At 45.6% G+C, this 144,179-nt stretch overlaps 2 protein-coding genes and 2 pseudogenes across 2 annotated transcripts; 1 reads left to right on the top strand and 3 right to left on the bottom strand.

Annotated features, from left to right (window-relative positions):
* Positions 1-29,342: 29,342 nt before the first annotated feature.
* LOC135965546 (N-acylneuraminate-9-phosphatase-like) lies at positions 29,343-39,739 on the bottom strand. Its single transcript, XM_065522602.2, has 2 exons — positions 39,476-39,739; positions 29,343-32,326 (listed from the first exon to the last, which is right to left on the bottom strand). The coding sequence occupies exons 1-2, from the start codon at positions 39,563-39,565 to the stop codon at positions 31,670-31,672; spliced, it is 747 nt and encodes a 248-aa protein (XP_065378674.1). The 5' UTR covers positions 39,566-39,739; the 3' UTR covers positions 29,343-31,669.
* A 34,142-nt stretch (positions 39,740-73,881) lies between these two features.
* LOC123567093 (complex I assembly factor TMEM126B, mitochondrial pseudogene) lies at positions 73,882-74,601 on the top strand (annotated as a pseudogene).
* Positions 74,602-83,257: 8,656 nt separating this feature from the next.
* Positions 83,258-84,444, bottom strand: LOC135965350 (mediator of RNA polymerase II transcription subunit 28 pseudogene; annotated as a pseudogene).
* A 3,658-nt stretch (positions 84,445-88,102) lies between these two features.
* Positions 88,103-119,674, bottom strand: LOC102126981 (uncharacterized). Its single transcript, XM_065522601.1, is given in 6 exon segments — positions 88,103-89,985; positions 89,988-90,926; positions 103,545-103,640; positions 103,975-104,101; positions 106,667-106,742; positions 119,549-119,674. Coding segments are annotated over 5 exon segments (2,271 nt in total). The 5' UTR covers positions 106,715-106,742; positions 119,549-119,674; the 3' UTR covers positions 88,103-88,924.
* Positions 119,675-144,179: the final 24,505 nt, after the last annotated feature.

Here is a 144,179-nt window from a genome sequence, read left to right as displayed (position 1 = left end):
CCTAATGCATGTGGGCCTTAAAATCTAGATGCCGGGTTGATAGGTGCAGCAAAATATCATGGCACATGTATACCCATGTAACAAACCTGAACGTTCTGCACATGTATCCCAGAACTTAAAGTAAAATAAAATTTAAAAACAAAAACAAAACAAAACAAAAACTTGGCCGGGCACAATGGCTCAAGCCTGTAATCCCAGAACTTTGGGAGGCCGAGGCAGCTGGATCACCTGAAGGTCAGGAGTTCGAGACCAGCCTGACCAATATGGTGAAACCCCCATCTCCACTAAAAATACAAAACATTAGCTGGGCATGGTAACAGGCGCCTGTAATCCTAGCTACTCGGGAGGTTGAGGCAGGAGAACTGCTTGAATCCGGGAGGCGGGGGTTACAGTGAGCCGAGATCACGCCATTGCACTCCAGCCTGGGCAACAAGAGTGAAACTTCGCTGTCAAAAACAGCAACAACAAGAACAACAACAACAACAACTCTGCTTTTAAAAGTATTTTAAGTCTGGTATGAAAAATCTGGAAGTCATAGCAAAGGCCTCTAAGAAGAAACTTACCATCACTCATGACCCCTCTTACTACTGACCTTGAAAATCACTTGCCCTTCTCCAAGGCCCCGCCAGCTTCATGGGTCTGAACCTCCTCCCTAGTTCCAGGGCTTGGCCTAAGTCTCACGGAGCAGAAAGAAACGTGGCCACCCTTCCTCACTTGAGTCCGGTGCAAACATACAGCCCTACACAGAGCTCCTAACAATGGAGCATCAGTACCCAGGCAGGATGGATTAGTATGAATGCAACGCGATCAGAAACTCCCACATCGTGTGTGTGACTTGTGCGCACAGGCGAGAGGAAAGGAGCGAATCTGCAAAACGAGTACAACAGTTAAACTCGCAACAGACTTCTCCACCCTTTCAATCAACCGACCGAAGCGCCACAATGCGGGACACGCTCCGTAGGGGGCCGCAGCCACAATGGCGGGAGGAAATCCTGGGCCTCGACCGGCGCCAGAAGAAACGGCTCGCGCTGGGCAGACGGTGGGCACTGCTGCGCTCAGGACCGCGGGGAGCCACGGCCAAGGCCGCCCGCCCCCAGCCGAGCCTCGGGGCTGTGCTGGACCCGGCCCTCGTTCCCATGGCGCCCGCGCCGCCGCCGTCGGGAAACCAGGTTTTCAAGCGTTCAGCCCAGCGGGCGCGGTATTTTAGGGCGTGACCCCCGCCCAGCCCTCGAGGGCGACCGGAAGAGCAGGCACCACTGCGGATGGGCCGAATCTGCGCCCCGCACCGCGAGGAGCACCCAAGGCCGCGCTCCCGGAGCCGGGTCCGGTGACTGAGGCGCGGGTAGCGAGGCAGGGGCGGCCCCGGACTTTTGACCCCACCCGCCGCCCGAACGGCCGGCCGGAAGCCCTGGCCCATCTCATCTGGGAGGCGCCTGGGCCAGGAGCGCGGCACCACCCCAGTCCAGCCAGCAGCTCTTTGTGTCTGGAGGCCGCGACGCAACACTCCTCCCGGCCTCGAGGCGCCGCCCCCTCGGTGTCCTGGCGCGGCGGGTGAACGGGAGAGGGGGCGGGGCGGGTCCGGGATTGCGGGGCGGGGTGGGGGCAAGGCGGCCTCCGCAAATCTCAGCGCGGCTCGGGCCAGTTTGGAGCCTGGGGTGATCCTTGGAGCTGACCTCGCGGGTCCCTGTCGGGGCCCTGCGCGCTGCAGAGCTTGGCGGTTCGCAGCTCTGGGGGTAGCATCTTCTGTAACAAGCCCGGAGGCCGGCCAGGCAGGGATAATACCCCAAACCCACCACTGAGGAAACCGCGATTTAAAACCTAGATCGTCACGTTTCCACCGCATATTAAATCAATACAGGTTGGGCACCCCAATCCAAGCATCTGAAATCCGAAATGCTTCAAAAGCTGAAAGTTTCTGAGCGCTGACCTGATGCTCAAAAGAAATGCACATTGGAGCATTTCTTTTTTCTTCTTTTAACTTTCTTTTCTTTTGAGAAAGGCTGTCGCTTCTGTTGCCCAGGCTGGGATGCAGTGGAGCGGTCATGGCTCACTACAGCCTCGACTTTTCCGGCTATGGCGATCCTCCCGCCTCAGCGTCCCAGCCCCCAGTAGCTAGGACTGCAGGCACCTGCTACCATGTCCGCTAATTTTTGTATTTCTAGCACAGTCTCACTGTGTTGCCCAGGCTGGTCTCAAACTCCTAGGCTCAAGGGATCCACCGCCTTGGCCTCCCAAAGTGCTGAGATTGCAGGCATGAACAACCAGGCCCAGGCTCTGGCTAATTTTTGTATTTTTTGTAAGAAAGGAGGCTTCACCATGTTGCCCAGGCTCGTCTGGAATTTCTGGCCTCAAATGATCCTCCCACCTTGGCCTCCCATAGTGCTGGGATTACTGGCATGAGACACCGCGCCTGGCCTCATTGGAACATTTCTAATTTGGGATTTTCAGATTAGGGATGTTCAATTGGTATAATGCAAATATTCCAAAATCTGAAATCCTAAATGCTGCTGGTGCCAAGCATCTCTGTTAAGGGATATTCAACCTGTATGCATTTATCGAGCACCTGCTAGGGTCAGGCATCGTCCTAGGGGCTGCCAACAGGGGGGCCCCTTATAGAGTTTACACAGAAAACAATTTAAAAACATAAATACCCGGCCAGGCATAGTGGCTCATGCCTGTAATCCCAGCACTTTGGGATGCGGATGCAGGCAGATAGATCACCTGAGGCCAGGAGTTCGAGACCAACCTGACCAACATTGAGAAACCCCGTCTCTACTAAAAATACAAAATTAGCCGGGCGTGATGGCACATGCCTGTAATCCCAGCTACTCAGGAGACTGAGGCAGGAGAATCGCTTGAACCTGGGAGGCAGAGGTTGTAGTGAGCCGAGATCATACCACTGTACTCCAGCTTGGGCGACAGAGCGAGACTCTGTCTCAAAAAAAACAGTAAATACAGCCAGGCACGGTGACTCACGCCTGTAATCCCAGCACTTTGGGAGGCCACTGTGGGCAGATTGCCTGAGGACAGGAGTTCAAGACCAGTCTGGCCAACATGGTAAAACCCAGTGTCTACTGAAATACAAAAAAATTAGCCGGTTGTGGTTAACACGCGCCTGTAGTCCCAGCTACTCAGGAGGCTGAGGCACAATAATTGCATGAACCCAGGAGTCAGAGGTTGCAGTAAGCTGAGATCTTGCCACTAGATTCCAGCTTGGGTGACAGATCAAGACTCTGTCTCCAAAAAATAAAAACATAAATATATAAAAATGTCAGAGAGTTATAAATATATCAGAATTACAAAATGAGCTCTACACTCTAGTACAGTACACTCTAGCATGAAAAAGGTGCATATATTTTGTAGGAACTCCACTTTAGAGGATGTGAGGATCAGAGGCAAAATTACTGGGCTGAGAAGGAACCAGGATGAAAGACAGGCTCTGAAGGCAAGCACAGGGAGGCACTCACAGTGTCTTCTAGACTGGGAGGTTTCTCTGACCTGCTGAGTGTGCCCGGATACCTTTTGCTATGCCTATGACCTGTCCCAACCAGTGTAGGGTACAATGGCAGGGCACACCGTGCAAAGGTGGTCCCCGTGGGATGCGCAGCCAAGACCCTGATGACTCCAGTTTATAACCCTGGATTCCCAGGGGTGCTCAGAGCCATGGGGGTGGCCATTGTGAAAAATGTCTTCTCTTCAGTGCTCCTGATGCTCTGCATGGGCTCCCACTCACTGGCTGGAGAATGAATTTGGTGTCAGAAGATATGGATAGTGCCACTTACTAGCTGTTTGACTGTGGATCACCCAGTCATGTAACATCTGTAATTTCAGTTTCATTTGCAAAATAGAAATGTAAAAATTACCCATTGCACAGGAGTGTACTGAATTTATTTGTTATTTTATTTCTTGAGACAGGATCTCAGTCTGTTACCCGCGTGTGGTGGTGTGATCACAGCTCACTGCAGCTTTGATCTCCTGGGCTAAAGTGATCTTCCCACCTCAGCCTCCCAAGCAGCTGCACTACAGGTGCACCCCCACGCCTGGCTAGCTTACTAATTTTTTGTAGAGATGAGATGTATGTTGCCCAGGCTGGTCTTGAACTCCTGGGTTCAAGTGATCCTCCCACCTTGGCCTCCCAAAGTACTGAGATTGCAGGCATGAGGCACCATGCCCAGTTGAGCATACCGAATTTAAATGACTAGGAGTTCTCCACTTCGACTACTTAAAAATTAAAAATACCAGTGCCTGCATCCTACCTCCAGACATTCCAATTTTATTGTTGTGTAGGGAAAATGCTCTACTCCCACACCGCACCGACAGTCAACACAGAAGAACTATGACTAAGTGTGTGGGGGGTTTTCTCCACGCACCAAGCAGCAGACACCAGCTGGGCATCCTCTAATTCAATTCTGTCACTACCTGGAGGGAGTGTCAGATCCCACAGGGTAAGGACTCAGTCCCCAAGACCCCTCACACACACCAGTCGCAAGTCCGGGCCTCCACAGAACTTCTGACAGATCCGCTTCAAGTTGAGGTTCCCATGACCCTCTGACCCCCTGTTTGGTTTTGATTAATTTCCTGGAGTGGCTCACAGAACTCAGAGAAACGCTTATGTTCACTGGTTTATTTTTTTTATTTGTTTTTGAGACGGAGTGTTGCTCTGTCGCCCAGGCTGCAGTGCAGTGGTGTGATCTCAGCTCACTGCAACCTCCGCCTACCACGTTCAAGTGATTGTTGTGCCTCAGCCTCCCAAGAAGCTGGCACTACAGGCATGCACCACCACACCTGGCTAGATTTTATATTTTTAGTAGAAACAGGGTTTCGTCATGTTGGCCAAGCTGGTCTCGAACTCCTGACCTCAGGTGATCTGCCTGCCTCGGCCTCCCAAAGTGCTGAGATTACAGGCGTGAGCCACCATGCCTGGCCCACTAGTTTATTATAATGGATATTGTAAAGGACACAGGTGAAGAGATGCATAGGGCAAGGTTTGGAGGAAGGGGGAGAGCTTCCATACCTCCCTGGGTGCCACCGTCCAGGAACCTCCACTGTTCAGCTACCCAGAAGTTCACTGAACCCTGTCCTCTTGGGGTTTTATAGAAGCGTCGTGACATCAGCATTACTTCTCCCAGGGAGTAGGGTAAGACCCTCTCATGGGAGAGTCTTAAGACCCGCAATTGACGGCAGGGCACGTTGGCTCACTCCTGTAATCCCAGCACTTTCGGAGGCCGAGGTGGGCGGATCACAAGGTCAGGAGATCGAGACCATCCTGGCCAACATGGTGAAACCCCATATTTACTAAAAATACAAAAATTAGCCAGGCGTGATGGCACATGCTTATAGTCCCAGCTACTTGGAAGACTGAGGCAGGAGAATCGCTTGAACCCGCGAGGTGGAGAGGTTACAGTGAGCCAAGGTCGCACCACTGCACTCCAGCCTGGGCAACAGAGTGAGACTCCATCTAAAAATTAAGAAAAAAAGACCCACAATCAGAAAGCCAGGAGAAGGTCAGGGGCCTACCCCTGAGGCCCAACACAACATTATAACAAAGGACTATAACAAAGGACAAGGGCTATGGGAGTCATGTGCCAGTAACTGTGGATGAAAATCAATGGATATCCTAACACCACAATTGTTCAGGAAAGAACCTTTGAGTCAATCTTGACTCTCTCTCTTATACCCTACAGTGACATCATCACATCCTGATCGCTCTTTTTAAAAACTTTTTCTTGGCCAGGCGCAGGAGAGGCCGAGGTGGGGGTGAGTCACCTGAGGTCAGGAGTTCATGACCAGCCTGACTAACATGGTGAAACCCCATCTTTACTAAATACAAAAGGAAAACAGCCGGGCGTGGTGGTGCATGCCTGTAATCTGAGCTACTTGGGAGGCTGAGACAGGAGAATCGCTTGTACCTGGGAGGCAGAGGTTGCAGTGAGGAGAGATAGCGCCATTGCACTCAAGCCTGGGCAACAAGAGTGAAACTCTGTCTCACAAAAAAAGAAACAACAACAACAACAAAAAAACCTTTTTCTTTTGAATTAATGTTATCTTTACATAAAACTTGGAAACGTAGAAAAGAGAGGTTCCATATACTTCTCACTCAGGTCCTGTAAATATCAGCATCTTACATAGTCATTTTTTTTTTAAGTAAAAACAAATACTTTTAAATAAAGTATACTTTATTAAGTATAACGTAGACAAGAAAAGTGCACATAAGTGTACAGTTTGATAAATTTTCACACCGATGTAACCAGCAAAAGAACATTACCAGTGCCCCTGAAACCCTTCTTCCCTCCCATTCCAACACTACTGCCCCAAAGAGATTATTATTATTTTTTTTTTTTTTGAGAGGGAGTCTCGCGCTGTCGCCCAGCTGGAGTGCAGTGGCTATCTTTTCATTTTAATGGAATATTTAGATATATTTCTTTCAATGCCTAGAACTAATCATTATCTATATTAATCTTCAAAACTGGACAAAGGGCAGAATGCTTTTAATTCTCTATCTCTTCTTCATCTCCTGTAAAATACTATCGGAGAATTCAATTCTCTATTGTTACTACTTTTAAGAACAGCTTATTTAGATTAACCACTTTCCTGGCTCATCTTCTTCCTATATCTCCTGTCTTTTTGTAGGGGTCTATAGCCATGTTTGATATTCTTTTCAGTTGTCCTCTTTCTCATCCCCCTTTCTATAGTTTGGAAATTTTCTACCTCATAATCTAAACCTTGCTTACCACGAGAGGATTTGGAAGTAGCAGAGATTTGTTTTCCCTGGCTGCCTTGAGCTGGCAGCTGCTTCTGGTCTCCAGAGGCAACAGGGGTGGTTGTTCTAGCGGGAGTAGCCACTCAATATGTTTCTGAAATATTTCCATGGTTATGTGTTCAGAACCTGCATCTATAGTCCATTTTACTGCTGTAGAAAATTTCCATTGTATAAATGTTACTGGGGGGTTCGTGCTCACAGAGCTCCCAGGATGGTGGCGGTCTCCTTCCAAGATGGTGGCAAGCCTGGTGTTCTCTAACCTGGGATTCTTGGCCTCACGGATTCCAACGAATGGAATCTTGGGCCATGGGTGAGTGTTATAGCTCTATTAGAAGCCGTGGGTCATGGAAGAGAACAGTGGAACCCAGTGACTAGTGTTGAGCTCGATTAGGATGAACCCAGGCACTTAGCCATGCAGGAACAATGGCAAGCCTCTAGCCCAATCGGGAGCGGCAATGGGCGCCTTGCTGGATCAGGAGCACAGCGGACACCCTGCTGGATCCAGAGGGATGGAAGTCAGCGGCAGGTCTGGCGGCAAACAGCAGTGGTGGACGGTGAGGGAAAGCTCAGCTCCAGCGGTAACAAACACGGACCAGAGGAGTGCAGTTGCAAGATTCAATAGAGTGAAAACAGAGCTCCCATACAAAGGGAGGGGACCCAAAGGGGGTTGCCCAGCCATGTTTTTTTTTATAATGGTGTAGTTATCAAAACCAGGAATTTAACATCAGTACATTACTATTAACTAAAGACTTTATTCAGGTTTTACCAGTTTTCCCACTAATGTCCCTCCCCTTTTCTTGTCAGTGCCGGATCCTTCCAGCATCCCATCACGGCCATTCCAACCCACTTACTCCCACCTTTAGTCCGTGTAATAGTCTCCTGGGCCTCCTCTTGCTTCTACTTTTGCCTCTCGACTTTCCATTTAAGCATTGCTGTTTTTAATTACCGACTCCTCTTGTAATAATCTAGCTTTCGTCTTCAGTTTCTTTCCTCAGGTCCGCAGCTTTCCTTTCATCCCACGCTGTTGTTTTGTCTGTTCTGGAGCTCCTGTTCACGAACTATATTATATTCTTAAGATATTGTAGGCCGGGTACGGTGGCTCACGCCTATAATCCCAGCACTTTAGGAGGCTGAGGCTGGAGGATCGCTTGAGCCCAAGAGTCTGAGACTACAGTGAGCTATGATTGTGCCACTACCCTCCAGCCTGGGCGACAGAACAAGACTCTGTCTCAAAAAAAGGAGAGAGAGAAAAAAAAGAATGCTCTGTCTTTGTTGATTGTGGTATCTGATCTTAACTAGATAGGCTGAAGGCACATGGTTCCCTCCAGAAACCACTATTGGTACCACTGCAAAAACAAGCCAGCAAAAAGACAGTGTAGAGAGGTTGGCTTGCTTCCCTCTCTTCCTAACTGCATGTTGAAAAATAAGCCTTTATTGATCTTAAGCATCTGTCAGATGAGTCATACATTGGGTTATTTTTTATATACATGTATACACAAAATATTTCAAATTGAAAGCAGCATCTTAATGGATTCAAAACTATTACAAGCTGTTGTCTAAGACTGATGTGAAAATTTATAACTATAAAAGCAAATGCACATGTTGATATTTAAAATGCATAATTAAGAAAAAAAAGAATACTCTGTCTCTTATTTTATTTTAAGCCTTACAGTAATAAATGCCTTTTCCTCAGGTGGTTTAAAGCAGGTTTCCAAGGAGGCCCGTCTTGCTCCTTGCCTGCTGCTGTCCTGGGGGAACTGCACAGTTCTAACTGCCTGTAAAACTCAGCCTCCTTCCCGAATGTGAGAACCAGCACTGTTCACTTTTGAGATGTGGGGCATTGTTCTAAACCCTTCAGAAGGTCTTAGAGGCCGGAGAGAAGTGGGAGCTGTGTGGCTGGGGCCAGACACATCAGATAATGAAGACAGAGAAGGCAATGGCAGGTTAAGATGCCTGCAGGAAACTCAGCTGGAAAAACAGGCAGGAAGGGACCAGAGCTAGTGGGAAAAGTGGCCCATGGAGCAGATACAGCTGACATGTAAAAGGAAGTAGTAGAATTTAGCTACAAACTAAACGGTGAAGTAAGAGGCAAAGAGAAATGAACATTAGAAATGCTTCCCGCCGGGCGCGGTGGCTCATACCTGTAATCCCAGTACTTTGGGAGGTCAAGGTAGGTGTATCACCTGAGGTCGGGATTTCGAGAACAGCCTGACCAACATGGAGAAACCCCGTCTCTACTAAAAATACAAAACTAGTTGGGCATGGTGGTGTATGCCTGTAATCCCAGCTACTCAGGAAGCAGGAGAATCGCTTGAACCTGGGACGTGGAGGTTGTGGTGAGCCGGGATTGTGTCACTGCACTCTAGCCTGGGCAACAAGAGTGAAACTCCATTGCAAGAAAAAAAAAAAGAAAGAAATGCCTCCCAAGGGCTGGGCACAGTGGCACATGCCTGTAATTCCAGCACTTTGGGAGCCTGAGGTGGGCAAATCACTTGAAGCCAGGAGTTTAAGTCCAGCCTGTGTAACATGGCAAAACCCTGTTTCTACGAAAAATACAAAAATTAGCTGGGCATGGTGGCGACCACCTGTAGTCCCAACTACTTGGGAGGCTGAGGAGGGAGGATCACATGAGTGTGGGAAGTCCAGGCTTCAGTGAGCTGAGATTGCACCACTGCACTCCCAGCCTGGGCAACAGGAGTGCTGTGCCTTACCAGGTTAGAGCCTTGCTGCCTCCCCAATGTTTCTCCTCTAGTCTCTCTATCTGCTGTGATAAAATGAGCTTCATCTTCCTGAAAACCTGCTTTGATCACTCCTCCTTTCTCCAAGGCCTTTGGTGACTCCACACTAATTAGACAGAGAAATCCAGATTCACAAACCCTCATCCAGCCTCCTTCACAGAAATCCCAGACCCTGTTTCCAACTTCTCTCATCACATCCCATGAGCCCTGCCTCCAGGAAAACCAGTACTTGCTGACTCTGGGGAGTGCCCCTGGCACTCTTGCTTTGTGTTTTAAGCACACCATGCCTCCTTTCCATCAACCTGAATCTGTCCATTCATCAGGTTGTGCTCAAATCTGTCTTTTTCTGAGAAGACCTCCAAAGCAACTGCAGTCCTCCACCCCATCCATTGAATAAGGAGTCCTGTTCTGCCTTGGACCATTCATTCTGGTGTCCTGGTCTGTTAAGTCCTATGACACTAAGGTTCCACTGGTAGGTCCTACTTGTTTGAGTCCCAACAAGATTGTAAACTGCCACAGTCAGGAATGATGAGTTTTCTATCTTTACATCCCCAACAACACCTAGTATTATAGAAAGCCTGATAAACAGTAAGGGTTCCTTATTTTATTGAACTCTAGTGTTGATTTTATGTTTCTGGCGATGGTTTCAATTAGTGGGGGTATAGCTTTATTTTTTTTTTTTTTTGAGATAAAGTTTCACTCTTGTTGCCCAAGCTGGAGTGCAATGGCATGATCTCGGCTCACCGCAACCTCCACCTCCAGGGTTCAAGCGATCTTCCTGCCTCAGCCTCCCAAGTAGCTGGGATTACAGGCACGTGCCACCATGCCTGGCTAATTTTGTATTTTTAGTAGAGACAGGGTTTCTCTATGTTGGTCAGTCTGGTCTTGAACTCCTGACTTCAGGTGATCCACCTACCTCGGCCTCCCAAAGTGCTGGGATTACAGGCGTGAGCCACTGCGCCCAGCCCACATAGCTTTTACTCTATGATATAGACATCTTAATTTTTCTTAAATAACCCATCATGAAATTGCCATCAGTGAATTCCAATGTGATGCTGGAAGTTGAGAAATGCCAGCAGCCCTCAGACGGCTGTGTTTTGACAAGTGGCCACAAGATCCTGCATTTGTTTTACAGTGTTGTTAGTTCACATTGATCTCCCACAGTTCAATCAAAATAACAACAATCAGGTGACTTAAGAGAGAACATTAGCCTTTAGAGGAAAGATTTGCCACATTCAAGTTCTTGTAACTTCCTTAGGAGTCATTGCTAAGTGCTCATTTCAGAACATTTCAAAAATATATTCATTTGTGGATATTGTTGCTTCATTAGCCTTTAAAAAGCTTTGATAACTCAGATATACCCAGTTTAACTCAGTCTGAGTATATCTGATTCTTCTTTTTCTGAAACAGAGTCTCACTCTGTTTCCCAGGCTGGAGTGCAGTGGCGCGATCTCGGCTCACTGCAACCTTTGCCTCCCGGGTTCAAGTGATTCTTCTGCCTCAGCCTCCTGAGTAGCTGGGACTACAGGCACGTGCCACCATGCCTGTCTAATTTTTGTATTTTCAGAAGAGATGGGGTTTCGTCATGTTGGCCAGGCCGGTCTCAAACTCTTCACCTCAGGTGATCCACCCACCTCGGCCTCCCAAAGTGCTGGGATTACAGGCATGAGCCACTGTGCCCAGCTGAGCATATCTGATTCTTTCAGTAAATTCCATGTTCTTTTCTTCATAATAAGTTTTATTTGAACATTTTTAGATGCATAGAGTAGGTGTCAACATAGTATAGAAAGCTCCATGTACCCCCCTTGCCCACTCTCCCTTAATGCTAAAATCCTACGTAACAATGGTACAATGACCAGAACCAGGGATTTAACCACTAATGACACAACCTATCAGCTAAGCTCCAGACATTGGCTGGATTTCACCAGTGTTCCTGGATCCCATGTGGCATTTACTCAGTGTGTCTCCTTAGTTTCCTCTGGTCTGTGACAGTTTCAACTTTTCCTGTTTTTCATGACCTTCACAACTAGGCATTTCATAGGATGTCCCTTACTTTGGGTTTGTCTGATGTTTTCTCATGATTAGACTGGTGTTAGGGGCTTTTAGGAAGAACACACAGAAGTGAAGTGCCCTTGTCATCCCATCACATAAGGGGTGCCTGACATCCACATAGCATGTTAATCTTGATCACTTGGTTCACGTGTTGTCTGCCAGGCTTCCTCACTGCAGTTTCAAATTTTCGTCTTCATATTCTGTTTTGTTTGTGTTAGACAGGGTCTCCTCTATCACCCAGGCTGGAGTGCAGTGGCGCAATCTTGGCTCACTGAAGCCTCGACTTTGCGAGCTCAGGTGATCCTCCCACCTTAGTCTCCCAAGTAGCTGAGATTACAGGGGGTCAGCACCATGCCTGGCTAACATTTCTATTTTTTGTAGAGATGGGGTTTTGCCGTGTTACCCAGGCTGGACTCAAACTCCTGGCCTCTTTATCTGTCTATTCTCTATCATCTATCTATCTGCCATCTACCATCTATCTACCAACCTACCTATCTACCAATTAAATTAAACGAGTTCATGCTGATGTCTCCAAAATAAGTCCAATACTCTAGGCTTCATGCTAGCATTGCCCCCTTACTTCTTTATAACGCTTTCAGATTTTTTTTTCTTTTTTTGAGACAGAGCCTCACTCTATCACCCAGGCTGGAGTGCAGTTGCACAGTCCTGGCTCACTGCAGCCTCCACCTCCCCAGGCTCAAGTGATCCTTCCACCTTAGCCTCCCAAGTAGCTGGGACCACATGCATTTGCCACCACACCCAGCTAATTTTCATTTTTTTTGTAGAGATGGGATTCCACATGTTGCCCAAGCTGGTCTCAAACTCCTGGGGTCAAGCGATCCACCCACCTCAGCCTCCCAAAGTGCTGGGATTACAGGCGTGAGCCACTGTGCCCAGTCTACTTTCAGAATTTTTAACCCATAGCCTGTGAGTAACAAATTTATAAACTAGAGTACAGTGCTTAATATAGTTCTTTAGCCTTACAGTTTCTGGTTAAAATACAAGCTTTCAAAATTACTTAGGTCAGCTCCTTTTCCCTCAGCCCCTTCAGTGAGGTTATACCATACATTTAGAAGAAGGTTAGATTCATTTATCACAGTCTGTTTTCCATATTAGGTCTTTAATATGCTGTTTGATTATTTTTTAATCTGCATGCAATAAAGTTCATGCAGTATGAAAACATAAAGTATGAAATTGACAATTGTGTAGACCACCACATATCCACTATCCTGGTACCATAGGTAAAGTTTCATCACTGTGAAAGTCGCTGGTATGGTTTGGCTCTATGTCCCCATCCAAATCTCACCTTGAATTGTATTACCATAATTCCCATGTGTTGTGGGAGGGACCTGGTGGGAGATAATTTGAATCACAGGGGTGGTTTCCCCTATACTGTTCTCGTGGTAGTGAATAAGTCTCATGAGATCTGATGATTTTATCAGGGGTTTCTGCTTTTGCATCTTCCTCATTTTTTCTTGCTGCCGCCATGTAAGAAGTGCATTGCACCTCCTGCCATGATTCTCAGGCCTCCGCAGCCATGTGGATCTGTAAGTCCAATTAAACCTCTTTTTCTTCCCAATCTGGGGTATGTCTTTATCAGCAGTGTGAAAATGGACTAATACAGTCGCCCTATGTGTCCCTGTGCAATTAATTGCTCCCCTCCCCCAAGTCCCTGGCAACCACTGATATGTCTTCTGTCCTTGTAGTTTTCCCTTTTCTAAAATGTCATATGAATGGAATTACACATGTAGACTTCAGAGTTTGGCTTCTTTTTCTTTTTCTTTTTTTTTTTTCTTTTTTCTTTCTTTCTTTTTTTTTTTTTTGAGAAGGAGTCACGCTCTGTTGCGAGGCTGGAGTGCAGTGGTGCAATCTTGGCTCACTGCAACCTCCGCCTCTTGGTTCAAGTGATTCTCCTGCCTCAGCCTCCTGAGTAGCTGGGACTACAGGTGCGTGCTGCCATGCCTAACTAATTTTTGTACTTTTAGTAGAGGTGGGGTTTCACCATGTTGGCCAGGATGGTCTGGATCTCCCGACCTCGTGATCCGCCTGCCTCGGCCTCCCAAAATGCTGGGATTACAGGCGTGAGCAACCATGCCCAGCCTGGCGTTTGGCTTCTTTCACTTAGCAAAATGAGTCTAAGATTCATCCATGTTGTCATGCGTATCAATAGTAGCTCATTCCTTTTGGTAATTATGAATAGAACTTCTAGGCTGGGCATGGTGGCTCACACCTATAATCCCAGCACTTTGGGAGGCTGAGATGGGAGGATTGCTTGAGCCAAGGTGTTTGAGACCAGCCTGGGCAACACAGCAAGACCTTATCTCTACAATAAAAGTTTAAAAATTAGCCAGGCATGGTGTCATGTACTTGAGGTGCCAGCTACTCTACTCAAGAGGTTGAAGCAGGAGGATGGCTTGAGCCCAGGAGGTCGAGGCTGCAGTGAGCTGTGATTGTACCATTGCACTCCAGCCTGGGCAACAGAGTGAGACCTTGTCACTAAAAAAAAAAAAAAAAAAAAAAAAAAAAAAAAAAAAAGAGAGAGAAAAAATGAATAGAGTTCCTAGAAACATTTCCATACAGGTTTTTGTTTGTTTGAACATAAGTTTTCTATTCACTTTGGTAAATACCTATGATTGGGTCACTGGCATCTCTGGGTTATAGGGAAAGTATCTGTGTAACCAGAGAAGACAGTGCCAAATGGTTTTCCAAAGTGGCTACACCATTTTGCATTCCTCACCAGCAACCAGTGAATTTCTGTCCTCTGCATCCTTGTCAGCATTTGATGGTGTCACTTTATTTAATGATTTATTTTACAGTAGAGTCTATTTTCTTTTTGAGGGCAGTCTTGTTTTGGTGAAAATATTAGGTATTAAAATTCAGCTAGCTAACAGAAGTTAGCTGAGGGTTTTTACTGTAAGCCAAAGTAGAGGTCATCCTTACCATCTTCAGTCAAAATGCTGTTGACAGAAGAAAGTTCATTTTGAAAATTACTCTAATCTAAGGGTCTTTCATTTCTAGAGAAAATGGTAGAAGAGTTAATTGAGAAAGGGAAATATGATGTTCTTGCTACAGGATTTATTTCCTTCTACACTGGAATTTTCTGACTCAGAATAAAATTCCCCTTTAAAAGCAGGTATGGGGCTGGGCACAGTGGCTTGCACCTGTAATCCCAGCACTTTGGGAGGCCAAGGCAGGTGAATCACTTGAGGTCAGGAGTTTGAGACTAGCCTGGGCAACATGGTGAAACTCTGTCTCTTCTAAAAATACAAAAATTAGCCGGGTGTGGTGGCACACGCCTGTAGTCCCAGCTATTCGGGAAGCTGAGGCATGAGAATTGCTAGAACCTAGGAGGTGGAGGTTGCAGTGAGCCAAGATGGTGCCACTGCACTCCAGCTTGGGTGATAGAGCGAGACTCTGTCTCAAAAAAAAAAAAAAAAAAAAAAAAAAAGAGGTATGATTGCTTGTGGTCAAGGCTCTTTAGGGCCCAGAACCCTCATTTGGTTCTGGCATCTGAAGAGGGTTTATATTGCCCCCCAGTGGGTGAAAGACCCGCCCCCAAGGGCCTGCTGTACAGAACACCCAGAGGTCCAGGGCCTCTGTGCTGTTGTCTTGGCCAGGAATTGTGGGAGCCTGAATCCCATTCACACACGGGAGCTTTAACAGCACAGGGGACCCCACTGAAAGGTCCCATGATACGGCTACATCCTTTGAGCCTGTGAGCTCCAAGAGAGCAGGTCTGGGCCCCTTTGTTTCCCTGCAGTAGACTCAGAGCCTAGGACACCCTACAACACTCAATACTGCTCAAATGTTTGACTGAATGGTACCAGGGCCTGCAAAGACATCACAACCATTACTTCTTGTTTGAGTCTATTTGGGCTGCCAGGACAAAATATACAGCCTGGGTGGCTTAAATAACAGAAATATATTTCTCACAGTGCTGGAGGCTGGGAGTTCAAGATCGAGGTGTGGGCACTCAAAATCAAGGTTTCTCTGACCCTCTCCCCTTGGCTTGCGGACAGCTGACTTCTCACCCTTTCCCCACTTGGTCTTTCTCTGTGCACGCCCATTCCTGGCATCCCTTCCTCTTCCTATAAGGACACCATTCCTATTGGATTGTGGCTCCACCCTTAGGCCCTCGTTTATCCTTATTTACCTTCTTAAAGACCCCATGTCCAGATACAGTGACATTAGGGGTTGGGGCTTCAGCGCATGAGTTTTGTAGGGACACAGTTCAGTCCACTGTACCTATCCTGACCCACAGGTCCCTCCCTCTCCCTTGCCTTGCAGACCCACTTATCTGTCTCCACAGACTCCCTTTCTCTGTGACCATGGCTTTACCTCACTTGCCCTTTCAAGGGTTCACGCAACAGAAGAGGAATGGGCTGAGTGCACAGACCAGGAGCCCCACGGTATTGCCTGCAGACCTGATTGGCTTGGACTGGTGCCCAGGCATCCTTTGGGTCATCCCCTCGTGGGTCTGCCACAGCCCACACCACTTCTGTGTGCTCCTCCAGCCTATGTGGCTCACCTACAGGCTGCCCTGGCCCCTCTGGACATTCGTGAATGGCACTCCCAAAGCAGAGCCTGTGAGTCCCGAATTCCCAGAAGAACCTGCCCTGCAGTTAGGCTCAGTTGGAGGCGGCCGCCCACTCACTGGAGAAGTTCAGTTCGAGAAGAGGCCAAGGATAGGTTCTCTAAGAAGGAGGCTGGGGCTTTAGAGGAATTGACTGCAGGAGAAACAACAGGCACCCCTGGCCGGCATCACACAGGAAATTCTAGGTCTCTCTCTGTCTCTCTTCATCTCTCTCTGCTTCTCTGTCTCTGACTCTGTCTGCCTCTCTGCCACTGTCTCTGTCTCATCTCTCCATGCCACTCTGCCTCTGTCTGCCTCTCTGCCACTGTCTCTGTCTTTCCCTGTCTCTCTCTCTGCCTATGTCTCTGTCTCCACCTCTGTCTCTGTCTCCCTGTCTGTCTCTGCCTCTGTCTCTCTGCGGCTCTGTCTCTCTCACCCAGGCATGTTTTAATTCAATAAAGCAAGCATCTGTCCTTCACATAGTTCTTATTCAGTAACCACGACACACACACACATACACACACACACCCCTAACACAACACTGCTACACATACCACTCTCACACACACAGTGTACACAAACACAACTATATAACTCACATTCACCACATCACTGCTTACACCCACTAGGCACACACACACAACCCTTCTAGACACACTCAATGTGACATGCACACCCCCTACACACAATCCCACTATACAGACACCCCACTCAGCACACATACCCACCACTCACACACTCCCCACTTCTTACAAATGCGTGTTACTAGAAACATACTACTATACACCCCTACACACATACAACCCACTACTACATACTCCACCACTCACACATAGTTCCACTAAATGCCTGCCACTACATACACAACTCTCTACTCACAGCACTCATAAATCACACACACCCCACCAATAAGCACCCACTGTACACATATACTGCACACATATACTGCATAACTCAACACAGACTACTCACACACACACACAGTCCCACACAACCACAGTCCCCCATATGTTCATACAACTCTACTACACACGGCTGTGCTATACAAACACAGCATGATACACACACACCCACTCGATGCTGCTAAACACGCCACCACATACACATGCCCCACTACCCACATACACACATGCACACACCTGCACTTCCCCCACACACACCCGCACTCTAAACCTGCCACTCACTCACACCCCACACATAGGGCCTCCCAATGTACATATATATGCACCACTTCTACATACACGCACACAACCATGTCACACACACTCTCCACACTTCTACATACACACAACCATCTCACACACCTCCCCACACACCTACATACACAACCATCTCACATACACACTTCTCCACGCACCTACATACACACACAACCATCTCACACACCTCTCCATGCACCTACATACATGCACACAGCCATTTGACACACACTGCTCCACACACCTACACGCACACCTCTCCATCTCACACACACCTCTCCACACACCTACGTTCATGCACACAACCATCTCACACACACTTCACACACCTACATACACACATGATCATCTCACATACCTCTCCACACACATACACAACCATCTCACACACACCTCTCCATGCACCTACATACATGCACACAGCCATCTCACACACCTCTCCACACACCTACATACACACACACAACCATCTCACACACACAGCTCTCCACACACCCACATTCACGCACACAACCATCTCACACACACTTCACACACCTACATACACACATGATCATCTCACACACCTCTCCACACACATACACAACTATCTCACACACACCTCTCCATGCACCTACATGCACACAGCCATCTCACACACCTCTCCACACACCTACATTCACGCACACAACCATCTCACACACACTTCACACACCTACATACACACATGATCATCTCACACACCTCTCCACACACATACACAACCATCTCACACACACCTCTCCACACACCTACATACACGCACACAACCATCTTACACACACAGCTCTCCACACACCTATGTACACACACAATCTCATACCTCTCCACACACCTACATACATGCACACAACTATCTCACACACACCTCTCCACATACCCTCCTTTGCCTTCACTATTCACACACCTCCACACTGCACATCCCGTTCCACACAGACTCACAGACACATGCACACAGGTTTCCCCACCTTCCTAAAATGCAGAGGACAGTGCTCTCTGACTCCAGGCCTACGTCCACAGCCCACTTTTGACGGTCCATCCTACCTGTCCAAATTTCACTTCTCACCCCCCTACTCAGATCCCTCTCTGCGGAGATCGTAAACTCTTGGTTGCTTGGTACTCAGCACCTGGCACTGAGGAGCAGCCCTCTATGCTTGTGTCGAACTGAATGAATTCTCTCCCTTCTTTGCCCCAATTAAATGTTTCACTTCCCTCAATCCTCAGCTTAGATTCACATCCCCAGTCAAGCCACTGCATAGTAGCTCCCTTATGAGACTTTCTTTCAGGAGGTGTTCGTCTATATTGGACTGTATTCCTTCTTGCTTATGTACCAGGGTATCAAAATTGTAACTTTTTCTCCTCCGAAACAACGGGTTGACTGAGGAATGGCAAGGAATTGCAATTCAGGACACATGTGCTCTGGTGGATCACAGGCGCAGCCTCAGAATGGAAACTTTGACTTAAGCCAGTAGACATCAGGCACCAAAGTTAGTGTGACACTTGCTGGAGGAGTTTTCAAATTAATCAGTCAAGAACTTGTTTCCTGACTTCTGAAGTCCCTTACCCATTTCAAGAATATTGCAGTGGAGAAAGTGCAGATGGAAGAGAAAGGGAATTTACAGGATTTTTTTGGAGAGCGAGCTACTGCAGCCTGTGGCTGCTGTTCCCTCAGGGGTTGAGAGAGGATCTCCTTCCTTCACCCAAACCCAGAAAATGGGACGACCCAGTGGAATGGGACGACCCAGTGGTGAAATCCAGAGAGAGGTTGGCATGCCTTTCCTGCAGAAAGCATGAAAGTTCCGGGGGTTCCTTCCAGAAGACAAAGGGGAGTCCACTGGTGACAACCAGTGGTGGAGGGTCCTGCCTGAGGCCTAGGGCCAGAAGACAGCCCAAGGAGAAGAGGCACAAGCTAAGCTGCAGCTGGAGGGGGTCTGCCAGAGGTCTTTAAAGAGCCCCTGAAGCCAAGCCTAATGGCTCATGCACAGACTTCCAGCTCCTTGGGAGGCCAATACAGGAGGATCACTTGAGGCCAGGAGCTCAAGACCAGCTTGGGCAACATAGTGAGACCCCATTTCCAAAGGAAAAAAAAAAAAAGGAAATCAAGGTGTCAGCTGGACAAAGAAAAAAACAGAAGAGCCCCTGAAAGTGCCCACTGGGTAGGCAGGTTGGGCCTGGAGGATATGGAGCCAACTGAGGACAAAACCAGGCTTTGGTAAGGAAGTCCCAAGCGAGAACTTACTTTCCTGCCCAGCCTCCCACCTCACCCCCAACTTGCAAAGAGGAGATGAGTGGGGAAGAAAGACTCCAACTATCCCACACCCCACAGGGTGGCTGCGTCAGGCAGGCCTTGAGGGAGCAGACAGGTGCAGCCAGTTCTCCTTGGAGCAAAGCCTGAAGTGTGGCCGCCTCCACTGGGCTGAACCCTCCATGGGTCTACACCAGGATTGTGCTTGTGGTGTCAAGTCATCACAGGACGATTTCCTAGGACTGAGCAGAAAAGGCTGGTGTCCACATCTCCCTTCAGTCCACTGCCAGGAGAAAACTTCCCACTCTGAGTAGATGTGAAAGGGACAGCAGGTGACCGAAAAGTTCACTTCCACTAAATTCCAGTGGCTTATTTATTTAGAGACAGAGTCTTGCTCTGTCGCCCAGGCTGGAGTGCAGTGGCAAGTTCTCAGCTCACTACAACCTCCGCCTCCCGGGTTCAAGTGATTCTCCTGCCCCAGCCTCTCGTGTAGCTAGGATTATAGGCATGTGCCACCACACCCATAATTTTGTATTTTTAATAGAGATGAGGTTTCACCATGTTGGCCAAGCTGGTCTCAAACTCCTGACGTCAGGTGATGCGCCTGCCAAAGTGCCTCCCAAAGTGCTGGGATTACAGGCATGAGCCACTGCACCTCATGGCATCCTTGTTCAGCACACTGGTTACACTCGTGTTTCTAGTACATTGTTCTCTAGTTTTTGTATCTGGTGTTCCAAATGTGACCCTCAAAATTTAAATACCTACCACACTATCTAATGCTGCCTAGGGAGTTCCCATGGGCAGGAGCAAGCATAGCATTTGGCAGACCAGGAGGGAGCAGGGCCGGCAGCGCTGATCCACCATGGCAGGAACGTGTGCCAGTTGTTTCACCAGTCTGGGCTTCACTTTCCTCATTGCAGTGAAGGTTTTAGAAAACTGTTAAAAACACTGTGGACACTAACACTTTTAGTCAAAAACACTCAGCCAGGGGAAGTGGCTCGCGCCTGTAATCCCAGCACTTTGGGAGGCTGAGGTGGGCAGATCACTTGAGGTCAGGAGTTCGAGACCAGCCTGGCAAACATAGTGAAACCCCGTCTCTACTAAAAATACAAAATTACCTGGGCGTGGTGGCAGGCACTTATAATCCCAGCTACTCTACTCAGGAGGCTGAGGCAGGAGGATCGCTGGAACCCAGGAGGCGGAGGTTGCAGTGAGCAGAGATCACACCATTGCACTCCAGCCTAGGTGACAGAGCAACACTCTGTCTCAAAAAAATAAATAAACAAAAAACCTACACACATTAAAAAAACCCTGGACGGATGCTGGCCTCAGTATGCACTGAGCATCTGAGCTGTGTTCATCCTTCCCAGAGGGAGGGGTTTGCCCAGGAATTCCCAGAAACAAAAGAGCTGTTTCTGGAGGAGCAGCATCAATATCTTATTTTAGTGGCATCTGTTGGACACTCAGTAAAGCGCTGTCTGTGTGGTTTTCAAAGTGTATTTTATTATTTAATTTATTACATTTTTAAGCACATATTTCAAGCTTGGGAGATGTACAAAAACATGACAGAGACATCCCTAATTATTAAGAACTTGGCAGGTATAACAAGGTGGTAGACACCAAGGAATAAACTAGGGTTGTATTTCATAGAGGTGTCTATGGATGGACTTGTGTGGGGTTAAGGGGGATTCGGTGGACCCCTAAAATAATATGTAAAAGTTTAATGTTATCTGAATAATTTTGGGCAGAAGGTGGTCCATAACTTTTCCTAGATTTCTTGATTTAGCAGCGACTGAAAAAAAAATCACCAGTATAAAACGAAGCGATGAGGGCTGGGCATGGTGGCTCACTCCTGTAATCCCAGCACTTTGGGAGGCTGAGGTGGGCAGATCATGAGGTCAAGAGATTGAGACCCATCCTGGCCAATATGATGAAAGCCTATCTCTACTAAAAATACAAAAATTTGCTGGGCGTGGTGGCTGGGTGCCTGTAGTCCCAGCTACTCGGGAGGCTGAGGCAGGAGAATCGCTTGAACCTGGGAGGCAGAGGTTGCAGTGAATCAAGATCGCACCATTGCACTACAGCCTGGCAGAGTGAAACTCTGTCTCAAAAAAAATAAATAAATAAAAATAAAAATAAAAGAAGTAATGAGGCCAGGTTCAGTGGCTCACACTCTCACCTGTAATCCCAGAACTTTGGGACGGAGGCAGGAGGATCGTTTGAAGCCCAGGAGTTTGAGATCAGCCTGGGCAACATGGCAAAGCCCTGTCTCTACAAAAAATGCAAAAATCAGTGAGAAGCAGTGGTGCACACCTGTAGTGCCAGCTTCTTGGGGGGTTGAGGTGGGAGGACACTTGAGCCAGGGAGGTCTAGGCTGCCTGGACCCATGTTCATACCACTGCACTCCATCCTGGGTTACAGGGTGAGATTCCATCTCAAAACAAAAAAAGTAACTGAACTGTAGAGCTAGTGGTTGAGTACATCAAATGTAGCAGCTGTTCTTTTAGACAAGAAAATGAGCTCAGTGGTTTATTTCGTTATCATAAATATCAGTGGAAACATAAATAAATAATAAAGGGATAGCTCAGGATGTGCCAGAATGCCTCTTGCTTGTTCACTTTGAGGGAACATTTCCCTTCTTATCTTCACCTCACCTCCTGTCTCTCTTGGGACTGTTCCCTGCCCAGTTATGTAACCAAAACAGTACTTACCTCATTCACAAGTGTAATAGTTTGAGTAGCTCTTGCTAAGATATTAGAAAGCATGATGCAAACTGAGGCTTCAAAGTATTTATACGCTGGGGGTTGCCCACTTGGAATGCTCCTTATTGGAGGCCAGCCACCATGTAGAGGCCAGTCCCATGGAGAGGCTCTGGGACCACATGGAGAGTGGTCCAGTTGTTATAGCCATCCTGTGCAAGCATCCACATTGACCCATGTCAACAGCCGCAATGAACTGCCAGCCATGTGAGTGAGGCCATTTTGGATAGTTCAGACAAGCCAGTACTCCAGGTGATGCCACAATAAGTGATTTTTTGTTTTAATCCACTAAATTTTGGGGTGTATTTTTTTCAGCAATGGATTACTGAAACAATAAGTAATTGATTTTTTCTTTCTTTTCTTTTCCTTCCTTTCCTTTCTTCCTTCCTTCCCTCCCTCCCTCCCTCCCTCTCTCTCTCTCTTTCTTTTTAAAGAGATGGGGGTCTCACTATGTTGACCAGGTTGGTCTCGAACTCCTATACTCAAGTGATCCTCCCATCTCAGCCTCCCAAAGTGCTGGGATTACAGGCATGAGCCACGGTGCCCGACCCAATAAGTAATTGATTTTCTATTGCTGTCTTCTAGTCCCTCTTCTACTGACTCCAGCTACTTTTGTCATTTTTTCTGTTGTGTGATAGAAGCTTTCAGCACTGTATTCAGTAAATAGCCTGTAGCATCCTTTTTTTAAAAAGCCCTTCCAAGTAAAGGCATATTTCAAACTGTATTAAGAATATTTTCTGGCTGGGCATGGTGGCTCATGCCTGTAATCCCAGAACCTTTGGGAGGCCAAGGTGGGCAGATCTCTTGAGCTCAGGAGTTTGAGACCAGCCTGGTCAACATGGCAAAACCTCGTCTCTACAAAAAATACAAAAATTAGCCAGGCGTAGTGGCGCTCACCTGTAGTCCCAGCTACTCGGAAAGCTGCAGTGGAAGGATCACTTGAGCCTGGGAGGCGAGGCTGCAGTGAGCCATGTTCATACCACTGCACCCCAGGGTGACAAAGTGAGACCTTGTCTCAAAAACAAAAACAAACAAACAAAAACAGGAACAGAACATGAATATTATGAATATTTTCCATCATAATGACAGTTGCTGCTGGAGTATATGTACTTCAGAAAGATTTTCTTCATTAAATACATATGTCAAATAAATGGAGATTTGTGACCATTCCGACAACTGTCATTTCCGTATCAGCTCAACAGTGTGGTACAGGTTATTAGCTGCTGCTTGGAAAAAGGCACATTACAGGAAGTGAACTAGCATCATCACTGCAGTCCTCAACACAGAATTCCCATTCTGCTTTATCATGGTGCAAAGGACAATTCTGCATGTGAAAGGAAGGAAAAGTAAAATTTGAACAAAAACGAGTTGATGAGTTATCCTTTGTTGCTAAAATTTGTTTAATTTCAATTAATTTTCACAGAAATAGCCAATAACTGCTTCATTTAACAGATATTCACTGAGTGCTTACCATGGGTCAGGAATATTCCTAAGTGCAAGATAAAGCCATATCCTGAAAAAAAAGTGGCATTGCCATTACTGAGATGTGGAAGACAGCAGGAAGAGCAGATTTGTGAGAGAAATCCAGGAGTTTGATTGGAGGGGAGTTATTTTGGTAATGTCCATTAGACATCTATGCAGAGATGCCAAGTGGGTTGAGGACACATATCTGAGAATCCAAATTGGCTGATCTGCTTAACCTCTAAGCTTCAATAAAATAGTCAATATAACTCCTTTAAGAATTTAAAAATGTAATTTTAAACAGGAACTATTTTGAGTATTATTTCTTTAGTTGTCTGGTGGTTAAAACCACTTTATCTTCTGTGACTTTTTAAAAAATTTTACTTTTTATTAATTTTGTTTAAAAAATAGAGACGTGGTCAAGACCAGGTTGGTCTTCAACTCCTGGGTTTCAGTGATCCTCCTGTCTTGGCCTCCCAAAGTGCTGAGATTACAGGTGTGAGCCACCATGCCTGGTTATCTTCCATGACTTCTAAAATTTGAGTATTGGCCAGGCGCAGTGGCTCACACCTGTAATCCCAGCATTTTGGGAGGCCAAGGCAGACGGATCACTTGAGGTCAGGAATTCAAGACCAGCCTGGCCAACATGGGGAAACCCTGTCTTTACTAAAAATAGAAAAATTAGCCAGGCGTGGTAGCAGGCACCTGTAATCCCAGCTACTTTGGAGACTGAGGTAGAAGACTTGCTTGAACCAGAGAGGCAGAGGTTGCAGTGAGCCAAGATTGCACCACTGTACTCCCACTTGGGTGACAGAGCATGACTCTGTCTGGAAAAAAAAAAAAAAAATTGAGTATTGGAAATCTTTTTTTTTTTTTTTTTTTTTTAAAGACAGAATCTTGCTCTGTCACCCAGGCAGACAGTTACAAAAACACAGTATACAGTAGTGGAAACACAGCTCACTGCAGCCTCGACCTCCTGGGCTCAAGCAATCTTCCTGCCTCAAGCTCCTGTATAGCTGGGACCACAGGCACATGTCACCATGTCTGGCTAATTTTTTTAAATTTTGTGTAGACACATTATCCCTCCTTGTTGCCTAGGCTGGTCTTGAACTCCTGGGCTCAAGCAATACTCCCACCTTGGCGTCCCAAAGTGCTGAGATTATAGGCATGAGCCACCGCACCCAGCCTGAAGATCTTATCTGAAGGTCAGGTTGATCACAATGACATCTTCTAAGAAATCCACTGGAAATAACTGTATTATCATATATGAATGAAGACTGGTTTAAAAAATTTATGGTTTTATCTGGCTAAATTTTAGTCCTATTGCTAGGAGTAAGTTAATTTTTTAAAAGTCTAAATCTAAGAAAAAAACGAAGTACAAATCTAATGTATCCCAGTAAAAATGATTTTAATTTTAAAGAAATCTAAGAGAGTGTAACTGTTTTAGAAGTGATTTGGGAATAGGGTTGCTGATGTTGGCCAAAGACCCAGTCAGACTGTGCAAGCATGTCAATAAACATCTATGTCTAAGCAATGGCAAAAGTTCACAAACACAGGACAACAAGGAGACTCCCATCACGATAAGAGTTGTGTCAAAGAGTGTCACATACAAGGACATAGAGAAAAAGGAAACTAGGTAATTCAAAACAATAAATTAAAAGAAGAAAAAAGCTGCAGGCATGCTGTAAATCTCCACCTCAAATGAGCATTTCTGACCTGTGAGTAGTGACTATCGGGCATGGGGTCAGTTTCATGGGTCTTGACCAACATTGAACACAAAGTGGAAAAAGAACTTCCACGTCAAGATGGTGGATGGGAATACACATCTGATAGCTTGTACCCCAAACTCAGCTGAAACTACAGTAAAGGAATTCACACACACAAGCACACACACACAAACCCACAAGGACCAGGAAGACAGGCATCAACCACAACACAACTTTGGAAGCTGCAAAGCATATGGACAAGTGGCAAAGGATCTGGTAGACTAAAGAAAGCGAGTCCTGACCAGCAATGGGGAAGGTTGAGAAATAATGAGGTACGCAGCAGACTCCTCCAAAGACGTGGGCACTGACATCCCCAGATGCTGCGGTCCTGAAGGAGAGGAAGGAGCAGCTGAATTAAGGAGGCTGGGGTAAAAAGGTGCTCAGGGTGCAAACGAACCCCTAGATCCCTGTCCTCACTCCAACTTGTTCTCTCTCAGCAGACATTGGGATGCTTCTCTGTGGAGGGTAAGACAGAAGGGTCTCTAGCCTGGGGAATACCAAGCACAGCTGGACTCAGGTGCAACCAGAAACAGAGAGCAGGTGACTATATGCACACACACCCTTCCCACTCAGCTCCTAATACTGACATCAGACCTCTACTCTCCAGTCTGAAGATTCATCTCTAGGAAAGCAGACCAACCAAGTGAAAAGACTTTAACACACTGACCTCAGGGATCCCTCAACTAACAGCCCATCCAGATACCCCACAATAAAAGAACCTCTGATTTGAGAAGGCCCATGCATTTGTGTGGAACTTCCAATCAGCATTTCCATCTCTCTTCTCTTTATCATAAATAACCAAGGGTGAATGGGCACTTGAGGAAAGCCTCTAGTATGAATAAACAAACCCAAATAAACAGATTAGGGAAACTTAGAATGGTATATATGCTGTGGATTCTTTTAAAACTTAATTTTTTTTTCAGAGATGATACTCCACTCAAAAACAAAACAAAAAACAAACAAACAAAAAAATTCCAGAATGTTTAGAAAATTTTTTAAGAAAGCTCTTGAGGCCAGGAGTGGTGGCTCATGCCTGTAATCCCAGCACTTTGGGAGGCTGAGGCAGGTGGATCATGAGGTCAAGAGATCGAGATCATCCTGGCCAACATGGTGAAACCCCGTCTCTATTAAAAACACAAAAATTAGCTGGGCGTGGTGGTGCGCGCCTGTAGTCCCAGCTACTCGGGAGGCTGAGGCAGGAGAATCGTTTGAACCTGGGAGGTGGAGGCTGCAGTGAGCCAAGATGGCGCCACTGCACTCCACCCTGGTGACAGAGCAAGACTCCATCTCAAAAAAAAAAAAAAAAAAAAAAAAAGATCTCAGGAGGCCCTTGCGCCTCACAACACACATATGGTTAAGGCCCTGCCACCTACTTCATGGCAGCTAATTATTATATACTATATATTTTTTTTTCTTGTTTTTTTTCTTAAAATAAAACTAAAGCCTTTTTTTTTTTTTTTTAAGACTGAGTCTCACTATGTTGCCTAGGCTGGAGTGCAGTGGCGTGATCTCAGCCCACTGTAACCTCTGCCTCCTGTCTTCAGTGATTCTCCTGCCTCAGCCTCCCAAGTAGCTGGGACTTAAGGTGTGTGCCACCATGCTCAGATAATTTTTGTATTTTCAGTAGATGGGGTTTCACCATGTTGGCCAGGCTGGTCAGGAACACCTGAACTCAAGTGATTAAAAAATGCACTGGGGCTGGGCATGGTGGCTCATGCCTGTAATTTGAGCACTTTTGGGAGGCCCAGGTGAGTGAATTGCTTGAGGCCAGGAATTTGAGACCAGCCTGGGGAACATGGTGAAACCCTTTCTCTACAAAAAATACAAAAAAATTAGTTGGGTATCATAGCATGTGCCTGTAGTCTCAGCTACTCCGGAGGCTGAGGTCAGAGAATCGCTTGAGCCCAGGAATTAAAGGCTGCAGTGAGCCATGACTGTGCTACCACACTCCTCACTGGGTGACCCAGTAAAGACCCTGTCTAAAAAAAGAAAAAAAAGAAAATCAAGCTCTTGGAAATCTTTAAAAGGTATGATAATAGAGGAAAAAAATAATAGAAGGATTGGAAGGTAAAGTTGAAGAAGCAGAGTAACAGAGATGGAAAAACGGGAGTGAAAAGATAAAACAAAGTGGAAGGTCGGTAAAGGAGTTCTAACATCTGAATAACAGTAAGAGAAACAAACAAAAAAAAAAAAAAAAAAAAAAAAACAAAGGGAGGCAATTATCAATGAAGTCATTAAATTCCCCAGGACTAAGAAAATATGATTTTGATTGAAAGGGTTCAGCGTGCCAAGCACAGAGGATGGGAACACCCTCTCCAAGGCATGTCATCATGGACCACTGGAAGAAAATAAGGTTCTAAGAGTTACAAGAGAGAAAGAAAGTGGTCACATACAAATGGCTGCTAGACCACAGACCAATGCCTTCAAAATTTCAAGTAAAAATGTTATCTAAATACAGGCTGTTAAAAGTATCAATGATGGGAGAAGAGAATAAAGACATTTTCAGACATTTCAGATCTCAAAAGTTTTACCTCCTACACATGTTTACTGGGAATCTATTCAAGGATGTATGCCACCAAAAAGAGGGAATAAGTCAAAATAGGAATACACAGGACACAGAAAATAGGAAATTTAACATAAGAGGCAAAGGGAATCACCAGGGTGGTGGTATGCGAAAGTCAATGGAACTACAGAGATCTTGCTCATGGCTGAGACCATGAAGGTATTATGTTCCTAACACAAATGGCTTAAACACAAGCTGCATGACTCTTAGATTATCTGAGCAAGAGCACTGTTTCCTAAATTGAAATACAGAAATTAAAAATCTGCCTGAATTCAAATGATTCATATAGTCTTATATACTTCTATATGCAAGTCTACATGAAGTTGGTAACAGCAGTGGCCTTGGCTGGGTGACATGGCTCACGCCTATAATCCTAGCATTTTTGGAGGCCAAGGCAGGTGGACTGCTTGAGCTCAGGAGTTTGAGACCAGCCTGGCCAACATAGTGAGACCCTGTCTCTATTTTTAAAAATAAAACAAAAACTAAACAGTAATGGCCTTTAGGGCAAGTGGGTTGTGGGCCCCTAGCAAAGAGATGAGGAGAATGACTTTTCACCATTCACCCTTTTATTTTTTTTGACTTGTGTCAAAAAAAAAGTAGTACTTGTTCAACAATGAATATATTTCCTAATTCAAAAAAGAATGGAATGAAAAATATCTGATCACCATACTTAACAAGAATGTTTTATGAAAATTAAACATATAAAACTAGATTCCATATACATATTGTGCTATACTATAAATATAAATGTATTATATTTAAATATTTTTATATAAATGTTATATTTATATTTATTTATATATATTTATAATGTTATCTAACACTATAAATGTGTTAAAGAGGTTATGATAGAAAATGTTTCTTACTGAAGGTTGCAAAGAACTTTGAAAACAATAAACCAAGTACTCTGGTAGAGACCTGCTTTCCTACAATACTGAGCATCCACTAGGTCCTGGGCAATCCCAGATCTGAGATGTTTGTGCCCTTGTATGTGGAGGTGCACATGGAACCAAACATCCCCACCTGGTGCTGGAATTCCAGGTGCAGTGTCCATTCATGTCTGTTCTAGGCCCACCTCTGTAAACAGTGTTAGGGAGGGCCTCTGGCTATGTGTGAGAAGGTCACTACAGGGAAACTTTGAAAAAAAATAAAGATGACACAACGTCACTGTTACAATTTTAAGGAATATTATTCTAAAACAAAAAATATTATTAATAAAATCATAGGTTTATTCCAATATTTTAAAATATTTTCTGTAACATTCCACTCAGAAGGTAGATAACCACAAAGCTCTTCCCTAAGGAAGGGTGCAAATGGAATGTAAGATATTACTGTACTCTGTAGAATACAAACTGTGAAGACAAGGAAATTCAATTATTCAATTTTTTCTTCCTACACCATTTCTGCTGGAGAACTGCTCACTCAACATCCCAGAAGCTATCTTGTTGAGATTTGCTACCATGATATAGGAGTGATGAACCTTCACTCTCAGCACAATGAATGTGACACTGCCTACATCCATCTTGTGTGAGAGTTAAAAGGACAACCCCCCTGCAGCACACGCCAACCAATCTATCAGAGCAATCATGCACATGACTTCTGCCAAAATCCTCCAACTTAATTTTTAAATAGCTAAAATATGATCAAGGTCATATGGGTACTGCACTTGAAACTACAAACATCCTCTGTTCACAAATGTTCACTGTTATAGCAACAGCACTTTGGGACAATCAAGGGCACAATCACATTTTAAAAAATCAAGAGCAAAAAGTAAACACAAAAGGGCATTTGCATGAGGCAGAGAATCCTGTTTCTTGGAAGTAGACAGAAAACTGGCTAAACAAATAGGCTCACAGATACGTACAATCTACAATTTGATTCTGAGTATTAGTCTTGAAGACATAGATATACACATCCCAACATACAGCCTACTATTTTACATTAGTAGTTTCTTATATAACAGTTGGAAGAAAAACGTATCAAAAACCAACCTAAATCATATTAACCACTTTAATAAACCCCTTTATACTTTCTTTTTTTCAACCACTTTACTCCAGGTTTGGTTAGTATAATTACAAGACTGTCTAGCCTAATAGTCTAGAGAAAATTCTCCGGTTCCAAGATGATGCCTTGCTATGTAGCCATTAATTATTAAGCTCCTAGTAAACCCTGAATTAGATATAGAAATTTGCAAAACCATATTTCCAAGAATGTGAAAAACAGAGGTAATTTAAGGCAGATGGTAACTCTAAGAAGAGTCACACAAGTATTAAATTGGCACGCTGGAAATGGCTCATAGCAAAATCTAATTTTCTATCAGATGAGGGGGCCGGACACAGTGGCTCATGCCTGTAATCCCAGCACTTTAAGAGGCTGAGGTGGGAGGATCACTTGAGTCCAGGAATTTGAGATCAGCCTGGGTAACACAGCAAAATCCCATCTCTACAAAAACAAAACAAAACATTGGCTGGTGTGGTAGTGTGTGCCTGTAGTCCCAGCTACTTGGGAGGCTGAGGTGGGAGGATCACTTGAGCTCAGGAGGCAGAAGTTGCAGTCAGCCGAGACGGCGCCACGGCACTCCAACCTGGGTGACAGAGATCCCATTTCAAAAAAAAAAAAAAAAAAAAGGAACAGATTGGGGCTGCATGGTTAGGCTACACTGAGGAAATGTTCCTCTTATGGATTCACAAAAGAAAAATGACTTTTAGTGCCATGTGCCTTGCAATTATCTATAGCAAAACAGTCTAGCTCCCTCAACCCCACTGTGTGTCTGGGAAGAGATAGTGAAAACATTTCCTGGAGAGGTGAAGACTACAAGGAAGCTACCAGCTCACTGTGCACAGGTGAGAAAATGTCATGGTAAGGGAGCACCACGTGTTGATTTTAATAGCTTTTTCTAACTGGAGGAATCTGTCACATGCCATAGGAAAATTGCTCCCTGCCTTCTGAAAAAAAAAAATGTCATACAGAAAAATCAGATTCATAAAAGAAAGTATACATCCAAAGTAGGCAAAAACTATGGTTTATGCTTTCAAAATATGCAAAATAATTTCACTATAAAATACCTTGATTTGCATGTGACTTAGTACTTATTTCATATTAACCAGATTCAGTTGCTTTGATAAATCTGTTTTAGAATATCTATTTTTAAGCCAAAAGATAAACCTTACATTTGTGCATCCATATGTAAAGCAATCCTGCTTGGCGTTATGCAGCCAAGATACTAAAAGATTAGTAACATAATTTTAAATGCTCCAGTTACAGACTAACAAATAATATATTTCCTCAAATTTTCTGGGCTACACTACTGACTTGTATTAATGCAATCTGAATTTTCAGATAGAAGTACTACTCAATGGTTGGTTGTTACAACTTAGAAGCAATAGGGTTGGGAAGACCTTCAAAATATTGGCCATTAAATCGTAAGTAAAATTATTCTTAGAGTTGGATTATCGTAAATGGAGTGCCCTAACTTTTCTTATTTCCTACTCTGCAAATTGACTCTAACATTCATAATCATGCCCTTTTATGTGCTTTAAGTGGACATACTGACTTTGCGGTCTATACTTTGTAAGAGAGCAGGTAACTCTAGCACAGAAGAAACTATGTAATGCGGAACTGGGGAGGACTTCAGTGGCACTATTCCATTTTTATTGATCCAGACTGTTGCTTTCAATCCTGCATTGAGGCCTCCTTGGATGTCGGTTTCTAATGTGTCACCGACCATCACACAGTCCCCAGGTTGTACTCCAAGAAGATTGCAGCAGTAATAAAATATGGACGGTGCTGGTTTCTCCTCTCTCTGCTCTCCACCTACAACAACAGCATCAAAATAGGACTGACAGGCACAAGCCTCAATCTTCTCCCTCTGGGTCTGTCTGTCCCCATTCGTTAAGAGAAGTAGGCGGACCTCCTTTTGAAGTTCAGTAAGCATGGCTTTGACATCTTCTGCTAGTGTCATATGCTGTAAACGTGTAGATTTCCAAAGGAAATAACATTCTTCAGCCAATTTTCTATTGGCTGCACCACCTTTTGTTTCCTGGATTGCTTCTTCCCAATGTGAAGTCCTTAAATCAGTAATGCATATATTGTAAGGATGAAAACATTCCTTGCTGAGTTTAACTTGAACTTTATCACAGATGATTTCAGCCTCTTCTTTATAATGGTATTTTGATTGTAAGAGTTTTATCACCTAAATAATGGAAAATAACTCCATTAACACATTGCATGTCTTTAATAGTCATGCCCTAGGAAGCTGTGATCCTACAAGTGGCTGAGAGATTCCAACTCCACTCCTCTGCTTTAAAGCAGCTATTTCTGGTGGGAATTGGCCTTATTTTTAGAGACAACAAAGTGAGGCTCTCCCAACCTCTCTAGAACTCACTCATTTTTTAAAACCAACTTCTTCATATATAGCTAATGACAATCCTTTGTTTGGTAGTTTAGAGTCCAACATCTTTCATTCTGGTCACGAAGACATGAAAATAAAACTTGTGCTTATTGGGCCGGGTGTGGTGGCTCATGCCTGTAATCCCAGCACTTTGGAAGGCCGAGGTGGCAGGATCACTTGAGCCTAGGAGTTCAGGACCAGTGTCGGCAACATAGCGAGACCCCATCTCAAAAACAAAACAAAAAATCCTTGTACTTATTTTTGGTAAAACATTTAAAATTTCTGACAACCACTATTTAGACTATTATCAGAAAAAAATAACACCTAGTTCATCTAATTTTTTCTCATCTATATCCATTTCATATTTTGAAGACCTAAATTGACTATCACCTATAATGGGATTGAATTCTACACTTTTATTTTTTTTGAGACAGAGTCTCATTCTGTAGCTTAGGCTCAAGTGCAATGGCACCAGCTCAGCTCACTGCAACCTCCACCTCCCAGGCTCAAGGGATTCTCCTGCTTTAGCCTCCTGTGTAGCTGGGATTACAGGTGCCCGCCACGACGCCTGGTTAATTGTTGTATTTTTAGTAGAGACAGGGTTTCACCATGTTGGCCAGGCTGGTCTCAAACTCCTGACCTCAAGTGATCTGCCCGCCTCGGCCTCCAAATTACTGGGATTACAGGTGTGAGCCACTTTGTCTGGCCCAATTCTGTACTTTTTTGCTTTTTGATACAGAGGCTCGCTCTGTCGCCCAGGCTGGAGTGCATTGGCACAATCTCACCTCTGCCTCCTGGGTTCAAGTGATTCTCCTTCAAGATCTCCAGCTGCTCACAGCAGTAACCTGCTCATTAAGCTGCTCTAACCTGTGCTGGACTCCTTCCCCTTCTTGTCTCCCTGACCCCTTAACGTGTATCCTGGGATCACCTCATCAACTGCCTCTCGAATAGCTGGGACTATAGGTGCCCGCCACCATGCCTGGCTAATTTTTGTATTTTTAGTAGAGGCGGGGTTTCACCATGTTGGCCAGGCTAGCCTTGAACTCTTGACCCCAAGTGATCTTCCTGCTACTGCCTGTCAAAGTGTTGGGATTACAGGCACGAGCCACTGTGCCGGGCCCCAATTCTGTACTTTTGAGTTAAATACTCCGTCTCCCGTCTTCCCAAGGCTCTTTATGTGTGCTTTTATAACACTAATCCATTTGGCCTGTCTTCTAACTTTTCCCAAAAACCCCTAATGTGGCAAGCACTGTACTACATACTTACATACATTATTTCTAATCTTTTCTACAATCCTGCAAGACAGTTCCATGTTCCAAATGAGGCAGGGAAGTGCAGAACTCTTAATAACTTGCCCATCTGGGATCTGCATCCATACCTGCTTATTTCCAAAGCCCACATGCTTGCCTTTGCACTATGTCTTAAGCGCTGGAGAATGGCCTTTGTCCTTGGGGCATTATCTGCTGGGGAATATACAGCCACTACAAATGATGGGGTGGGGGGGGCATGCCATGACAGTTTGAACAAGCTGTGCCAATAATACGGAAGTCATTCCACAGGGTAGCTGGCATAGGAAGTCACATTGAGACCAAGGAGTAAACAAGCAGAAAAAGTGGGTATGGGAAGAGAAGAAAATCATTCCAGACAGAGGAACAGCATGAACAAAGGCCAAGAGTTCAAAATTTTGTGGAAAAAGCAAGAAGCTGAGTTGAGCCCAAATGGAGGCACGTGAAGGAGGATGCCAAGAGATGCAATTGGGGAACCTGTTTGCAGATAGTTTGTGAAGGGCCTTGAACCCCATGCTATAGCAGGTGCTGCTTAAATCCCCTTGGCACACACTATATTCACTCGCCAGTGGCTTCCCACTCAAGTGTGGGCCTCTCTGCTTGTGGGCTTTACTTGGCCACATACAGGGTATCTATACACACAGGAAGGGGCTAAAAAGTATTGCCCTGGGAGCATCCCTCAACAAATGTAGGTTAGAAACTGGCGAATAAATATCACAGCTTCCTTGCCCCTTGGGGAGCGCAACTGAACCCTGTTCTGTGTACTGTCTCCCAGAGGTCTCCAGCTGCTCACAGCAGTAACCTGCTCATTAAGCTGCTCTAACCTGTGCTGGACTCCTTCCCCTTCTTGTCTCCCTGACCCCTTAACGTGTATCCTGGGATCACCTCATAAACTGCCTGCACTGGAAGTCCTGTGTTCAGGTGAGCACCTGAGGAAAGTCAAACAGGCTGGGCAATGCTGGCTCTTTGAAATGCACCCAGCTACAGCTAAAATATATCTGTTGTAACAGGATTAGAGAATAAGCAGTATGCTACTCACACCAAAAACTCAACTCACCTACTGAGAGAAAAACGCACGTCTTTTTCTTCCCTCAGAGTAAAAGAATCACAACAAAGGAAAAGGGTCTTTTTTTTTTTTTTTTTTTTTTTCCCCAAACAGGATCTCGCTCTGTTATACAGGCTGGATGGAGTGCAGTAGAGGAATGATTATAGTTCACTGTGGCCTCAAACTCCTGGGCTCATCTCCCTTCAGTCCCCCGAGGAGCTAGGACTACAAGTGCACACCACCATACCTAGCTAACAAGCTTTTTTGTAGAGACGGGTCTGGCTGTATTGCCCAGGATTGTCTTTAACTCCTGGCCTCAAGCAATCCTCCTGCGTTGGCCTTCCAAAGTGCTGGGAATTACAGGTGTGAGCCACTGTGCCTGGCTGAAAGGAAAACATTTTTTGAGGTATTTGTGCTAATCGGAAAATGTATCAGAAGACTCGGCCATATCAGAAAAAAAAAAATTTTTTTTAAGAAAAAAGAAAAGAAAACGTAATCATTAAGAAAAATCTTATCTGCCCAAGAAAAATATAACAGCCCTAGGAATTTTAGGTAGAGGCAAAACACTGTAAAATTTTGCTTTATAAATTTCTATTAATAAAACATTTTCAATCTCCATGTTTATCTCACCATTTTTGCTAGCAACATCAATTGAAGGACTCTTAAGCTATGACTGACAGGAGCTCCAAAGTTTCAGCAACCCTACAGCAGTGCAAGGACACATGCCTCTAGGACTCCACAGAGCTTGAGCTCAAATAGGGGCTGGCTCATAACAAGTAAACAAAGAGCTCCCAATACAGACTCAATTTCCTGTTACTTCCACTGGTGCTTCATTAAGCACATTCTTGGGGCTCTGAAAAAGTAGGATTTGCTCACCTTAAAAGGGGGATGTTTGTAAAGGCATGGTATGCCATTCCCAAGTTTCAAAATCTCTTCCTATTCTATCCCTTCAGTTAACTTCCTCATTTTGTCACACAGCAAGTAATTACAGGTTGGTGTGGGACAGTAAGTAGCATTTTAACAATATTAACATCTTTAGGAAAAAAGCTTATCAGCATTCATTTATTAGTTCAAACAGAAATTAACACCTACCCTGAATTAGTATGCTTTATTACAAACTCTCCTAACACCTGCACTGAAAATGGGAGTATTGATTGAACTGGAGGTGAAGGAAAAAGTTCTCTAACTTGCAGGATACTTTGTGTGTGACTGGTAAGGCAGGGCTGAAAAAGATTTTGGTATGAAGAGCCCACCAGGTGCTCGCTGGCCTGAAAAAAGGGGCCCTGCTCTGATAGATGGGCTATCAGTTAGTAGACTAATATGAACTCAAACTTCACTTACTTCAAAACTCTATCTTAAGGCTCTGAACATATACAAAAAAGGAAACTCTATTCTTCTACTGTCTGCTCCCTAGATCCAGAACTAAAGTTAGTATCATCAATACTTTAGTTAACTGATTTTAAAAAACTTTTTGAGGGCTTAGTTTGGGAACTATCTAATATTTTACAACACTTTAAGAAAAGTGTATTCTGAATACTAATCATTTGGATATGAAATGTATGGCAGGTGCACCTGACAGCACTAACTTATGCACAACCTTAGAATGACTCTGTGGTCTATGAGGAATGTGTATTTGGGTTCCAAGATAAGGAGTTCAGAAGTGTCCAATCCGGAGATTCATTTCTTATTTAGGAGGAAGATCTGGACCATGGCCCATCCCATCCTGTGGAACTCAGGTTGCAGAGGGGATAGAGGCCCTTTTTTTTCCCTTTCCATTAAACGAAGGTGGCCAGGAGGAGGTTGCTGCAGGGAGGGTGCTAAGTGAAAATGCTATATAAACTGCATTCTTTTTACAAGCGGCTGCAGTTCTGTCCAGCCCACTGCCAATGGACCATCTTGTATATAAGTTCCCGCAAAAACCCGTTCTCATTTGCTGGCTTCGAGTCTCAACTTCAGCCTCTTGAACATGGTGCTATCCCTACTGAAATCAACAGGGATCCAGCACGACAGAAGGGGATGAATCCCAAATAAAACTATTCATACTTTAAAAACACACTCACAAAATGAGACCTGCACTCAGCCTAGCAATTCAAGCAGCCCTTCTGTTATTTCTATTTCAAGTCTGTGCTCAAACATCACCTATTCGATGAGGCCAAATCTGACCAGTCTATTTAAAATGTTGATTTGTTACCCTCTCTGCTTTTTCTACCACACCTGTAAATATTTATTATGTTCATTGCCATGCCCACTAAGAAGTAAATTCACAAATGCAAAAATCTCTTCTGCTTTGTTCACTGAGAAACTCCAGGTTTCTGTAGAAAAGTTCCTGAGTAACTACCATGAAAAAACAGGTCTAAAGAGGGAGGAAAAAAATAACTTCCCTAGGTGATTAAAAAAAATTAAAGTTCATACATACAGTCAGTATCTGACCTCTTGTCCCGAAGCCCAAGGCAATAAATAGCTGGACCTTTCCCTCTTCCTCCATTCATAAATTATTTACAATGATTTATGAAAGCTGGCATGTTACTTTTGAACAGGTCAACATCTATGAATGTTATTGTTTCCTTACGTGATAAAGTATTCCCTGTATAGCCAAGAGCACACAGTTCGATTCTGCTCATTTATTAGGCTAATTTCTTATCCTGCTAATTTATTATTACAGGCTAATTACAAAGGAGGCAGTAATAGAACCAAGTCTCGAAGTAAAAATTTGTATCCATCCATCCATCCAGCATGTATTCAACATTTGCCATGTGTCAAATGAGGAGAATTAAGACAGTTTGTTCCCTCCCAAGAAGCTCACTATTTAGTTGTAGGCACCTGACTTTCAAAATTAATTGTAATATCCTTTGACAGATGCATTAAGAAATATCTGAACAAAATTGAGCACTAGTATAAGTGAGGGTGTAAAGACCAGGGAGACATACGATTCAGTCTTTGTTTTAAAAATATTGCTGTGGCAAGAATGTGGAGGACACACTGGATGTGGTAAACCTGGAGACAAGCCCACAGCAACAGTCTAGGTGAGAGATGAGTTCAGCTGTAACTGAGACATGCACGGGGAATGTGCAGTGGTGGACAGGCAGCATACGAGGGTGGAAGGTGCTGTAATTCGCTGAGTGGACACTGCACCCATGGGCTTCCCAAGCATTACAGGGTTATTGAGGACTAATATAATTCACATTTTATGAAGATATAAGGCTCCGACTGGTTAATTCCTTGAGGCACTTTCAGCTAGGTTTTCGGAGAGCTGTGATTCATATTCAAATGTCTGATTTTTAAAGCCCAAACTCTGGAACTACAGCAAGAATTGGCCTAAAGCAGTAATTTAATTGGAATGCACAGGGCTCAGCTTACTAATAACACACAGGTAAATATGCAACGTCCGCAGCCAGAGATACTGGAGGCAATATGGCACAGGGTGGTACCCCTGAGGTGGAGGCCAACGTTATATAGAAGGGACAGTTAAAAGTGGGGAATGCCTCAGTAAAGTCATGAAGACAGACTTTAAAAATGTCCACGGATTCTGGCAATTTGGGATTGCCTAGTGACCCACCAAGTCTATTCAGTCTAGTGGTGAAGATAAAGCAACATTACCATGGATTTAGTAATAAATAGGAGGTAGAGATAAGGAGATAATGGGTATGGATTTCTCCGGGAAAACATGGCTGTCAAGAGAGACAGGTAACATCTAGAGCAGGAAGAACAGCCCAAAGGGAGGCATCCTTTTTACAGCTTTTTTGAAACTATAGGGCAAACATGAATATACGGCAGGAGTGGAATGCAGCTAAAAAGAAAACGGATGAGGTAGTGGAAGATCCAGGGACACAAAAACTGATGAAGCATGAAGAGGACGGAGAGCTCAGGTTTGGACGAATTAGCTTTTGAAAGTGGGTTTTCCACATCTGATAAATCCTTTGCTTTCCCCTTGAAGCTGAAGAAAGAGAAAGAGAAGCCGGGGTGGACTCGGGCTGGAACACGGGAAGGTCTGAAACTGCCTCCCCGCGTGTAGAGGAGCGGTGCCGCGAAGCAGCGCCTCGGGAAAGGCATGCCCTCGCAGCACGGGCTTTTGCTGTGTCACCTCAGAAAGCCACGGGGACCACCACCCCGCCAGGGAGGCCAGAAAGAGTTCTGTGGGGACAATTCTCTAAAGCAGGGCTTATGTCCAGGCTCGGTACTGACAGCCGTGTCCCTTCTTGGGGCAACACTGGGGCTAACTCTACCAAGTCTCCTCCCGGCACCCCCGACACCGACAGCCTGACCGGGGGGCGGGCCCAGCGCCTGGTCTCGCGGCTTTGCTGTCGCCTCCCACGCCCACGGGCACCTCCGCCACCGTGGCAGCCGTCACGGAGCCCTTCCGCGTCCCGAGCGCCGAGGCACCCGCCAGCGGCCGCCCCGGGGCTCGAGGTTGGGTGGCGAGTGGTCGCCAGGTCAGGGAAAGCAGACCCGCAGGGCCCGCGCACCTCCAGCCACCTCCGCACCCGGACGCTCCCGAGTTCTCAACCAGCAAGAGCGGCCCACGGCGCCGGGGTGGAAGTGGGGTCACGGGGAGGTGAGCGCGCAGGACGCTGCGGGGCGCACTGACCCCGCCCAGAGGAGCGCCACGGGAGGGGACGTTACCTCCAACATGCCTCTCCTGCTCGCCCCGGCAGTGTCCATGAGAGTGTTATCCAAGTCAAAGAAAACGGCCCGCACATGGCTCAGCCCCATAGCGCCGGCGGCTCGCGCGACCCCTAGCCTCGCAGCCGCCGCCTGCACATGCGCAAGGCGGGCTGCCCCGCGAAACGTGGGAGGAGCCGCGAGGTCACCAGACCTTCTCCAGGCAGCGGTGGAATTCCCGCGATCGGTTCATTCCCTGCGCCGCCGAGAAAAGTGAGATCCCGCGAGATTCCCGGGGTCCGGTCTCTCAAGAGTGCTGGAAGCGGGCGTGGGCGCGGCGGCGTGGCGCGACTTCTCAGTGGCTGTGGCTGGGGGAGGTCCGAAGCCTGGTCTTCTTCCTGGTGTCTTTCTGCTTTTTGCTTACCTCCCTGGGCCCTCCGGCGCGAGGGACCGTCATCGCTGCCTCTAGGGAGGTTGTCTGCCCTGCCAGGCGCTGGGCAGCGGGCTCTCCGGGTGGCCGGACGGGCGGCGCGGAGTCGTCTGCGGGCCCCGTGTCGGCCGTGAGCGCCCGCGGTCCTAGCCTGGCTGTGCGTGCAGGTCACTGTCGGCGATCCGGGGATGGCAGAAGGTGGAGCCTGCGCCTTCCCACCTCGCGCCGTTTGCGGCCTTCACCGGGGTGGAATCCCTGTCAGCTTGGGCCCGCGCCAGCCTGTTTTTGAAAGGAAGATGTGACTTGAGTCTCTTACAACCCGTTTAGTACCTGTGCCCGAAGACGAAGGGACTGTGTGGTGGCTGCCCCATGTTTTGCCCTTGCTGATTGCTTTCCTGAAACCTTGAGTTGTCAGGTTTTTGGATGCCTTTTACTCGGTTGTTTTGAGGCTCAGCAAGAGGTTGAGGGACCTCGACCGCTTGTTAAACCCGCGGAAGGGCTGTAGCAGCTCTTGCCTCCTAATGCTGGCAGAACGGGGATCGTGACACTAATCTCTAATCTTTGTCTCTCTTGGGTAACTTTACTGTAATTTGGATATGTGGTCATCTTTAATGACTAGAAATTGACTGTCAGGTATTACAGAGCTACAGGCCAATTACCTGATTTTGTTTAGCCAGTTAGCTAAGTGGTTTATTTTTAAATTTATTTTTATTTTCGAGATGGAGTCTTGCTCTGTCACCCAGGCTGGAGTGCAGTGGCGTGATCTCCGCTCACTGCAACCTCCGCTTCCCAGGTTCAAGCAATTCTCCTGTTTCAGCCTCTTGAGTAGCTGGGATTACCGGCGCATGTCACCACCCCCGGCTAATTTTTGTATTTTTAGTGGAGACGGAGTTTCACCATGTTGACCAGGCTAGTCTCGAACTCCTGACCTTGTAATCCACCAGTCTTGGCCTTCCAAAGAGCTGGGATTACAGGAGTGAGCCACCGAGCCTGGCTAAGGGTGATTTTTACATTTGTAAATGGATTTTAAAAATGGATAAAAAAATCAAAATAACAGTATTTTGTTGCACATGAAAATCAGTAAATTTTAGTGCCCATAGTTGCATTAGAACACAGCACACGCATTCATTTCTGTATCGTCTGCAGCTGCTTTTGCCATACGGAAGCTGAGTAATTGCAAGTGAGATCACATGGCTGGAAATCCTAAAGTATTCATTATTTAGCTCTTTAGAGAAAAAAATTGCCACTCTCTCGCCTCGCTGGTGGAACTCCTTAACAGATCACTGATGTTCAGTAGGTTAGATTAATTGGTTTATCTTTATATTAATAGGAGTTTCTTCTGCAGCGTTAGACTACCTACAGTTTCTGTATTTTATGGAGCACAATCACAGTTGACATCTCATTGCTGGGGTGAAGAATAAACCCATATGCATTCTTCAAAACCATGACTCCTTTCTGTGCTTACCTCGTTGATGTATAGGGCTAGCCTATCAATTGTGGACATTTAGATTAGCAATCAGCCAAAATTATGAATGCATTAATTGGAGTTAGACTTTTAATTGCCTGAAATGTCAGAATTAATTTAACATAAAACTATAGGCACAGGAAGCTGTTAGGATTGGAGCAGCTTTTTTTTTTTTTTTTTTTTTTTTTCTGACTGACATGCAGAGTTTGTTGATTTAGGCACAAATCTAAGGTTAGATGAGACATAGCAGTCTGTATAATCCTTTTAAGGGGATGAGTTGTTTGACATTTCCTTCTGTGGCAAGTTGTCTAATGGCATTCCATGACCTGTCCAACTTTGTGTAGAGCATCCTATTCTGTTGCTGTTCATAAAAATCTGAATCTGTTGTCCCACCCGCAGCACCAATTGAAAATAAAAAACAGGAGAGGGAGGATAAAAATTGGCCTATACCGCCTCCTCCAATTGCAGAAACATCTGTACCGCCTCCTTCGGTGGTAGAAACAAAAATCCCAATACAAAGAATTTTACACTCTGCTGTCATAGCTGGAGAGCCCTTAGGACCTTGCACTTTTCCTATTTCGGTAAGGCCTGATCCAAATAATCCACAGTAGGTTATTCATAAACACACTCCACAAGAATTTAAGTTTTTGAAAGAATTAAAAACTAGTGTGGTCAATAATGGAGTACAAAGCCCATGGTTCCCAGAGGAAGGAATGCTAGACGTAGAACTCTGGGAACAAGTGGGGAGAAACCTTAAACAACATCAGGCGCAAAGGCATCAGGTCCCGATAAAGTCTTTAATGTTATGGGCTTTAATTTGAGCAGCCCTGGCACAGTTACACACAGAAGATCCTAAAAAGAGGAAGGAGAAGAAAACGTCACTTGCCTTATCACCTCCTCTTCCCTCAGCCCCAATATCACAGGGCCAAAATAACAAAGAGGAAACAGGTCTTACCTAAGCCTCCTTCCCAATAGATAGGAAAAGGGACAGAGGATACGCTACAGCTATCAGTCCCTGTCCAGGCTCCACTATAACCAGCACGGACCTAGAGGGACTGAACAAAGGAGGGGAACACGGGAATGAAAGACAAGAGATAAAAGTATATTTGGAAGAAGGGGTCGGGGGCACCTTGCCTCTAGTGGACAAGGGGCCTGAGCTTTACATAGCCCTCCGTATTAGGCAAAAGAGATAGCGAGAAAGGGCTTGGTTGTCAGGTAATAGTCGGCCATTTGGTTCACAGCAGGATTGCGAGACTGCGTCCTTTGGACAATGGGCACTAGATTTCTCAATAGATAACTTCAAGGAGCCTGGCACCAGGAAGTGATGTCCTTCAGCAAACTTTTTGGTGGCAGGGCAGTGTGAATTTGCCCACATCTTGCATTCATGATAAACAGTTTGCTGTTTGATCATATAGCCTCCAGAGGAATGCTGAGTTGGTCGTGTCCCATGGGTCTTCAGCTCCTTGCAACTTTGCTACTTGAATAATGGCTAGATACAGTAAAACCTGACAGCTTTATTATTTTTTTAGTAACTGTTTTTTTGAGATGGATTTTCGCTCTTGTCACCCAGGCTGGAGGGCAATGGCGTGATCTCAGCTCACTGCAACCTCCACCTCCTGGGTTCAGACAATTCTCCTGCCTCAACCTCCCAAGTGGCTGGGACCACAGACATGCACCACTATGCCTGGCTAATTTTGTATTTTTAATAGAGATGGGGTTTCGCTCTATTAGCCAGGCTGGTCTCAAACTCCTGACCTCAGGTGATCCGCCCACCTCTGCCTCCCAAAGTTCTGGGATTACGGGCATGAGCTTCTGTGACTGGCCGACACCTTGATTGATTGATTGATTGATTGATTGAGACAGAGTCTCACTCTGTTGCCCAGACTGGAGTGCAGTGGCACGATCTCAGTTCCCAGCTTCAAGCGATTCTCCTGCCCCAGTCTCTAGTAGCTGGGATTAAAGGTGCATGCCACCATGCCTGGCTAATTTTCATATTTTTAGTAGATATGGGGTTTCGCCATGTTGGCCAGGCTGGTCTTGAACCCCTGACCTCAGTTGATCGCCTGCCTTGGCCTCCCAAAGTGCTGGGATTACAGGTGTGAGCCACTGCACCCAGCCAGCTTTATTTTTTTAATTAATATTATTTGAGACAGGATCTTGTTCTGTTGCCCAGGCTGGAGGGCAGTGGCGCAATCTCAGCTCACTGCAACCTCTGTCTCCTGGGCTCAAGTGGTCCTCCCACCAGCATGTGGCAGCACACTTGGCTAATTTTTTTTTTTTTTAAATTTACAAAGAAAAGAGGTTTAATTGGCTCATGGTTCTTTGACCTATACAGGCTTCTGCTTTTGGGGAGGCCTCAGGAAACTTATTACAATCATGGTGGAAGGTGAAGAGAAAGCAAGCACATCTTCACATGGCCGGCAGGAGGGAGGAGGAGGAGAGGTGCTACACACTTTCAAACAACCAGATCTTATGAGAACTCTATCTTGAGAACAGCAAGGGGGACGTCTGCCCCCATGATTCAATCATCTCCCACCAGGCCCTTCCTCCAACACTGGAGGTTACAATTCGACATGAAATTTGAGTAGGGACACAGAGCCAAACCATATCAACTAAGAAACGTAACACTAACTGTTGTAACACACTGCAAATTTTAGTTGGCTGGGCAGTGAAATACAAGTTCACTTCTCATTTATATAAAGTGCGATGTGAGTTGATCCTGGGTTGGTGGTGTCATTTCTCCATGGGGTGATGCAGGGCCCAGGTTTTTCTTGTCATAGCTTTACCATCTCCTAGATCCTGGGAATCCTCTCCCCCCCGGGCACTGGAAACCTGGAGAGATCATCGGGGAAGCACATGTGATTTTGAAAAACCCTGGCCTGGACATGACCACCTCTCCTCCGCTTGTAGCCTATGGTTTGGCCATGACAAAGGCAAGGGTAGGCCGGGAGATGTCATTTGTGGCTGGACAGCTGTTCCCAGCAGCCCCTCTATATTCTGGAAGGTGAGGCATGAATTTTTTATTGGATCACTTGTGAATCTGTCACACCAATGAGTGCTGTAAAATTCGGAGTAGGATTTTACATAGACAAAGCTGGAAAAACAACTGTGTGTTCATGAGGCCAAGGCATCAGGGTTGAGCACAAACATAATTTAAATGCAGATTTGTCTCTGCTAGTTAATCTCACTTTACAGTTCCCCCAGTGTCATGGGTTATCCGGAAGGTTATTTCATGTACCGCCTTTGTGTGGAAGCACATTTCCATAGACAGCAGATAAAGATCTCTTAACCTTGTATTTTCCCTCATATCATCATAAATAGCTTATGCAATGCCATTTCAGTGAGGCTGACAGCTTCTACAGTGAGGTCTGGATGCAGCAGCATATCTTCTTGTTATATATAAAAAAGAGTGACAACATTCATCGTTTATGGTGACATCAATGAAGTCTGCTTGTAGAGGTTCCCCATCCATCCATTCATAATACCTTTTATGATTTTAGGCTTTTGAACATGGCACTCTGGTCTGTTTTTCAAATACACCACCATTATTGGCTTAGGAAGCCATTCTTCAATATTTCATTTTCCTAAGAATATCTGGAATATATTAATTCCCATGAAGCTTCCCCATGGGGTAGGCTGTCAGGTAGGACTTTAACAGGAAGAGAGGGGGAAAAGTGCTGCTGGATCATCCTCTCCCTTGTGACACCTGAAAGTGTGTGTCCCATTTTTTCCTGCTTGTCATATTCCCCAAATAAAGACCCATGGGAGACACGGTTCCTGAGCACAGCTGACTGCTCTGTACTGGGAAGTTAAACAGGTTAGAAAGAGGGGAGTTATAACACAGATTGAGTTATATTATGGGTCATTCCTGACCTGGAAACGTTTTAGCTCTTTGGAGCCATTGAGTTTGCCATCAGGAGAAGGAGAGATGCCCGTTCAAGGTGAAGCCTGGAACCACCATGGGTTGGGTGAGGAATGCGCAGTGAATGTGCTTCCTAAGATGCCCTTCTGCTGATCAAAAGTGCATTCTTGGTTCCCCAGGAAGTGCCCATTTGGACAGAGATAGAGAATTACGATGGATATTGCTTCTCAATGTTTTGTCACTTTTGAGGTGCCATGGTGTCTTTCACCATTTCCTGGTTTCTTCCTTGTCTGCAGATCTTACTAGAGTTAGGCTAAATCAATTTCAGGTTCAGCTCTAGTGGACTGGGAACATTCTCCAGCAGGGAACTCCTTGGACAGGCTGGGGACAGCTGGGACACTTCCTGAAGCAACTTAGATAGGAAAAATCATGATGAACTTTGATTTAGGGAAGAACGTTGTTGGGCACCCTGAGTCCACCTACCGCCAGCCATGGAGGGCATGTTATAAACACACCAGACATGCCAAGGATGGGAACATTGGACCTAATTTAGCAAAAACAAATCCTTTCCCTCACACATACTTCTCTAATTACAAATGAGATCATGGTAGGCTTAGCATGAGTAAATTGATTCTCTCCACATAGTATTGGAGATGATAAATGTGTTCAAGAAAGGGCCTCAAATACCCCGCTGCTGATTAGAAAAGGCAAAATAATTGTGAGATAGTGACTAATAGATGGAAGGAATTGTGGCAGAATTGGTCTTGTTGCAGAAATGTCACTGGTCTGATCTTTTCAAGATAATTACCATCAAATGACTGTGTGTTTCATGCTCTACCCTTCAGTTGGCTGGGGCATTGCAGGAATCCCCACATTGACTCAGCTGTAGGTGGCTCTGGCTTTCTCTCTGTTTGAAGCCTGTAACAGAGCCTCTCTGTTTTCTTTTTTCTTTTTTCTTTTTTTAAATTATACTTTAAGTTCTAGGGTACATGTGCACAACGTGCAGGTTTATTACATAGGTATATATGTGCCATGTTGGTTTGCTGCACCCATCAACTCATCATTTACAGTAGGTATTTCTCCTAATGCTATCCCTCCCCCAGACCCCCACCCCGTGACAGGCCCTGGTGTGTGATGTTCCCCGCCCTGTGTCCAGGTGTTCTCTTTTTTCAATTCCCACCTATGAGTGAGAACATGTGGTATTTGGTTTTCTATCCTTGTGATAGTTTGCTGAGAATGATGGTTTCCAGCTTCATGCATGTCCCTGCAAAGGACATGAAATCATCCTTTTTATGGCTGCATAGTATTCCATGGTGTATATGTACCAATTTTCTTAATCCGGTGAATCATTGATGGACATTTGGGTTGGTTCCAAGTCTTTGCTATTGTGAATAGTGTCACAATAAACATACATGTGCATGTGTATTTATACTAGCATGATTTATAATTCTTTGGGTATATACCACCCAGTAATGGGATCACTGGGTCAAATGGTATTTCTATTTCTAGATCCTTGAGGAATCGCCACACTGTCTTCCACAATGGTTGAACTAATTTACACTCTCACCAACAGTGTAAAAGTGTTACTATTTCTCCACATCCTCTCCAGCATCTGTTGTTTCCTGACTTTTTAATGATCGCCATTCTAACTGGCATGAGATGGTATCTCATTGTGGTTTTGATTTTCATTTCTCTAATGACCAGTGAGGATGAGCATTTTTTCTTGTGTCTGTTGGCTGCATAAAAATGCCCTGTTTTGAGAAGTGTCTGTTCATATCCTTTGCCCACTTTTCGATGGGGTTGTTTTTTACTTGTAAATTTGTTTAAGTTCTTTGTAGATTCTGGATATTAGCTCTTTGTCAGATGGGTAGATTGCAAAAATTTTCTTCCATTCTGTAGGTTGCCTGTTTACTCTGATGGTAGTTTCTTTTGCTGTGCAGAAACTCTTTAATAGATACCATTTGTCTATTTTGGCTTTTGTTGCCATTGCTTTTGGTGTTTTAGTCATGAAGTCCTTGCCCATGCCTGTATCCTGAATGGTATTGCCTAGGTTTTCTTCAAGGGTTTTTATGGTTTTAGCTCTAACATTTAAGTCTCCAATCCATCTTGAATTAATTTTTGCATAAGGTGTAAGGAAGGGATCCAGTTTCAGCTTTCTACATATGGCTAGCCAGTTTTCCCAGCACCATTTATTAAATAGGGAATCCTTTCCCCATTTCTCATTTTTGTCAAGTTTGTGAAAGATCTGATGGTTATAGATGTGTGGTGTTGTTTCTGAGGCCTCTGTTCTGTTCCATTGCTCTATATACCTGCTTTGGTACAAGTACCATGCTATTTTGATTACTGTAGCCTGGTAGTATAGTTTGAAGTCAGGTAGCGTGATGCCTCCAGCTTTGTTCTTTTTGCTTAGGATTGTCTTGGCAATGCGGACTCTTATTTGGTTCCATATGAACTTTAAAGCAGTTTTTTTTCCAATTCTGTGAAGAAAGTCATTGGTAGCTTGATGGGGATGGCATTGAATCTATAAATTACCTTGGGCAGTATGGTTATTTTCACAATACTGATTCTTGCTATCCATGAGCATGGAATGTTCTTCCGTTTGTTTGTGTCCTCTTTTATTTTGTTGAGCAGTGTTTGTAGTTCTCCTTGAAGAGGTCCTTCAAATCCCTTGTTAGTTGGATTCCTAGGTATTTTATTCTCCTTGTAGCAATTGTGAATGGGAGTTCACTCATGATTTGACTCTCTTTTTGTCTGTTATTGGTGTATAGGAATGCTTGTGATTTTTGCACATTGATTTTTTATCTTGAGACTTTGCTGAAGTTGCCTATCAGCTTAAGGAGATTTTGGGCTGAGACGATGGGATTTTCTAAATACACAATCATGTCATCTGCAAACAGGGACAATTTGACTTCCTCTTTTCCTGATTGAATACCCTTTATTTCTTTCTCTTGCCCGATTGCCCTGGCCAGAACTTCCAACACTATGTTGAATAGGAGTGGTGAGAGAGGGCATCCTTGTCTTATACTGGTTTTTAAAGGGAATGCTTCCAGTTTTTGCCCATTCAGTATATTGGCTGTGGGTTTGTATAAAATAATAAGAACTTCATAAATAGTTCTTATTATTTTGAGATACGTTCCATGAATCCCTAGTTTTTTTTAGTGTTTTTAGCATGAAGGACTGTTGAATTTTGTTGAAGGCCTTTTCTGCATCTATTGAGATTATCATGTGTTTTTTGTCGTTATTTCTGTTTATGTGATGGATTGTGTTTATTGATTTGCGATTGTTGAACCAGCCTTGCATCCCAGGGATGAAGCCGACTTGATTGTGGTGGATAAGCTTTTTGATATGCTGGCGGATTCAGTTTGCCAGTATTTTACAGTGAGGATTTTTGCATTGATGTTCATCAGGGGTATTGGTCTAAAATTCTCTTTTTTTGTTGTGTTTCTGCCAGGCTTTGGTATCAGGATTATGCTGGCCTCATAAAATGAGTTAGGGAGGATTCCCTCTTTTTCTATTGATTGGAATAGTTTCAGAAGGAATGGTAACAGCTCCTCTTTTTACCTCTGGTAGAATTTGGCTATGAATCCATCTGATCCTGGACTTTTTTTGGTTGGTAGGCCATTATTTATTGCCTCAATTTCAGAGCCTGTTATTGGTATATTCAGGGATTCAACTTCTTCCTGGTTTAGTCTTTGGAGGGTGTATGTGTCCAGGAATTTATCCATTTCTTGTAGATTTTGTAGTTTATTTGCATAGAGGTGCTTATAGCATTCTCTGATGGTAGTTTGTATTTCTGTGGTATTGGTGGTGATATCCCCTTTATCATTTTTTATTGCATCTATTTGATTCTTCTCTTCTTTATTAGTCTTGCTAGTGATCTATCAATTTAGTTGATCTTTTCAAAAAACCAGCTCCTGGATTCATTGATTTTTTTGAAAGTTTTTTTGTGTCTCTATCTCCTTAGTTCTCCTCTGATTTTGGTTATTTCTTACCTTCTTTTTTTGTAGACAGGAGGTCTCTCTATATTGCCCAGGCTGGTCTCAAACTCACAGGCTCAAACAATCCTCTTGCCTCAGTCTCCCAAAGTGCTTGGATTACAGGCATGAGCTACCACACCCTGCCTGACTTCTTTAATTCCTTCTAAATTAAATGTCTGGAAACTTTAGGATGTTACAGTTAATATTTGTGGATGAATGATTCTTCCTGTAGCATTTTAAGGAGGTGAGATGTACAGACTCATTCCAGATGGACCTCAGTTTGCTAAGTACAGTACTTAAACTGCCATTTTGATAGATAACACTAGTAGTTAGAGGACATCTTCAAATTTGCAGGAAACAAGGTCCGAATAGAAGATTTGTAAGTCACTATTCTCAATGGCTCATGCCTATAACCTCAGCACTTTGGGAGGCTGAGGCAGTCAGATTGCTTTAGGCCAGGAGTTTGAGACCAGGCTGGGCAACATGGTGAGACCCCATATCTACAAAAAATTTGAAAATTAGCTGAGTGTAGTGGTGTGTGCCTGTGGTCCCATCTGCTCGGGAGGCTGAGGTGGGAGAATAGCTTGAGCTGAGGAGGTTGAGGCTACAGTGAGCTGTGGTCCTGCCTCTGCACTTTAGCCTCAGCGACAATGAGACCCTGCCTCAAAAAAAAAAAAAAAAAAAAAAAAAAAGAAAAGAAAAAAGATTTGTGACTGTGAGACTTAATCTAGGAACGAATGGAAATGAAACTGTAGTGATGTTTCTCCTGCATTCTTCCGTCTGCAGAATGGCACCATTGTCATGCAGATGCTGATGCCCAGCATTGAGCCTGTTTCCTACCTTAGGGGAAGTTCCCTGGCCCTTCCCACCTACCTCTCCTGTGCAAGTTTATTACAACTGAACGGCCTCAAGAGCAAGTGTGCCTTCTGGTTTAAAGTTTTATCAGATTAGAGCATTGCCAGGTTGATAGGGATGAAACAGAAGCAACCGGAAGAGAATCTTAGGCTCCCACATCTACCCAGCTACCGCCAGCCCTTTCTGTTGTTCACTGGATCCCATCCTTACTGAGGGACATCTTTCAGCAATTCTTTCCTCCTTGGATTTGCATCTTCAGAGTTCTCCCACCCTTTGAATCCACTCCACTTAGCATTTCACCAACACTGCTCCACCGAAACTACTCTTGTCAGGCCACCAATGACCTTCACCTTGCACTTCAATTGCCATTTCCTGGCCTCTTCTTATTTGTCCTATCGGTAGCATTTGAACTAGCCAGTCACTGCTTTCTCCTAGATAAACTGTTTTTTTTTTCTCTTTCTGTTTTTCTTTTTGAGACGGAGCCTCACTCTGTTGCCTGTTGCCCAGACTGCAATGCAGTGGTCCAATCCTGGCTCACTGCAACCTCTGCCTCCTGGGTCCAAGCAATTTTCCTGCCTCAGCCTCCTGAGAAGCTGGGGTTACAGGCGAGTGCCACCATGCCCAGCTAATTTTTGTATTTTTAGTAGAGACGGGGTTTCACTATGTTTCCTAGGCTGGTCTCGAACTCCTGACCTCTAGTGATCCACCCACCTTGGCCTCTCAAAGTGCTGGGATTACAGGCATGAGCCACTGTGCCCAGCTGATAAACTTTCTTTACTTGGCTTTTGGGACATCACACTTCCTTCATTTTCTCCCCAGCTCACTGACTACTCTTCATAGTCTCTTTTCTGGTTCCTCCCATTTCCCTGACTTTCTGATATAGGAGTTCCCTCAGGGCTGCTTAATCATACTCACTCCTTTGGGGATCTCATTCACTTTTATGACTTTAAATACCATCTGTATGCATATGCTGATGACTCAAAATTGTATCTTCCCTGGATTCTTAACACTTAGCTTGGCCAGAGGATAGAAAAGTAAATACAGCCAATTAGTCCTGGAAAGGTGGTCAGTCATACTCACATTTTAAGAAATGCAAATCCAAACTATAAGAAGATACCACCTACATATATGAGATAAGCAAAAGTTTAACGTTTGACAGTCAGAGCTGATGACCATGTAGGAAAACAGGCCATTGTGTACTGGTGGAGGGAATATAAATTGGTGCAGCCTCCTTTGAGAATAATTTGGCATAATCTATCCCTTGAACAATCATTCCCACTGCTAGAAATTTACCCTTGGAAATACTTTCACAACTTTTACAGGATACAGATACTAGAGCATTTCCTGCAGCACTGTAAATTCAAAAGGGTGGAAATGGAAACCACCCTTGGGTGCTCCAGGGACCATAAAATAAAATTTGGTGTATCTGCAAGATGGAATACTATGAGACTTAAAAATGTAAACAGAGGAGTTTCTTCTGCATGTTATGGATCATGAGATTCACAACGATTTATAGAAGCTGCTGACCAAAGTTTTCTTGGGGCAGTTTCCCTAGAAGTAGGATGAAAAAAGACTTCCTTTCATGCCCCTCCTTTTCTGTCCTCTTATTACTGAAGAGTGAGTGCAGGAGGATAAAATGTGGAGGCCGCTGCTTCCTTAATTGCTGGTCTAGTCACAGCCATTCTTGAGGCCCACTTTCTCCATGAAGTATTTTTTATATCCTATGATCCCAAGCACTTTATTTCTTTAGTTCTCAACAGTATCCCCAAATTACCAGCCTGCATCTATCATCCTGCATTTATTGCAGGTTTTTTTTCTTTTCTTTTAGATGGTGTCTGGCTCTGTTGCCCAAGCTGAAGTGTGTTGGTGCCATCTTGGGTCACTGCAACTTCCACCTCCCAGTCACAAGTGATTCTTCTGCCTCAGCCTCAAGGTTAGTTGAGATTACAAGCACCCACAACCACACCTGGCTAATTTTTGTATTTTTAGTAGAGATGAGGTTTCACCATGTAGGCCAGGGTGGTCTCAACTCCTGATCTCAAGTTATCCGCCTGCCTTGGCCTCCCAAAGTGCTAGTATTACAGGCATGAACCACTGCACCTGGCCCATTTATTGCAAGTTTTTGAGAGCACTACTATATTTATTGTTCTTCCACAGCATAGATCTGTGCCAAATACAGAATAAGTTTCCAGGTATTTGTTGAAGTCAGAAGTGAAAATAAGAAGACACCAATTGAATAATAACTAAACAAGAACACATTCAAGTTAATACCAGCTGACAAACAAGGTCGTCAAAGTATTATCAGAATACCTAATAACTGCTACCTGGGCTTTATATACTTGGCCACAGTTTCCATTATTCAGAATTGCAGAATCCTGCCTTCCCTATACTCCAAAATATGTGAATAAATCATGCAGTGGACAATGGCAGAAGTATAAGAAAGTATATGTCTTTCCCATACTGAAACTGCTATTTGTCATATTCTTTTTTTCGCTCTCTCTCTCTCACCCAGGCTGGAGTGCAGTGGCATGATGGCACCTCACTGAGAACCTCCACCTCCAGAGTTCAAGTGATTCTGGTACCTCAGCCTCCCAAATAGCTGGGACTACAAGTGTGTGTCACCTTGCCCCACTCATTTTTGTATTTTTAGTAGAGATGGGGTTTTACCATGTTAGCTTGGCTGGTCTCGAACTCCTGACCTCAGGTGATCCACCCACCTCAACCTTCCAAAGTGCTAGGTTTACAGGCATGAGCCTGAGTTTCTTATATACTTTGGATGTTAACCTCTTATCAGATATGTGGTTTACAAATATTTTCTCCCATTCTTTTGGTTGTGTCTTCACTCTGTTGATTTTTTTTTCTTTCTTTCTTTCTTTCCTGTGCAGAAGCTATTTAGTTTGATGTAATTCCATTTATATATTTTTGTAACCTGTGCTTTTGGAGTCATATCCAAAAAATCCTTGCCAATATCATGGAGCATTTCACCTAAGTTTTCTTTTAGTAGTTTTTTAGTTTCAGGTCTTACATTTAAGTTTGCAATACATTTTGAGTTGATGTTTCGATATGATGTGAGACAAAGTTCTGATTTCATTCTACCGTATGTAGTTATTCAGTTTTCTCAGCAACATGTATTGAAGAGACTGCCCTTTCCCCGTTGTGTATTCTTGGCACTTTTGTCAAAAATCAATTGACCATAAATGTATTGGTTTAGTTCTGGGCTCTATTTTGTTCTGCTGGTATGTCTGATTTCATGTGTCAACCTCAAAAATCTGAGACAGGTCTCAGTGAATTCAGAAAGTTTATTTTGCAAAGGTTGAAAATGTGCGCCTGTGATACAGCCTCAGGAGGTCCTGATGACATGTGCCCAAGGTGGTGGGGGCATAGCTGGTTTTTTTTTTTTTTTTTTTTTTTGAGACAGAGTCTCGCTCTGTTGCCTAGGCTGGAGTGCAGTGGTGCAATCTTGGTTCACCACAACCTCTGCCTCCCAGGTTCAAGCAGTTCTCTGCCTCAGCCTTCCAAGTAGCTTGGATTACAGGCTCCCACCACTTGCCCGGCTAATTTTTGTATCTTTAGTAGAGACAGGGTTTCACTATCTTTACCAGGCTGATCTTGAACTCCCGACCTTGTGATCCACCCGCCTCAACCTCCCAAAGTCTGGGATTACAGGCATAAGCCACCACACCTGGCCAGTTTTATACATTTTAGGGAGACATAAGACATTAATCAATATATGTAAGACATACATTGATTGGTTCCATCAGGAAAGGTGGGACCACTCAAGCACAGAGGGTGCTTTCAGGTCACAGGTAGGTGAGAGACAAATGGTTGCATTTTTTTTTTGAGTTTCTGATTAGCCTTTCCAAAGGAGGCAATCAGATATGCATTTATCTCAGTGAGCAGAGGGATGACTTTGAATCGAATGGGAGGCAAGCTTGCCCTAAACAGTTTTCAGCTTGACTTTTCCCTTTAGTTTAGTGATTTTTGGGTCTCTAAGATTTATTTTACTTTCACATTTCCCCCCTTTTCTTTTTTTAAAATATTTTGGAGAAAGCATTTTAGAAGAAAGTGAGTCCCTGGTCTCAGGTTTTCTCTGATCATTCACGACTAGGATGGTTTACTCCTAGATGTGCAGGTCCTGAGTTAAGAAAACTCATTTTTAGCAGGTTGAGAATTCTCATGTTCTATGAAGAGAAAACCGGGAGAAAAAGGGAGAAAAACAACAACAAACAAAAGAACAATCCTGGAAAATCAGTATAGACCACATTACTCTGAAGTCTGTACATCAGTAGGCAGGTATGAAAGTGGCTTATGTATGTAAATAGGTTGCTGTTACTTTCTTCTGACATTAAGTTGTCCAGATTCATTTTGCAGGGCTTTAAGAAATCACATCTTAGTTTTCAGTGATTTTAAATTAGGAAAAATGTGGCAAAAAAGGAAAAGAAAGAAGAAAAGTATTGAAAACATTATTTTGGAGACCAGTAACCAGGAAAAATTAGAATTCAGTTCAAACTGTTGAAAATAATAAAAATTGAAAACAAGCAAGACTAGAATCTGAGAACAGGTGTACTATAGTTTTTGAAACATAATTTTTCTCTCCTAGTTTCCCATTTTTACTAAAGACAAATCATGATAGGACCAATTTGGCTTATTATACTTGGCCAGATTATTTGTATAAAGTGCAGCAAGAATAATGATTTTTTCAATAGGTTTTTAAAATTGGCTTTGATGGAACTTTTTCATAGAAGGAATCTCAGATAAGACTTTTTAAAGCCAAGCACAGCCATGGATTTGTACCATCAAATACTCACGAATTGTGTGAATTCTCCTCTTGAGATTTTAAAATAACTTGGGGCCCTGAGCCTGTCAGAAAATGACAGTCTCTACTTACTACAGGTCAGGAGCCCTGTGCAGGGACTGTGTAGATGAGGTGTGGGCCAGTTTTCTCAAGGAGCTTTTATTGGCTCTGTATGTCAAGTTTGATTCCTTAAAGGAAAGTATACCATTCAAGTCAAAGCCTTGGTAAAATAACCAGATTCTCAAATTGTGTCCTGTTACAAATGAAAACAGATTCTTACTCTGCGTATGCAATAGCTATATTGCCAATAAGTTAAGAATATTCACAAATAACTTCCAAATTCTGGAGAAATCAGGTAGAGAGAAACAAATATGTTCCAGATTTTGTTCATAGGTGTATACTTAATTGTTAAAAGCTGTCAATAGTTCAAAAGAAAGGTTTCTTTGACTGAAAAAACAGAACAAAGGATCAGCAACATTTTAAGTAAAAAGGTCAAAAAGATTACTTCAGTCTTCTATTAGTTCAGTCCATGCAGTTAATTTTTGTTTTGCTTGATATTCATGAGCATTTCAGCTCTCTGAGTCCTGAAAGTTTTTCCTCTATTCCGATGTCACAGCCTCCAAAGTTATCAGAAACTTGCATTGAGGAGCACCTATTCAGAGTTTTATAGCTGATTATAAAACCACCTTCTAAAGAGGACCAAAACAACAATTGTCCATGGATGACAAAAAATTTTAGAGCAGTCGTAGTCAAAGACACAATTGACAAGAAAACTTGTTACCTCTGTGGCACACTAACATAATCATAATTATTACTGATAACGTACACTAAGTCCTATCAGAATTATAGGATTTTTTCATAATTTTGGAACACATCAATAATATATTTATACAAATATAGCCCAAAGAAAACCAAATAGCATTTCATATTTGATAATGTTTCCTGTATAATTTTTGTACCAAAAAAACCCCATATATGTCATTTTTGGACTTTAGGGAACTTCATACCTTAAAGGATTCATTAGGTCAGAAAAAGACATAATTTATAATTTCACTTTGGAAAGTTTGTCAAATATCAAAGGTTTAAACACTCAATATTACAAAATGAGATTACAGGTCATTGTAAAATATGTTATTCATTTAACTGAAGTGATAACATAAGGATTTCAAAAAAGGGTGAAAACCTTCATTCTTTCAGAGAGGAGACTTAATTTTCCAAATAAGCCCTAATAAAAACAGGATGAAGCCAATTAGATTTGTTTTTCAAAATTTTATAAACAATCTATAAAATTTTAATGTTAACCATAAGATATAACTTCCATAAGCTTTTTATATAACTGACTCCCTTATAACCTTTATTAGGGAGTCAGTTAATGCTTTAAGAAAACCTTGTTAATCTGACACAGGGGCCTATATGCTGGTCTTGCATTTGTGTATCTTTGACATTAGAGAAACTGAACTATTTTATCTCTCAAAATCAGCCCATACAATCTCACATGCCCACCTCTTCCTTGATAGTCTCTTGGTCTTGAGGAGTTGAATAGCTTTCATTTCTGTAGTTTGAAGTGTAGTTTATTTTGACTGGCATCTTTTACCAGGCCTGAAGATGAGGCTTTAATTGCTGTCAGTTTTTAAGATTTAGTGGGACTTGGTGTCCTTTTTAGACCCAGGAGTCAAGGCCTTATAAATCAATGTCACAAGGACTGTAAAAGCACATACAGAAAGATATATGGATGTAATAAATTTAATTTAAAAAGTTGTTTTAATCTCAGTTTTTTCCTAAGCAAAGCAAAACTTAGTAATAATGGCATAGGAATTGTTTCAATAAATCATAAAATCTGTTAGGCCAGTTACCAAAAGGCAAAAGAAAACACCTTCCTCACTGCACTGAATATTACGTTGGAAGAAAACATTTTGTTTAGACCTTAAGAAAATATTGTTAGCATCAGACCTCAACAAAGAGAACTTGAAAAAAACATATATGAGCTGAAAATGAGTTGAAGGAGGGCATTACTATTTCAGAAGGGAGAGAAAACAAAAAAATGGTGAGGTGCAATAAAAGTTGAACTTTGGGTTAAAAAAATTAAAATATATTATAATCTATTAAGAGTAAATCAATCCCTTAGGAAAATTTCATTGTTTGAAGCAATTATTTAATATGTAAGTGTTGTTTTTTGCATCAAGCCCAATCTCTAGAAAGATCACTATAATTTCCTTTTAATTATAGACAACTTGATCATATAAAAGTTTTTTTTTTTTTTTTTTTTTTTTTTTTTTTTTTTTTTTTTTGACAGAGTCTCATTCTGTTGCCCAGGCTGAAGTGCAGTGATGTGATCTCAGCTCACTGCAACTGCAACATCTGCCTCCCAGGTTCAAGTGATTCTCCTGCCTCAGCCTCCCGAAAAGGTGGGATGACAGGTGTGCACCACCATGCCTGGCTAATTTTTGTATTTTTATTAGAGACAGGGTTTTGCCATGTTGGCCAGACTGGTCTCCAACTCCTGACCTCAGGTGATCTGCCCACCTTGGCCTCCCGAAGTGCTGGGATTACAGACATGAGCCACTTGCCTGGCCTCTTTCTTTTTTTCTCTTTTTGGGAAATAAATCTTCTTATTGTGACTTACACAGACTGTTCATGACTTGGACTTTCTGGTGTGTTCTAAACATCCCTCTTTCTTTAAATTTTTTTTTTTTTTGAGACAGAGTCTCGCTCTGTCGCCCAGGCTGGAGTGCAATGGTGTAATCTTGGCTTCCTGCAACCTCCGCCTCCCAAGTTCAAGCGATTCTCCTGCCTCAGCCTCCTGAGCAGCTGGGACTACAGGCACGCACCACCACACTCAGCTAATTTTTGTATTTTTAGTAGAGACGGGGTTTCACCATGTTGACCAGGATGGTCTTGATCTCTTGACCTTGTGATCCGCCTACCTTGGCCTCCCAAAGTGCTGGGATTATAGGCTTGAGCCGCAGCGCCCGGCCTAAACATCCCTCTTTAAACAACCAGTCATTTTATTCTAGGACTAAATCTACCATACAAGATTCTTTCTCATATAAAATGGTTTCTTTTTATTTATTTGTTTATTTAACTAAAAACAACCCTCTTTATTTTGATAGCTTTCTTTACACCTGTCTTATTTCTTGGTCCCTTTTACCTCATTTTATATGTAACCTTTAAATAAACTTTGAATTAGACAAAAATTGTTCACCTTTTTGAAAAAGGACACTTTTTTTTTTTCTGGCAAGAATGTTTTCCTTCAATTATCTTAATTGGAAAATACCCAAATAATGAAATATCTATTATTTAATTTAATATAACTTTAGACTCTAAATTGTGACAAGTTTGCTGACAAGTATTTATCCCATTACATTTACCTATTTTATTTTAATTGTTTACCTAGATTATTTATGGAAATTGTGATCATTATTGTTTAAAGTTATGAAACCACCATTGCAAAATTATAACTGAAATAGTGAAAAAGTTCTAACCTAACTGACTGCATTTTGCTTCTTATCTCCAAGCTGTTCTTGTTCATTCCTGAGCATAGGCCAAACTAACTTTGGGAGAAACTTAGTTTATAATTTAGCTTTGAAGCAAAGACAATAACTGTCCTTTCCCAAACAAACCTCCCTACTGTTTGTGGACTGAATTGCCTAAAGCCACAAGATTAGAAGTTAGGGTAATTTTACTGAATAATTCAAGATGTAACTATTTTGATAAAACCAATATCAATGTCTTCTTTATTAAAAATTACATAAGTGAAGATTATTCTGTTTTGGATTGGGTTTATAGTTTTGTAGCCCCTATACCAAATTTTGACAGCTAATAGTATTTGTCAGGGATAAGTATGAAATTGCTTGATTAATAAATGCAAACAAAAATATATGCTGGCAATTCTTAAGACATTTCTAATATTACTTTACCAACAATCTTAAAACAAACTTATTTATTAAAGATTTAAATTAAGTTATGTAAACTTGAAAAAGCATTTCACTAGCCTTTTCTTTTTTCCTGATAGTGTATTTGATTCAAGCACTTTTATTTTCTTAAGCCAATTAATTAGAGCTCTATTATATATTGTCAGTAGTGAAACACTCATACACAGCACATGAATACATAGATGTATTAGGCATGCCTATAGAAATATATCTTACAGATTCATAAAAACTGTTTTTTTTCCCTCTGTCTTAGGCTTTCAGATTCTTGATAACCTGTTTCACAACCCTAGACAGTTGTCAGCTAAATAACCTTAAATTTTACTATTGAAGGAAACAACTGAGGTGAAAATAAAATAGCAAAATTTACATCGTAAGGTAGAGAGAGAAAGTCTGGTGGTGCTAGAGGGAGATTAAAGATGCATACCAAATCAAACATAAAATTACAGAAATTTATCATAGGATTGTACAAGGAGACCAATTTTATTTAGATAGGGACTACCTATTTTTTAACTGGATCTCTGAGGTCTTAGAAGAGCCCAAACTAAATCCTAGGTCTCCAAAAAGGGAGAGTTATGATGAGATTAGGGCAGCTGATGCTTTTCCAGGGCACTTACAATTTTTTTTAAACAAAGACATTTTTAAGTGTCTAAACTACGTTCTTCCTTAAAAACCCAAGAGTAGCCTCTGTTGCAGTAACTATTTTAGTTTAAAAAGAAAAAAGAAACAGGTAATACAATATAAAAGTAAGCAGTTTAAGAGCTGACACAAACTTGTCTGTTTACACTCTTGGGGTCCCATAACTAAAAACAGAGATTTCTCCCCAAATAGGCATCGGGAGTCTGCCCCTTCCCTCCCCTCCCCTCCCCTCCCTTTCTTTCCTTTCGCTTCACTTTGCTTCCCTTCCTTCTTTTTTCTTGAGACGTGTTGCCCAGGCTGAAGTGCAATGGTATGATCTTGGCTCACTGCAACCTCCACCTCCTGGGTTCAAGTGATTCTCCTCCCTCAGCCTCATGAGTAGCTGGGATTATAGGCACCCACCACAACACCCAGCTAATTTTTGTATTTTTGGTACAGACTGGGTTTCACCAGGTTGGCCAGGCTGTTCTCGAACCCCTTACCTCAGGTGATCCACCCGCCTCGGCCTCCCAAAGTGCTGTGATTAGAGTCATGAGCCACTGTGCCCAGCCTAATGTGTCTCTCTCTTTTTTTTTTTTTTTTAATGGTTAAAAGAGGAAACATGAAGGAAACAGATATTCACTGAGCACTTATGGCCCACCCATGCTTTAGTTCTTTTACTTATCTCCTTTATACAAGGAGGAAGCAGATTTAGAGAGGCCAAATAACTCATCTAATATCTCATAGTAAGAATGCAAGCCTGGATTTGAACTCAGTCCCATGAATTCAAAGCCCACAATCTTTCTATAGCATGTGAAGTCATTTCTTCTTGGGTCTCTGCACTTGGTTCTCCTTCATCACTTCAGGCAGCATAAGATGCTGAGCGTCTACCAATTGCTATTTTTTTCTTCCTTTGTCTTTGTTAAGGTAAATAATATGTATATAATTTACCATCTTTACCATTTTAAGTGTCAAGTTCAGTGTAATAAATACATTTATATAATTTTTTTCCATTTATCTTCCTACTCGCCTTTCTTCTTCCCAGTCTTTGGTAACAACCAATCTAATCTGTATCTTACTCATATGTAAGAGCTTTAGAGAACATGTGATATTTGTCTTTCTGTGCTTGGCTTATTTTGCTTGACATAATGCCTCTAGTTCCATCCATATTACTGTAAATAACAGGATTTCATTAATTTTATGGCTGAATAATTTTTTATTGTGTATATTTACCACATTTTCTTTATTCATCTGTTGATGAGCACTTAAGTTGATTCTGTATTAGGGCTATTTTGAATAGTGCTACAGCAAACGTGGGAGAGCAGATAGCTCTTTGGTGTGTTTATTTCCTTTTTCCTTCTTTTTAAAAATATGCCCAGTAGTGGAATTGCTGGGTCATATGGTAGCTCTGTTTTTACTTTTTTGGGGAACTTCCATACTGTTCTTCACTGTAGCTGTACTAATTTACATTCTCACCAACGGTGTATGGGGGTTCCCTTTTCTCTACCTCATTGCCAGAATTTGTTATTGTCTATCTCTTTGATGCAGACTACTTTAATTGGGGTGAGACTGATGATACTGCATTGTGGTTTTCATTTGAATTTCTCTAATGATTAGTAATATTGAGTATAGCTTCATATACCTGTTGACCACTTGTACATTGTCTTTTTGTAGGTCTTTATATGTCAAAATGTCATTTTGTATGTCTTCTTTTGGGATGTGTCTGTTAAGATCTTTTGTCTGTTTTTAATCTTTTTACTTTTTTATTTTTTTTATTTTTTAGATACAGGGCCTCACTCTGTCACCCAGAGTGGAATGTAGTGGCTCAATTATAGATCACTATAACCTCAAATTCTTGGGCCCAAGTGATCCTACTGCCTCAGCCTCCTGACTAGCTAGGACTTCATTTTTGCTTTGGTTGCCTGTGTGTTTTGAGGTCATATACAAAATTCTTTGCCCAGACCAATGTCCTGGAGCATTTCCTCAATGTTTTCTCCTGGTACTTTCATCATTCCAGGTCTTAGATTTCAGTCTTGAATCTATTTTGATTTGATTTTCATGTATGCTGAGAGATAGGGGTCTGGTTTCATTCTTCTGTAAGATAGTTATCCAGTTTTCCCAGCATCATTTACTGAAAAGACTGTCTTTTTTTTATTGTATGGTCTTGGCACCTTTATCAAAGATGAGTTGGTTTTAAATATGTGAGTATATATCTGAATGCTCTGTTTTGTTCCATTGATCTATATGTCTGTTTTTATGTGAGTACCATGCTGTTTTAGTTACTATAGCTTTGTAGTAAGTTTTGAATTCTGGTAGTGTGATGCCTCCAGGTTCATTGTTGTTGCCAGGATTGCTCTGGCTATTTGGGATCTTTTGTGGTTCTATATAAACTTTAGAATTTTTTTCCTATTTCTGTGAAGAATATCATTGGTATTTTGAGAGGGATTGCATTGAATGTGTAAATTGCTTTGAGTAGTATTGTCATTTTAACAATATTAATTCCTCCACACCATGAGCATGGAATATCTTTTCATTTTTGTCTTCTTCTATTTCTTTCATCAGAATTTTATAGTGCTCCTTTGTTCTTTGTATGGACCCTTCCTTCCTTCCTTCCTTCCTTCCTTTCTTTCTTTTTTTTTTTTTTTTTTTTGATGGAGTCTCGCTCTGTTGCCAGGCTGAAGTACAGTGTCGCGATCTCAGCTCACTGCAACCTCCACCTCCCAGGTTCAAGCGATTCTCCTGCCTCAGCCTCCTGAGAAGCTGGGACTACAGGCGCATGCCAGCATGCATGACCAGCTCAATTTTTTTTTTTTTTTTTTTTTTTGTATTTTTAGTAGAGGCGGGGTTTCACCATGTTGGCCAGGATGGTCTGGAACTCCAGACCTTGTGATCCACCCACCTCCACCTCCCAAAGTGCTGGGATTACAGGTGTGAGCCACCGTGCCCGGCCTTGTATAGATATTTCTTCTCTGATTAGATTGATTCCTAGGTGTCTTATGTATTTTGTAACTATTGTAAATGGGATTGCTTTCTTTCTTTTTTTTTTTTTCTTTGAGATGGGGTTTTGATCTTGCTGCCCAGGCTGGAGTGCAGTGGCCTGATTTCAGCTCACTACAACCTCTGCCTCCCAAGTTCAAGCGATTCTCCTGCCTCGGCCTCCCGAGTAGCTGGAATTACAGGCATGTGCCACCATGCCTGGCTAATTTAGTATTTTTAATAGAGACAGGGTTTCTCCATGTTGGTCAGGCTGGTCTCGAACTCCTGACCTCAGATGATTTGCCCACTTTGGCCTCCCAAAGTGCTGGGATTACAGGCATGAGCCACCATGCCTGGCCCTGCTTTCTTGATTTCTTTTTCAGATCAGTCACTGTTGACATATATAAATGCTCCTGATTTTTGTATGTTGTTTTGTACCCTGCCACTTTACTAAATTCATTTATCAATTCTAATAGTGTTCTTGGTGGAGTCTTTAGGTTTTTGTAATGATAAGATCATGTCATCTGGAAACAAGGCTAGTTTGACTTCTTCCTTTCCAATTTGGATGCTCTTCATTTCTTCTCTTGCCTAATTGCTCTGGCCAGGACTTCTGGTATTATGCTGAATAATAGCAGTGAAAGTAGGCATCCTTGTCTTGTTATAGCCTTTAGAGAAGGGCCTTCAATTTATCTGTGTTGAGTATGCTATTAGCTATGGGTGTGTCATACATGGCCTTTATTATTTTGAGGTAGTTTCTCCTATACCCTTTTTGATGAGTTTTTTTTTTTTAAATCATATAAGGATGTTGAGTTTTATCAAATACTTTTTTGGCATCCATTGAAGTAATGGTTTTTGTTATTGACTCTGTTAATGTGATTGTATCATGTTTGTTGGTTTGCATGTGTTGAACCATCTTTGTATCCCTGGAATAAATTCCACTTGATCATGGTGAATGACTTTTTCAATGTGTTGTTGAATTTTGTTTGCTACTATTTTGTTGAGGATTTTTACATTATGTTTATCGTTGATACTGGCATGTAGTTTTCTTTTTTTGGTTGTGTTTTCCTCTCATTTTGGTATTAGGGTAACTTACGCTGGCCTTGTAGAATGAGTTTGGAAGTATTCCTTCCTCTTCGGTTTTTTTGAGGACTTTGAGTAGGATTGGTATTAGTTCTTTAATGATACAATTCAGCAGTAAATCCATCAGGTTCAAGGCTTTTCTTTGATGGGAGACTTTTTATGATGGCTTGGATCTTATTGGTTTGTTGAGGTTTTCTATTTCTTCATGGTTGAATCTTGGTAGGTTTTATAGGTTCAGGACTTTATCCATTTCTCTTAGGTTTTGAAATTTGTCTTATAGTTGTTCATAATAGTGTTGTAGTCTCAGCGATGCACGAAGATGTAACAGTCTCTTCTTGTCTGAGATAACACCTGGAGTTCTTTGTCCTACCTCCAAGATGATTAAGGAGTACAGACACAAAGGTCAGGTTAGAGCAAAAGTTTAATAAGCGAAAGAAGAAAGCTCTTTGCCAGCAGAGAGGGGGTCAAGTGGGGTGCCCACTATGAGGCTGGGCTCCCAGGTTTTGTGGACTGGGAAGGGGAAGGAATGTGCTTAGTTCCTGGGCTGTCTTGGAGAACACGTGACTCAGCTTGGCCCAGGGACCTTGGCCGACCGACCAGTCAGGAGCTGAAATGATGATTCATAGCTGCTGCTCAGCTTGGCCCAGGACCTGTCAGAAGCTGAATTGAAAGCTTGGCCCAGGACCTTAGCCTGGGACCAATCAGGGGTTGAAGTGATAATTCATAGAAGCCGGACTTACAGTCCAAATAAAGGAAAATAGAGTGCCCACTAGAACCCACCGGAACCCACTGTGCCCATGCCCACAAAAGGAGAAGGAACTTTTTCTCAGAACCTGCTGAGTATACAAAGGACAAAGGCATTTCTGTGCCAGGCCTTGTTCTCTTATCTGAGTGAGCTGGAGGTTTGTGCAGGTTTGTATCCAAAAGGGCCAGAGGTTTTACTATCTGTGCCACCATGGGCATGTCTCTAGGCACAGCACCCTGTGTTAGTTCCCTTATCAGCCTAAATTTTTTCTCAGGCTGCTTTTTTGCTTTTTTTTTGACTTCCTTTCTTTTTTTTTCTTTTTTTTTTTTTTTTTTTTGAGAGGGAGTCTTGCTCTGTCGCCAGGCTGGAGTGCAGTGGCGCGATCTCAGCTCACTGCAACCTCTGCCTCCCAGGTTCAAGCGGTTCTCCTGCCTCAGCCTCCAGAGTAGCTGGGATTACAGACGCGCGCCACCACGCCCAGCTAATTTTTGTATTTTAATAGAGACGGGGTTTCACCATGTTGGCCAGGATGGTCTCGATTTCTTGACCAGGTGATCCACCTGCCTCCTCCTCCCAAAGTGCTGGGATTACAGGCGTGAGCCACCGCTGGCCTCTCAGGCTGCTTTTTATGTTATGTGAGAATGAGGCATTGACCATGGGCCAGGGACTCTCTGGCACCCTTCCCTTGTTATCTATCTAAGGCAAGCTAAATAACTCCTTTCAAATAGTATCTAATAATCCTTTCTAAGGTCTCAGTTGTTGTATCTCCTTTCTCATTTCTGATTTTATTTATTTGGATCTTCTCTTTTTCTCTTAGTCTAGATAAAGTTTTGTTGATTTTGTTTATCTTTTCAAAAAACAAGGTCAGGCATGGCGGCTCAGGCCTGTAATCCCAGCATTTTGGGAGGTTGAAATGGGCAGATTACTTGAGCTCATGAGTTCAAGACCAGCCTGGGCAACATGGCGAAACCCCATCTCTATAAAAAATGCAAAAATTAGCTGAGTGTAGAGGGGCACACCTGTAGTCACAGCAATTTGGTGGGAGGATGGCTTGAGTTTGGGAGGTGGAGGTTGCAGTGAGCGGGGATGGTGCCACTGTACTCTAGCCTGGGCAATAGAATGAGACCCTGTCTAAAAAACAAAAAACAAAAACAAAAACAAAACAAAACAAAAAACAAACCACCAAACTACCTTTTCATTTTGTTGATTTCTTTTCATTTATTTCCGCTCTGATCTTTATTGTTTCTTTCCTTCTACTAATTTTGGGTTTGGTTTGTCCTTGCTTTTCTAGTTTCTTGAGGTGTATCGTTAGGTTGTTTTATTTGTTTTTCCTCTTTTTTGATATAGGCATTAGTTGCTATAAACTACCCTCTTAGTATTGTTTTTCCTGTATCCCATAGACTTTGGTATGCCATATTTCCATTTTCATTTGTTTCAAGAAATTTTAAAATTTCCTTTTTCTAGGCCAGGTGTGGTGACTCACGCCTGTAATCTCAGTGCTTTGGGAGGCCAAGGTAGGTGGATCTCTTGAGTCCAGGATTTCGAGACTTGCCTGGACAACATGGCAAAAAACAGTCTTTACAAAAATAAAAATAAAAAATTAACCAAGTGTGGTGGCACATGCCTGTGGTCCCAGCTACTCAGGAGGCTAAGGCAGGGAGATCACTTGAGCCTGAGAGTTTGAGGCTGCAGTGAGCAGTGATCACATCACTGTACTCCAGCCTGGGCAATGGAGCAGGACCCTGTCTCAAAAGAGAAAAAAAAAATTTATTCTTTTATTTTTTTCTTAAGAGATGATCTTGCTATGTTGCCTATACTGTGTTGCCTGGGCATAGCTCATTACTGATCAGCATGCAAGTTTTGACCTGCCCTGTTTCCAACTTGGGCCACTTCCCAGTCTCCTTGGGCAACTTGATGATCCCCTGCTCCCAGGAGGTCACTGTATTGATGCTGAAAATAGTGTGGACACTTAATTGACATACCACACTATAGCCCAGAACTCCTAGATACAAGTGATCCTCCAGCCTCAGCCTCTTGAGTAACTTGTACAAAGGCATGTACCACTGCACCAGCTCTTTCTTAACTTTTTCTTTGACCCATTGGTCATTCAGGAGCATGTTGTTTAATTTCCATGTGTTTGTGTATTTTTCTGAGATTCCTCTTGTTATTGATTTCTGTAGTTTTATTCCATTGTGGTCAGAAAATATACTTGATATGATTTCTATTTTTTCAAATAGAAATCAGACTTGTTTATTTTTAATAGAAATCAGACTCGATACAGACTTGGTTTGTGGCTTAAGGTATGGTCTACTCTGGAGAATGTTCCATGTACTGGTAAAACTGCTGCATTTGATAGCAGTTGGGTGAATTTTTTTTTTTTTTTTTTTTTGTCACCCAGGCTGGAGTGCAATGGTATGACCTCAGCTCACTGCAACCTTTGCCTCCTGGGTTCAAGCAATTCTCCTGCCTCAGCCTCCCGAATAGCTGGTATTACAGGCATGCACCACTACACCTGGCTAATTTTTTTTTTTGTATTTTTAGTAGAGATGGGGTTTCACCATTTTGTCCAAGCTGGTCTCGAACACCTGACATGAGGTGATCCTCCCACCTTGGCCTCCCGAAGTGCTGAGATTACAGGAGTGAGCCACCATGCCCAGCCGAAATTTTCTTTAAATGTCAGTTAGACCTATTAGATCTTGTGTAGTTTAACTGCCATTTATTTGTTAATTTTCCATGTGGATGATCTGTCCATTACTGAGAGTGAGGTGTTAAAAGCCTCTACTATTATTGTATTATAGTCTAACTTTCTCTTTGGAGCTATTAATGTTTGCTTTATATACTTGGGAGCTCTGGTGTTGGGTGCACAAATTTATTTATTTATTCATTTTTATTTTTTTCGAGACGGAGTCTTGCTCTGTCACCCAGGCTGGAGTGCAGTGGTGCGATCTCTGCTCACTGCCATCTCTGCTCACTGCAAGCTCCACCTCCCAGGTTCACGCCATTCTTCTACCTCAGCCTCCCAAGTAGCTGGGACTACAGGCACCCACTACCACGCCCGGCTAATTTTTTGTATTTTTAGTAGAGACGGGGTTTCGCCGTGTTATCCAGGATGGTCTGGATTTCCTGACCTCATGATCCGCCCACCTCGACCTCCCAAAGTGCTGGGATTACAGGTGTGAGCCACCATGCCCGGCCAGGTGCACAGATATTTATAACTGTTATATTCTCTTCCTGAACTGATGCCTTTATCATTACATAGTGACCCTCCTTTTCTTTTTTATAGTCTTTGATTTGTAGCATATTTTATCTTATATAAGTATAGATAGTCCTGCTTTTTAAAATTTTCCATTTGCATGGAATATCTTTTTCCACCCCTTCACTTTCGGTCTACATGTGTCTTTAGAGGTGAAATGCGTTTCCTGAAGGTAACATGTAGTTGGTTTTTGCTTCTTTATCCATTCAGTCACTCATGTCTTCTAGCTGGAGAAGTGAGAACATTTACATTCAGTGTTATTATTGATAAGTAAGGACTTACTACTGCTATTTTGTTGCTTGTTTTCTGGTTGTTTTGAGACTTGTCTCTTTCTTCCTTTCTTACTGTCTTCCTTTGTGATTAAGTGATTATCTCTTGGCATGTTTTAATTTGTTGCTTTTTACTTGTAGTGGATCTATTATAAAAACTGTGCTGTGGTTACCATGAAGCTTACAAAACAGTTTTTATAGATATGAGTTATTTAAAAGAGATGACAACTTATCTTAGATCCCAAATAACAGAAACAAACAAGTCCGAAACCCCCACAAAAGTTTTACAGTTTAATTCCTACCCCCACGTTTTAAGTTTTAGTTGTCTCAAATTTATACTTTTTTTTTTTGAGATGGAGTCTCACTCTGTCTCCCAGGCTGGAGTGCCATGGTGCGATCTCAGCTCACTGTAACCTCTGCCTCCCCGGTTAGAGCAATTCTTCTGCATCAGCCTCCCGAGTAGCTGGGATTACAGTTGCCCGCCACCACACCCAGCTAATTTTTGTACTTTTAGTAGAGATGGGGTTTTGCCATGTTGGCCAGGCTGGTCTCAAACTTGTGACTTCAGGTGATCTGCCAGCGTCAACCTCCCAAGCTGCTTGGATTACAGGCATGAGCCAATGCTCCCGGCCAATTTATACATTTTTATGTAAAATAATAAGTTTTCTTTTGCATGTTAGTGTTTTTTCTTTCAAGCTGAAGAACTGTCTTTAGCATTTCTTGAAAGAAGGGTCTGGTGGTGGTGAATTCTATCTGGGAAATACTTTATCTCCCCTTAATATTTTAATGACAGTTCAGTTGGATACGATATCCTTGGATGACAGTTTTTATTTCTTTGAGTACTGAAAATGTCATTCCACTCCCTCCTGTCCGGTGTGATTTCCATTGAGAAGTCTGTTGCCAGACATATTGGAGGTCTTTTATATGTTGTTTCTTATTTCTCACTGGTTTTAGGATCTTCTCTTTGTCCTTGACCCTTGAGGTTTGCTTATTAGATGACTTGGGATAGTCTTGTTGGGTTGAATCTGTTTGATGTTCTAATGCCTTCTTGCACCTGGATATTTACCTCTTTCTCCTGTTTTTGGCATTTTCTGTTATCACTTCTTTGAAGATTTCTACCCCTTGCTCTTGGTCAGCTTCCTCTTGAACATCATTCTTAGATTTGGTCTTTGGAGGTAATTTTCTCTATCTTCTTTCTTTCTTTTATTGAGGCAGAGTTTTGCTCTGTTGTCCAGGCTGGACAACACGTGGCACAATCATGGTTCACTGCAGCCTCAACCTCCTGGGGTCAAGCAATCCTCCCACCTACAGGCGCCAGCCACCACCCCAGCTGAATTATTGTATTTTTAGTAGAGATGGGTTTTCACCACATTGGCCAGGCTAGTCTGGAACTCCTGACCTCAAGTGATCCGCCCACCTCGGCATCCCAAAGCACGGGGATTACAGGCTTGAGTCACCACTTGCCCAGCCAAAACTGCTATTTTGAATTCCTGGTCAGAGAGCTCACAAGTCGCCATCTAGATAGGGTCACGCTCTGGATTTTTGCTTTGCCCTTTTGGGGAGGTCATATTCCTCTGTTTGCTGTTGTTTCTTGTGGGCATATAGCTATGTTTTTTGCAATAGAGGATTAGTTATTTATTCTAGTTTTCTCTGGCTTGTTTTGCTTTTTATTGAACATACTTGCTTAGTGAATCGTCACTGCCTCCTGTGGCTCTAGGTGGCGCGTTAAGCCCAGGTTTAACTCTTCTAAGTGATCAGAGTTCTGCCTGTCTTAAATGGAGGAGGTCCTAAAGAGATTACCCCAGCAGTGAGGAAAGATTGTCTAGGTGTTCGTGTCCAGGGGACCTGGGGAACTCCCTCCTGCAGCATGGTGCTGGTGAACAGACACCCTGATTTGGCAACCCCTTTGGCTGAGTTACAAAGCGGTTTCTGAGGCTGGGGATGGTAGTCCTGCCTACCCTGTTTGTTTCTGCCTGTCCTTAGGGTTAGTTCTCCGTTCAGGCAGTCACGAGGCTACCCATGGGTTAAAGCATGGAGGGGTCTCCTGCCTGGGAATCCAAGAAGTTGGAGGAGTGGTTGACCACCTCAATTTCACTTTTTCCATTGTAGAAACCATGAGCTGTGGGGAGACTGGTGCCAGGTGTAATAGGGGGAGGGGCATCATGGATATGGAAGTCTAATTCTCCTGTCCTTTGCTTGAAGTTTTTCCCCTTCTCTGTGGCCCTGGGAACGGTCTCGCCCTTGTACCTGAGCTCTGGGTTGTTGCTGGGGAGGATTTTGGAGGTGCATATTTGGTTTTGGTTTTCTGTGGTGGGGATTGACGCCAACTTGGAACTTCTTGTCATGTGTTTTTAAACACATCTATTTATAAGTGTAATATAAATAGTAAAAAAAAAAAAGTATATTTTGTATGTTTTCTTTACATATATAATTTAGTAGATGTTTTAAAATAAAAATGAGATGATATTAAAGAGTATGAAACAGTAGAAAAATTAAAATGAGATGAAATACAAACAGTTGATTTCTGTGTATGTGTATATACATACACACACTTTCCTTTTAGATACTACAGTTTACTCTAAAACATGAAAATTCAGAAGACCTTATCAGGTACTTGGTTTCAAAAATAAACTATAAATTTGAAAAGGCAGAAGTAATGCCTTCCAAATGACACTGACCATAATGCAGAAATTTAAAAATGAAAGATAACAAAAAATATATCCATTTGGACATTGAAAACATACATTGGAGTCTTAGCTTAAAGAAGAAGTAAAAGTAAAAACTGCAGCATAAAGAAAGGAAATGACATTCAGTGTACAGTTTAGAAACTTAAAGGTATTTTGATAGAAACAAAAAGAAGCAAATAAATGAGTTTAATACAAATGTAAGAAGCTGGAAAAGGACCAAAAGGCCAGGCATAGTGGTTCATACCTGTAATTCCAGCATTATGGGAGCCTGAATTGGGAAGATCACGTGGGGCAAGGAGTTCAAGACCAGCGTGGGCAACAGAGTGAGACCCTGTCTCTACAAAAAGTACAAAAATTAGTCAAGCGTGGTGGTGCTTGTTTGTAGTCCCAGCTAATTGGGAGGTTGAGGCAGGAAAGGATCATTAGAGCCCATAAGTTCGAGGCTGCAGTGAGTTGTGATCACACCATTGTATTCCAGCCTAGGTGACAGAGCAAGACCAAAAAAAAAGAAAAAAGAAAAAAAAAAAAGAAAGAAAGGGAAAACAATAAAATAGCTCAAAGAAGTTACCAAGAAAATAAGTAAACATAAAAGTGCAGGTTAACAAACTACAAAACAAAGAAGAGAAGTGAATTAGTGATCAAGGAAACAGAAAGCTAGTTATTTGATGAAAATGAAAATAGAAAAATATTTGGCAAGAATAGTTATAAAATAACATGAGAAACAAAAATGGCTGGGCATGGTGGCTTACACCTGTAATTCTAGCACTTTGGGAGGCCAAGGCAGGAGGATCACTTGGAACAGCCTGGGCAACATAGCAAGTCCCCCATCTCTTAAAAAAAGAGAAAAAGAAAAAGAAAGCCAAAAGTAAGACATAAACACAGATGTGGAGGAGAGTATGTAATTGTAAAGAAATAGAATATAATCTTTGGTAAGAATAAAATTAGGAGAAAGGGATGTGCTTCTCTAGGAAGGACATGCCTGTTATTAAAAAATGTTTAAAGAATAAGGAAAACCTTTGATTCACTAAACTGCAAGTCACTTCTCGGTAGTTTCAAACAGCACTTACTTTTTTGTGTCGGTATTGTTTATTTGGAATTTTCCTCTATAGTTTGTTTAAATATCAGTAAAGATCTGAATGGCACTGTGTTTTTACTTCATCATTTGTACATAGGATGTTCACTCATTGTTGAAGAAAGCATTTTGTTTAGGAGAGAGTGTCTGTGTACTGTGGTGTACGATGGTAGATGTAATTATCACTGAAGGTCACCGAAATGTGAAAATCCCTGGTAATGTCTTGACAGCTGTGTGGAAATAAAGCTGTCAAATGGGAACAGTCAGGGCCTACTTAGAAAGTGCTTGCTAAAGCAAGAGAGTCAGCCACTTTTGACAAAGTGGGAAAGCTTTGTAGTGAACAAAAGGGAAGGCGTCAGTTGTGCTGTTGACTGCAGGCTATTGACATGGGACACTGGAAGTGTCTAATAAGCATTGAGGCATCTCATATGATTGGTTATGGGAGTACATTTGGCTTTCTCTGCTTGGTTCTGAGTTCAAAGCTGGGGCACAAATTAGAGAAGCTGCATCACTGCCATGTCCTGACTGGTGTGGGTTGGTTGCTACAGCAGTTTCTGGTTTGCCTTTCTGAGCTGATTGCTGCAGAGGGTGTGGGTCAGACCCTGCTCAGATTCCCACTGACAAATGCAGGCTTGGGAGTGAATGGAGAGGAAGCCATTTAATTGTGGGGCCAATGAGTCTCTGCCTTAATCATGGGATTTGACATTCAGTGTTCTATACACTGATTGACTGATTTCTTTCTTTATTGAAGTCAGATTTATATAATATAAAACTAACCATTGTAAAGAGAATGACTCAGTGGCAGTTGGTAGATTCACAATGTTGCTCAATTATCACTTCCATCTAGTTCCAAACAATTCCATGTCAAAATATAGCTGTGTACCTACCTGTTAAGCAGCTCCTTCTTATTTCTCACTCCTCCTAGCCCCAGACAACTACCAGTGTTCTTTTCATCCATATGGATTTACTTACTCTGAATGTTTTAAATGGAATCATACAATATGTGACCTTTTGTGTCTGTCTCTTTTCCCTAAGCATAATGTCTTCAAGGTTCATCCATATTGTAACAGATGTTATGATTACTTTCTTGTAATTTTCTTTCTCTTTTCTTTTCTTTCCTTTTTTTTTTTTTTTTTTTTTTTGACACAGGATCTCACTGTGTTACTCAAGCTGGAGTGCAGTGGTGCAATCTTGGCTCACTGCAGCTTTGACCTCCCAGGCTCAAGAAATCCTCCCACCTCAACCTCCTGAGTAGCTGGGACTACAGGTACATACCACTACACTTGACTAATTTTTTTTGTTTTTTTGTAGAGACAGGGTTTCACGATGTTGCCTAGGCTGCTCTCGAACCCCTGAGCCCAAGTGATCCTCCTACCTTGAACTCCCAATGTGCTGGGATTACAAGCATAATAAGCCACTGTGCCTGGCCACTCTCTTGTAATTTCCTTTCAACCTTTAAGTATATTTTTCTCCTGGGAGTATGGGAAGAACAGTATGGTGATCTGGGCACTCTTTTTGTTTGGAAACATCTGGAATTATCCAAAAACATGAAAGGTAAGGCACTGGTTCCAAGCTTTCTAGGTACAGACTGGAAACTAGTCAAAGCGTTAAGACATACGGGACTCAATGACCCTACTATTAATGCTTTTGCTTTTGGAGCCATTCCCAATCCTGCATACATTTGTTAGTGACAAGTCTGGTGGGTTGCCCAGGATATGTCTATTTTGAGAGATTCTGCAGTGGGCCTGGGACAGAGAGGGAAGCACTGAGCCTTGGGAGGGTGAACCAGAGGGTGCAGTCTGCTCTCCTGTCCTTTCAGGGAACTTTCCAGTTCTATCTGTTGCATGCCTCCCATTTAGAATCTAATGTTCCAGAATTCATATTTATTTAAGTACTTACCATTTGAGTTCTCATGTAGTATGGCAGTTTTATGTCTCCTGTAAAGCATTCAAAAATTTAAAGACCACTAAATCAAACTTTAAAACTTCTGTGTATCACCGGATATCGTGGCTCATGCCTGTAATCACTTGAGGTAGATCACCTGAGGTCAGGAGTTCAAGACCAGCCTGGCCAACATGGTGAAACCCTGTCTCTACTAAAAATACAAAAAATTAGCTGGACGTAGTAGCACATGCCTGTAATCCCAGCTACTCAGAAGGCTGAGGCAGGAGAAATGCTTGAACCTGGGAGGCGGAGGTTGCAGTGAGCCGAGATTGCACCACTGTACTCCAGTCTGGGCAACAGAGTGAGGTTGTCTCAAAAAATAATAAATAAATAAATAAATAAATAAAACCACTGTGTATCAAAGAATATAATTTATAAAGTGAAAAGGCAACATACAGTGTAGGAGAAAATATTTACAAATCATATATCTGATAAGGGGTTTATGTGCAGAATGTATAAAGAATACCAAAATGGCAGTGTTCGGGTATGAGGCTGGGGCTAAGCTGAGGGATTCAGGTGTGGTGCAGGTAGGAACTGAGGAAGCGCCCAAGGATGTCAAGATGACCGCATCTATGCATGGTCAACCCAGTCCTTCTCTAGAAGATGCAAAACTCAGAAGAGCAGTGATCATAGAAATCATAGAAAAAAATTTTGACTACCTTAGAAAAGAAATGACACCAAATATATATCAAATGGCATCATTTGGGACAACAACTGGTTTCTCTGGAATATTCTCAAACTTCCTGTTCAGATGCTGCTTCAAGATAATATAAGCAAGGAAAACTGTGTTTTCAGAAGCTCACTGATTGGCATAGTTTGTGGTGTTTTCTACCCCAGTTCTTTGGCGTTTACTAAAAATGGACGTCTGGCAACCAAGTATCATACCGTTCCACTGCCACCAAAAGGAAGGGTTTTACTCCATTGGATGATGCTTTGTCAAACACAAATGAAATTAATGGCGATTCTTCTAGTCTTTCAGATTATGTTTGGAATATTAAATGGTCTACACCATTATGCAATATTTGAATGGACACTTGAGAAAACTATACATGAAGAGTAACCAAAAAAATGAATGGTTGCTAACTTAGTAGAATGAAGTTTTTATAAAGAGGACTCAGGCATTGCTGAAAGAGTTAAAAGTAACTGTGAACAGATAATTTGTTTCTGTGCCTTTTGCCTGGTATATAGCAAATACTAAAAAAAATTCAATAATTCAATCAATATAAGTTTCATCTTACATATAAGTTACAGGTTTTATCTCCTGATAGTGTGTCCATTTTGCTTGGTACATAACAGATAATAAATATTCAGTATCAATAAATGTAATAATAATTTAAAAAAAGAATTACAACTCAACAACAAATAACATTAAAAATAGCAAAGGACTTGAATAGACATTTCATCAAAGATGATATACAAATGGCCCAGAAGCATATGTAAAGATGCTGACCATCACTGATCATTAAAGACATGCAAGCCAAAATTCTGTTGGGATACCACCTCATACCTATTAGGATGGCTACTACAAGAAAAACAGAAAATAACAAGTTTTGGTGAGGACGTGAGCATATTACAACCCCGTGCACCTTTTTGGGGATTGTAAATGGTGCCACTGCTTTGGAAAGCAACATGGAAATTCCTCAAATAATTAAAACTGCCATATGATCCAACAATCCCACTTCTGGGTGTATACCCAAAATAATTGAAAGCGGGGTATTGAAGGGATGTTTACACACCCATGTTATAGCAGCACTATTCAGAACAGCTAAGAGACAGAAGCAACCCAAATGTCTATCAACAGATGAATGGATAAGCAAAATGTGACACACTTTTCCCTCAGTATCTGTAGGGGATTAATTCCAGGATACTCTGCAGATACCAAAATCCACAAATGCTCCAGTCCCTTATATAGTGTGGCATAGTATTTGCATATAATCTAGGCACATTTTCCCATATACTTTAACAGCGGTCCCTAACTGTTTGGCACCAGGGACCGGTTTTGTGGAAGACAATTTTTCCACAGACAGGGTCAGGGGGATGGTTTTCGGATGAAACTGTTCCACCTTAAATCATCAGGAATTAGTCTGATTCTCATGAGGAGTGTGCAGCCTAGATCCCTTGCGTGTGCAGTTTAGAATAGGGTTCATGTTCCTATGAAAATCGAATGCCACTGCTGATGTGACTGGAGGCGAGGCTCAGGCGGTAATACTTGCTGGCTTCTTTGTTCATCTCCTGCTCTGTGGCCCAGTTCCTAACAGGTTAAGAACTGGTACCCATCCATGGCCTGGGGCTTGGAACCACTGCTTTGAATCCTAGGTTACTTATAATACCTAGTACAGTGCCTACATATAACTTTATTAGTGTGGATTTGACTTAGTATTTGACTCAGGGAAAATTCAAGTTTTGCTTTTTGGAACTTTGTGAAATTTAATGTATTTTTGAATATTTTAAATCTGAGTTTGGTTAAATCCACAGACACAGAACCCATGGATATGGAAGGCCCATAATATATACACAATGGAATATTATACAGACTTAAAAAGGAAGGTAATCCTGTCTCATGCTCCAACATGGATGAATCTTGAGTGCTAAGTGAAAGAAGCCAGTCACAAAATGACTGTGTGATTTCACTTACATGAATAATCTAAAGTAGAAAAATTCATAGAAACAGAAAATAGAATGGTATTTACTAGGGTGTGGAGGGAAGGGGAAAAATGGAGAGTTGTTTAATGGCTATAGAGATTCCATTTTGCATGATGCAAAAGTTCTGGGGATCTGTTCCACAACATTGTGAATGTATTTAATGGTACTAAAATATATGCTTAAAAATGACCAAGTTGGTAAATTTTGTTGTGTGTTTTAATATAATTTTTTTTTGAAACAGGGTCTCACTCTGTTGCCCAGGCTGGAGGACAGTGGCACCATCTTTGCTGACTGCAACCTCAGCCTCCTGAGCTCAGGCGACCCTCCCACTTCAGCCTCCCAAGTAGCTGGGACTACAGGCATGCACCACCACACCCAGCTAATTTTTGTATTTTTTTGTAGAGATGAGGTTTTGCTATGTTGCCCAGGCTGGTCTTGAATTCCTAGGCTCAAGCAATCCTGCCTCAGCTGGGATTACAGGCATGAGCTACTGCATCCAGCCTGCAATTTTTAAAACATCAAAATAAATGTAAAGGCTACGTCTTAGATATATTTTTTAACCAATTAAAAATAGTAAAATTTTCTCTTATAGCACAGTGGTCATGCCTGTAATCCTAACACTTTTGGAGGCTGAAGTGGGAGGATCACTTGAGCCCAGGAGTTTGCGACCAGCCTGGGCAACATAGGGAGACCCTCGTCTCTACAAAAAATGCAAAAATTAGCCAGGCATGGTGGCGTGTGCCTGTAGTCCCAGCTACTTGGGAGGCTGAGGAGGGAGGATCACCTGAGTTTAGGAGGTCAAGGCTGCAGTGAGCCAAGATTGCACCACTGCACTCCAGCCTGGGTGACAGAGCAAGTCCCTGTCTCAAAAAATAAAGTAGTTTAAAAAGTATAAGCCAAATTGTGAGTGAATGAGAGAGAGACAAGTGGGGGTTGGGTGGGAGATGTGTGTGTGTGTCTAGATAAATATTTGATCAGTTTGTGGAGGCAAATGAATTTCATCATCAGGGCAGATTTGTCCGGAGCTGCACGCCCCGGCCATAGCGAATAATAATTGAGGATTAAACGCCTGAGCTATATTCATTTCCACCCCACACCTTCTCCCTATCTTTGCCTTTTTTCCCCTGTACTAATACCTCATTAAAGATGGCGCTCTTCCTGCTTCTTCTTCACTCACTTTTCCCGCGCCCGGGAAAATTGTTACTTAATAGCGCAAGCGCAACATGACGTCCGACCGGAGAAACCGAAACTAACCTGGCCACGCCCTCAGCAATGAGATCATTTCCGCCTTAGCCCAACCCCTTCCCTTCCAAGTGTATATAAGGCAGTGCATTACCGCCATTAAACGAGACTTGATCAGAGCACTGTCTTGTCTCCATTTCTCGTGTCTCTTGTTCCCCAAATTCCCACCCCCTCCTCCAGGGCCTGCTCTGACTATCCCGCGGGCCGGGATACAGATTTATTGGAGAAAGTTTTGCCATGGTGAGGGTATTTCCTTGGGATAGGAATGAAGTAGGGAAATACTAATTTGTGACTCTGGTTATTTAAATTATTCAATGACAATCTGTTTAGATGTCTTTGCATAGATAATGCAAATTAGATTGGGAATTGCCAGAATTTGGTGCCTGAACTATATAATTTTTAAATTTTTTAGATGAGAACATAATTTCTATTTCCAGATCTATTCAGACACTGAAGACTTAGGTTGGCCAATTCAAGGTCACTTCTTTTTTTTTTTTTGAGACGGAGTCTTACTCTGTCACCCCACTCTGTCACCCAGGCTAGAGTGCAGAGTGCAGTGGCATGATCTTGGCTCACTGCAAGCTCCACCTCCTGGGTTCATGCCATTCTCCTGGCTCAGCCTCCCAAGTAGCTGGGACTACAGGCGCCTGCCACCACACCTGAATAATTTTTTGTATTTTTAGTAGAGACGGGGTTTCACCATGTTAGCCAGGATGGTCTCGATCTCCTGATCTTGTGATCCGCCCACCTCGGCGTCCCAAAGTTCTGGGATTACAGGTGTGAGCCACTGCACCTGGCCACCTCTTTTTTTTGTATTTGCATTTTGCAACTTTGTTGAATTTATTTATTAGTTCTAACAGTTTTTTTGTGTGGAATCTTCTACATATAACATCATAATTACAAACAGAGATGATTTTTCTTCCTTTCAAAATTGGATACCTTTTCTTTTTCTTGCCTAATTGCTCTGGCTAGAAATTCCAGTACTATGTTGAATAGAAGAGATAAAAGCGAACATTCCTGCCTTGTTCCTGCTCCTAGAGGAAAAACTTTCGTCTTTCACTGTTAAGAATGATGTGAGCTGTGGGTTTTTATAGATGGCCTTTATTACGTTTCCTTTACAGAAACTACCTTCCATGACATAGTTTCCTTTTATTCCTAGTTTGTTGAATTTTTTTTAATCATAAAGAGGTGTTGAATTCTGTCAAATGATTTTCTTGCATCAATGGAGATGTTTATGTGGTTTTCTCCCTTCAATTTGTTAATGTAGTATATTGCATTGATTGATTTTTGTATACTCAATTATCCTTGCATTCCAGGAATAAATCCCACTTGGTCATGGAGTATAATCCTTTTAAATTAATTAACTTATTTATTTGAGACAGGGCCTCGCTTTGTCACCCAGGCTGGAGTGCAGTGGCACCATCTTGGCTCACTGCAACCTCCATCTTCCAAGTTCAAGCGATTCTCATACCTCAGCCTCCCAAGTAGCTAGAACTATAGGCGTGCACCACCATGCCCAGCTAATTTTTGTATTTTTAGTAGAGATATGGTTTCGCCATGTTGACCAGGCTGGTCTTGAACTCCTGAGCTCAAGTGATTCGCCCGCATTGGCCTCCCAAAGTGCTGGGATTACAGGCGTAAGCCACTGTGCCTAATCCTTTTTTAAAAATAACATTTTATTGAGGTATAATTTACATACTTTGAAATTTAACCATGGAAAGTATTCAGTTTGATGAGTTTTAGTTCATACAGTTGTGCAGTGATCATCATAATTTAGTTTAGAGCACTTCCTTCACTCCCAAAAGTTCACTTTGTAGTCATTCTTCATCTGACCTTCCCACCCCTAGGCAACAACTAATATACTTTCTATTTTAAAGATTTGCCTTTCTGGAAATTTAGTAAGTAAACTCATACAATTTGAGGTATTTTATGTCTGGTTTCTTTGTTTAGCATAATAGTTTCCTTTAAAAGTTTTATGGATACATAATAATGATACATATTTATGAAGTACATGTGATATTGGAATGTATACATACAATACGAAATGATTAAATCAGAGTACTTAGGCTGTTTTTGTCTACGTTTACTGTTTTTGTGTTGGGAACATTTCAAATCTTCTTTTTTAGCTATTATGACATATACAATATATTGGTGTTAACTATAGCCAACCTACTGTGCTATCAAACACTAGAACATATTCCTTCCATCTAACTCTATGTTCCCATGCATTAACCAATGACTTTTCATTCCCCTAGGCCTGCCCTGTTCCCAACCTCTGGTAACCATCATTTTACTTTCTACCTCCATGAGATCAACTTTCTTGTCTCCTACATATGAGTAAGAATATGTGATGCTTGTGTTTCTGTCCCTGGCTTATTTCACTTAACATAATGACCTCCAGTTCCATCCATTTTGGTGTAGAATAACAGGATTTAATTATGTTTTTATGGCTGAATAATATTCCACTGTGTATATATAGGATATTTTATTCATTCATCCACTGATGGATACTTAGGTTGATTCCATGTTTTGGCTATTGTGAACAGTGCTACTACAATAAATATTAGGGTGCATGTATTCCTTTGGTATACTGATTTCTTTTTTTTTCTTGAGAAGGAGTCTTGCTCTGTCACTCAGGCTGGAGTGCAGTGGCACGATCTTGGCTCACTGCAACCTCAGCCTCCCAGGTTCAAATGATTTTCCTGCCTCAGCCTCCCAAGTAGCTGGGATTACAGGTGTGCGTCACCACATCTGGCTAATTTTTGTATTTTTAGTAGAGACAGGGTTTCACCATGTTGGCCAGGCTGGTCTCGAACTCTTGACGTCAAGTGTTCCACCAGCCTCAGCCTCCCAAAGTGCTGGGATTATAGGCATGAGCCACCATACCCCGCCTGATTTCCTTTCCTTTGAATAGATACCAAGTTGTAGGATTGCTTCATTGTATGGCAGTTCGATTTGTAGTTTTAAAAATAACCTCCGTATCATTTTCCATAATGGCTGTACTAATTTATCTTGCCTTTTTTTTTTTTGTCACTTTATTGAATTTGTTTATTCTAAGTTTTTTGGTGAAGTCTTTAGAATGTTCTATATTTAAGATCATGTTGTCTGTAAAGAGGTATAATTTGCCTTTCTGTTTTCCAATTTGGATGCCTATTTCTTTATCTTGCTTGATTCTAAGACTTCCACTACTATGTTAATAAGAGAGGTGAAAGTAGGCATTTGATTCATGTTTCAGTTCTTAGAGGAAAGACTTTCAGCTTTCCCCTATTCATTATGATGTTAGCTGTGGGTTTGTAATATGTGGCCTATATTATGTTGAGGTATGTTTTTTCTATGCCTAATTTGTTGACAGTTTTTATCAGGATGGAATGTTAACTTATATCAAATGCTTTTCCTGCATCTATTGAGAAGATCACAGTTTTTGTCTTTCAATCTGTTGATGTGATATATCACATTTATTGATTTGCATATGTTCAACCTCTTTTGCGTCCCTGAGGTAGAGCCCATTGATCATGGTATCTTTTTGATGTGTTGCTAGGTTCAGTTTGCTAGTACTCTTGAAGATTTTTACTGTATGTTCATAAGGGACGTTTTGGCTGTTGTTTCCTTGGTATCAGAGTAATGCTGGTCTCATAGATTAAGTTTGAAATAATTTCTGCCTCTTCATGTTTTTGGAATAATTTGAGAATTAATGTTAGTTGTTCTTTTGAAGTTGAATGTAGCAGCAATGCCATCTGGTCCTAGATTTTTCACTCTTGGGAGACTTTTTATTATGGATTCAATCTCGTTACTTATTATTAGTCTGTTCAGGTTTTTGTATGCCTTTTTTTTTTCAAGATTGAAAAATTGCTATTTATTTAAAAAAACTTCTGAATTAAATAGGGAAATGGCAATAACTGGTATATACATTAATTCAAAATATTTTCACTGAGCACTAAATAGTTCACTGAGAATAGTTTCCAATCTTTTCACTAAAAACCCCTTTTAAAGAATGCCTAAAACTGGCCAGGCGTGATGGCTCAGGCCTGTAATCCCAACACTTTGGGAGGCTGAGATGGGCAGATCACGGTCAGGAGTTTGAGACCAGCCTGGCCAACACAGTGAAACCCCATCTCTACTAAAAAATACAAAAAAAAAAAAAAATTAGCTGGGCATAGTGGCAGGCACCTGTAATCCCAGATACTCAGGAGGTTGAGGCAGAATTGCTTGAACCTGGGAGGCTGAGATTGCAATGAGCCGAGATGGCATCATTGCACTCCAGCCCTGGCAACCGTGTGAGACTCTGTCTCAAAAAAAAAAAAAATAAAATAAAACAAAGAAAGGCTGAGTGCGTTGGCTCATGCCTGTAATCCCAGCACTTTGGGAGGCCAAGTTGGGTGGATCACAAGGTCAGGATTTCAAGATCAGCCTGGCCAAGATGGTGAAACCCCGTCTCTACTGAAAATACAAAAAATTAGCCAGGCGTGGTGGCACGTGCCTGTCATCCCAGCTACTCTGGAGGCTGAGGCAGAGAATTGCTTAAACCTGGAGGGACGGAGGTTGCAATGAGCCAAGATCGCGCCATCGCACTCCAGCCTGGGCAACAGAGTGAGACTCCGTCTCAAAAAAAAAAAAAAAAAAAAAAAAAAAAAAAAAAAAAAAAAGCCTAAAACTTAGTTTATTTAGGTCTTTAATCAAGAAATCTAAAGCTGCTAATCAGAGTTTTGAATCACCATTAGATGACTAGGCTAACAACCTTGAGGTAATATAATGTGGGTTTTAAAAGCTTTGTTTAAACTATACATTCTAACAGAGGGGATTCATTGGTCTCAGGCAATTAATCACAGGTTCAATGCCAGATACTGTATATACACAGACAAAACAGAGTAATAGCTATCATTTATAAGGATAAATAACATATGGTCCTGGTATATTCAAAGGGAATAATGTCTAATATTTATGGGTGTACAATTAGTGATGGGCAGGGAGACAGATACAAATGACTAACCCACAAGGGAGAACCTAAAAAGGACGATAGAAGAGATAAAAGTCCTGTGCCCTAGGGATGCAGCAGAAAAGATGCTGGGAGGCTTTAGGGACCAGGTGGCATCTAGGTCAGATCAAGAGATGAATGGATGTCAGTGTGTGTGGGAAGGTCCTTCAAGGCTGGAGAAAACAAAGTGAGCCAAACACTGAGCCACAGGAGTACTCCCTGCTCAGATGACAGTGAAGCATTTGTTCTGAGTAAAAAGATGTAATCTAATAAAAGACTGCATAAAACACTGGAAAACCTCACGCAATGAGAGCCTGAAACAATGCTTGTATTTCTTAACAGCAATTCAACAGAGTATCTGAGGTGGCCTGTGGAACGAACGAGAGAGCAAAATATCTTCCCAAAGGCAGAGGCGCCGTATGCTCTTGGTGGAGGTTAAGTAGCCAAGGATCGCACCTGCAAGCCCACCTCCACCCTGAGACCCCAGTCCCTTGGAATCAACTCCACAGCAAAAATCTTCCTTAATGGAAAATCTCTCTCTTCCCAAAATGTAAAATAAAAACAATATAAGCAAACAAAACTGAAAACAAAAAAAGATAATCAGAGCAAGCTTTAGCCTCTCATACTTCACCTATGCCCCAACTGCCATGTTACTGAGAACAGGGTCTGCCCCATTACTTAAATGGATTCCTTATTGCAGAACATGACAAAATTTAGCATATCACTGATCCTACTATGTCCCTCCCTATAAAAAAAAAAAAAAAGTAAACCAACACCACACAAAATATAACCTTACCCTGAATAAAAGTCAGCCTCAACCTAATGATCCTACTGTAATGTGACTACCCTAACCCAGGAAACCTTAATCCTATTCTGACCTATTCACACAAAAAATCCCCATTCTAAGAGCTTTGGACGCATTACAAACATGGTTGCATTAGATTCCTCTTCTGAAGTATTCTGAAGTCTTGAAACAGCAAATTTACATATTTTTCTATACTACCACTGAAGGGTAATTATCATAAAAGGCCTACAACCAAAATCCTAATCCCCTGATTCTCAGGCTATTGCAATTTTTTTTCCCTCAGATCAAATAATAGGAAATACACACAAAAAAATGAAAAGTCATACAAACATAAAAACACAGAATCTATAAGTGTCACCACACTGACAGTATTAACTGTGCTAAAGAGAAAAAGAATTTGGTTTACTCAAGCTCTGGGCATTTTGTAAAGTACTTAAGACATTAACAGCTTATAAAAATAGTGAAAAAAATTTAGGTGGGAGCATAAAACTAACTCCTTCATTCAAAATCCCAAGTTCACGAGAAGGGATTTGTGGCTAACTGTCTGCACAGGGCGGCCTCAGACACCAGCCCAATCTTGGGCTGATGGCCTTGACCTTTGTGCTCAGGTCAGCTTCTGGGGTGCAGGGATGTTGGCAGATGCCTGCTGGAGGTACACGGAGGAGCCCTGAGGGCTGCTGGCTGGTGTTCTGTGCTGCATATTTGATGCCCTTCAGCCCCTGTTGCCAATGCCTCAGCTTTGTCAAGTGCTTCTGGACAGTGTGTGTTTCTGTTGTAATTCATTCCTTAGTTCTGAGATATCCTCTTTGGTAACTTGCTCTGGTGTCTGGACAAATAATTGCAATCGTTTTCTGTAGGAAAACATTCTGCCTGTGTTGCAATATCCAGAAACTCCTAGATATACTGATCAACACCAGTTTAAATGTTTTCCTGATCAATGCCATTGACATAGTCCTCACTCACCAGAGAAGCTAAGCAAGCCTTGAAAGATGACTCCAACTCATTCACCCGGTACTGTTAGAAGGTCTCAGAGTATCTGGTGCTGCCTGAAGAAGTGAAGCCTGGCCCCGGAGCTCCAGTGTGGGTGGTGAGATCCCTGGTAGCTGCTAAGAGAACATATCACCTAGTGGAGCCACCATGTCTTGAATAGCCTGTATTTCTTTATGATTCAATCTTGTTATATAAAATGCATCTAGGAATTTATTCGTTTCCTCTAGGTTTTCCACTTTGTTAGTGTGTAGTTGCTTATAAGAGTCTCTAATGATCCTTTGCATTTTTGTGGAATCAGTTGTAATGTTTTCTTTTTCATTTCTAATTTTATTTATTTGAGCTTCCTCTTTGTATTGTTGGTTAGTCTGGCTACTGGTTTATTGATTTTCTTTATCTTAAAAAAAAATAAAACAAACAAACAAAAAAAACCACACAACTTTCCCTGTGATTGTTTCCTTGTAGATTTTGCCTCTATTTTGTTTTATTCTGCTCTGATCTTTATTCTGTCTTCCTTTTACTAATTTGGGGTTTGGTTTTTCTTTCCTTGAGGTGTCTCATTAGGTTATTTGAAGTCTTTCTGCTTTTTGACTCTAGTTATTAATTGTTACAAATTTTCCTTATGGCAATGCTTTTGTTGTATCCCATAGGTTTTGAGATGTGTGTTTCCAACATTTTTTACTTGAAGAAATGTTTTTATTTCCTTCTTAATTTCTTCATTGACCATCATTCAGGAATATGTTAATTTCCATGTATTTGTAGTTTCTAAAGTTCCTCTTGTTATTGATACGTAGTTTTATTCCATTGTTGTCTGAGAAGATACTAGATGTGATTTAAATTTTTTTTTTTGAGATGGAGTCTCGCTCTATCGCCCACACTGGAGTGCAGTGGCGGATCTTGGCTCACTGCAAGCTCCACCTCGTGGGTTCATGCCATTCTCCTGCCTCAGTCTCCTGAGTAGCTGGGACTACAGGTGCCCGCCACCACGCCCAGCTAATTTTTTGTATTTTTACTAGAGACGGGGTTTCACCATATTAGCCAGGACGGTCTTGAACTCCTGACCTTGTGATCTGCCCGCCTCAGCGTCCCAAAGTTCTGGGATTACAGGCCTCAATTTTTAAAAATTTGTTGAGGCCAGGCTTGGTGGCTCATGCCTGTAATCCTGGTGTTTTGGGAATCTGAAGCTCCTCAAGTGGGAGGATTGTTTGAGGCCCAGAGTTTGAGACAAGACTGGGCAACATAGTGAGACACTGTCTCTACAAAACGTTGAAAATTAACTAGGCATTGTGGTGTGCACCTGTAGTCCTTATTACTTGGGAGGCTGAAGAGGGGATCATTTGAGCTCAAGAGTTCAAGGCTGCAGTGAGCTATGATAACAGCACTGCACTCCTGCCTGGATGACAGAGCGAGACCCTGTCTTTTTAAAAAAAAAAAAAAGTTGAGACTTGTTTTGTGGCCTAATGTATTAGGTTTACCCTGGAGAATGTTCCATGTGCTGATGAGAAGAATGTGTGTTCTACAGCTGTTGGATAAAAGATTCTGAAATATCTGTTAGGTCCATTTGGTCTAAAGTGCAGTTTAAATCCAATGTTTGTTGATTTTTCTGTTTAGATGATCCAATGCTGACAGTGGAGTGAAGTTCTCAATAGTTATTGTCTTGGAATCTTTATTTTTTATAGTATTTGCTTTATGTATCTGAGTGCTCTGTTGTTGGATACATATATATTTAGAGTTGTTATCTACTCTTACACTCCGATAGCATTTTTGCTATGAAGTGAATCTCCTGGGTTGGATGTTATATTACTTGGTATTTCATGTCTTTGGATCAGGCATGAGTAATAGTGCTGGCTGAGCCTTACAGGACTAGAAAGGCAAATCCATGTTTGGAATAAATCCAGGTATTTATCCCTGTGAGACTGAATCACTGTTTTTTAGAGGCTGGCAGGTGGCTGATGTAGTCAGTTTGTCCCCAGGTAAATAGTTTATTTTCTTGAGGAATACTGTCATATTAGGGACTCAACTTTCTGCTGATACATGCTGGGTAGTTCTTGGCAATTTTTTTTTTTTTTTTTTTTTTTTTTTAGATGGAGTCTCGCTCTGTCACCCAGGCTGGAGTGCAGTGGCGCGATCTTGGCTCACTGCAAGCTCCACCTCCCGGGTTCACACCATTCTGCCTCAGCTTCCCGAGTAGCTGGGACTACAGGCACCCGCCACCACACCCGGATAATTTTTTGTATTTTTAGTAGAGACTAGGTTTCACCGTGTTAGCCAGGATGGTCTTGATCTCCTGACCTCGTGATCCACTTGCCTCGGCCTCCCAAAGTGCTGGGGTTACAAGTGTAATCCCAAATATAATTATGTATTTATATAATTATATTATATATATATGTGTGTGTGTGTGCATATGTATTTGTCGAGCTTTCCTGTTCATCATTATATTGTGCATTGCCCATTTAATCAGCACAATCAGTGAAATGACAGTTTCTACTTTGTTGCTCCTATTAGGATGTGTGTGGTTTTTTTTTAGAATGTTAGAAATGTTGCAGAAACTAATTCAACCTTTTTTTTTGTTTTTGTTTTTTTTAGACAAGGTCTCACTCTGTTGCCCAGACTTGAGTGCAGTGGTGTGGTCACAGCTCACTGCAGCCTCAACTTCCCAGCCTCAGGTGATCCTCCCATCTAAGCCTCCCAAGTAGCTTGGACTACAGGCATGTGCCACCACACCTGGCTAGTTTTTTGTAGAGATGGGATTTTGCCACTTTAGCCAGGCTGGTCTTGAACTCCTGCACTCAAGCGATCCACTCAACTTGGCATCAGAAAGTGTTGGGATTATAGGCATGAACCACTGTGTCTAATCTCTAATTCAACTGTTTTACTTCACTTCTCCATATGCACATTCTACCAGTGCACTAACTTCATGTTGAGTAAGAAACAGGGAAAAAGTAGCTATGAGTTGCCTTATGTTTCCAATCCCATCTGTGTGATCATTTTCCTGCTCAAAAGGAACTTGAGCAGGAAATGCGTTGACCAGGTTCCTTGGCTGTTTATGCTAAGATATTGTCTTCTGAATTCAAATCAAATTCTGGGTCCAAATGGACAGTGGTGTCTCTTGGGGCTGTCAGTGTCCCTGATTACTCAGATGTAAATGTGTTTAATATGGAAGAGAAGCACAGAATTCTGGTGAACCCACAATGTATAGTGAAACTCAAAATGAGTATGAGGAAAGTTATGGAAGTTGAAGGGCAAGCATCACAAATACCGTTTACAAAAGGATAGGCATATTGCATGTATCTTCCCTGTGCTGGACAGGGGTTGTGTACAGCTATGTAGGGCACATGTGCATTAAGCTGGCCTTAATTGTGAAGGTTCTGTGGTAATGAATGGTGGAAATGCTATTCATAAGGAAGGATGGGCCATTTCTACACACTCAGATGGTCTGTGGCTGGGAGCATGGCAGAGGCAATCTTGGGCATCCATGGAGATGTTCCTGTATCATTTTTCAGGATCCCAGATTTTCCTCACAAAGGGTATGACCTCTACAAAATAGACATGCATTGGCTAAGCATTCCAACATCTGTAGAGCTCTGCCACTGTAACTACAAGGCCTTCAGCCCACATATTTGGGCAATGATTCTGCCTTCTATCCAAGAAAATAAAGGCCTCGTAAGCACTCATCAAGGAGTCCTGGTTTACTTAACCACTGTTTGCTAATGGCTGAATGACGTCTTCAATTTCTCAAGGTCCTTCTGCAGGTGGTAATGCAGATCAGCGATAATCAGTCTACTCCGCTCTTTGTAGGCACTTTCTCTACATTTTCTAAGGCCTGCATCATCACACATGCCACAGCATTCTCTATCATTGAAGCATTTTCTCAGGAAATCACCTGTGAAATATTTTGCAGCTAACCACCTACCTGTGCCCCACTAGCCAACCTGCTTTACTCCTGAGATTTTATTTCAAGATATGATTGTGAGAGAATGATGAGGGGAGCAGTTACTTAGTCTATTTGAGCTGTTATAACAAAATACCACTGGCTAGGAAATGTATAAAGAGGACTTTATTTTCCCAGAGTTCTGGAGGCGAAGTTCATCATCAAAATATCAGTAGGTTCAATTGTCTGTTGAGGGCTCATGTCTGTTTCTAAGATGATGCCTTCATGCTGCATCTTTTGGAAGGGAGGAGCATTGTGTCCTCACAGAGCAGAAAACAGAAGGGCCACAGGACAAACTCCCTCTATCAAGCCTTTTCATAAGGGCACCTGATCTCATTCACAAAAACTCTATCTTCATGACTTGACTTAATCACTTCCCAAAGGTCCCACTTCCTAATACTGTCACACTGTTTCAACAGTAAACAGTTTATGTAGCGTTTCAACATAAATTAAGGAGGGGACAATACATTCAAACCAAGGAAGGCTGGGAGGGCAGCCAGAGGGAAGGAAAGTGCAAGAAGAGGTTTGGTGGAGGTGTCCTAGATTGCCTGCAGTCCAAGGAGGTTGGGGAGATTGTCAGTAACAGACCTCCCTTGGTATCCCTGCTCTGCAGTCACTGGCTAAAAGCAGTCCTTAGAAAAAACAGCCTGGCACAAATACAAGAACATGTGCTCAGTAGGAAAGAGACCATATTTCCCCAATAGCCCAAATAATGCCCTCCCCTCAACTGGCATCTCTGTTCCTTAAACATTGACCTCTTTTCTCCGAATCTCTTGGGGACACATGGGTTGAATTCAGGTTCTCTGTGGCCCTCTGGATTCTGTCTGCCTTTGTTATATCTTCACAAACAAGTTATGCAGCTTCAACTGAAGCTTGTAACAAAGCAAAGTTACTCTCCTGTGTGTGTCCTCTGATGGCTGGTGAGATATGGCTTCAAGATGAAGCCTCACCCACACTCCCTGTACAAAAACCCTTCTCACGTAAGTGTCTCTTTAAGTGCTTACTGTAGTATGACTCATTGCTAAACTTTCGTCCACACTCTTGGCATTCATAAGGCCTCTCTCCTGTGTGTATTCTTTCATGCACAGTGAGGTCTGACTTACTGGTATAGCCTCGCTTACACTCCTGGCACACAAAAGGCTTCTCCTTTGAGTGTATCCGCCAGTGGTGTCTGGTGAGACTTCTCTTCCAGCTGAAGCCTTGTCCACACACATTACACACGAAGGGCTTCTCCCTTGAGTGTGTCCTCTGGTGTGTGAGGAGATTTCCCTTCCAGTTGAAGCCTCGCCCACACTCCTTGCATACAAAAGGCTGCTTGCCAGAATGTGCAAGCTGGTGTTTCACAAGGTTTGACTTCCAGATAAATCCTTGCCCACATTCACTACAGATGAAAGGCTTCTCCCCCGAGTGTGTCTTCTGGTGGAAGAGGAGAGTTGACTTTAGGATGAAGCCTCGCCCACAATCCTTGCAATTAAATGGCCTTTCCCCTGAGTGTGTCCACTGATGTCTAAGAAGATTTGCCTTCAAACTAAAACTTTTCTCACACTGCTTGCACATGAAGGGTTTCTCTCCTGAGTGTGTCCTCTGATGTATGGTGAGATTTGGCTTCAAGGTAAAGCCTCGCCCACAATCCCTGCAGAAAAAACGTTTCTCTCCCAAGTGTGCCCTCAGGTGCTTGTTATACGAGGACTTATCCCGAAACCTTCGCCCACACTCCTGACATCCATAAGGCTTCTCCTCTGAGTGTGTCCTCTGGTGTAATGTGAAGGTTGACTTTTGGATAAAGCCTCGTCCACAGTCCTTGCACACAAAAGGCTTCTCCTCTGAGTGTGTGATCTGATGTTTCATGAGGGTTGACTTCTGAATAAACCCTTGCCCACATTCTCTACAAACGAAAGGTTTCTCCCCTGAGTGTGTTCTCTGGTGGTAGATGAGAGTTGACTTTTGGCTAAAGCTTCGCTCACAATCCTTGCACACAAAAGGCTTCTCCCCTGTGTTCTCTGCTGTCTGAGGAGAATTTCTTTCACGCTAAAACTTTGCTCACACTGCCTGCACGCGAAGGGCTTCTCCCCTGAGTGTGTCCTCTGGTGTGTGATGAGGTGTGACTTATTGCTAAAGCCTCGGCCACACTCCTGGCATCTGTAAGGCTTCTCTCCTGAGTGTATTCTCTTGTGCACAACGAAGTATGACTTACTAGTATAGCCTCGCCCACACTCCTTGCACACAAAAGGCTTCTCCCCTGAATGTGCCTTCAAGTGCTTGTTGTATGAGGACTTACCATTAAACCTTCGCCCACACTCCTGGCATTCATAAGGCTTCTCTCCTGTGTGTGTTCTCTCATGCACAGTGAGGTATGACTTACTGGTGTAGCCTCGTCCACACACCTTGCACAGAAAAGGTTTCTCTCCTGAGTGTGTCCTCTGGTGTCTGAGGAGATTTGCCTTGAGGCTGAAGCCTCGCCCACACTCACTGCATACATAGGACTTCTCTCCTGTGTGTGTCTTCTAGTGCAAGAGCAATGCTGACTCATTTCTAAAGCCCTGGTGACACTCCCTGCATGTAAAAAGTTTCTGCCTGGAATGTGCTTTTTTGTGTATGATTACTATCGTCTTCTGGCTGAAGTCTTGCCCACGCTCTGCACACCTGAATGCTCCCCATCTTGAATTTTCTATTCCTTTCAATACTTTGTCTATTTCTGTAGGATTTTCCCTCTGGCCTTGACTAGACTCTATTTCCACTACACTGTTCCTCCCCCTTGAGCTTACTGCATGTCTTAGGGGTGGGCTGGAAAATGCCATGGGCTTAGAGCTTTTTTCTTTCTCTTGACCTTCAGCTGTGTCACTCTGGAAGCTTTGATCAGAAAATTGTAGTTGCTGTTGCCTCTGATGTGCAAGTCCAAGATTCTTGGGCCGCAGGACATGTTCTGCATATATTCCTGGAGAACAGACCAACAATGAGACTGAATCAGTAATGAAAAGTCTTCTATCAAAGAAAAACCTAGGACCCAATTGCTTTACTGCTTAATTCTAGTAAACTCATAGAGAACAACAAACATCAATTCTTCTCAAACTATTCCAAAAACCTGAAGCGGGGCGGGGAGGAATTCTTCCTAACTCATTCTACAAGACCAGCATTATCCTGCTACCAAAAACAGACAAGAACACAACAAAAACAGAGAACTACAGGCCAATATCCCTGATGACGCTAAATGGAAAAATCCTCAACAAAATACTAGCAAACCCAATCCAGTAACACAGAAAAGATAATACACCATGACCAAATGAGATTTATCCCAGGTATGCAATCATGATTCAACATACAGAAATCAATACTTGTGATACATCACATCAACAGAGTGAAGGACCAAAAGACATATGATCATCTCAACAGATACAGAAAAGGATTTGATATAATTCAAAATCCCATTATGATAAAAACTTTTGTTTTTTTGAGACAGGGTCTCACTCTGTTGCCCAGGCTGGAGTGCAGTGGCATGATCATGGTTCACTGCAGCCTCGACCTCCCAGGCTTACACGATCCTCTCACCTTAACTTCCCGAATAGCTGAACTCCAGGTGCCTGCCTGTAGTCAAGCCACAGGTGCCACTGCCTGGCTAATTTCTGTATTTTTTGTAGAGATGGGATTTCGCCATGTTGTCCAGGAAAAGTACTCCAAAACTTGTCGGATATATGATTATATGAGCTTTCCTACATCATCTGTATAATTTCTAATTTTTCTGATCACTCAGATAATGAGAGTTAAGTTTGCTGATTCTGTAAAGTTACAGGGTAACTTACAATGGTGTTATTTTGGCACTACCCACATACACCCCATCTTCTCATACCTGCACTGAACCAGCTTTGTCATTCTGCCAGTAACCTCACTTATGAGTTAAATAAAATCCTAACATGTACTCCCATTACATTAAACATTCACACTTTCAGAAGTCAGTGGTAGACAAGAAGCCTTTTATTTTAATTAACTGACAGACAAATCAGCAAGCAATTAATATGGGGGCGAGAGAAGGGAGTTGATAATGGACTGAAGGTTAGCATCCCCCCCAAATTCATATGTTGATGCCTTAACCTCCAATGTGATGGTATTTGGAGGTGGAGTTGTTGGGAGATAAACAGGTTTAGTTGAGATCATGGGGTGACCATGAGAGGACACAGCAAGAAGGTGGCAGCCTGCGAGCCAGGATGGGGACCCTCACAATGAAGCAAAGGTGCCAGCACCTTCATCTTGGAATTCCCAGATTCTAGAACTGTAAGAAATAAGTGTCTGTTGTTTAAGCCTCCCAGTCTATGATATTTTGTCATTTCTATGATATTTGAGATGACTAAGAAAGGAGTCTCTTCCCACCTATGCAAACTGAGGGAGTGGCACCGATCATAAATCCAAAAGCAGAGACCTCATACCCATGAAAACACAGACCGGCTCCAAATTTCTCAGTGGATGCCCCCACATTTTTTATGGGGTGGTGGGAAGCAAGGAATGGGAAAGAACTCCACAGTCTGTATGAACCTGCTTTTTTGGGAAACAACAGGACAAAGTCAACAACAATAACCATAAAAAAAAAATCAACCTGCTAATTTTCTGACAGAGAGTATACTGTGTAATTCCACTTACAAGAAGTTCTAAGATAGGTGAAATTAAGGCATATTGAACAAAATCCAAATAGTGATTTTCTCTGGTGGATGTGGGGGCAGGAAATGACCGGAAAAAGGCATAAGAGTACTTCTGGGGTGAAAGTAATTGTTATGTGTTGTCATAGGGGTCCAGATTACATAAAGATATGCATATGTCAAAGCTCACTGAATGTTACACTTAAGATTTATGCATCTTATATAAGTCCTAAGAAGAACCACAAAGAAACATTATAATATTACTTATTGATATGCATGCTGAAGTGTTTATCAGTAAAGGATAATGATGTCTCCAATATTAAAGAGCATCAAAAGGAAGATGGACTTATGGATGGAGAGAACAATGTACAGCTGGATAAGTAAGTGATAAAGAATATGGAGCACAGAGCTAAATGCTAACTGTAGGTGGTAGACTGACAGGTGTTCACTCTATAAGCCTTTCAACTTTTTAGTATCCACCAAAATATAATTGTTTAACATTTGCTTCACAAAAAAATGCTGGAAGAAAGAAAGTATTATAGGATGTAAACTCAAAATATACATGCCATGAAATAAGGAAAGTTAAAAGAGCATTACAGTCACCAAAAATATCTTAAGAACTAATATTAATATTAAATGAAATAGATAATAATATAGTAACTATTATTATGTTTTACAAATGAAATATGATGACCAGGATTTGCTTCAAAATAATCCAGGAATGGGAGATGAGGGTGAAAGTACAGAGGACACAAGATTCCCTGTAAGCCAATAAAATTATAATAATTCTAACCTTGCATGTATTTAATAGTAGGCTAAAATATATAAAGTAAGTCCTACAAAACTTAGTAGATATAGAACAATCCACTATGAATATAGAAGATGTAAAAACCATCTTTTCAAGTATTGGATAGTTCAAACTGCCCTCCCTAAAAAAAATCTGTAAAGACACAGAAGAGTTAAGCAACAACAACAAAAATTTTTATATATAGTTGGCCAAGCATGGTGGCTCATGTCTGTAATCCCAGCACTTTGGGAGGCCGAGGCGGGTGGATCACCTGAGGTCAGGAGTTCAAAACCACCCTGGCTAACATGATGAAACCCATCTCAAGTAAAAATACAAAAAAAAAATTAACCAGGGGTGGTGGTGAGCACATGTAGCCCAGCTACTCAGAAAGCTAAGACAGGAGAATTGCTTGAACCTGGGAGGTGGAGGTTCCAGGGAGCCAAGATCGTGTCACTGCACTCCAGTCTGGGTTACAAGAGTGAAACTCCGTCTCAAAACAAAACAAAACAAAACTTTATATCTTTAAATCTTTATATCTTTATAAACTTGATCTACGAAGGGTTTCTTAAACAAGACATAAAGAGACTTCTAAGTACTCGAGGAGAACTGCAGCTAAGTAAGGCTAAATCTGTCTGCACATTCACTAAATAGGATATAAAGGTCAATAGAAACAGATGACCCTGAAACTGACACAAAACAAGACAGAGAAAACTAAATTTATCATTGTCATAAGCAGAAAACTTAACATCACTTTTTAGCAGTCTCCTGTGGTCTCACTGTGAGGAGTGAGGGAAGCCAGTAAACTAGAATGAAAAGAGAAGACAGGAAAACAGGGCCTAACTGTGAACTAAAACTGCTCCAAGAGAGAACAAGTCCACCCTAGAGGCAAGAATCATCATCATCATCGTCGTCGAGGCAAGAATCATCATCATCATCATCATCGAGTCGTGATAATCATCATTATCATCATCATCATCATGAGTCCTGATCATCATCATCATCATGAGTCCTGATCATCATCATCATCATCATGAGTCCTGATTATCATGATCATCATGAGTCCTGATCATCATCATCATCATCATGAGTCCTGATCATCATCATCATCATCATCATGAGTCCTGATCATCATCATCATGAGTCCTGATCATCATCATCATCATGAGTCCTGATCATCATCATCATCGAGTCCTGATCATCATCATCATCATCATGAGTCCTGATCATCATCATCATGAGTCCTGATCATCATCATCATCATCATGAGTCCTGATCATCATCATCATCAGTCCTGATCATCATCATCATGAGTCCTGATCATCATCATCATCATCATGAGTCCTGAGCATCATCATCATCATGAGTCCTGATCATCATCATCATCAAGTCCTGATCATCATCATCATCATGAGTCCTGATCATCATCATCATCATCATCATGAGTCCTGATCATCATCATCATCATGAGTCCTGATCATCATGAGTCCTGATCATCATCATCATGAGTCCTGATCATCATCATCATCATCATCATCATCATCGAGTCCTGATCATCATCATCATCATCATCATGAGTCCTGATCATCATCATGAGTCCTGATCATCATCATCATCATCATGAGTCCTGATCATCATCATCAGCATGAGTCCTGATCATCATCATCATCATGAGTCCTGATCATCATCAACATCATCATGAGTCCTGATCATCATCATCATCATGAGTCCTGATCATCATCATCATCATCATCGAGTCCTGTTCATCATCATCATCGAGTTCTGATTATCATCATCATCATGAGTCCGGATCATCATCATCATTGAGTCCTGATCATCATCATCATCATCATGAGTCCTGATCATCATCATCATAATCATCATGAGTCCTGGTCATAATCATCATCATCATCATGAGTCCTGATCATCATCATCATCACACTCATGATCAGGACTCATGAGTCCTGATCATCATCATCATCATCATGAGTCCTGATCATCATCATCAACATCATGAGTCCTGATTATCATCATCATCATCATGAGTCCTGATCATCATCATCATCATCATCGAGTCCTGATCATCATCACCATCATGAGTCCTGATCATCATCATCATCATCATGAGTCCTCCTCCTACTCATCATCATCATCATGGGTCCTGATCATCATCATGAGTCCTGATCATCATCATCATGAGTCCTGATCATCATCATCATCATCATGAGTCCTGATCATCATCATCATCATGAGTCCTGATCATCATCAACATCATCATGAGTCCTGATCATCATCATCATCATGAGTCCTGATCATCATCATCATCATCGAGTCCTGTTCATCATCACCAACGAGTTCTGCCTATCATCATCATCATGAGTCCTGATCATCATCATCATTGAGTCCTGATCATCATCATCATCATCATGAGTCCTGATCATCATCATCATAATCATCATGAGTCCTGATCATCATCATCATCATCATGAGTCCTGATCATCATCATCATCATCCTCATGATCAGGACTCATGAGTCCTGATCACCATCATCATCATCATGAGTCCTGATCATCATCATCAACATCATGAGTCCTGATCATCATCATCATCATCATGAGTCCTGATCATCATCATCATGAGTCCTGATGATCATCATCATCGAGTCCTGATCATCATCATCATCATGAGTCCTGATTATCAACATCATCATCATGAGTCCTCCTCATCATCATCATCATTATCATCATGGGTCCTGATCATCATCATCATCATGAGTCCTGATCATCATCATCATCATCATGAGTCCTGATCATCATCACCATCAAGAGTCCTGTGCATCATCATCATCAGTCCTGATCATCATCATCATCATCATGAGTCCTGAGCATCATCATCATCATGAGTCCTGATCATCATCATCATCATGAGTCCTGATCATCATCATCACCATCAAGAGTCCTGTGCATCATCATCATCAGTCCTGATCATCATCATCATCATGAGTCCTGAGCATCATCATCATCATGAGTCCTGATCATCATCATCATCATCATGAGTCCTGATCATCGAGTCGTGATCATCATCATCATGAGTCCTGATCATCATCATCATCATGAGTGTTGATCATCATCATCATCATCATGAGTCCTGATCATCATCATCATCATCCTCATGATCAGGACTCATGAGTCCTGATCACCATCATCATCATCATGAGTCCTGATCATCATCATCAACATCATGAGTCCTGATCATCATCATCATCATCATGAGTCCTGATCATCATCATCATGAGTCCTGATGATCATCATCATCGAGTCCTGATCATCATCATCATCATGAGTCCTGATTATCAACATCATCATCATGAGTCCTCCTCATCATCATCATCATTATCATCATGGGTCCTGATCATCATCATCATCATGAGTCCTGATCATCATCATCATCATCATGAGTCCTGATCATCATCACCATCAAGAGTCCTGTGCATCATCATCATCAGTCCTGATCATCATCATCATCATCATGAGTCCTGAGCATCATCATCATCATGAGTCCTGATCATCATCATCATCATGAGTCCTGATCATCATCATCACCATCAAGAGTCCTGTGCATCATCATCATCAGTCCTGATCATCATCATCATCATGAGTCCTGAGCATCATCATCATCATGAGTCCTGATCATCATCATCATCATCATGAGTCCTGATCATCGAGTCGTGATCATCATCATCATGAGTCCTGATCATCATCATCATCATGAGTGTTGATCATCATCATCATCATCATGAGTCCCGATCATCATCGAGTCCTGATCATCATCATGAGTCCTGATCATCATCATCATCATCATGAGTGTTGATCATCATCATCATCATGAGTCCTGATCATCATCATCGAGTCCTGATGATCATCATCATGAGTCCTGATCATCATCATCATCATCATGAGTGTTGATCATCATCATCATCATGAGTCCTGATCATCATCATCATCGAGTCCTGATCATCATCATCATCATCATCATGAGTCCTGATCATCATCATCATCATCAAGAATCCTGAGCATAATCATCATGAGTCCTGATCATCATCATCATCATCATGAGTCCTGATCATCATCATCATTATGAGTCCTGATCATCATCATCATGAGTCCTGATCATCATCATCATCATCATGAGTCCTAATCATTATCATCATCATGAGTCCTCCTCATCATCATCATCATGAGTCCTGATCATCATCATCATCATCATCATGAGTCCTGATCATCATTATGAGTCCTGATCATCATCATCATCATGACTCCTGATCATCATCGAGTCCTGATCATCATCATCATCATCATCGAGTCCTGATCATCATCATCATCATGAGTCCTGATCATCATCATCATCATGAGTCCTGATCATCATCATCATCGAGTCCTGAGCATCATCATCATCATCAGTCCTGATCATCATTATCATCATCATGAGTCCTGAGCATCATCATCATGAGTCCTGAGCATCATCATCATCATCATGAGTCCTGAGCATCATCATCATCATCATGAGTCCTGAGCATCATCATCATCATCATGAGTCCTGATCATCATCATCATCGAGTCCTGATCATCATCATCATCATCATCATGAGTCCTGATCATCATCATCGAGTCGTGATCATTATCATCATCACGAGTCCTGATCATCATCATCATCATCATCATCATGAGTCCTGATCATCATCATCATCATCATCATGAGTCCTGATCATCATCATCATCATCATGAGTCCTGATCATCATCATCATCATGAGTTCTGATTATCATCATCATCATGAATCCTGATCATCATCATCATCATGAGTCCTGATCATCATCATCAAGAGTCCTGATCATCATCATCATGAGTCCTAATCATCATCATCATCATGAGTCCTGATCATCATCATCATCATCATGAGTCCTGAGCATCATCATCATCATGAGTCCTGATCATCAAGAGTCCTGAGCATCATCATCATCGAGTCCTGATCATCATCATCATCATGAGTCCTGAGCATCATCATCATCATCATCATGAGTCCTGAGCATCATCATTGAGTCCTGATCATCCTCATCATCATCATCATGAGTCCTGAGCATCATCATTGAGTCCTGATCATCCTCATCATCATCATCATGAGTCCTGATCATCATCATCATCATGAGTTCTGATCATCATCATCATCATGAGTCCTGATCATCATCATCATCATCATGTTCTGATCATCATCATCGTCATCATGAGTCCTGATCATATCATCATCATCACCATCATGAGTCCTGATCATCATCATCATCATCATCATGAGTCCTGATCATCATCATCATCATGAGGTCTGATCATCATCATTATCATCATGAGTCCTGATCATCATCATCATGAGTCCTCATCATCATCATCATGAGTCCTGATCATCATCATCATCATGAGTCCTGATCATCATCATCGTCATGAGTCCTCATCATCATCGAGTCCTGATCATCATCATCATCGAGTCCTGATCATCATCATCATCTTGAGTCCTCATCATCATCATCATGAGTCCTGATCATCATCATCATGAGTCCTGATCATCATCATCATCATGAGTCCTGATCATCATCATCGTCATGAGTCCTCATCATCATCGTCATGAGTCCTCATCATCATCATTGAGTCCTGATCATCATCATCATGAGTCCTGATCATATCATCATCATCATGAGTCCTGATCATCATCATCATCATCATGGGTCCTGATCATCATCATCATCATCATCATCATGAGTCATGATCATCATCATCAGTCCTGATCATCATCACCATCATCATTAGTCCTGATCATCATCATCGATTCCTGATCATCATCATCGAGTCCTGATCATTATCATCATCATCATCATCATGAGTCCTGATCATCATCATCATCGAGTCCTGATCATCATCATCATCATCATGGTTCCTGATCATCATCATCATGAGTCCTGATCATCATCATCATCTTGAGTCCTCATCATCATCATCATGAGTCCTGATCATCATCATCATCATCATGAGTCCTGATCATCATCATCATCATCATGAGTCCTGATCATCATCATGAGTCCTGACCATCATCATCATCATCAGTCCTGATCATCATCCATCAACAGTCCTGATCGAGTCCTGATCATCATCATCGTCATCATGAGTCCTGATCATCATCATCATCATGAGTCCTGATCATCATTATGAGTCCTGATCATAATCATCATCATGAGCCCTGATCATCATCATCATCATCATGATTCCTGATCATCATCATCGAGTCCTGATCATCATCATCATGAGTCCTGATCATCGTCGTCATCATGAGTCCTGATCATCGTCATCATCGAGTCCTGATCATCATCATCATCGAGTCCTGATCATCATCATCATGAGTCCTGATCATCATCATCACCATGAGTCCTGATCATCATCATCATCATGAGTCCTGATCTTCATCATGAGTCCTGATCATCATCATCATGAGTCCTGATCATCATCATCATCGAGTCCTGACCATCATCATCATGAGTCCTGATCATCATCATCATCATGAGTCCTGATCATCATCGAGTCCTGATCATCATCATCATCATCATCATCATGAGTCCTGATCATCATCATCATGAGTCCTGATCATCATCATCACCATGAGTCCTGATCATCATCATCATCATGAGTCCTGATCTTCATCATCATGAGTCCTGATCATCATCATCATGAGTCCTGATCATCATCATCATCGAGTCCTGACCATCATCATCATGAGTCCTGATCATCATCATCATCATGAGTCCTGATCATCATCAAGTCCTGATCATCATCATCATCATCATGAGTCCTGATCATCATCATCATCATGAGTCCTGATCATCATCATGTGTTGATCATCATCATCATCATGAGTCCTGATCATCATCATCATCATGAGTCCTCATCATCATCAGTCCTGATCATCATCATGAGCCCTGATCATCATCATCATCATCATGAGTCCTGATCATCATCATCATCATGAGTCCTGATCATCATCATCATCATGAGTCCTGATCATAATCATCATCATGAGTCCTGATCATCATCATCATCATGAGTCCTGAACATCATCATCATCATGAGTCCTGATCATCATCATCGAGTCCTGATCATCATCATGTGTCCTGATCATCATCATCATCATGAGTCCTGAACATCATCATCATCATCATGAGTCCTGAACATCATCATCATCATGAGTCCTGATCATCATCATCATGAGTCCTGATCATCATCATCATCCTCATGAGTCCTGATCATCATCATCATCATCATGAGTCCTGATCATCATCATCATGAGTCCTGAACATCATCATCATCATGAGTCCTGAACATCATCATCATCATCATGAGTCCTGAACATCATCATCGAGTCCTGATCATCATCATCATCATGAGTCCTGATCATCATCATCATGAGTCCTGATCATCAGCATCATCGAGTCCTGATCATCATCATCATCATGATTTCTGATCATCATCATCACCATCTTGAATCCTCATCATCATCATGAGTCCTGATCATCATCATCATGAGTCCTGATCATCGAGTCCTGATCATCATCATCATCATCATGAGTCCTCATCATCATCGAGTCCTGATCATCATCATCATGAGTCCTGATCATATCATCATCATCATCATGAGTCCTGATCATCATCATCATCATGTGTCTTGATCATCATCATCGAGTCCTCATCATCATCATCATGAGTCCTGATCATCATCATGACTTCTGATCATCATCATCATCGAGTCCTGATCATCATCATCATCATGAGTCCTGATTATCATCATCATCATCATGAGTCCTCATCATCATCATTGAATCCTGGTCATCATCATCATGAGTCCTGATCATATCATCATCATCATCATCATGAGTCCTGATCATCATCATCATCATGGGTCCTGATCATCATCATCATCATCATGAGTCCTGATCATCATCATCATCAGTCCTCATCATCATCACCATCATCATTAGTCCTGATCATCATCATCGAGTCCTGATCATCATCATCATCATGAGTCCTGATCATCATCATCATCATGATTCTTGATCATCATGTGTCCTGATCATCATCCTCATCATCTTGAGTCCTCATCATCATCATGAATCCTGATCATCATCATCATGAGTCCTCATCATCATCATCATCATGAGTCCTGATCATCATCATCATCATGAGTCCTCATCATCATCGAGTCCTGATCATCATCATCATGAGTCCTGATCATCATCATCATCATGAGTCCTGATCATCATCATCATCGAGTCCTCATCATCGAGTCCTGATCATCATCATCATGAGTCCTGATCATCATCATGAGTCCTGATCATCATCATCATCATCATGAGTCCTGATCATCATCATCATCATGAGTCCTGAGCATCATCATCATCATCATGATGAGTCTGATCATCATCATCATCATCATCATGAGTCCTGATCATCATCATCATCATGAGTCCTGATCATCATCATCATCATCATCATCATCATGAGTCCTGATCATCATCATCATCATCATCATCATCATGAGTCCTGATGAACCACTGCAGTGACTAAGGGGACTTAAGAGGGTGCACAATTCTAGACCACAGCCCCACTCAGGCAGTACTTCTGGGGGAAATGGGGGAAGGAGGAAGGTGAAGTGACCTCTGGCAACAGTAGTACTGCTTAAAACATTAAAAGACAAGGAAAAAAGCGATGGGAACTGAAGAAGAATAATGGACAGAGGTTTTAAGAAGCTAAAATAGAACTTAAACAAATTTACAAAAAAAAAAAAACCCCATCAAAAAATGGGCAAAGGATATGAACAGACACTTCTCAAAAGAAGACATTTATGCAGCCAACAAACTTAGAAAAAATGCTCATCATCACTGGTCATTAGAGAAATGCAAATCAAAACCATAATGAGATACCATCTCATGCCAGTTAGAATGGCAATCATTAAAAAGTCAGGAAACAACAGGTGCTGGAGAGGATGTGGAGAAATAGGAACGCTTTTACACTGTCAGTGGGAGTGTAAATTAGTTCAACCATTGTGGAAGACAGTGTGGCGATTCCTCAAGGATCTAGAACTAGAAATATCATTTGACCCAGCAATCCCGTTACTGGGTATATACCCAAAGGATTATAAATCATTCTAGTATAAAGACACAGGCACATGTATGTTTATTGCAGCACTGTTCACAATAGCAAAGTCTTGGAACTAACCCAAATGCCTATCAATGATAGACCAGATAAAGAAAATGAGGCACATATATACCATGGAATACTATGTGGCTATAAAAAAGGATGAGTTCATGTCCTTTGCAGGAACATGGATGAAACTGGAAACCATCTTTCTCAGCAGAGTCACACAAGAAGAGAAAAATCAAACACTGTATGTTCCCACTCATAAGTAGGAGTTGAACCATGAGAACACATGGACACAGGGATGGGAACATTATACACTGGGGAATGTTGGGGGTTGGGGGGCAGGGGGAGGGATAGCATTAGGAGAAATACCTAATGTAAATGATGAGTTGATGGGTGTAGCAAACCAATATGGCACATGTATACCTATGTATGAAACCTGCATGTTGTGCACATGTACCCCAGAACTTAAATTTAAAAAAAAAAGAAAATCAGTATATAGAAGAATGAGATCCAAATTATGTCAAAAAATTTATATTTACTTATACGGAAAAATAAATAAAAAACAAAACAAAACAAAAAGAAGCTAACATAGGAATACCCTGACAGTATCAGGAAGGGGCGACAGACTTAGGCTTGCAGTCGGGCAGTCACGAGGAAAGTCACAAATGAGGAGACTGAGTGGGAGAAAGAAGCCTAGCAAGTAGGGGGAAAGGAGGCTTCCTGGGAGAAGGAGTCCAGGGGCCCCAAGAGAACCCCTCACTCAGCAAAGACTGAAAGGAAGGCAGGGCCAGGTGGTCTGAAGAGCAGCCAAGGAGGCCAGAACAGCTTCCAGGTCCCCTGGCCTCAGAGAAGCCTCCTCCCTCCTGAAAGGCTGAGTGCCTTGTGCTCTGTCTGCCCTGTCTATCCCCTCACCTGCACGGGGGCCTGGCCGGCATCTTCTCTCTTCTCCCCAGGGCGCTTCCCCTTGCCCTAGCCGCCTGATGAGTTCTGGTTTAGGATGGAGAATTCCTGCTCACAGGGAAAAAACCATAAGGTGACTCCTGGTTGTAGGCTCCAGGGGCCATTTGCTGGAGCCACCCAGGGCAGGAAGGGAGGGAGACTCAGAGGGGGAAGGCTCAGGAGGACTCTGTCTACCATGCTCAGAGTACAAACCCCCAGGGGGAGCCGCAGGGTGGGGAAAGAGGCCTGCAGGTGCCCAGTGGCAGTCAGTATGAAACTTTACCAAAGGTAGACCTTCCTCAGGGGAATAGAGAAAACAACATTCTTCTCTCTGAACCTAACCCTATGGCAACATCAGAGGCGCCACAGGTCAAATGTTAGGCTCGAGGGAAGCCACGCTTACCTAGTGAGACCAGGTGGCTGTAGTTCTCCAGTGTCACCTCGCTGTACAGGGCTCTCTGAGCAGGATTCAGCAGCCTCCATTCCTTCTGGGTGAAATCCACAGTGGCATCCCCAAATGCCAAGAAAGCCTGTAACACAAAACCCAGGCATGCTCACCAGGGACAGTGTTGCACTCAGGCAGTTGGAGGATTCCAGGTTCTGCCACCTGTGCCTGGAGTTCCAAGACCTCCGTCTCTGCCTGGCCCCAGTATTTATGGTGCTAGGTAGTCTTAATGGGGCAAACATATGAACAGTAAATAACACATTACTAAAGTTTTACGGTACCCTGAGCCATGTTCTGAGTTAGATACTTCATGAATTTCTAAATGAGCAAGACACAGCTCTCATGGATCTTCTGATAAAATGACAACCGATCATTTGGGACCTGCGCTGGAAAATGTAAATCTCCACTGCAGGATCCCAGAATTCAGATCCAGGTTAGATCTGATTTCTACCAAAAATCCAGTGCTGTATAGGGCAGTCTGAGCACATCTGAATTAGTGGATGGAGCACTTTTGAAAGAGCCCTTCTCACAGTACATCTGTTCTGCAACTACGCACGTGACCAGTTTGGCATCTCTGTAGGTGCCTGATGAATTTAAATTCCATTTGTGGCCAGGCACGGTGGCTTGTGCCTGTAATCCCAGCACTCTGAGAGGCTGAGGCGGGCGGATGACTTGAGGCCAGGAGTTTGAGACCAGCCTGGCCAACACGGTGAAACCCTGTCTCTACTAAAAATATAAAAATTAGCCAGGTGTGGTGGTGCATGGCTGTAATCTCAGGTGCTTGGGAGGCTGAGGCAGGAGAATCGCTTGAACCTGGGAGGAGGTTACAGTGAGCTGAGATTGTGCCACAGCACTCCAGCCTAGGCGACAGAGCAAGACTCTGTCTCATAAATAATCAATTCGTGAAGCTCATCAGACTACTAGACTCATGAGTCAGAAAGCCTCTCCTTTGACCCTTAACTGTCAATCCCTATTTCCCCCAGCACTGATCTATCATGTCACACCTACTGTAAAGATCCTCAAAATCCAGGCAGGCTGGGCATGCTGGCTCATGCCTATAATCCTAGCACTTTGGGAGGCTGATGCAGGATTGCTTGCATCCAGGAGTTTGAGACCAACCTGGGCAAAATAGCGAGACCCCAACTCCACATACACAAAAATAAAAAATTAGTTGAGCATGGTGGCAAGTGCCTGTAGTCCCAGCTAGTTGGGAGGCTGAGGTGTGAGCACTGTTTGAGCCTGGGAGGTCAAGGCTGCAGTGAGCTATTATTGTGCCACTGCACTTAGCCTGGGCAACAGTGAGACCCTGACCACCATCCCCCCAAAAAACCCAAAAGAAAAACCAAGAAAACCCCAGACAGCTTAAAGACCAAGCTGGGCTCCTCAGGCTGGCATCCAGGCCTCTGTCCTCAGGAGGATCAGAGGTAGCCAGCAGTCTTTGGGAATAATCAGATGACAGGGGCCAATGAGGGAGGTAGGTGGGAGCTATCTCAGCAGTTTAGGCCACGCTGTGAGGAGTCTGCAGGAAGTGGCAGAGCTATGGGAGGTGGCAATCCTACACTGTCAAACCGTGAGGACCCTGGTGAGCTTGGGCATCTGTGGCCAACTGACAATGCAGGCTCGGCACAGGGCAGTGACTGCTCCTCAGAGACGTGGCCGATCCAGGGCTGTAGGTGCAATCTCCCAGTTTGGTAATGCTGAAAGCCCATCTAACCATCCAACATGCTGTCTGCCAAACCAGAGATATTCAGGTGCCCTGTGTGACTCTGCACCTCCACTAGAACACACAGAAAATCAGCTGTGGCCACCCCAAGCCAGCACCTGGCAGACTTCTGAGTTGGGAGCCTAAAGGACCACAGTCCACTCCTGCACCCACATCTAGGCCATGCTTCTCGCAGCTGTTCCAGGCAGTGGCCATGCATTTTAAGGACATCAAGGCAAGCCCCTTCCGATCCAGGCGCTCCTCTGATGGCCCACTATGGCTTGAAGACCTGCTGGCCTGGCTGAGCCTCCCAAGGCTGTACTTGGTCTCCGACACTTCCACGCAATTTTATCCCCCTCTCCTCACTGGAGTCTGATGAGGCTCCAGTCATCCCCTTTTCTCTCTTGCAGGCCTTTCCCTCTAACATGAGCCCAGCCCATCTCATTGCATCTTGGGATCTGCTTCTCCTAGGACCTGGATTCACCCACCAGCCGTCTGTGAGAACGTTGACTGCTAAAACCCTTCGTCCCTGCAGTTGAGCAGTCTGCCCAGTGGCGGCCTGAGATTGAGCACACTTCTGCCTCTTCCCCATCTCCTGTACTTGCCACATCTCTCGCAACTGCCCAGGGAGCCCCTCCCACTGGAGGCCTTTGTGACCTCCCTCTCTGCCCTACCCTTCATTGACACCAACCCAACATCATCACTGGACACCTGAGTGTGGAGATTCCTGTCTTTGGCTGTAAATGCTCCCTGGGTGTTGTACACAGATCACTACTTGATAAGTGACACCCACAGGCCAGTCACCTGCTGGAGGACGCCAGGAAAGACAGATCACTCCCCAGGAGCGGTGCTGGCCTTGGTCCTGTGCTAACAATGTGACTGCTAGGGCCAGTGAAGGAAACGAGCCTATCCTGTGACAGCAAGAAGGACAGTTCTGGGAAGTCTCACCTGTCTCCTGGCTCCCTGGGGTCCCATGACTGTCTTCCTGCTCTCCATGGAGAAGGGAAGCTTGCAGATGGCTGATCTGTGGGAGGAGAGAAGTCAAAGGGTGGCTGGGTGCAGCTGCCCTCGCCACATGTGACACAGGCCTGATTCCAATACCAACTGGGGATCTGGGGAGAGCACATCTGCACAATCCCCCTGTGGGGGTCTGGCCAAAAGGTCTAGGGAGCCAGGCTCCCTGCAAATCCAGGACAAGCTCATCTGGGAGTGAAGACCCTGTGTCCCAGGAGCTGGGTGAGGTTTGTTGCTTACATCACTGAGGGGCTAAAAGGATGTGCAACACCTGCAGATGAGGTCTTGAGTTTAAGGTTAGGGCTCAGAGTTGCAGGTGTTCTTTGCATTGGACAGAACACACAAAAGCTGTCTGCCTCTTCTAGCCTCCGTCTACCTGGGTTTAAAGTCAGGATAATCACAGGGGCAGACAAACTTAAGAAGGCCACAGGCAGATGGCATTGGCAGTTATTAAGTACTGTACAACACCAAAGCCTGTAACAAATTAATAGCATGGGGAGTGTGAGCCTTCAAGAATAAAAGTCCTCAGACATGTGGTCAATCTAAGGCAGTGAGTGATCCAATGCAATTTGGATCCTGATTGCAACAAAGAATACGTGAGGAGTTTTAGCAGCCAGTGAAATCTGAACACTAATTGGATATTAGATTATCAAACATTGATTTTGTTGTTATAAAAATATTTTGGGTTTTAAAAGCATGAGCCCTTCCTTGTATACAAACTTTCAGAACATTCATGAGTGAAAATGATGTCTGGATGTGCTTAAACACCCCTTCTCACTCTCAAAAGTCAATTGAGCATTATTGGCCACACTTGATAATTTTTAGAACTGAATAATGTGTACTGGGTTCATTGTACTATTTTCTCTGAATTTTTGGAAAATAATTCCAGTAGAAATACAGGAAAAGAATTGTAAATTAAAGTGGTGGGTACAATGATTTCATTAGAGTACTCACTATACTTTTAAGTGAATGTTTTGATAAAAAAAAAAGTCAAAGTAAAAACAGACATACAAGGGTGAAAAGAAGGAAATGTGAAGGAACAAAGATGCTATCGTGGTGATTATGATGAACACAGCATACATCCACTGGCCAGCAACTTTGAGACAGAAGAAGTGAACAAATACTACGGTGTTATGAAAGGAAAATAAAACTAGGGACCCCAGTCCACTATGCCAAAAGGAAAGCATGTAAGAAGCTGCCTTTTCTTTTGTTCCAAAGGAGATAGCTACAGATAAAAGGTTAAGTATCTCCATAGTAGCTGCTCTATGCACACCTTATCTTACATAAAGTGCTGATTTACTGAGTGTGAGATGAATACATAACTGATTATTCTCCTACCTGCTCCTTTTCTCTTGCCACAGGTGGATTACCATACCCTCCCTCTTTCCCCTCCAGCCTACTTTTCCCTTTTAAACAATGAAGCTCTCAAACTCATCTTTGGGGAAAGCCACTGACCTCTCTCTGGGGCATGTGCTCAACCTTGGCAAAATAAACATCTATTAGCACATCAAAAAGCTTATCCACCATAATCAAGTGGGCTTCATCCCTAAGATGCAAGGCTGGTTCAACATATGCAAATCAATACATGTAATCCAACATATAAACAGAACCAAAGAAAAAAACCACATGATTATCTCAATAGATGCAGAAAAGGCCTCTGACAAAATTCAACAGCCCCTCATGCTAAAAACTCTCAATAAATTCGGTATTGATGGAATGTATCTCAAAATAATAAGAGCTATTTATGACAAACCCACAGCCAATATCATACTGAATGGGCAAAAACTGGAAGCATTCCCTTTGAAAACTGGCACAAGACAGGGATGCCCTCTCTCACCACTCCTATTCAACATAGTGTTGGAAGTTCTGGCTAGGGCAATCAGGCAAGAGAAAGAAATCAAGGGTATTCAGTTAGGAAAAGAAGAAGTCAAATTATCCCTGTTTGCAGAAGACATGATTGTATATTTAGAAAACCCCATCGTCTCAGCCCAAAATCTCCTTAAGCTGATGAGCAACTTCAGCAAAGTCTCAGGATACAAAATCAATGCGCAAAAATCACAAGCATTCTTATATACCAGTAACAGACAAACAGAGAGTCAAATCATGAATGAACTTCCATTCACAATTGCTTCGAAGAGAATAAAATACCTAGGAATCCAACTTAAAAGGGATGTAAAGGACCTCTTCAAGGAGAACTACAAACCGCTGCTCAGTGAAATAAAAGAGGACACAAACAAATGGAAGAACATACCATGCTCATGGATAGGAAGAATCAATATTGTGAAAATGGTCATACTGCCCAAGGTAATTTATAGATTCAATGCCATCCCCATTAAGCTACCAATGACTTTCTTCACAGAATTGGAAAAAACTGCTTTAAAGTTCATATGGAACCAAAAAAGAGCCCACATCGCCAAGACAATCCTAAGTCAAAAGAACAAAGCTGGAGGCATCACGCTACCTGACTTCAAACTATACTACAAGTCTACAGTAACCAAAACAGCATGGTACTGGTACCAAAACAGAGATATAGACCAATGGAACAGAACAGAGTCCTCAGAAATAATACCACACATCTACAGCCATCTGATCTTTGACAAACTCGAGAAAAGAAATGGGGAAAGGATTCCCTATTTAATAAACAGTGCTGGGAAAATTGGCTAGCCATAAGTAGAAAGCTGAAACTGGATCCTTTCCTTACTCCTTATACGAAATTAATTCAAAATGGATTAGAGACTTAAATGTTAGACCTAATACCATAAAAACCCTAGAAGAAAACCTACATAGTACCATTCAGGACATAGGCATGGGCAAGGACTTCATGTCTAAAACACCAAAAGCAACGGCAACAGAAGCCAAAATTGACAAATGGGATCTATATTAAACTAAAGAGCTTCTGCACAGCAAAAGAAGCTACCATCAGAGTGAACAGGCAACCTACAGAATGGGAGAAAATTTTTGTAATCTACTCATCTGACAAAGGGCTAATATCCAGAACCTACAAAGAACTCAAACAAATTTACAAGAAAAAACCAAACAACCCCATCAAAAAGTGGGCAAGGGATATGAACAGACATTTCTCAAAAGAAGACATGCATACAGCCAACAGACACATGAAAAAATGCTCATCATCACTGGTCATCAGAGAAATGCAAATCAAAACCACAATGAGATACCATCTCACACCAGTTAGAATGGCAATCATTAAAAAGTCAGGAAACAACAGGTGCTGGAGAGGATGTGGAGAAATAGGAACACTTTTACACTGTTGGTGGGATTGTAAACTAGTTCAACCATTATGGAAAACAGTATGGTGATTCCTCAAGGTTCTAGAACTAGAAGTACCATATGACCCAGCCATCTCATTACTGGGTATATACCCAAAGGATTATAAATCATGCTGCTATAAAGACACATGCACATGTATGTTCATTGTGGCACTATTCACAATAGCAAAGACTTGGAATCAACCCAAATGTCCATCAGTGACAGACTGGATGAAGAAAATGTGGCACATATACACCATGGAATACCATGCAGCCATAAAAAAGGATGAGTTCATGTCCTTTGTAGGGACATGGATGCAGCTGGAAACCATCATTCTCAGCAAACTATTGCAAGAACAGAAAAGCAAACACCGCATGTTCTCACTCATAGGTGGGAACTGAACAGTGAGATCACTTGGACTCGGGAAGGGGAACATCACACACAGGGGCCTATTATGGGGAGGGGGGAGGGACTGCATTGGGAGTTATACCTGATGTAAATGACGAGTTGATGGGTACAGCACACCAACATGGCACAAGTATACATATGTAACAAAACTGCACATTATGCACATGTACCCTAGAACTTAAAGTATAATAATAATAATAATAATAATAAAAACATCTAAATTGGTACTTGATTCTGATACTTTTTGGTTTACACGCAGTTAGAGAAGAAAAGCAGTGAAATTTCTTCTTCTGATGGCAGTTGAAAGGCGATTTATAACATTTATTTTTGTTATTTCTGTACACTTAGTTTACATCCTTGCATGTCTCATCTGTGCTATCTTTACCTATTCCAAAGTCACAAAGATATTCTCCTACATTCAGTCTTAGAAGTTTAAACATTTTGTTTTTGGTGGTAGTATAAATATGTATTTCATTTTTTAACTGTTTGCTGCTAGGTTACAGAAATACAAGTGCTCTTTAAAAATACTGACCTTATTTTCTCAAGTTCCTAAACTGTGTGTTACTAGTATCTAGTTGTTTAACTACAGATTCTTCCATGTACACACTCACATCTGTGAATAAAAAGTTTTTCTTGTTCTATTTCAACGTTTATGCCTTTTATTCCTTTTTAATACCTTAACAAATTACCTTGATATTCTAAGATAATGATAAAGAATGATGAGAATCAACATTAATGCTTGTTCCTGATCTTAGTGTGAACACACTTCACCATTAAATATGATGATTGCAGCCAGGCTGTCACACATAACCTTTGTTTTATTAAGGGAAATTCTTTCTATTCCTCATCTGCTGAGAATTTTTACCCTGAATAGGTGTGAAATGTTATCAAATATTTTTCTGGATTAAGATACTCGTGTAGGTTTTTCTCTTTTGCTCCCTGAAAGCAGTGAAAGGAAAAGAAAAACGTGGGAACTCAAACCACTCTGCCAAAAGAAAAATATTAAGCTGAAAGCTGATTCATGCAAGAAGCTGCCTTTCCTTTCCTTCCTGAGCTGAGAACCACAGATAAAAGGTAAAATATCTCCGCCGGGCTCAGTGCAGTCGGTGGCTCACGCCTATAATCCTAGAACTTTGGGAGGTGGAGGCGGGTGGATCACGAGGTCACCATCCTGACCATCCTGGCTAACACGGTGAAACCCCCTCTCTACTAAAAATACAAAAAAATTAGCTGGGCATGGTGGCAGGCACCTGTAGTCCCAGCTTCTAGGGAGGCTGAGGCAGGAGAACGGCGTGAACCCAGGAGCAGGCGGAGCTTGCAGTGAGCGGAGATCGCACCACTGCACTCCAGCCTGGGTGACAGAGCGAGACTCTGTCTCAAAAAAAAAAAAAAAAAAAAAAAAAATAGCCGGGAGTGGTGGCGGGGGCCTGTAGTCCCAGCTACTCAGGAGGCTAAGGCAGGAGAATGGTGTGAACCTGGGAGGCGGAGCTTGCAGTCAGCAGAGATTGTGCCACTGCACTCCAGCCTGGGCGACAGAGACTCAGTCTCAAAGAAAAAAAAAAAAAAAATTAGCAGGGCATGGTGGCAGGTGCCTGTAGACCCAGCTACTCGGGAGTCTGGGGCAGGAGAATGGTGTGAACCCACGAGGCGGAGCTTGCAGTGAGCGGAGATCATGCCACCGCACTCCAGCCTGGGGACAGAGCAAGACTCCGTCTCAAAAAAAAAAAAAAAAAAAAAAAGTTAAATATCTCCACAGGTAGCTTACTCTATGTTCACCCTATCGTTGGTTTTTTAGGAACAAACTCCATTTGGCTAGAATATATCATCTTTTTCATGCATTGCTGGATGCTACTTGTCCATATTTTGGTGAGAATTCTTGACTATTTTCCTCTAGAGTGATTACATATAAGGGCACATGAGAACTCTGTTGAAATGTTCTGTATCTTGATTGAGGTCATAAGTGACCTGTGTCAAAACTCATTAAAGTATACAGTTAAAAGCAGTGCTTCTTATGGTACCCAAGTTACACCTCAACATTGATTAAAAATCCTCTCAGAGACCAAATATATATGGGTAAAATAACAAGACATCTGGATTTGTTTAAAATACTTTGGCACATAAACAGGGGGAAGGGATAAATCTAACAAAACTATCTATGGTTTTAAAATTTATCGAATCTGGACGAAGGCAACATGGGGATTCATATTACCATTCTCCCAATTTTGCTACCCATTTGAGATTTTTCATAATACTAGTTTACAGAAAAAGCATTAATCATATTGCTAATTCTATGCTTACCAAAAAATTGCCTAAAATAATCTTATAGGAACAAACTTCATTTGAAAATACTCAAAAGTCCCCAGTATTCAAGAAACTGCCCAATCAAGAAAAAGCCACATTAGAAACAGGAGGCAGTTGGCTGGGCACAGTGGCTTTCCTGTAATCCCAGCACTTTGGGAGGCTGATGCATGTGGATCGCTTGATCCCAGGAGTTCAAGACCAGCCTGGGCAACATGGCAAAGGCTTGTCTCTACAAAAAATATAAATATTAGCCATGTGTGGTGACACGTGCCTGTAGTCCTAGCTACTCCTGGCTTGAGCCCAAGAGGTTGAGGCTGCAATGAGCTTTGTCACTCCAGCCTGGGCAACAGAGCAAGACACAGTCTCAGGAAAACAATAACAACAACAACAACAACAACAACAAAAACAAAACAGGAGACAGTCATATTTGCATCCCAATACTCCTTATTCCCAGTGTTCTATCCTGTCCAAGTGCTGCCTAACGGAAAAATCTCATGGTGAACTTGCCTATAGATCCCTGGGGCAAAAAATTACAGGTGCAGAATACAACAGAGCTTCTAAAGCAGCATCCCAGTTTCCACTTCCTTCCCTCAAATCCGAGAAAGCAGAGTAGACCTTTCTTACAAGGTTCTAAGCTGTTGGAGGCTGCCTGAGGGACTGCTCTCTCTGTTTTGAGGATCTCACACCTTAGGGAGGAAAAGCACTGGATCATGCTTGGCAAAGATGCAGACAGACTGAAGAGCAGATGCCTGGGGCAAGATATTATGGGTAGAGACATGCAACAGACCATCAAGGGCCCAGAGGAGAGACTCTTGGGACAAATAAGTATTTAAAAGCAGTTGCCTATGAGCAAATGGAAAAAGCCACAAGCAAAGGTAAGATCCATGCTCAAAAAAGGCCTGAGAAAATCTTAAACCTTCTCCTCAGACTGATCCCAAAGCTTAGAACCAATGCCAAGGTAATAGCAAAAATCCTCCCTGGAAAAGAGTCAGTCTGCAAAAATTGGAAAAGGAGGTTGTTTTTTCCCACAATGCCTAATTTCTAACAACAACAACAACAACAACAAAAACTCAGAAAACATGGACCAATAGTGGAAGAAAATAAAGTGATGCAAACCTTCCCTGGAGAAACATAAGCTTCAGGCATACTAGACAGATTTTAGACTGTCTAAAATATTCTCAAAAACTCATGTAAACACATATAGAGAAAAGGAAATCAGGAAAATATATATGAACAAAATAAAAATATCAACAGAGATTACAAAAAGGAAGCAAACGAAAATTCTGGACCTGAAAACATAGTAACTGAAAAATTCAGTAGAGGGGTTTAACAGCAGATGAGCAGGCAAAAAAAAAATAATCAGTAAACATACAGAGAAGAAATTACAGAGACAGAGAAGCAGGAAGAGAAAACAATGACATAAAGTAAACAGAGCCAAGAGAGTTATAAGGCACCATTAACTGGACATATATATGGGTGTCTAGGAGAAGATGCTGATAGATTACTGAAGAAATAATGGCCAACACTTCAAAATTTGAAGACAGACATCAATCTACAAGGCCAGCACACTCAACAAACTCCAAGAATAAATTCAAGGAGGTCCCTACCCACACTTCACAACTATGCTTACATGAAACCAGCTTCAGGAACACAGGACTGGCGGGGGGAGAGAAGTTAAGAATAGTGGCATCATGCCTCTCTCAGGGAAAAACTGTCACAATAGACTGAGAACTGGAGAGGGAGAGGGTTCCATCTTGTCATTTTCACAGCCCATAGTGGAGTTTCTCTCAGAGCGGACCAAAATGGGGGTGGGGAGGGTAGCAGTTTGTGTGTCAAATGTTACAGACTCTCACTGTTCTCAGAAAGGCTCGGTTGATTTTTCTGAATAAATGTTTCTCTAAATTCCTGAGTGGTCTTAAGACAAATTCTGTGTAGTTTAAATGGTTGTTTTTGGTTTTCTAAATTACAAGTTACGGTGTTTTACTGGAGATATAGTCCACATAGCTCCTCACTGCCATTTCAGAATCCACATTTCTGATTATAGTTGGGACCAGAACTAGGGCCAGGCAATTAGGTAAGTGGCTGTGATCATTATTTGTCCTCATGGGCAGAGAGGCAAAAGACAGTGGAGAAGTAGAATTAGGAGATGAGCCTGGCAGGCAGAAGGAGGAAGCGGAGGAAAAAGCCATGACAAGGAAAGCATGAACAAGCCTCAGCACCTAAGCAAGCAGATGGAAAGTTTGCCAAGGTAGGGAAACTTCCTTTACCTAGATCACAAAGAGAGAAGTAAAACAGACAGGGGGCACTACTGAGCTGGTTTCTAGATGTTTCTTCTCTCATGCTTCCCATCTTAATGAACCTGAGTGTGAAATCTGAATTGTGAGGAGAAATTTTTGAGACCTGGACAATTTCCGCATAAACTGGGTAATGGGTGAAATTAATAAATTGCTAATTTTGTTGAGTGTGATTCTGGTACTCTAGTTATGTTAAAAAGCAAAACAATAACAACAAAAATAGTCCTCAGAGAAGCAGCTGCAGTAAATTTACAGATAAAATGGTGTCTTGGATTGGCTTCAAGATGCTCTATCCTGAAAACAGAAAGCGTGGGGTGGGGAGGGGGTTGGATGAAGTAAGAAAAGCAAAGTGTTAAGGTGCAAGTAGGGAACAGAGAGATTTGTTATATATTCTCTCTACTTTAGTTCCTTCTTCAATATTTTTCATTGTAAATTTGAAAAAAAAATTGAATATCCCTTCCAAGATAATTTGGAGAGGAAAAACAGAGGAAACCTTCATTTCCAGGGTGTGAGTGGAGAACACTGCAAACTGTTTGGTCTCACTCCTGCCATCTGTTGACATCTGTGGGACTTAATATCCTATAGGAACAGAAACTGAGAGCCAGAAGAAAGTGGTTTAAATTAGTTACCAATAAATTAGATATGAACATAAGGCAAACTTGAAACATTTAGCTCCTCCACGTACATTTCATTAAAATTTTCCTAAGATTAAAAAACAGCTCCTACATTTTTGGGGATGAAAAATGTTCACATGTTGATTTGAAGATCAAGACTTCACTACATACATTTCTTAAAACTCATTAACTAGAACTTAAAATGTGAGAAATTTTGTCTCAATTATACCTCAGTGAAGCTAATTCTTAACAGAAACCCCCAAAATCCCAGCTTGCTCCACAACCCAGTCCACTTGATCCCAGATATGTTACATAAAGTAAAAATTATTATTTTTTGAGACAGGGTCTCAGTGTCCCCCAGGCTGTAGTGCAGTGGCATGTTCTCTGCTCACTGCAACCTCCATCTCCTGGATTCAAGCAATTCTCTTGCTTCAGGCTCCAGAGTAGTTGGGATTACCGGCGTGAGCCACCATGCCTGGCTAATTTCTGTATTTTTAGTAGAGACGAGGTTTCACCATGTTGGCCAGGCAGGTCTCGAACTCCTGAGCTCAGGTGACCTGCCGACCTTAGCCTCCCAAAGTGCTGGGATTACAGGTGTGAGCCACCATGCTCAGTCGTGAAAATTATTTCAACTGATTAACACACTACTTCTTAGTCTGGGAAATGGGGATTCCAATTCTTAACTTCCACACTGGTTGAAGAGATGAATATGGCAATGACTATAAAGCCCTGTCCCTGGGACAGGACAATGGCTCAGCACATGCTGACAGAATAATTTTTTACAAGACCTGGTCTGCACCATGAATGCAGCAGCCTGAATAAAGCACTGAGAGAAGAAATGTAGGGACAATGATGGAAGTGCCCTGAATGAGGGCATCAGATCTGGGGAACCTTCCCCACGAGGAGAACCAGCTGAGAGGTTCTGAGCCTCAGACGGGACAGTGTAGGGCACAAGATGTCAGACATTAGCAAAGGAAACCCATGATGGTTTAGGGCAGAGAAGGCACTGCAGGAAGGCAATACATAAGAAGTCCCCACCTGGGGTTGGGCTGTCCTCCCTTACCCTGCAGGCAGTCCTCTCATGGGTAACATGGGAGTGGAGGAAGAGGAGCTGGGGACTAAAATAGTTCTAAAATTAGCTCTGTGATCCTCAAAGGTGGCCTTGGAAATCCTCAGTACCAGGGTAGAGCCTCTTCTTGTTAAAAAAAAAAAGGACCCAAAGTCTTCCAGAGAAGAAAACCATTGTAGGCAGGTTCCTGGGAACAGATCCCGAGTGTGGGCATCACAACAGAGCCTGTCCTGAAACGATGCTTACACTAAACACAGCTTATCCTGTCGGTGCTTCCAGAATAAGGAAGTGTTGATATTCATTATAATATTTAACACATTGAGAATTTAATATATGCCAGGGACGGTTCCAGGCATTGCACAAATTTTTCTGCATTCAATCTTCACAAATGTCCTATGAAGTGACTATTACCCACCAATTTCAGATGATGAAACAGGCACAAAACATTTAAATACCTTTCTCAAAGCAACACAGCCAAGAAAGTGATAGAGCCTGGGTTTCAGTTCTCACTGTAAAGGGTTATGCCTTAACCAGTAGGCAGGGCTCTGACATTTCTCAATGAATCTGCACAGGTTAGGAGGTGATCTGGGTCAAGCTAGATTAGCTTGCAAGGTCATGAGGTATATCTTGACTGATGGGTCTCTCTACCTTGGGGTTCTGCTTACAATTTTTCCATAATGAAATGATTAAAATCAGTTATTTGGCCAGTCCACAGCCCCAGAGGCATTTAAAAAAACTGCTGGGCCCAATGGTTGCTGTTACTCCCACTCCACTAACCAAGGAAGCCCTACCAACCTGGTGAGGATGAAACTCACCTTTTTTCCCTTGCCCAAATGCGTATATATGGGGCTTGGGGAGTCCTGTCCTAGAAACCATAAAATCTAATCAGATGAGTTTTATTACTCTTATATAATGTGGCTCACTTTCCAACCTGACTCTGGTACAGCATCACATGACAGCAGATGCTGAAGGAAGTTATTTTAGCCCAAAATATACTTCTTTGACAAGTTTTGAAGTGGCTGCCACAGGCGCAACATACTGAAATGGATAGCCCCGCAAAGCTGCCTTTAGTGGGAAAATTTGCATCTGTAGCAAATCTCCACTAATGTAGCCAGATCTCCTTCGTTCTAAGCCTTTCCTAGGTCTGGAAGAGACAGCCAGTTTGACGCATGGTGGCTCACACCTGCAATCCCAGCACTCTGGGAGGCCGAGGCAGGTGGATCACCTGAGGTCACGAGGTCAAGACCAGCCTGAGCAACATGGTGAAACCCCATCTCTACTAAAAATACAAAAATCAGCCAGGCGTGGTGGTGGGCATCTGTAGTCCCAGCTACTCAGGAGGCTGAGGCAGGAGAACTGCTCAAACCGGGGAGGTGGTAGTGGCAGTGAGCTGAGATCACGCCACTGCACTCTAGCCTGGGCGACAGAGCAAGACTCTCTCTCAAAAAAACAAAAACAAACAAAGAAACAAAAATAACTGAAAACATACATTTACCATCTATTCTGTGGGCTGCCAACTAAGAGGCTTCATCTACATAACAAGAACTTTGATCTATGCAATCCCCTTAACTCTGGCATACTTCTGATTCCAGTCTTTAGGCAACAGCTTAAGTCTCTCAACCAATTGTCCACTAAAGAATACCTAAGTGCCCCCATGAGGTGTAAACCCGTTTGGAGATACTGGATTTTTGGGAGGAACCCATGTGTATCTTTCTCATATTGATTTATGATTTTCTGAGGCAGGATCTCGCTGTGTTGCCCAGGCTGGCATGCAGTGCAGCCAACATAGCTCGTTACAGCCTCCACCTCCCGGACTCAACTGACTGGGCCACCGAAGTAGCTGAGACCACAGGCATGGGACACCACGCTCTGCTAATTTTTTATTTTTCTAATTTCACGTAGAGACAGGGTGTCTCGCTGTGCCGCCCAGGCTGCTCTGGAACTCCTGACCTCCCACAGTGCTCAGGCTGATTTATGATTTTACCTGAAATTCCTGTCTCCCTGGATTGTATAAGATTAACCTGCAAGCCGACCACCTCGGGCACTTTCTCAGGACCTCTTGAGACTGAATAACCTGGGCCACAGTCACTCACACTGACTCAGAATAAACCTCTTTAAATATATTTTGCCATCATTAGCAGGGCTCCAGGGAAAAGGCCACCTGGGTCCCCACAGCTACCTCACCTCCCGCGGACGCTGCCCCACGCAGAGCCCCCCACACACGTCTAGAAGTGCCCGTGCCAGGACATCTGGTCCCGGCCTACCCTCCCACCCAAGGAAGATAGTCCCAAGGCGGGCTGCCCCCAACCCAAAGCAGCGACCCTTCCCCAAAACACGCGGGCGAAGTCCTCCCCGGTCCCGCCTCCCACAACAAAGTCTGGAGCATCAAGAGTCGGAGGGAACCCGAGTCGGACCTAGTCCATCAGTCTCTGGGCTGTAACCCCCACCCAACCGGTGGACCCAGTCTGTGGCCGAGTCCCCCACCACCTCCAGCCAAACGACCCCTGTGGCAGCTACCTAGGCCGCTGGCCCGTCCCCACTCGAGGAGCGGCGACCCTGGCACACGGAGACCTGGGTTGCTCGGCGCCCCTGTGAAATCCTGGCTGCCTAACCGCCACTACACGCAACCGGGGACGGAGACTGAGTAGCGGCCCAGACCCGGGGCGCTCGGCGAGCCGCAGCACCACAGCCCACTCCAAGGCGCGGCCTGGGTCTCCGCCCCTCCCCAGAACATGGAGACGCCGGGCCTGAGGGAGGGCGCGCTACGGCCCCAGCAGCGCCCTGGCGTCCCAGGCCTTCCCGGCCCTTCTTCCTGCGCAGGAAGGGCGCGCTGGAGAGAGGGACCCGCAGGAGCGCGACTCACCAAGGCGGCTGACGGCGAACGGAGGAGGTGAGGTCACCGACGGTGGACTACCCACCTCCCAGCTCGGTGACGCCCAGGGATCTGGACCGCTCGGCGCCGCCCGGGCTACGCTACGCAGAAGCCTCTGCGCGGCCGGGACTACGCTACCCAGAATCCTCGGCGCGACCCGTGGCTCTGCGACCCTCCGCTTCGCATCCCCGCAGTGGACTACGCTCCCCAGAGTCCTCGGCGAGTCGTCCAGGTACACGCCCCAGAATGTTGGTCAAAGCCATCCACAGGGGACTGCGCAACCCGGAATCCTTGGAAGAACTCCCCTGACCGCGACCCTGTGGTCTTTTGGACGCGGAGGGATCCTTTCAGAACCGGCGATTTCTTTTATTTATGTAGCCCTGTACATACAATAAGAATATTTGTCCATTTCTAAGATATAGGTAAATAATTTTCCCACTGTCTTTTGATTATTGTTATATCTTTTTTCTTTTCTTTTTTTTTTCTTTTTTTGCTATGTAGTCCTTTTGATCTCTGAGAGATTTTCCTACGGATTTTGTGGTTTTATCATTTCCATTTAGATCTCTCAATGGTTTTTCTCCAGGTAAACACTGTGAATATATACTTATTTTTAACATTTTCCAATATTTTATTTTCATAGTAAATTTATTAAAAATATAGTCTTTTACCACATAATTTAAGGTTTCAGCTACATCATTGAGTATACTCACAATTTACATTTCCATTTCAATTTCTAATTTTCCCCCATATATCTAATTATGCATCAGTGCCACTTCAGGGCAAGACCCTGGCCCTGAAGTGGATTTGAAGGGATCCTGTCCCTGGTTTAATCTTGCTCTGCCTTCGCCCGTCCCTCTCCTGGCCCTACCATGGCCCTGCCCCTTCCCTGGCTCTGCCCTGGTCTTGTGCTTACCCTGAGCGAGAACTTGACCCTACCCCAGCCGTGTCCCAGACCTGGCCATGGCCCTGCCCCTGCCCTGGGCCGGCGCTGGCACTGGCATGGACCCTGGACCTGGCTCTTGGCTACTTAAGGCCATACCCTGGCCCAGCCCTCCTCCTGACCCTGTCCTGGCCCTAATTTGCCCTGGCCCTATCCTGGCATGCTATTCTGGCCCCACCCCAGACCCTGTCTCTGTCCTAGCTCTAGCTAAGTTGGCCATGGCCGTGTTCCTGCCATTGCCCTTTCCTGGTCCTGGCCCTGGCCCTGGCCCTGCCCCGGCCCTGCCCCGGCCCTGGTCTGAACCCCGGCCCTGCAATGGACCTGCCTTGGCCCTGCCTATACCCTGCCTCTGGCCCTACCTCTGCCCTGGCCATACCCTTGCCCTGGCCTGGACTCTGATCCTGGTCCTTATCCTGCCCCAGCTGTGGACCTGGCCCTGCCCTGCCTGTACCCTGTTCTATCCTGGGCTGGTCCTGCCGTTGTCTGGTCTTGCTATTGCCCTGCCCTACCCTGCCTTGCTTGTTCCCTAGATCTGCCCCGGCCTTTGCTCTTGTCTTGGTTCTAGCACTGAGTCAGCCCTGGACCTTCCCTGACCTTGCCTCAGCCCTGGCACTGCCCTGGCCTTGCCTTGGCATTTGCCCTACTCTCTCTAATGCCTGGCTCTGGTCCTGCCTTGCTCTGCGCTTGTTCTGTCCTGGCACAGCCCTGGCCCTGGCCCTGGTCCTGCCCTTATGCAGGCCTGACCCTGCCACTGCTCTGGCTTTGACCTGCACCGTGGCCATACAGTGACCCTGCCTTGACCCTTTCCTGGCCCTGGCCTGGAACGTGGCCCTGCCAAGGACTCACCCTGGCTCTGTCATGGCCCTGGCGTTTTCTTGGATTTGGATGTGTCCTGTCCCTTATTTGCCCCAGCCCTTCCCTGGCTCTGCCTTTCCACTTCTCTGGGGTAGGGGGACAGGGTCAGGACCAGGCCAGGGCAGGGTCAGGACCAGGGTAGGGCTTTGGTAAGGCCTGAAGATGGGAAGGGCCAGGGCAGCGGCAGGGCCAGGGAAGGGTGTTAAGTTGAGGCTCTTAATGCTACCACCACTCGCATCTTCCTCTAGGCTTTTGTGGCTTTGCCCACCCAGCTGCTCTGTGCCAGGAGGAGGAGGAGACACCTGGAGCCTGTGACACCACGGCTTCCCTCGCTGAGGGTGGGTGGCAGTGACGGAGACTGCAGCGTGCTGGAAAGGTAGGAGAGTGACCACGCTAGGAGGTCAGGCGGCTGCAGCCAGGGTTGGGGGTGAGGCTTACGGCGATGGCCGGGCTGCGGCAGTGGTCGGGTGGTAGAAGCCTTGTAGGGTGGGCTGTTGCAATGGCAATGGGCCTGGCTTTGCCCTGCCACTGCCGTGGACCTGGCCCTGTACTGCCCTGCCTTGCCCTGGCCCTGCCCTACTGTTACCTGGACTGTCTCGGCCCTGCCCTGCTCCGATCCCATCCTGGTTTTGCCTTTGCACTGGCCTTTCCCTGAACCTGTGCTGGCCCGGCCTTGGCTCTGGCCCTGCCTCTTGTCCTGACCCTGGTCCTGTCATGGCACTGGCCCTGCTAGTGGTCATGGTCCTGCTCCTGTTCTGGCCTTGACCTGGCCTTGGACGTGTCCTGGCCTAGATTTGCTCTGGCCCTGCCTTGGCCCATCCCTGCCCTGGCCCCACCGTGGTCCTGCGTGTTGTGCCCTCTCCTGGCACTGACTTTGCCCTGTCATGGCACAGTGGTGCCATTGACCTGCCTTACACTGCCCTGGTTGTGCCCTGGCCCTGCCTGGCACTGGCCTCTCCCTGGATCTGCTCTGACCCTGCCTTGGCCTTTGCCCTGTCCTCACTACGTCCTGGCCCTGGCCTTTTTCTGGCTTAGCCCGGGCCCTGGCCCTAGCCCTGGTCCTACCGTATCCCTGGCCTTGCCCTTATCCAGACCCTGCCCCTGCCTCTGCCCTGGCCCTGGCCTGGAACCTGGTCCTGTCAAGGACTTGGCCCGACTCTGCCATGGCCCTGGCCCTGCTCTGCCTTGGTCCTGGCCCTGACCCAGACCCTTTCCTGGCTGTGCCCTGGCCATGGCCTTTCCCTGGCCCTGAGTTGGCAGTGGTCTGCCCCTGGTCTTGCCACCACCTTACCCTGCCATGCACTGGATGTGTCATCAGCCTGCCCTGGCCCTACCTTGTCCCTCACCCTAGTCTTCGCTAGGCCCTGCTCTGGACCTGGCCCTAGCCCAGACCTGGCCCTGACCCTGGCCCTGGCCTTTGTCCTTCATAGCCCTGGCCCTGAAGTGGACTTGGAGGTGTCCTGGCCCTGGAGTGACCTGGCTCTGCCTTGGCCTGTCCTTGCCCTGCCCCTACCATCAGCTTGCCCTGTTGTGCCCTGTCCTAGTACTGACCCGGCTGTGTCATTGCCCTGCCCTACCCTGCCTTGGCTGTGCCCTGGCTCGATTCCGGCCCTGGCCCCGCCCTGTGCATGCCATGACACTACCTCAGCCTTGGCACTAGCCTGGTCCTTTCCTGGCATCAGCCCTGCTCTTTCTATGGACCACCTTTTGTCGTGTCCTGCGCTGGCCATGCCCTGACTCAGCCCTGGCCTTGGCATTGCCCTTGATCCTGCCATATTTCTTGCCCTGTCCCTATCCTGGCCTTGGCCCTGACCCTTACCTTGCTCTGGCCCTGCCCTTGCCCTTACGCAGCCCCTGGCCCTGTCATGGACCTGCCCTGGACCTGTCCTGGCCCTGGCCCTGCCCTGCTTCAGACCTTGCCCTGGTTCTCCCCTGGCCGTGACCGTGAAATGACTGGCCCTACCCTGGCCTTGCACTGCCCTGGCCCTTGCTCTGACTCTGGTCCTGTCACTGGAAAAACCCCAGCCCTGTTGCTCGTCTTCCCATGGCCCAGACCCTGCCTTGGCCCTGCCCTGACACTGTCCTGGACCCTGGCTGTGCCAAGAACCTGCACTGTTGTTGCCCTTGTTTTGCTCCTGTCCCGAACCTGGTTCTGCCCAGGCCATGGCCATGGCCCTGTCCCTGCCCTGGCTGTTCCCTGGCCCTGCTCAGGTCTTGGCACTGTCCCGGCCCTGCCCTGCCTTGGCCCTATGCTTTCCTGGCCCTGCCTTGCCTGCCCTGGTCCTGCCTTGGCCGTACTCTAGCTTTGACCCTGCGCTGGCCCTACCTTGGCCTTCATCCTAGCCTTGCCTGGGCACTGTGCTGGACCTGGCCATAGCACAGACCTGGATGTGGCCCTGGCCCTGCCATGGCCCTGTCCGAGACCCTAGCCCTGCCAGGTACCTGTCCTGGCCCTGCTCTGGGCCTGGCTTTGTCCTTGGTTCTTAGATGACCCTGGCCCTGCCCCTGCCCTTGCCCTGGCACTGGCCTTGGACATGTCCGTGGTCCTAACCCCGGCCCTGCCCTGGAGCTGTCACTGTCTTGCCCTGCCTTGGCCCTGGCCCTGGCCCTGGCCCTGGCCCTGCCACAGCCATAGACCTGCCCTGGTTGGTCATGCCCTGCCTTTACCCAGTGCTACCCTGGGCCTGCTCCACCCTGCCCTGGCTCAGAGGCCCTGCGTTTGGCCCCGCCCTGACCCCGCCTTGGCGCTCATACTGGCCCTAGTGCAAACCTGGTCCTTGCTCTGGCCTTGGCCCGGCATTGACCACTGCTCCTGACCCTGGTCGTGCCATGGTCCTGGCCCTGCCAATGATCCTGACAGTCCTGGCCCTGGTCCTGTCTTGGCCCTGTCCTGGCCCTGGCCCTGGCCTGACCCTGGCCCTGGCCTGACCCTGGCCCTGAAGTGGATTTGAAGGTATCCTGTCCCTGATTTAATCTTGCTCTGCCTTCGCCCGTCCCTCTCCTGGCCCTGCCATGGCCCTGCCCCTTCCCTGGCTCTTCCCTGGTCTTGTGCTTACCCTGATGGAGACCTTGGCCCTGTCCCTGGCTTGTCCTAGACCTGGCTGGGCCGGCGCTGGCACTGGCATGGACCCTGGACCTGGCTCGTGGCTACTTAAGGCCATACCCTGGCCCAGCCCAGTCCTCCTGACCCTGTCCTGGCCCTAATTTGCCCTGGCCCTACCCTGGCATAGTATTCTGGCCCCACACACCCCTGACCCTGTCTCTGTCCTGACTCTAGCTAAGTTGGCCATGGCCATGTTCCTGACATTGCCCTTTCCTGGTCCTGGCCCTGGCCCTGGCCCTGCCCCGGCCCTGCCCCGGCCCTGGTCTGAACCACGGCCCTGCAATGGACCTGCCTTGGCACTGCCTATACCCTGCCTCTGGCTGTACCTCTGCCCTGGCCATACACTTGCCCTGGCCTGGACTCTGATCCTGGTCCTTGTCCTGCCCCAGCTGTGGCCCTGGCCCTGCCCTGCCTGTACCCTGTTCTATCCTGGGCTGGCCCTGCCGTTGCCTGGTCTTGCTATTGCCCTGCCCTAGTCTGCCTTGCTTGTGCCCTAGATCTGCCCCAGCCTTTGCTCTCGTCTTGGTTCTAGCACTGAGTCAGCCCTGGACCTTCCCTGACCTTGCCTCAGCCCTGGCACTGCCCTGGCCTTGCCTCAGCCCTGGCACTGCCCTGGGCATGCCTTTGAATTTGCCCTACTCTCTCTAATGCCTGCCTCTGCTCCTGCCTGGCACTGCTCTTGTTCTGTTCTGGCACAGCCCTGGCCCTGGCCCTGGTCCTGCCCTTATGCAGGCCTGACCCTGCCACTGCTCTGGCTTTGACCTGGACCTTGGCCATACAGTGACCCTGCCTTGACCCTTTCCTGGCCCTGGCCTGGAACGTGGCCTTGCCAAGGACTCACCCTGGCTCTGTCATGGCCCTGGCGTTTTCTTGCATTTGGATGTGCCCTGTCCCTTATTTGCCCCGGCCCTTCCCTGGCTCTGCCCTTGCACTTCTCTGGGGTAGGGGGACAGGGTCAGGACCAGGCCAGGGCATTGTCAGGACCAGGGTAGGGCCTTGGTAAGGCCTGAAGATGGGAAGGGCCAGGGCAGCAGCAGGGCCAGGGAAGGGTGTTAAGTTGAGGCTCTTAATGCTACCTCCCCTCGCATCTTCCTCTAGGCTTTTCTGGCTTTCCCCGCACAGCTGCTCTGTGCCAGGAGGAGGAGGAGACACCTGGAGCCTGTGACACCACGGCTTGCCGCGCTGAGGGTGGGTGGCAGTGACGGAGACTGCAGCGTGCTGGAACGGTAGGAGAGTGACCACGCTAGGAGGTCAGGCGGCTGCAGCCAGGGTTGGGGGTGAGGCTTACAGCGATGGCCGGGCCGCGACAGTGGCCAGGTGGTAGAAGCCTTGTAGGGTGGGCTGTTGCATTGGCAATGGGCCTGGCTTTGCCCTGCCACTGCCGTGGACCTGGCCCTGTGCTGCCCTGCCTTGCCCTGGACCTGCCCAACTGTTACGTGTACTGTCTCGGCCCTGCCCTGCTCCGATCCCATCCTGGTTTTGCCTTTGCACTGGCCTTTCCCTGAACCTGTGCTGGCCCGGCCTTGGCTCTGGCCCTGTCTCTTGTCCTGACCCTGGTCCTGTCATGGCACTGGCCCTGCTAGTGGTCATGGTCCTGCTCCTGTTCTGGCCTTGACCTGGCCTTGGACGTGTCCTGGCCCAGATTTGTTCTGGCCCTGCCTTGGCCCATCCCTGCCCTGACCCCACCGTGGCCCTGCCTGTTGTGCCCTTTCCTGGCACTGACTTTGCCCTGTCATGGCTCAGTGGTGCCATTGACCTGCCTTACACTGCCCTGGTTGTTCCCTGGCCGTGCCTGGCACTGGCCTCTCCCTGGACCTGCTCTGACCCTGCCTTGGCCTTTGCCCTGTCCTCACTATGGCCTGGCACTGGCCTTGTTCTGGCTTAGCCCGGGCCCTGGCCCTAGCCGTGGTCCTAACGTATCCCTGGCTTTGCCCTTATCCAGACCCTGCCCCTGCCTCTGCCCTGGCCCTGGCCTGGAACCTGGTCCTGTCAGGGACTTGGAGCGACTCTGCCGTGGCCCTGGCCCTGCTCTGCCTTGGTCCTGGCCCTGACCCAGACCCTTTCCTGGCTGTGCCCTGGCCATGGCCTTTCCCTAGCCCTGAGTTGGCAGTGGTCTGCCCCTGGTCTTGCCACCACCCTACCCTGCCATGCACTGGATGTGTCATCAGCCTGCCCTGGCCCTACCTTGTCCCTCACCCTAGTCTTCGCTAGGCCCTGCTCTGGACCTGGCCCTAGCCCAGACCTGGCCCTGACCCTGGCCCTGGCCTTTGTCCTTCATAGCCCTGGCCCTGAAGTGGACTTGGAGGTGTCCTGGCCCTGGAGTGACCTGGCTCTACCTTGGCCTGTCCTTGTCCTGCCCCTACCATCACCTTGCCCTGTTCTGCCCTGTCCTAGTACTGACCCGGCTGTGTCATTGCCCTGCCCTACCCTGCCTTGGCTGTGCCCTGGCTGGATTCCGGTCCTGGTCCCGCCCTGTGCATGCCATGACACTACCTCAGCCTTGGCACTAGCCTGGTCCTTTCCTGGCATCAGCCCTGCTCTTTCTATGGATCGCCTTTTGTCATGTCCTGCGCTGGCCATTCCATGCCCTGCCCTGCCCTGACTCAGCCCTGGCCTTGGCATTGCCCTTGGTCCTGCCATATTTCTTGCACTGTCCCTATCCTGGCCTTGGCCCTGACCCTTACCTTGCTCTGGCCCTGCCCTTGCCCTTACGTAGCCCCTGGCCCTGTCATGGACCTGCCCTGGACCTGTCCTGGCCCTGGCCCTGCCCTGCTTCAGACTTTGCCCTGGTTCACCCCTGGCCCTGACCGTGAAATGCCTGGCCCTACCCTGGCCTTGCACTGCCCTGGCCCTTGCCCTGACTCTGGTCCTGTCACTGGAGAAGCCCCAGCCCTGTTGCTCTTCTTCCCATGGCCCAGACCCTGCCTTGTCCCTGCCCTGACACTGTCCTGGACCCTGGCTGTGCCAAGAACCTGCACTGTTGTTGCCCTTGTTTTGCTCCTGCCCTGAACCTGGTCCTGTCCAGGCCATGGCCATGGCCCTTTCCCTGCCCTGGCTGTTCCCTGGCCCTGCTCAGGTCTTGGCCCTGTCCTGGCCCTGCCCTGCCTTGGCCCTATGCTTTCCTGGCCCTGCCTTGCCTGCCCTGGTCCTGCCTTGGCCGTACTCTAGCTTTGACCCTGCGGTGGCCCTACCTTGGCCTTCACCCTAGCCTTGCCTGGGCGCTGTGCTGGACCTGGCCATAGCACAGACCTGGTTGTGGCCCTGGCCCTGCCATGGCCCTGTCCCAGACCCTAGCCCTGCCAGGTACCTGTCCTGGCCCTGCTCTGGGCCTGGCTTTGTCCTTGGTTCTTAGATAACCCTGGCCCTGCCCCTGCCCCTTCCCCTGCCCTTGCCCTGGCACTGGCCTTGGACATGTCCGTGGTCCTAACCCCGGCCCTGCCCTGGAGCTGTCACTGTCTTGCCCTGCCTTGGCCCTGGCCCTGGCCCTGGCCCTGGCCCTGCCACAGCCATAGACCTGCCCTGGTTGGTCATGCCCTGCCTTTACCCAGTGCTACCCTGGGCCTGCTCCACCCTGCCCTGGCTCTGCCCTGCATTTGGCCCCGCCCTGACCCCGCCTTGGCCCTCACACTGGCCCTAGTGCAAACCTGGTCCTTGCTCTGGCCTTGGCCCGGCATTGACCACTGCTCCTGACCCTGGTCGTGCCATGGCCCTGGCCCTGCCAATGATCCTGACAGTCCTGGCCCTGGCCATGTCTTGGCCCTGTCCTGGCCCTGGCCCTGGCCTGACCCTGGCCCTGAAGTGGATTTGAAGGTATCCTGTCCCTGGTTTAATCTTGCTCTGCCTTCGCCCGTCCCTCTCCTGGCCCTACCATGGCCCTGCCCCTTCCCTGGCTTTGCCCTGGTCTTGTGCTTACCCTGAGCGAGAACTTGACCCTGCCCCAGCCTTGTCCCAGACCTGGCCATGGCCCTGCACCTGCCCTGGGCCGGCGCTGGCACTGGCATAGACCCTGGACCTGGCTCTTGGCTATTTAAGGCCATACCCTGGCCCAGCCCTCCTCCTGACCCTGTCCTGGCCCTAATTTGCCCTGGCCCTACCCTGGCATGCTATTCTGGCCCCACACACCCCTGACCCTGTCTCTGTCCTGGCTCTAGCTGAGTTGGCCATGGCCGTGTTCCTGCCATTGCCCTTTCCTGGTCCTGGCCCTGGCCCTGGCCCTGCCCCGGCTCTGCCCCCGCCCTGGTCTGAACCCCGGCCCTGCAATGGACCTGCCTTGGCCCTGCCTATACCCTGCCTCTGGCCCTACCTCTGCCATGGCCATACCCTTTGCTCTGGCCTGGACTCTGATCCTGGTCCTTGTCCTGTCCCAGCTGTGGCCCTGGCCCTGCCCTGCCTGTACCCTGTTCTATCCTGGGCTGGCCCTGCTGTTGCCTGGTGTTGCTATTGCCCTGCCCTAGCCTGCCTTGCTTGTTCCCTAGATCTGCCCCGGCCTTTGCTCTTGTCTTGGTTCTAGCACTGAGTCAGCCTTGGACCTTCCCTGACCTTGCCTCAGCCCTGGCACTGCCCTGGCCTTGCCTTGGCATTTGCCCTACTCTCTCTAATGCCTGGCTCTGGTCCTGCCTTGCTCTGTGCTTGTTCTGTCTTGGCACAGCCCTGGCCCTGGCCCTGGTCCTGCCCTTATGCAGGCCTGACCCTGCCACTGCTCTTGTTTGACCTGGACCTTGGCCATACAGTGACCCTGCCTTGACCCTTTCCTGGCCCTGGCCTGGAACGTGGCCTTGCCAAGGACTCACCCTGGCTCTGTCATGGCCCTGGCGTTTTCTTGGATTTGGATATCTCCTGTCCCTTATTTGCCCCAGCCCTTCCCTGGCTCTGTCCTTGCACTTCTCTGGGGTAGGGGGACAGGGTCAGGACCAGGCCAGGGCATTGTCAGGACCAGGGTAGGGCCTTGGTAAGGCCTGAAGATGGGAAGGGCCAGGGCAGCAGCAGGGCCAGGGAAGGGTGTTAAGTTGAGGCTCTTAATGCTACCTCCCCTCGCATCTTTCTCTAGGCTTTTGTGGCTTTGCCCGCCCAGCTGCTCTGTGCCAGGAAGAGGAGGAGACACCTGGATCCTGTGACACCACGGCTTGCCTCGCTGAGGGTGGGTCGCAGTGACGGAGACTGCAGCGTGCTGGAAAGGTAGGAGAGTGACCACGCTAGGAGGTCAGGCGGCTGCAGCCAGGGTTGGGGGTGAGGCTTACAGCGATGGCCGGGCCGCGGCAGTGGCCAGGCGGTAAAAGCCTTGTAGGGTTGGCTGTTTCACTGGCAATGGGCCTGGCTTTGCCCTGCCACTGCCGTGGACCTGGCCCTGTGCTGCCCTGCCTTGCCCTGGCCCTGCCCAACTGTTACGTGTACTGTCTCGGCCCTGCCCTGCTCCGATCCCATCCTGGTTTTGCCTTTGCACTGGCCTTTCCCTGAACCTGTGCTGGTCCGGCCTTGGCTCTGGCCCTGCCTCTTGTCCTGACCCTGGTCCTGTCATGGCACTGGCCCTGCTAGTGGTCATGGTCCAGCTCCTGTTCTGGCCTTGACCTGGCCTTGGACGTGTCCTGGCCCAGATTTGTTCTGGCCCTGCCTTGGCCCATCCCTGCCCTGACCCCACCGTGGCCCTGCCTGTTGTGCCCTCTCCTGGCACTGACTTTGCCCTGTCATGGCTCAGTGGTGCCACTGACCTGCCTTACACTGCTCTTGTTGTGTCGTGGCCCTACCTGGCACTGGCCTCTCCCTGGACCTGCTCTGACCCTGCCTTGGCCTTTGCCCTGTCCTCACTATGGCCTGGTCCTGGCCTTGTTCTGGCTTAGCCCGGGCCCTGGCCCTAGCCCTGGTCCTACCGTTTCCCTGGCCTTGCCCTTATCCAGACCCTGCCCCTGCCTCTGCCCTGGCCCTGGCCTGGAACCTGGTCCTGTCAAGGACTTGGCCCGACTCTGCCGTGGCCCTGGCCCTGCTCTGCCTTGGTCCTGGCCCTGACCCAGACCCTTTCCTGGCTGTGCCCTGGCCATGGCCTTTCCCTGGCCCTGAGTTGGCAGTGGTCTGCCCCTGGTCTTGCCACCACCCTACCCTGCCATGCACTGGATGTATCATCAGCCTGCCCTGGCCGTACCTTGTCCCTCACCCTAGTCTTTGCTAGGCCCTGCTCTGGACCTGGCCCTAGCCCAGACCTGGCCCTGACCCTGGCCCTGGCCTTTGTCCTTCATAGCCCTGGCCCTGAAGTGGACTTGGAGGTGTCCTGGCCCTGGAGTGACCTGGCTCTGCCTTGGCCTGTCCTTGTCCTGCCCCTACCATCACCTTGCCCTGTTCTACCCTTTTCTGCCCTGTCCTAGTACTGATCCGGCTATGGCATTGCCCTGCCCTACCCTGCCTTGGCTGTGCCCTGGCTCGATTCCGGCCCTGGCCCCACCCTGTGCATGCCATGACACTACCTCAGCATTGGCACTAGCCTGGTCCTTTCCTGGCATCAGCCCTGCAGTTTCTATGGACCGCCTTTTGTCGTGTCCTGCGCTGGCCATTCCATGCCCTGCCCTGCCCTAACTCAGCCCTGGCCTTGGCATTGCCCTTGGTCCTGCCATGTTTCTTTCCCTGTCCCTATCCTGGCCTTGGCCCTGACCCTTACCTTGCTCTGGCCCTGCCCTTGCCCTTACGCAGCCCCTTGCCCTGTCATGGACCTGCCCTGGACCTGTCCTGGCCCTGGCCCTGCCGTGTTTCAGACCTTGCCCTGGTTCTCCCCTGGCCGTGACCGTGAAATGCCTGGCCCTACCCTCGCCTTGCACTGCCCTGGCCCTTGCCCTGACTCTGGTCCTGTCACTGGAAAAGCCCCAGCCCTGTTGCTCGTCTTCCCATGGCCCAGACCCTGCCTTGGCCCTGCCCTGACACTGTCCTGGACCCTGGCTGTGCCAAGAACCTGCACTGTTGTTGCCCTTGTTTTGCTCCTGTCCCGAACCTGGTCCTGCCCAGGCCATGGCCATGGCCCTGTCCCTGCCCTGGCTCTTCCCTGGCCCTGCTCAGGTCTTGGCACTGTCCCGGCCCTGCCCTGCCTTGGCCCTATGCTATACTGGCCCTGCCTTGCCTGCCCTGGTCCTGCCTTGGCCGTACTCTAGCTTTGACCCTGCGCTGGCCCTACGTTGGCCTTCACCCTAGCCTTGCCTGGGCGCTGTGCTGGACCTGGCCATAGCACAGACCTGGTTGTGGCCCTGGCCCTGCCATGGCCCTGTCCCAGACCCTAGCCCTGCCAGGTATCTGTCCTGCCCTGCTCTGGGCCTGGCTTTGTCCTTGGTTCTTAGATGACCCTGGCCCTGCCCCTGCCACTGCCCTTGCCCTGGCACTGGCCTTGGACATGTCCGTGGTCCTAACCCCGGCCCTGCCCTGGAGCTGTCACTGTCTTGGCCCTGCCTTGGCCCTGGCCCTGGACCTGGCCCTTGCCCTGGCCCTGCCACAGCCATAGACCTGCCCTGGTTGGTCATGCCCTGCCTTTACCCAGTGCTACCCGGGGCCTGCTCCACCCTGCCCTGGCTCTGCCCTGCCTTTGGCCCCGCCCTGACCCCTTCGCCCTCACACTGGCCCTGGTGCAAACGTGGTCCTTGCTCTGGCCTTGGCCCGGCATTGACCACTGCTTCTGACCCTGGTCGTGCCATGGCCCTGGCCCTGCCAATGATCCTGACAGTCCTGGCACTGGCCCTGTCTTGGCCCTGTCCTGGCCCTGGCCCTGGCCTGACCCTGGCCCTGAAGTGGATTTGAAGGTATCCTGTCCCTGGTTTAATCTTGCTCTGCCTTCGCCCGTCCCTCTCCTGGCCCTACCATGGCCCTGCCCCTTCCCTGGCTCTGCCCTGGTCTTGTGCTTACCCTGAGCGGGAACTTGACCCTGCCCCAGCTTTGTCCCAGACCTGGCCATGGCCCTGCACCTGCCCTGGGCCGGCGCTGGCACTGGCATGGACCCTGGACCTGGCTCTTGGCTACTTAAGACCATACCCTGGCCCAGTCCTCCTCCTCACCCTGTCCTGGCCCTAATTTGCCCTGGCCCTACCCTGGCCTGCTATTCTGGCCCCACACACCCCTGACCCTGTCTCTGTCCTGGCTCTAGCTAAGTTGGCCATGGCCGTGTTCCTGACATTGCCCTTTCCTGGTCCTGGCCCTGGCGCTGGCCCTGCCCCGGCCCTGCCCTGGCCCTGGTCTGAACCACGGCCCTGCAATGGACCTGCCTTGGCACTGCCTATACCCTGCCTCTGGCTGTACCTCTGCCCTGGCCATACACTTGCCCTGGCCTGGACTCTGATCCTGGTCCTTGTCCTGCCCCAGCTGTGGCCCTGGCCCTGCCCTGCCTGTACCCTGTTCTATCCTGGGCTGGCTCTGCCGTTGCCTGGTCTTGCTATTGCCCTGCCCTAGTCTGCCTTGCTTGTGCCCTAGATCTGCCCCGGCCTTTGCTCTTGTCTTGGTTCTAGCACTGAGTCAGCCCTGGACCTTCCCTGACCTTGCCTCAGCCCTGGCACTGCCCTGGCCTTGCCTTGGCATTTGCCCTACTCTCTCTAATGCCTGGCTCTGGTCCTGCCTGGCACTGCTCTTGTTCTGTTCTGGCACAGCCCTGGCCCTGGCCCTGGTCCTGCCCTTATGCAGGCCTGACCCTGCCACTGCTCTGGCTTTGACCTGGACCTTGGCCATACAGTGACCCTGCCTTGACCCTTTTCTGGCCCTGGCCTGGAACGTGGCCTTGCCAAGGACTCGCCCTGGCTCTGTCATGGTCCTGGCGTTTTCTTGGATTTGGATGTGCCCTGTCCCTTATTTGCCCTGGCCCTTCCCTGGCTCTGCCCTTGCACTTCTCTGGGGTAGGGGGACAGGGTCAGGACCAGGCCAGGGCAGGGTCAGGAGCAGGGTAGGGCCTTGGTAAGGCCTGAAGATGGGAAGGGCCAGGGCAGCGGCAGGGCCAGGGAAGGGTGTTAAGTTGAGGCTCTTAATGCTACCACCCCTCACATCTTCCTCTAGGCTTTTCTGGTTTTCCCCGCACAGCTGCTCTGTGCCAGGAGGAGGAGGAGACACCTGGAGCCTGTGACACCACGGCTTGCCTCGCTGAGGGTGGGTGGCAGTGACGGAGACTGCAGCGTGCTGGAACGGTAGGAGAGTGACCACGCTAGGAGGTGAGGCGGCTGCAGCCAGGGTTGGGGGTGAGGCTTACAGCGATGGCCGGGCCGCGACAGTGGCCAGGTGGTAGAAGCCTTGTAGGGTGGGCTGTTGCATTGGCAATGGGCCTGGCTTTGCCCTGCCACTGCCGTGGACCTGGCCCTGTACTGCCCTGCCTTACCCTGGCCCTGCCCTACTGTTACCTGGACTGTCTCGGCCCTGCCCTGCTCCGATCCCATCCTGGTTTTGCCTTTGCACTGGCCTTTCCCTGAACCTGTGCTGGCCTGGTCTTGGCTCTGGCCCTGTCTCTTGTCCTGACCCTGGTCCTGTCATGGCACTGGCCCTGCTAGTGGTCATGGTCCTGCTCCTGTTCTGGCCTTGACCTGGCCTTGGACGTGTCCTGGCCCAGATTTGTTCTGGCCCTGCCTTGGCCCATCCCTGCCCTGACCCCACCGTGGCCCTGCCTGTTGTGCCCTTTCCTGGCACTGACTTTGCCCTGTCATGGCTCAGTGGTGCCAGTGACCTGCCTTACACTGCCCTGGTTGTGCCCTGGCCCTGCCTGGCACTGGCCTCTTCCTGGACCTGCTCTGACCCTGCCTTGGCCTTTGCCCTGTCCTCACTATGGCCTGGCCCTGGCCTTGTTCTGGCTTAGCCCGGGCCCTGGCCCTAGCCCTGGTCCTACCGTATCCCTGGCCTTGTCCTTATCCAGACCCTGCCCCTGCCTCTGCCCTGGCCCTGGCCTGGAACCTGGTCCTGTCAAGGACTTGGCCCAACTCTGCCGTGGCCCTGGCCCTGCTCTGCCTTGGTCCTGGCTCTGACCCAGACCCTTTCCTGGCTGTGCCCTGGCCATGGCCTTTCCCTAGCCCTGAGTTGGCAGTGGTCTGCCCCTGGTCTTGCCACCACCCTACCCTGCCATGCACTGGATGTGTCATGAGCCTGCCCTGGCCCTACCTTGTCCCTCACCCTAGTCTTCGCTAGGCCCTGCTCTGGACCTGGCCCTAGCCCAGACCTGGCCCTGACCCTAGCCCAGACCTGGCCCTGACCCTGGCCCTGGCCTTTGTTCTTCATAGCCCTGGCCCTGAAGTGGACTTGGAGGTGTCCTGGCCCTGGAGTGACCTGGCTCTGCCTTGACCTGTCCTTGCCCTGCCCCTACCATCACATTGCCCTGTTCTGCCCTGTCCTGGTACTGACCCGGCTGTGGCATTGCCCTGTCCTACCCTGCCTTGGCTGTGCCCTGGATCGATTCCGGCCCTGGCCCCGCCCTGTGCATGCCATGACACTACCTCAGCCTTGGCACTAGCCTGGTCCTTTCCTGGCATCAGCCCTGCAGTTTCTATGGACCGCCTTTTGTCGTGTCCTGCGCTGGCCATTCCATGCCCTGCCCTGCCCTGACTCAGCCCTGGCCTTGGCATTGCCCTTGGTCCTGCCATGTTTCTTGCCCTGTCCCTATCCTGGCCTTGGCCCTGACCCTCACATTGCTCTCGCCCTGCTCTTCCCCTTACACAGCCCCTGGCCCTGTCATGGACCTGCCCTGGACCTGTCCTGGCCCTGTCCCTGCCGTGCTTCAGACCTTGCCCTGGTTCTCCCCTGGCCGTGACCGTGAAATGACTGGCCCTACCCTGGCCTTGCACTGCCCTCACCCTTGCCCTGACTCTGGTCCTGTCACTGGAAAAGCCCCAGCCCTGTTGCTCGTCTTCCCATGGCCCAGACCCTGCATTGGCCCTGCCCTGACACTGTCCTGGACCCTGGTTGTGCCAAGAACCTGCACTGTTGTTGCCCTTGTTTTGCTCCTGTCCCGAACCTGGTCCTGCCCAGGCCATGGCCATGGCCCTGTCCCTGCCCTGGCTGTTCCCTGGCCCTGCTCAGGTCTTGGCACTGTCCTGGCCCTGCCCTGCCTTGGCCCTATGCTTTCCTGGCCGTGCCTTGCCTGCCCTGGTTCTGCTTTGGCCGTACTCTAGCTTTAACCCTGTGCTGGCCCTACCTTGGCCTTGAGGCTAGCCTTGCCTGGGCACTGTGCTGGACCTGGCCATAGCACAGACCTGGTTGTGGCCCTGGCCCTGCCATATCCCTGTCCCAGACCCTAGCCCTGCCAGGTACCTCTTCTGGCCCTGCTCTGGGCCTGGCTTTGTCCTTGGTTCTTAGATGACCCTGACCCTTACCCTGCCCTTGCCATGGCACTGGCCTTGGACATGTCCGTGGTCCTAACCCCGGCCCTGCCCTGGAGCTGTCACTGTCTTGGCCCTGCCTTGGCCCTGGCCCTGGACCTGGCCCTGCCGCAGCCATAGACCTGCCCTGGTTGGTCATGCCCTGCCTTTACCCAGTGCTACCCTGGGCCTGCTCCACCCTGCCCTGGCTCTGCCCTGCCTTTGGCCCTGCCCTGACCCCACCTTGGCCCTCACACTGGCCTTAGTGCAAACCTGGTCCTTGCTCTGGCCTTGGCCCGGCATTGACCACTGCTCCTGACCCTGGTCGTGCCATGATCCTGGCCCTGCCAGTGATCCTGACAGTCCTGGCCCTGGCCCTGTCTTGGCCCTGTCCTGGCCCTGGCCCTGGCCTGACCCTGGCCCTGAAGTGGATTTGAAGGTATCCTGTCCCTGATTTAATCTTGCTCTGCCTTCGCCCGTCCCTCTCCTGGCCCTGCCATTGCCCTGCCCCTTCCCTGGCTCTTCCCTGGTCTTGTGCTTACCCTGATGGAGACCTTGGCCCTGTCCCTGGCTTGTCCTAGACCTGGCCAGGGCCCTGCCCCTGCCCTGGGCTGGCGCTGGCACTGGCATGGACCGTGGACCTGGCTCTTGGCTATTTAAGGCCATACCCTGGCCCAGCCCAGTCCTCCTGACCCTGTCCTGGCCCTAATTTGCCCTGGCCCTATCCTGGCATGTTATTCTGGCCCAACCCCTGACCCTGTCTCTGTGCTGGCTCTAACCAAGGTACTGGTCCTGCCATGGCCGTGTTCTTGACATTGCCCTTTCCTGTTCCTGGTCCTGGCCCCGCCCTGGCCCTGCTCTGGCCCTGGTCTGAACCCCGGCCCTGCAGTGGACCTGCCTTGGTCCTGCGTAGGTCCTGCCTCTGGCCCTACCTCTGCCCTGGCCATACCCTTTCCCTGGCCTGGACACTGATCCTGGTCCTTGTCCTGCCCCAGCCGTGGCCCTGTCCCTGCCCTGCCTGTAACCTGTTCTATCCTGGGCTGGCCCTGCGGTTGCCTGTTCTTGCTATTGCCCTGCCCTAGCCTGCCTTGCTTGTGCCCTAGATCTGCCCTGGCCTTTGCTCTTGTCTTGGCTCTAGCACTGAGTCAGCCCTGGCACTCCCCTGGCCTTGCCTTGGCATTTGCCCTACTCTCTCTAATGCCTAGCTCTGGTCTTGCCCTGCTCTGCTCTTGTTCTGTCCTGGCACAGCCCTGGCCCTCCCCTGCCGTATCCCTGGCCCTGGTCCTGCCCTTATGCAGGCCTGACCCTGCCACTGCCCTGGTTTTGACCTGTACCTTAGCCATACAGTGACCCTGTCTTGACCCTTTCCTGCCTTGCCAGGGACTCGCCCTGGCTCTGTCATGTCCCTGGCGTTTTCTTGGATTTGGGTGTGTCCAGTCCCTTATTTGCCCCGGCCCTTCTCTGGCTCTGCCCTTCCAATTCTCTGGGTAGGGACAGGGTCAGGATCAGGCCAGGGCAGGGTCAGGACCAGGGTAGGGCCTTGGTAAGGCCTGAAGATGGGAAGGGCCAGGGCAGCGGCAGGGCCAGGGAAGGGTCAGGGCCAGGGATATGGTGAGACTAGGGGCAGAGCCAGCACTAGGGCTCAGCCAGGGCAGAGCAGGAGAGATTACATTAGGCTATTATTTACAAATTTTGTTTTATATTTTTAAGGTAACTATAGTAGTAATAATAGTATCTGTATTACGTTGTTTGTAATAGCAATAGTATTTGTAGTAAATCATTACTAAATTTTAACTTATACTTTCTTTGCTTTCGGTAGTGTTCTACGAGTATAATTTTATAAATACATATATTTGTGAGGCATCGATTCTCACAATTACTCTATGTGCTAGGTACTTATGGCATCCCCATTTTCCTAACATAGGAAACAGACCTAAAGAGGTTAAGTACTTGGCCAGATTACTCCCAGCACTTTGGGAGGCCAAGGCAGGGGGATGGCTCGAGCTCGGGAGATTGGTACCAGCCTGGACAACACTGTGAAACCCCATCTCTACTAAAAATGTACAAAAATAGCTTATTAAAGTTTCTTGTATCATTCTGGTTACAAAACCCTGGTCAAATACACAGGGCATGGTTTGGGCAGGGCCGGGGACAAGGTCAGGCCAGGAAGGGGCCAGGGCCAAGGCAGGGCCAGAGCTAGACTTGGAGGTGTCCTGGCCCTGATTTGCCCTGCCCCAACGTTGGCCCAGCCCTGCTCTGGCACTTCCTGCCATGCCCTGTCCCTGGCCTGAGCATTGGCCCTGGCCCTGTCCTGCTTCTGGCCCTGTCCTGGAGTTCACCAGGCGTTGCCATGGCCTAGTCCTGCCATCGCCTTGCCCCGTGTCCTGGTGCTGCCGTGGCCCTGCCTTGGCCCTAGCTCTGTCTCAACCCTCGACCTGCCCTGACCCTGCTCAGCCCTGGAACTACCCTGACTCTGCCTTGGTGCTGGTCCTCTCCTCTCTATGGCTTGGCTCTGGCCCTGCCTTGTACATGCTCTGACCTGCATGTCCCAACCTGGGTCCAGCCCTGGTCCTACCGTGTTCCTGGCCTGGCTGTACCCTTGTTCTGGCCCTGACCCTGCCCTGGCCCTCTTCTGGCCCTTCCTTGGTCCTGCTCTGCCCTTCCATGTCCTGGCCTTGCCCTCACCCTGCACTGGCCCTGCACTGGTGCTGCTCAGCCCTGACACTGCCTTGACCCCGACCCTGCCTTCTCCCCAGCCTTGTCCTTGCCCTGCCCTGGCCTGACCCTGGGCCTGCCGTGTCCATGACATGGCCCTGGACCTGCCTTGCCATTCTCTGTCCTGGTCCTGTATTGTCCCCACCATGCTCTGGTCCAGCCCTTGCCCTGGCCCTGTTGCCAGTCCTGCTACCACTATAGCCCTGCCCTGTTTTTGGCCATGCCCTGTGTTACCGTAGCCCTGCCCTGCGTTGGCCCTGGCCCTACCCTGGCCTTCTCTTATCCTGGCCTGGCCCTACCCTGGCCTTTTCCACCCTGGCCTTTTCCACCCTGGCCTTTTCCACCCTGGCTTTTTCCACCCTGGCCTTTTCCACCCTGGCCTTTTCTACCCTGGCCTTTTCCACCCTGGCTTTTTCTACCCTGGCCTTACCGTTCCCTGGCCTTGTCCTGCCCTGGCCCTGTGCTATCTTAGTCCTGCCCTGGCCCTACCCTCACCCTACCCTGGCCCTGCCCTACCCTGGCCTTGCCCTGCCATGACCTTGCCTTTGGCATGCCCTGGCTCTGGTTCTGCCCTGGCCCTGCCCTTGCCCTGGACCCTCCCTGGCCATGTTTTTTCCCTGGTCCTTCTCTGGCCTTGCCCTGGCCCTGGCCCCTTTTTGGTCCTGCCGTGTTTCTGGCCTGCCCTGTCCATGTCCCAGAACTGGCTCTGGTCCTGGACTTACCTGTCCCTGCCCTGCCATACCCTGACCCATTCCTTGCTCTACACTGAACCTGGCCTGCCTTGGCCATGTGCTACCCTTGCCCTTCCCTGACCCTCTGCTGGCCCTGGCCCTGCCGTGGGCCTGGCCCTGACATGTCCCTGCCCCGGCCCTGGTTCTGCTGTGCTTTGGGCCCTGGCCTTGGTCCTGACTTGTCGCTGGCTGTGACCCTGCCCCTGGTTTTTCTTTGGCCGTGACCCTGTCCCCGTTCTGTCCTAGTCCTGGCCCTGTCCCAGTTCTGGTCCTGCCCTGGCCCAGCCCTGACTGGTCACTGGACTACCTTGGCCCTGCCCTGCCCAACGCTGCCCATGCTGGGGCCCTGCCTTAGCCATGCCCATGGCCCTGCCCCTGGTCCTGCCATTGTCCTTACCCTGCCACTGGTCCTGCCATATCCCTGACCCTGACTTGGCCCTGGTCCTCATCTTGCTCTGGTCCTGCCCTGCTTCTGGCCCTGCCCTGGCACTACCTTGGCCCTGGCCCTGCCAAGGCTCCCACTTTCCCTGGCCTTTCCTTGACCTTGTGCTACCCTGGCCCTGCCATGCCATGGCCCTGCCTCTGCCTTGGCCCTGCCCCGGGCATGGCCTTGGCATTTGGCCTGGCCCTGCCCTGCCCCTGCCCTGGACCTGCCCTACCACTACCTGGCCTGTCCCAGCCCTGCCCTGGCCCCCTCCTGGCCCTGTCTTGGCCCTGTGCTACCCTGTCCCTGCCCTGTCCTGGCCATGCCCTTGCACTGGCCTTTCCCTGGCCCAGGCCCTGGATTAACAAAGCTGTACAATCATCAATCACCACTGATTCTGTGCAGAACATTTTCATCTTCCCAAAAAGAAACCTGTTAGTAGTCACTCCCCGTCCCTCTCTCACAGCTCTTGGCAACCACTATTGTAATTTTTTGTCTCTGTGGATTTACTTACTCTCAACTAGACATTTCGTATAAATGGAAACATTCACATGCCTTTTTGTCTGGCATGTACCAAGATTTTTGAAGTATACTTTTTAATTTTTGTCTGATGTTTTCTAGATTTTAAAGTTTAGATTTTTTAATCTTTCTGGATTTAGTTTTTTTTTGTTTTTGGGGTGTTTTTTTTTTTGTTTTTTTGTTTTTTTTTGGAGACAGAGTTCTTGCTGTTCAGGCTAGAGTGCAATGGAGTGATCTTGGCTCAATGCAACATCTGCCTTCGAGGTTCAAGCAGTTCTCCTGCCTCGGTTTCCCTGATTTAACCTGGCTCTGCCTTGGCCTGTCCCCGCCCTGGCCCTATTATGGCCCTGCCCCTCCACTGGCTCTGCCCTAGTCCTGTGCTGACCCTTACCCAGACCTTGGCCCTGCCCCAGCCTTGTCCTAGACCTGGCCATGGCCCTGCCCCTGCCCTGGACTGGCGCTGGCACTGGCATGGACCCTGGCCCTTGCCCTGGCCCTTTGCTAGTTAAGGCCATACCCTGGCCCAGCCCTGGTCCTGATGCTGTCTTGGCCCTAATTTGCCCTGGCCCTACCCTGACCCTGCTATTCTGGCCCTGGCCCTGGCCCTGGCCCTGTCCCTGTCCTGGCCCTAGCCCCATTGCTGGTCCTGCCATGGCCCTTGTCTTGACATTGCCCTTTCCTGGTCCTGGCCCTGGCACTGCCCCAGCTCTGGCCCTGGTCTGAACCCTGGCCCTGCAGTGGACCTGCATGTAATCCCTAATAGCTGGGATTGCTGGCATGTGCCACTGTGCCCGGCTAATTTTGTATTTATAGTAGAGATGGGGTTTCTCCATGTTGGTAAAGCTGGTCTTGAACTCCCACCCTCAGGTGATCCGCCTGCTTGGCCTCCCAAAGTGCTGGGATTACAAGTGTGAGCCACCATGCCTGGCTAAAAAATGTGTTTAAAAAAATGTATTACAAAAAAGAAAAAAAAATGTAGCTAGATGTAGTGGCAGGCACCTATGATCCCAGCTACTCAGGAGGCTGAGGCAGGGAGAATTGCTTGAACCCGGGAGGTGGAGGTTGCAGTGAGCTGAGATCATGCCACTGCACTCTAGACTGGGCAACAGAGCGAGACTCCATCTCAAAAAAAAAAAAAAAAAAAAAAAAGGAGCTTATCATAGGGTTAAACTTTGGAAAGGATTTTCCATAAGAATCTTAACATAAAGATTCTTGAATGACATAATGTACAAGGTCTTTGATAGCAATGTGACCCAAAGCACAAAGATGTTTTACTAGTCTTGTTGGTGTCTCAGATTGGCTCTCGGTAAGAAATCGGGACATACTGTGAAATTTTAATTCTGCATAGACAGTTCAACTTAACAGGTTAGAGTGATACAGTCCAAATAGATGACTTTCTTCTGGTCTGGCTTAACATAAACCTTGAAAAATCTGATAGAGTAAATATTTAATATATCCTCAGTTCTTAACCACACTTCTTCCCCTTTTAGACAGCATCACAGGCAGGACACCCTTCCAATGGTACACACAATATTATGTACAGTTCTCACACAAGAAAGCACATAATCTCAGTGAGAATGATGTTCTCACAAGGTCAGTGATACTCAGTGTGCACAGTTGTCCGAGTGTAGTATGAAACCAAATCATTGTCAAGAACCCCAGTCTGATTATTAATAATAAGAATCTACTTGTGACACAGCTTTTCTTTGTTGAAACAAAATATTGTTTTGACATCATGGTTGAAACATTGGTCTTAGGCCAACACTCTCTTTTATCTGTTGTTGTTGCCAAGCCTTTGAGCGGTATTTTATGTAGGGCAAAAGGTCCCTTCCTGTCTCTTTGGTCAAAGCAAAGGAGGAGTACAGATGACTGAGAGAGTGATCACGCTGCTGTGCCCACCTGTGAGATAGCCCTTGTTCCTCGGTTGCGAGATATTTTATGGTCAGGGTGCAGTAGAAAGAGCACACAGGTAGCAGTAAAGAGAGGTTACCCTGACTGCAGCTCTGCCTCTAACTTCCTGAGTAACCTCAGGCTAGTCGCACAGTGACTGCTCCCCACATTCCTTTTTGTAAGCTCCAAGGATCGAATCAGACAGTAGCCTTTAAGTTTCTTCTGAACTCTGATACTCAACAATGCCAATGATGTTGGCAGCATGAGCTACATAGATTATGGGCCCAGTGAAAAATGAAAATACATGGCTCCTTGTTCAAAAATTAAGAATTTCAAGATGCAACAGCAGAGCATTGTAAACCAAGTGCACAACCCCTCTGAGACCAGGGCTCTCTGCAACTGCCCAGTCATAACCCTTGAAGACAGCCTGGTGTCAGCTTCCCATTACAAAGCTGATTTGTCACTCAGGGCTCAGAAGTTGGATCTTCCAGGCTGAAAGTGGGAGGAGAGCACATGCTATGCTAGTGACAGCCAGAGATAATACAAAGAGGACTTAACAAGGGCCCAGGCACAACACACATTGTTACACAGAAGAAAAGAGGGCCACCTACGGACTCAACACAAAAATGACCCTCTGTCCACATCTCCTCTCCAGGTTTCAGTCATGGTAAGGACTGTCCCAGATTTCAGAGCCTTCAAAGAAGATCTTAACTCTGAAATCTGGGCAAAGTCTGGGGATAGCAGTTTGTGTGCCACCTCACTCTCCTGTCTCTTTCTCTCTGAATTAACATCTTTTATTAGGAAGCCCAGCAGAATACAGTCAAAAAGCATATAGGTGACTGCCATTCCCCTCTTGCTGAAATCGTAGGCACTTAGGATCAGCGTGATGGTGATCAGTGGTGGCTCAGGCCTTGAACATGTGAGAATAGACTGTGTTGTCAAGGCACTGATGCAACACACTTCTGCCTGACTTGGTGCATTTTCTCAGGTCTCAGCACTCACAGTGGATGCTCATAATCCTACACACAATCCCCAGATGTCAGTGAGGATCACTGGCCAGCCATACCTCAGTGCATGGGGGGTAGTAGGGATATCCACTAAGGCCCTACCTTCCACCACCCAAATGCTTCCAATCAGAGGGGTGAGCTTGGGTAATTTTGGGATGCGTGACAGGATGGTGTCAGCAGACTGGCCAAATCCACATTCAGTATTTCCCATCATGAGATCTTTGGTGTCAGGTGACATTAAAGACTGAGAGTGGTGAAAAAACACCTCTGGTGAACCACTTTCCAATACTGAGAATGCAGCTTTCAAATCACTTCCATTACTTGGCTTAAAGAAAATGGAAAGCTAAGTGAAAGACAGAACACAGGGCTGATGGTCAGAGGACCTAAGATCCCGCTCTCAATTCCCACTTACAGACTGAATGACCAAAGGGAAGTCATTTGCCCTCGTGTATGTCTGCTTTCCCATTGAAAAATGGCAATAAACTACTTGCTTCGTTGTGACTCTGTGACCAGAAAATGAGGCATCCTATAAAATACACATTTAAATATAAAATCACTGCCAGGTGTGGTGGCTCACACCAGTAATCCCAGCACTTTGGGAGGCCAAAGCGGGTGGATCACCTAAGGTCAAGAATTTGAGACGAGCCTGGCCAACATGATGAAACCCCATCTCTACTAAAAACACAAAAAATTAGCTGGGCATGGTGGTGAGTACCTGTAATCCCAGGTACTCAGGAGGCTGAAGCAGGAGAATCGCTTGAACCTGGGAGGTGGAGGTTGCAGTGAGCTGAGATCCTGCCGCTCTACTCCAGCCTGGGTGACAGAGAGAGACTCCGTCTCAAAATAAATAAATAAAAATAAAATCACTCTGCAACTAGTGGGTACAAGGGTACAACCTGAGTTTCTTTTTTTTTGTATGTGTATGTCTGTTGCCCAGGCCATCGCCCAGGCTGGTGTAATCTCGGCTATCGGAGTAGATAGGATTATAGGAGTCCATCGCCATACCCGGCTAATTTTTGTGTTTTCAGTAGAGACAGGGTTTCACCATGTTGGCCAGGCTGATCTTGAACTCCTGACCTCAAGTTATCCACCCACCTCAGCCTCATGGGTTTAGAGGTGTGAGCCACCATATGTCCCCATCATATTCTATTATTGG

The sequence above is a fragment of the Macaca fascicularis genome, chromosome 10 (genome assembly GCF_037993035.2).
Source record: "Macaca fascicularis isolate 582-1 chromosome 10, T2T-MFA8v1.1".
NCBI lineage: Eukaryota > Metazoa > Chordata > Mammalia > Primates > Cercopithecidae > Macaca > Macaca fascicularis.
This window is presented reverse-complemented; position numbering and strand designations above follow the sequence as displayed.

Coding starts and splice junctions, on each gene's coding strand:
- LOC135965546 (XM_065522602.2), bottom strand. CDS start 39,565: ATGGGGCTGAGCCATGTGCGGGCCGTTTTCTTTGACTTGGATAACACT. Junction 32,327..39,475: donor GCAGGAGAGGCATGTTGGAG/GTAACGTCCCCT, acceptor TCCATTATTTAG/GTGATAAAACTCTTACAATC.